This window comes from Mus caroli, unplaced genomic scaffold (assembly GCF_978045245.1).
Source record: "Mus caroli unplaced genomic scaffold, Mus_caroli_1 scaffold_9, whole genome shotgun sequence".
NCBI classification, from domain to species: Eukaryota; Metazoa; Chordata; class Mammalia; order Rodentia; family Muridae; genus Mus; species Mus caroli.
Window position 1 is genome coordinate 87,299,842 of NW_028227264.1, and position 144,179 is coordinate 87,444,020.

General features: G+C 41.3%; 1 protein-coding gene across 9 annotated transcripts; it reads left to right on the forward strand.

Moving 5' to 3' along the window:
• The first annotated feature begins 11,106 nt into the window (after positions 1–11,106).
• Positions 11,107–82,818, forward strand: Igf1 (insulin like growth factor 1). Of its 9 annotated transcripts, none has more exons than XM_021175256.1 (6): positions 11,107–11,125; positions 11,443–11,524; positions 16,836–16,992; positions 65,727–65,908; positions 67,500–67,551; positions 82,589–82,818. In XM_021175256.1, the coding sequence occupies exons 2-6, from the start codon at positions 11,462–11,464 to the stop codon at positions 82,612–82,614; spliced, it is 480 nt and encodes a 159-aa protein (XP_021030915.1). In that variant the 5' UTR covers positions 11,107–11,125; positions 11,443–11,461; the 3' UTR covers positions 82,615–82,818. The 9 variants fall into 9 exon arrangements, with proteins under 9 accessions (XP_021030915.1, XP_029338734.1, XP_021030917.1 ...); XM_021175257.3 differs by lacking the exon at positions 11,107–11,125 and adding an exon at positions 11,196–11,256; XM_021175253.3 differs by lacking the exons at positions 11,107–11,125; positions 11,443–11,524 and adding exons at positions 11,634–11,751; positions 13,404–13,494.
• Positions 82,819–144,179: the final 61,361 nt, after the last annotated feature.

Below are 144,179 nucleotides of genomic sequence, written 5' to 3' on the forward strand. Positions count from 1 at the left end.
TATGCACTCCAGCCTGGCCTTTCTTGCTCACTTTGTGGACTGGATGAACTTGCATGATCCTAGGTTACTACATGGAGTTATTCTTCAGGAGGTATAGATTAGTGGCTATCAAGGAAAGAAGTTTGCTCTTCTTTAGGGTGACCCCAACTTCAGCACAAATGGACTATCCCAGCAATGAGCCATGTCCTCCAGCTAGTCATTAACTTCATGGCTTTCCCCACATAGCAAAAATTCCCCAGGGTAGGACAAATGCAGTGCTGGCATTGCCGTGCTTGTGACCTAGGTGCCACTGTGGAAATGTTATCTATTAACTGCAGAAAAGCACAGGGATGGCCGCTGGTGCAGAACAGGAATGACTGTCATTAGACAATTCTCTGTGACCTCACTTAGCATCTGTTCTGGGTTTATTCCTCCCACTGTAAAGATTCCATTCACTCTCCCGGGCCTTTGGGTTTTATGTTAAGCTTGTTTTATATTGGGTCCTAAGAGTCATTTGGTTGCTCTGTTGGGCTTGTTCTGAAGGGCAGCACCTGGCAAACTGTCAATGCTTTATCTGCAAAATCCCTTGGAGTGAGAGGTTTGGTAAAGGCCAGGTGTTGGGAGGCTTGACCTTAAAAACCCCTTGCTAAGAACAGAGGCTCCCACTTAGAAGCCTCGGGTTTCTCCCAACTCTGTAAATACTACAATCATCTCGGGATGTCTCTTGCTTTGCCAACCAGTGGAGTGAGATTAACAACCCTGGCACCTTGCAGAGGAGTTCACCAAGGCCAGGATGTGGGATCACTACCTTGATGGAAGCCCAAGCAGGGAGAAAGCCTGCCAGTTGGGTTGGCAGGGCTTTGACTCCAACAGGATCCAAATGTGAAGTCACCCTTTTCCTTGTGAAGAATCAGGGATGTGAAGCCAGGGTTGATTAAATGGGGCCAGTTCAGCGAGTACTTATTAGACAGGGAAAGAAAGAAAAGGAAGAAGTGGGGTGCAGAGGGACCCCAAAAGTACCTGGCTTCTTCAGCCTTACAAAATCCAGGCATCAAAACGAAGATGGTGTTTGCTCTCAAGCCTAGCTCTCTAAGAACTGGGTTAGTCATCAAGTGAGAAGCAGTAAAGCCCACGTGTTAAACAAAGCTTATCTAAGTCACATTGGAGATGTCAGCAGGATGCTACTTAGCACTGAAGTTGCTTGACTGTAGCTCTTCATACCTAAAGCTCCAAGAAGGCTACACTGCAGAAAGCCCATCTTTTATTCCTACCAGGAAAGCGTAAGTGCTTTCCTAGTTTAAGTCCAGCTTTGACTGAGCTTCCTCCTTGTGCAAAGTAAATGTCTAATTGTGCTCCTTGGGCTTCATGCTTTGTTTCAGCAGAGGCAGACCAGTCTGCAAGAAAGTCTGTCTGGACCTGCACCAACTAGATCACACTATATATCAGACCAACCTGAACTTAAATCTGGGGACTGTAATTTACTATCCATACATTAGCAAAGGCACTTAAGTTCTCCTTATTCTCCTACTGTGCTTCACAGCTACTTCGCCTCGAGAGTGTCATACATTCCTAGAACTAAGGCACTAAGCCTTTTTAAGTAAAAATGAAAATAGAATATTCCATTAAAGTACATGAGATCGTTAAATGAGATCATTAAAGTAAGATGAAAGAAAAAATTGGATATAATATACACTCGATAGTAGTAGCAGTTATATATCATCATTCACTGACCAATTCTATCGGCCAGCCATTAAATACCTAGAAGTATACACAGAGCTAGGTATATGTGGATAAATGGTGACAACATAGCTGTCCAGATGCTATACTGGGACTAGCAACAGAGGAGGCTATTGAGGAAGAGTATGCTTTTAAAGTTAAGAGGAGGACTTAAACATGCAAAGGACTCTGAGGACCCAACTCATGTCCCTGCAGTGTGAGACTCATGAACAGAACATATTAGGAAAAATGCTCCAGCAATGGCCATTGGCTGGATTGCTTGGGGGAAGACTGGTTAAAAAAAAGAGAAAAAAGAATTCCACACAGTAATGAGGCATTCATTAATCCAATGGAGGATGTGGGAGAAAAGAAGAAAAGAAGGGTGTGGGTCTTAAGGACATTGGAAGGGAATGGAAGTATATGGTGAGGCCTGCTGAGTCAATGTGTAGTGTTGTCACAGAAGCAAGCCAAGACCTCACCCTTGGAGAGGTCCAGAGTCCTTGAAGAACAAAAAGGAACACTGAGAAAATAAGTATGCACCTATACAAATGGATACATACACTAGAAGTTGAGTTGACCTTGATAACAGAGAGTGTGCATAGCACCTAGCACTAGAAAATGATGTTTTTAATAAATGCTGTAGTAGCTGCTCAATGAAAAAGAAATCAGAGACTGCAGAACAGCATTATAAATGTGTTTTTTTAATCCCTTATCACTCTGCTACTCAAAGTGTTATGACACCAACAAGACCAAGCATCGAGGTACCCTCTGAAGGCAAAGGGTGTACAAATGTCTGTCTTCATCAGGCCTTACCCCAAACATAACCTGGGCTTGATTAGGCCTGAAATTTCTCTCCACTGATCCAAACAGCAGATTGCACCATGAGGTAATGAACACACTTTGTCTCATCTAGAAAAACACAGCGCAGATGCTTAAGTAGGTGCCTGTGTGCGTGTGTTTGAGTGGTGTGAAGGTACGCATGCGCTTTACGTATATTTATTTCCTTCTGCAGAAAAAAAAAAAATCCAAAACACTTTCACCAGTAAACAGCACCTTTGTAAAATGTTAATGGCATGGTGAAGGCAAGGGCTGAAAGAGAGCATCCTTTGAGCCATAATCAAGCAGCAGTCTGTGAGCCAGCCAACCATTTGAAGAAAAAGAACAGCACAGATAAAAACGTAAAATTGAAAGACATGGACCATTCACTTGAGATTTCTTCTTTGTAACTTGGGAAAGATTCATAGTCTCATGGTTCAGTTTTAGTGAGGCTCAGTGAGGGTATCTTTGGCAAGCCATTGGTGATGTGGTTAATTCCATGTCAGCTAACCTGCTTAGTCAGACGTCCTTTAAATGTTACTGTATTTTTTTAAGTTTATTAATTTTTATTTAGTGTGTGTGTAAGCACTTTTGTATGTGTGTGTCACACACTCATGTGAAAGCTTGCCTACATAAGCATATACATGCGTGTGCTGACAAACTTAAGGGAATTGATTCTCTACCTTATGGTTCCTGGAGCTACAACTCAGGTTGTCAGGAAGGGCAGCAAGTGCCTTCACCTGCTGATCTATCTCACTGGCTTTCCTGTGATTGTTTTTTTTTTTTTCTTTTTAAGTATTAATATATAAATCAGATTCTTAGTAAAGTTGATTTCTATTCATGATGTGGCTATGCCTTACCCAGTTGATTAAAGACTCACTAGAGAGTAATTGGCCTCCTTAGATGAAAAAGAAGGAATTGTGATATCAAACTGCTTTTATTTGGACAGCAATTCATCCTTGGCTTTCTAGCCTACTGGTCTACCTGTAGATTTCCACTCTCCAACCCACTATATCTATGTAAGTCAGTTCCTTAAAAGGGAAAAAAACTACAGGCATATATTATACTTCTCTAAGGAATCTTGACTAATGCAAATGTGCTTAAAATTTTATTAAATCAATATTAAATAATTAATATTCATTCTCTGAAAGAAGCTGAGGCTGTAGGGTGGAAAAATGTATATTGTAAGTACACATGTGTCTTAAGGAGTTGATTCAAGGTTCAAGGAAAGATATAAAGGGACTATACAGTCCCGGGTAGCAGCCTCATCTCACACATCACCCCAACAATTGAAATCTCTCATTCTCATGTGTCTCTGCTCATACGTTCCCAGTGCCTGACACAGCCTGCTTTGTGCTTCAGCTTAGAAGTGAGCTCATGCTTTAAGAGTATATTGCTTACAAAGTGGCTTATTACCAAAGGCCCCAATGGATACACAGTATCCTCTTTAATTGAGTACTAAAACATTTATCCATGCAAGGGACCCCTACAGGAAATAGTCTAAAGGGTTCCCAAGAACCTCCTTGATTTTTTTTTTTAAGTGAGGCTGGAGGCCATGTTTCTTGTCTCAGAGAGCACGACAAAACATCCTCAGCCATGTGAAGAAGTGGAAGGAGCTGGCAATCCTGCTTCCTGGACACTTCAGGGCTTCATAGGAATTAGACCCTTTATCTCAATTCTTAAATTATTATCAAGTCTAACGCTCTCATGTTTCCATAAAAATCTATCTCCCAAAACATAAGCATTGCAGGCAAATTTTTCAAAATGGAATCTCTGTGAAGACTAAGGAGTGATCAGTCAGTGCATCATCTCTCCTCCAGGCTGCTGAAACCAAACTGAATAATAATGTAAAGTGTGTTATGGTAAATCTTAATTATCAGCAGGATTGGCTATGGAGTCAGCAGAGACATGCCTGAGGGAGGGTCTCTGAGGGCATTTCCAGGAAGGACTATCTGAGGGAAGAAGACCCTTCACCTCAATGGGGGACATCTTCCACAGGTCACCCAATTCCTCCCGAGAGGTCATCCTGCCTTGTCTGTTTGCCTCTGCTTCCTGGTTGTGAGGACATCTATTTTGTAAATGTCTCTGTTGCTGCCATCCTTCGTAATACCAGAAGCTAACCTTTCCAGCATTTCAATATGGACTGAATACCAGCAGCTCTACAGAAATCCTGCAGCTTTCAGTACCAAACTAAGGTTGCGTCCAGCCAAGTGGGCTGTGGAGTCATAGGATTCTCAGTTTCTCAAGTTTCGGGTGGCCATTGTTAGACTACCTATGCCCTAGCGTGTAAGCCAATCTAGTGCCCCCCTCTAGTATGTGTTGATTCTATCAATTCTGTCCTTCTAAACCCCCCAAATAACACAGTCCATTACTGCATAGGTTTTTGTGTGGGGTTTGTTTGTTTGTTTTTGCTTTTGCTTTTGTTTTTGTTTTAAGCTCTATGTTGTTCCCAGGGATCAATGTACAACAGAAACGGGAAGGATTGAGACTATTCTCCAGTCATTCAAGGAAGCTGCCAAGGAGAGAGAGAAGAAAGGGAAACTGTGACCATGGTGACAGCATCATCTCCGATGTCATCCCAACCCTTGGAACTCACCTTGACCATGCCTGGAACAACACTTGTTGTGTTCCAACTTGGAAACGAGCTTGTGCTTCAACCCCTAACTCAATTCCAGCTTGTTAAAACATCTCTAGATCCTTCCAAAGGCTGATTCCAAACATTAGTGAGACTAACAGAGATCTAAACTACCTAGAATGTAATTAACCTATTTACAGGGTGCTATTTTTTTTAAACATCCCTGGTCTTTGTTATCAGCATTTGTCTTGTACTGCATTTGCTTTCCCAACACAATAACATGTCATGCGGCATGACACTCAACTGCTAGACTTCCACACTTCATCCATGTGCTGTCCTAACTATTGAACATTCATAGTTTCATGAAACTATGAATGATATGTATATATCATTCATATACATACATATATATTGTTCTTTTGAGACTTGGAAATGTATATTTAATATTCAATTTCAAATTATTTAAGGTCAAATTAAGAACGGCATAAAATACATGCTTCTTTTTTCTCATAGGCAGACTCTGGATTTAAGTGTGTGTGTGTGTGTGTGTGTATGTGTGTGTGTGTGTATAATGAAACAAGAAAGGGAGAGGAAGAGAAGATCTGAAAGAAGAGGGAAAAGACCAATGGAAAACATGTGACATGAAAGTGGAAGAAAAAGCTATTTAAGGCCAAGAGAGGAGCAGGTGTGGGCAGAGAGACCAGAGGGAGGCAGATAAGAACAAATTGTAATGATGTCTAGTAGAGAAAACCCATAGTGAAACCCACTACTTTGTATACTAACTTTAAAAATAAAATAAATTAGTTCCTAGAAAATAATAATGTGTTTATTCTAAATCCAGCATCCCTTCTCTTAAATAGGAATTCTTAAAATCAGATGCCTAAATCAAGCCTTGTAAATTATAATAATGTTAAACATTAATATTAATAATAGAAAACCTTATTATTGAATTCTGGCTAGAAACTGCCACCTTGAAAAACTTTGGGCTTGAGGTCTTCTGTCCCTTTGTTAGTAAAGGGAGAGGCAAGATGGGGGGAGGTGTTCAAAACAACCAGGGTCAGATTGAAACTTTCTTCTTGGTAGATTCGGGATAGAAAGAGGGTTAAAAATGGAATCATCTCTGTATTTAGTGAGTCTTTGACTGCAGGTGTTCTAACCCACATTTTGAAAACCGAGGTGTCAGAAACTATGAGGAGTACACAAGACTGAATCAAGCTCCACTCGGGAGCATCTAAATTTAGGTTTCATGTAATACATCATTTTTCCATCCAGCGATCCTTACACCCCGTGTCTTTTTTTTTTTTTTTTTTTTTTAATAAAATGAGAAACCTGGCCATTTTACTCAGTGGCTTTATGCTGTTAAAAACTATTTTACTTTTGCTATCATTTATCCTTTGTACTCTGATTTTTTTAACGCTGTGTTTTAAGCTCATACCAGGAGACTAGACATGAAGAAGTCATCCCGGAAGTTTATGGTATTTCTTTCCCCCTGAACACCTCTCCCCTTTTAAATGATAGTGAGGTGAATATATACATCTTTATTTTAAAAGGTTTAATTAAAGATATGCACAGCTTATGCTCGAGTCTAGGACTGTTCAATCCTCCCCCAACACAAACACACACACACACACACACACACACACTCTCTCTTTCAGACACATGCCCAATAAAAATTGAAGTGGCAGTTTCACAGATGCCCACAAGAGGGCGCACTTTTCTAAATTCCCAAGGAAAGAGCCCCGAGGTGGGTTCTAGCCCGAGGTTTGGAATTGAAGTGTCCTTGCCCACTTTCTGTTCAATCTAGACAAGTACCGTGAACTCTCAAATTCTCTCTCTCTCTCTCTCTCTCTCTCTCTCTCTCTCTCTCTCTCTCTCTCTCTCTCTCTCTCTCTCTCTCTCTCTCTCTCTCTCTCTCTCTCTCTCTCCCAGCCCACACTTGCCCCTTGCGGTGACACTTCATCTACCACCACTAAGACTGTTTTGCTCACAAACCCACATCAATTTGGTTTCTGTTTCCAGTGTTTGTCCTTTTGACATTTTAGCAGAAATCACATCCAAGTTTGATGCTGAGAAGAAACACCGATTTCTTCAGTGAATGGATTTGTCGTCCCCTTTCCCCCTGGGAAAGACGTTCCTTCAAGCGGTTACAGCAGTTCCCCGAGATAGAATATGGCTTTCTAGGATCAACAGGAAGGAGGCTCTGGGCAGGAGCTTGTGGAGAACCTAGCAGATCCCTCTCTTTAGCACATTGTGTTTTGGGATACATCCCTTTCCTCTAACATCAATGTTATGTATGCATGCTCTCCACATGTAGTGGAGACATTGGATCTCAGTCCAGAAAATCTGCCCCACAAAGAGAGACACCAGTGTTACCAAATTCTCTGCCTGGTGGCCTCTGGGGATGCCAGAGCCTCTTTCCTCCAACTCTCCATTCAGACCTTCTCTTCTCCCCTCCCCCTCCACCCTGTTCTCTCTTGGCCCTAAACAACCCATCCTTCTGATTTCAATTCAGATGTTTTCTACTATTTAGTTTTTCTTCTTTCTCCCTATCTTCTCTTTCCCTCCTCTGTAACATTCACCACGCGCATGCGCTCATGCACGCGCATGTGCACATGCACGCACCACTAACAATGTTAGCAACTACATTAAAGACATATTATTAATATGCCCAACAGTACAACATGATCTTTGAAGGTGACCCCTCTCTATGGAACACAGAGGAACTGGGGATAGGGCTCCAGCAGAAAGGCCAGGGAACCAGGGAATGGCTCATTTTCTGCGACTCTCAGCCAACCTTCGCTTTCCGAAAATGAACAAGTTCATTTTCTTTCTTCCTTCCTTTCTTTTTTAAAAGAAAGGTGTCAGAAGTCTTCTGAAGCTGTGGCTTTATGCAAATACACCGCTCAAGTAGAAGGCTGGAGGGGAGAGTTATTTATAACCAACAGGCATTGCACACGCAAAAGGTGAAACTGTGAATCCAAGTCTCCAGAGTGGATGCTCTCACGATGAGCACATCTTTGCAGCTAGCTATTTTTGTGGCACACAGTTCCCATATCTGTTAGATTCCTTTTCCAGACAGGCAACTGTAGAAGCATTCTCTAATTTCAGAATGACCATGGATATTCGTCTCCAGTGGGATTTTCCTGGTCTGAGCTCTCCCTGGACATGACCCTTCCTGCTGCACCTCTTGCTTTCTCTCCTAAACAGGCACGGTGCCCATAGTTAAAGGTCCCCTTCATCTTCACATTTACACCTGGAATCTACAAAGAAAATGGACATTTCCCCAGGAATTATTGACCCCTGCTTCGTTGCTAGCTCACCCTCCCTGCTAATAAAGACCACTCCCCAGCTTGAAATTCATGGCAATCACTTCAGGAAATTACTCCCCACCCCCACACGGAAACCGATAGTTCACCTCAGAGTGTGGCCACAGCACAGCTAATGACAATTACGGTGCACTGAAATTCAGTTTGCTTTGATCGGGGCATCGACTGGGACATAAGTTAAAAGTCAATTATCCTTTAAGGGTGACTGGGGTGATAAACCCAAGTGATTTGCTGTGTTGGCATTGATGGGGTGCAGTATCTCATGGGATGACGTGTTCAGTCCTCAAAGCAGCCCTTGAGATGAAGCAATGTAGTGTTAGGTCATCTGTGCTGTGTACAGCAGAGCATCACGGCTCAGCACGGCACAGCATAACTCTATATGACAGGACATGCCTGTCATATAGAGTGTGGCACAGTATAACGTGGCACAGCACAAAGCATTGCACAGCGCAGCACAGCACAGCAGAGCACAGTGTAGCAGAGCGCAGCACAGCGCCCAGAAAGCACAATAGTCAGAGTCACAAATGTGGAGAAATGCAGTAAGCTTCTAGAATGTACCAAGACAAAGTTTGCTACAATTGCATTGGAAAGAGATGATTCAAAGCACTAACTTATACAAAAGGCGCCCAGAAGTAGATGAGGGTGCCTAGCTGGGACCTAGTTCTCCAGACTTAAAAACAAGGGCCTGGAAACTCTCAACTGAGAAAGACTTGAAAACAGGAGGTCTTTGGTTCCATACAATGTACTCATCAAGGTCCTAAAGAGGAGGGGATGAACTATTTACTATTTGTTCTGTCCCTTGTCCCTTGTCCCTGTCCCTGTCCCTGTCCCTCCATCTCCCTCTGCCTCCTTCCCCCTCCCTCTCCCTCCATCTCCCCTTCCCCCCTCTCCCCTCCTTTCTCTCTCTCTCTCTCTTTCTCTCTCTCTCTCTCACACACACACACACACTATCTCCATAAGTTGTCATAAATCAAGCACTCAATGATAGCCTGTTAGTAGAAGCCTTGGGTTACTGTATGTGCAAGGGATTGCCCACAACTGCAGATATGGCAGGACCACCTGGTGATGCCACACTTCTGTATGTTCTCAGAGTCAGTCCTACCCACAGGAACTTCCCAGCCCCGTGCCCTTCACGTAGCATTCTCTCCTTCCCCATCTCCATTTCCAAAAAGCTTTCACTTCCTGCCTCCCTGAGAAACTGCGCCCCCCCCCCACCACTCATAAGTCTTCACGCTTCAGATACTCAACAGACATCAGGAACGTGTGTCTCTCCCTGCCTGTTGCATGCTCCTTTTTGCTTTACCAGAGGTATGTGTAATCGAGTACATAGTAGGTGCTGTCATCACGTGATTCCTTCATCAAGTGATACCTAACATCACCCACCACTGGAACAGTCTCACACCAGGTTTCTAATGTCCCTGTCTAAAAGGTAAACACTGCTGTGAAGTATTGACCACACAGGGTTGGAACGAGCCCAAGTCCCTTGCAAAACCAAACTGGTTTCATTTGAGGACAATCACCACATCCCCAAGCAGGTTTCTATCCATGGGGCAGCGTAAGGAGGCAGTGTAGAGTTTCCAGCTGGCCTCTGTCTCCACTGATGTGTCAGTACCTTCAAATCCCCCTGAGAGTCCGAGAGAGTCAGAGACTGAGGCAAGTCTGGCTCATTTCCATCTCCCCTGGGAAAGCACACCTGGAGAGACATCCGTGGAAAGCATGCAGCGTCTAATCTGGGCTTTTGTAACCTTCTTTCATAATTTACTTTCTTATCTACTGCCTCTGAAAGACCACTGAGAAATAGGTACAAACCATATCAACAGAAGATCAGAACTCGATTCCCTGTGGCAAAGGCGAGTTTATACATTATAAATAGCAGAAGCAGCCGGCTTGAACCATGCTGCCAGCCACTTACCCAGTTGAGGGATTTGAATGACATCATAACCCTGGAGAGAGTATTGCTAGCCAGCTGGTATTATTTGGAATACACACACAGACACACACACACACATATGCATGCACGCACACATACACACAACTGTGTCACACACACACACACACACACACACACACACACATTTATACAGAACAATACAGCCAACGGGAAACAGTGTGTGCCTCCCATACTGCTTCCTTGGGGTCAAGGAGGTGACAGACATCCAGCTTTGTTGAAAAATAGGATCATTTTATTTTTCAATCCATCCCAGAGCTCAGCATAGTCTGATTCTCTGCACAAAGCATGATACAGTGTCCTAACAGGAGCCAGCCCACTGCTGCCTGGCCATCTATAGGTTTTAGGAAATGAGATTATTCCCATTGCCTGGCAACTAGGACAAGGGTCACTCTATCCCCTCCACCTCCCCTTCCCCTGAGAGCTGGCTTTCGATCTAGTTTACCCTGGTCATTTCAGGGTTAACAGCATTGTGCTTCCTGGAGATGGTCTCTTCTTCCTTTTTTTTTAAATTTTTTTTCCCTTCAAATTTTGTATTTGCCCTAAAATATAAAGTTGCCCCCATGTCCCACTTAGACCCTCTAATCCTGGTGAGGTGTATTAGCACACAAGTGTACCTTCAAACCCTGTGGAAAGTTAATCAGAGAACAGAGCCTATTTTTCTATGGCAGCCTCAGTATTTAATGTCTGCTAACCCTGTCAGAGACACACATTCTTTTAAGGGGGGGAGAAAAGGTTTCTGTGCTCCAGTTTTTAAGAGCGAAGGTATGATGTTATTTGTCACGGTGCCCAAAAAAGTCCTTACTCGATAACTTTGCCAGAAGAGGGAGAGAGAGAGAAGGCGAATGTTCCCCCAGCTGTTTCCTGTCTACAGTGTCTGTGTTTTGTAGATAAATGTGAGGATTTTCTCTAAATCCCTCTTCTGCTTGCTAAATCTCACTGTCACTGCTAAATTCAGAGCAGATAGAGCCTGCGCAATGGAATAAAGTCCTCAAAATTGAAATGTGACATTGCTCTAACATCTCCCATCTCTCTGGATTTCTTTTTCGCCTCATTATCCCTGCCCACCAATTCATTTCCAGACTTTGTACTTCAGAAGCGATGAGGAAAATCAGCAGTCTTCCAACTCAATTATTTAAGATCTGCCTCTGTGACTTCTTGAAGGTAAATATCTCTTACTTTTTTTTTTTTGAACTCGTTGGAGAATTGTATTTAAACTGTGTACTGTTTTCTTCTGCCTAGAGTCTTTATTCGCTTTAGAATTTGCATTGTTTCAGAACTGGGGGTTATTTACAAATTGCTGAATGTGCAGTTCTGTGCGAGCTGTAAAAGGAGCTCCGGGGGATGAATGCATTTGCAGAGATATCTGTACGGGTAGAAACTATTGCAAGGTACTTCTGCTAAAGCCTCTACTTCCACAGGGCTTCCACACTGCCGTTTTAAGAGATTCCTTTAAATCTTGCCTATGGCTCGGGGCTAGAAAGATGACTATAAACTCGGGAGTGCTTCTCTCTCACAGGTGCAGGCGTTGGCTTTTTCAGAGCGTGTTCGTGTGTCTGTGTCTATGTACGTGTGTGATTTGTCAGGACTTTATTTACGAGGCATGTCACAGATTAAAAGTTACATTTTAGATGATAGGAAAGCTTTAAAAAAATTGCTTTTTTTGGAGCCAAGAATCGGGAATTCTTTGCACTTCTGCCCAGAAAGTCAAAGTTAGGGGGAAGTTTAATTTGCTTTTCTGTAAAAGCTCTTAGACAACTTGCTGTCTTTGCATATTCAGAAATTTTAAGCAGATCCAGGCTGTGCTCAGAAAGCAGGAGCTTACTGGCGGCTGCTTGTCCAACTTTTCTCTTTGGAAGGGGACTTTCGTGACTGAGCTGGGGCTTTAATTTTGGTTTGAGGCTCTGCTCTTAGGCTCACCGGGGGCAAAGCCTCTTTAGGTGAATCAGCTGCTGCTTGCTCCTGCTGCTGCTATGCTGCCTCTGTCACTTGCCTCTGGCTCTGTCACTCGCCCCTGCCGCTGCTGCCGCTGCTGCCGCTGCCGCTGCCGCTGCCGCTGCCGCTGCCATTTGCCCCTGCCGCTGCCGTTTGCCCCTGCCGCTGTCTATGTTCTGCCTTCTCCTTTCGATCACTGGCCCTACTTCAAGTTTCCATTCTCAGCAAAATTATATCCTTCCAGACTTGTGTTTTTTCAAATTGCAAGCACTTCTAAGCCGCTGTCACCGGCTCCTTGGAGGCAGTTGCCGGAGGGCTTAATTCATAAAAGATCCCAGTCAAAGAGTGCAGCGGTTTTTCGTGCTGCATTCAAATGCTTCATCGCTATGAGTTTTTCTTAGGCAAGTAAGTGGCTTGGGACTTCGGGAGACAACCTTGTCAAGCACCTAATTGTGCTGTCCTCGCGCTGCCAGCAAGCTTCAGCCACCTTACAGGAGTGAAGTCAGCGTTCATATATGCTGTGTGGTCTGGCAGCTGGGATTGTGTGTCCCAAAGGGATTGTGGAATGTTACCTCCACAGGCATGCATTCCACGTTTGGAAAATCGGCTCCAAATGAACTTTCTTTCCCTGCTGGGTCTGCAGAACATTTCAGAAGCGGAACTAGCAATACCCTTCAACTTTTTTCCTGTGCTTGCAGCAGGAGATGGCTGAAGGGAGCTACTGCATGCATGGTGGTCTTTGAAACGTAGCTCAAGGAATAGAGGTCAGCTGCCTAGAGCGATTGGTGCACACAGGGTGCCTGCTGGCTTTGTACTCTGAGGCTCAAGGTATTTCCCAGTGCCTGAGCCAGGGGACGAAGGGGGAGGAAGGGAAGGAGCTGGAACTTGAATCACTATTCTGGATAGCCGAGATAGATAGCCATACAATGGAAATGAGTGGCTTCCCTTGGGGGAAAAAGACGGACTCCAACTCCCAGCTGTGCAATTTACTCATTGTTTAAATGGACAAAAGGCAGTTTACCCAGACTCAGAGCATACCTGCCTGGGTGTCCAGATGTAACTAGATGCTTTCACAAACCCCACCCACAAAACAACACATGTTCTTAAGTCCTCAGTCTTGTGTTCACCTCGGCCTCATAGTACCCACTCTGACCTGCTGTGTAAACGACCCGGGACCTACCAAAATGACCGCACCTGCAGTGAGTACCTACTTACATCTATTGCCCTTGTATTTTGACCAGCCATTTTTGTTGTTGTTCGGACACCTGGAATCAATTGATATCTCACTTGTTTAACACAGAAAGGTCCTTGGAGATGTGGATTTGTCAGTGATCTTTGAGGAAAGTGTTTTGAGTTCAGGATTGGCTTTTTTTTGGCTGTCTCTTGCTCAGGTCCTTCCTCGCCCTCTTCTTAGTACATCTATGGCTTCTCTCTACTGGTTTTCCTTGTGGTCGACGAAATAAGGGCCAGGGGAAATGGAGAACATATGGGGAGACTTGTTTTGGACTTTTTTTAAACTCCTAAGCAAGTCCTATATTGTTTTCTGTTTGGGGAGCATGGTGTGATAAACTCCGACTCTCTCTGGGTATGCTGGACTAGTCTCTGAGCTAAAGGAAAATGTACCAGAGGTCTAGGATTGATATTTATCAGACAGTGGTTTTCAGTATAAGTCCATGCAGAAAGGAAAAAGAAAAATTGGTTTGAGCAGGTTTCAGTTTTTCAATTCTACAGGTACATATGTCTTGCTGGACTTAAATGCACTATTCCTTAAAATAACTATTAAAATGCAGTTTGGGACAGCTCATGACAGTCTAAATTTACAAAGGCTGTAAGATTGAGTAACAATTGCTGTGTGGAGTTGGTCCAAACTAACCATTGCAGGTGCCTGGCCTTCACCGCTCTCTGAAACTGAGCAGGGGTAGGGGGCAGTGTTTCAGAAATGGGTTTGCTGGAGTAGCTAACATTCATTCTAAAGTTGGTCTGTTGCCAGAGTGTAGGGAAGTGTTCTCTAAGAACAGTTATGGGGATTACAGGCCTGCCCTTTCACAAAGAACCATGAAGCCCTGATGGGTTAGATTTATTCAAGTTTCCATGAGAAATACTGAAGGGGAAGCTCCCTGTCTTCTTTTTATAACTAAGAGGAATGAATAGACATTAGCTCATTTCTGTAAACTCTGATGTCTTTGGTTGTATGGCGATGGAGTACTTCCAGGCTGAAATCCTACTGAACAAAGGTACCAAGGGCTTAACTGAGGAGGTACCTTCTCCTTAATTGCATGTCCTCTGTTCCCGTTGACTTGAGAGTGGAGCGTTCCTTTCATCTCCAGCCACTCTATACACACTACTGAAATATTTACCTTGTGAGATCAAGAATCAGGGCCTCCTAGGGGTTCCTTGCCCCCCTCCAAATGCTAGGCTGAAGAACTAGCCACTAAATTGAAAATGAGTTTAAAATAGATGAGTAAAATTTGCCACTGATATAGAGCCATTAAGTAGAGAGCTCACACAGGACAGGGAAATGGCCATAAACTAAATCTCTGAGTCTCATTCTCCAAACAAGTGGGGATTGAATGAATTTGCCTCAACTGTGAGATTCAAAGAAAAAAAAGAAAGAAAGAAAGAAAGAAAGAGAAGACCTCCTTTAAAAATTATAGCTTCCAGTATCTCTCCGTTACCCCCTTTTTACGGTGGCTCACCTCATACTCTACTGGTGACTCTTTCCACAATATTGAAAGCATATGTCTCTGAAAGGGGTGAAGTTGCTCACCTTAGGGGCCTTCCTGGAAGAAAGTACACGCTGGTTCCACAAGTAGCAACCCTGAAAAGTGGGATGTCACCACAGTGTCTGACTGCTTCTTAGAATGAAGAGCGACTGGAGTCCCAGGAATGCTGACTTTGGCAGGGGTGCCATTTGGCTACTCACCATCGGCTAGCTTGTGCCAAACAAGGGTTCCTTGGTAGATTTTGTTATAAAGTTGATAAGAGGGATCATGAGTGCTTCCCAGAGAATAAGTAGGAATTGCTGTTGCTCAAGAAAATGCTCTTGTAGGTTTCAAGCCCAGTGCCCTGCATTTCAAAATGACTCTCAGTGTGTACATCTCTGATAGTGAGCTAGAAGAGAGGACCCTGGCGTATAAGATTACATTTATGTCCTGTTGAAGTTTGGGAGATGATTGTTAAACTCCCTGACCTGCTGCCAGCCTCCCTTTTCCTGCTTGTCACTCTCCCCTAAGGCAGGAAGAGAAATGAGAAACCCTCTTCCCCAAGGCAGCCATAAAACTTGAACATTTGCTTCTGACCTCCCATGACTTCTAGTAGAGGAGCTGGCCAGAGAGAAGTCTGCTGCCTTCCCTGTCTGATGGCAGGTCACTGGCCCCTCCCCCCAGAGGGGGTCCTAAATCTTATACCCAGGATTTATGAATGCTTCACAAAGGGGCATAGAAGAATCAGGAGAAGCAAGACACACTGGGTTTTCCACCTCAGTCTACCGGTCATTAAATGCTAATTCTGCCCACTGTCCACACCCCACTGAACAACAACATATGGGAAAGTTTACCCCTGTTGTGGAGGCTTCTTTTTTTCTTTTTGTTTTCCCTGAAGGCTCTCACCTCACATAAACCTTTAATTAAATAAAGACATCATGACTTTCATCAGCCTGCATTATGTTATGGAGGTACAGACTATATCCTTCATGGTGTGTAAGGAGAGGGAATCATCCCTTTCTGTCACAATGCCTTTGTGAGACAATTGCATCCCTAAATCTTGCATGATTTTCCTGTTTTGAGACTGCTTGTTTTGTTTTCCACCTGTGGTTGTGTTAGCTGCTAATATTCCCAGGTAAGATTTCTCCGCCTCTTCCCCCACCTCTGCTCTCCCTGCCTCCCTTCCTCTCTCTCTCTCTCTCTCTCTCTCTCTCTCTCTCTCTGGAAGGCTATAATAATAGATTTTTTAATACTGTTCTGGCCAGTATAAAATCTTCCTCATCTATGGACAGAGAATGATGCCCTGGTTAATTTAATATTCAAAGCAATAATAAATATAATGAATATATGTACCATCTAGAAATGGTCAGGTTTTAGATTATTTAAATTGAAACAGTTTGAGTGCAAAGCTGAGCACAATTTAATATTTGATAATTTAGATGTTTTGTATCAGACTAGCATGGGGATCCCACCACACACAAACACATCCCACCACAAACACACACACATATACGCACACACACTAAAATAACTGCATCTTTTGTCACCCAATAAATGTTTGTAGCTCTTTTACCCTATTTATTAATAATAGGAACTCATAAAAGCTCCAGGAGAACGTCTGAAGATCCAGTAGCAAAGGGACTAACCACAGTTTGTCTGATGTCAAGACAGGCTCAGGCCAGGTCCCTAGGGGCCCTTCATGCCACACTGCTCTTCTAGGACAGAGCGTTTTAATGAATGATGACAAGGAGTACCAAGTGAGAGTCAACATATCGCTGCCCCATCCTTTCAGGACCCAGAAGGATACCTGAACCTCCTTTTTTTTCCCCCTCCGACAGATAAAGATACACATCATGTCGTCTTCACACCTCTTCTACCTGGCGCTCTGCTTGCTCACCTTCACCAGCTCCACCACAGCTGGACCAGAGACCCTTTGCGGGGCTGAGCTGGTGGATGCTCTTCAGTTCGTGTGTGGACCAAGGGGCTTTTACTTCAGTGAGTAGTTCTCCCATCCCCTCTCCCAACCCTCTTCTCCCTGCTACAATGATTCAGAAGTAGATGGTTTCCTGGATTTACAACCACAGGGATTGGTCAAATAACTGAGTGACTGCCTATGGCTAACAGCCACACACACCCTCCCCAGATCCATCACCTTAATGTATGCATAACACTTCAGTGGGGCTTTGGCAGGTTTGGGAGATTTAGGGTCGAATTTTCTTCCTTAAGAGTTTGCCTTTAACTGCTTCCTCTGGGGCCCCGCTTCCAGAATTTATGGTCAACCTCCACTCTCCTGTTCCTCCCAGTGAAGAAATGAGACAGCATAACCCTAGAGTATTGCAGATTTTGTTCTTAGACATTTGGGCACATATAGAAACATCCAGAGGGTGTATAGGACTACTTTGGGTGTTCTGAAATTTAAAATAAAATGGTAAGGATCTTGCACCCCGAACTCATGTGAACTTAAGAAATGAATTAAATGGAGAACAAAGTAGATGTCTCCATGCAACACAAAGCCAGCAGGAGTGGACAAAAGGTGATCTTTGCCAAGAGATGTTTGTAAGTACATAAGCTTTCTAACTGCGAACTATGGCATCATTATCAATATGCCCTCTATGCAGATTGACTTTGATGCTTTCTTTTCTTCCTTTTGTCATTATGCCCCTTTGATGTAGTTCTTCCCTGGGTATTATATCCATCTAGAAAGGAGTCTTTGAAAATTTCAGCACCACATATCTTTTAAAAGTAGGTCTCAGACAATCAGAGAGTCAGCAGTCCGTGGGAAGGAGACAGAGGAATCAATGTCTGTAAATAAGTCAATGGCCACCAAGGGGAGCGATCTCTTGGGGAAAAAAAAAAAATCTACCTCATAGGTATCCATCTCACAGAATATTACAATGCAGTGAAAAACTGAAAGACAGATGTGAACTCTGTACATTTCTTTGGAAGTGCAAAGAGTTCTTGGAACCTGGACATGAGTCATTTGCCAGGGCTCCTGTCACTCAGGTGGAGACAAATCACCTCAGTGAACCCCCACCTCTACCCCCACCCCCAAGCTCAGGCTCCTGAGATGATTCACACTCTTGAAGTCTCTCTTGTCTTCTTGCCAAATGCCAGCCTCCCTTGAGGCAGGTGATAATGGCTGTGGCTTGTGTGATATTTTGTGTGTGTGTGTGTGTGTGTGTGTGTGTGTGTGTGTGTGTGTGTATAAGAAGGAGGCAAAAGTTTATTCATATACATTTGAAACTACGAAGGGAACTACCAAGGAGACTGGCAATGTGTATTTACCATGGTTTTGGCAAAATAAAATAAAAAAGACAACTTGGCAGAATAGTGTCAGAGACGGACACGCTTTCGGCTGTTTGAATGGGAAAATTTCCACTTTGTGCTCCCTGCCAGTCCTTTATTTGAATAAATTCACTTACTCTTCTGGCAATAGAACAGTTCCATCTAGTTCTCTGGTGTAGGAGAAATGAATGAGTTCATTAAGTGGGTGACTTTTTTTCTTTTATTACCAGACTTGTTTCACCTTTAAGAACATTCTATATCAAGTGAAATGAGACATGAACACAATTGAACAACGAATTGAGAGCATTCTATAACTCGCTGTAATTGAGCCATGTTTTCTCTTTGGAAAACATAAGTCATTCTTATCTCCAGTTCCCAAGGACTTTGTCTCCTCTTGGCAGGGCACTTGTATAAGTGCCTTCTGGGTAGTGGCAGGTTGAATTGTAACACCCACCCTGATGTACTCCAGGAATTCCATGCACGGGACATGAGCATGCCTGTGCTGTTTACATCAGATAACGAAAACTGAGACAAGAACTAACAACTCCGCTGTAGATAACTGGGCAATACTTACATGTGTTTGCACAGACACTTGAGCGTTGAGCACTGACAATGGAAACCAGTTTTAATGGGCTGGAAAGGTTTTTGCATTTGATCACCAGGAGGATCAAATTTCAATAAGTGTGTTTAAGTTGTGTTTTAATAACTTAAAGGGAAAAGAATTCATATGGACACTTGATACTTATAGCAGGGTTCTGGATTTCAAAACAGTGGCTGTATGAAACACATGCTGTTGTGAATTCTGCCATTAAGAGTGTTTTTTTTTTAATCCCACCCCACCATATACATGACTTAAAATAAATCCCAAGCCCTATTTAGCTCCTTAAGCGTGAAGGTATTCTTGATAGCTTTCTGATCAACTCCCCAATCCTCTCTACATGAGAAGAGCTGATCCTTTTAAATTGCTTTAGTTTACTTCAAAACACTGGGGGCAGGGGAGGGGAAGCATTGTGTGTGTGTGTGTGTGTGTGTGTGTGTGTGTGTGTGTGGTAGCACAAGATGTAAATGAGAAACCGGGAGATGACTGAGAGACTGACCTTGCCTTTGAAGTACTCAGAGGTTAGAAAAAGAGTGTATATCATACATACGCTGTAAGGGAAAATAACCTTGGGAAAAGAAGTGCAATTCTTCAGGCTTTTCCTGAATCTTCCCCATCACTCATGACATGTCTTTGCCAGGCTCTGCCCTCTAAGTGAACTCCTCAAAGGCCGTAGCTATTTATCTTTGAAGATCAGTGTCAAGTTCAATGTTTGAGTGATACAGTAGCTGCTGGTATCTATCCATTGGAACTGGCAAGATTGACTCCAGGTAAACTGAATAGAGCTGTTTTTGTGGGGCTCTCCCAGGAAGAACCACCAAGGATTAGGATCGCCAAACACTTTACAACATACTTCTCGCCTCCCTCGTGCCTACCTAGTTTTTTGATGAAACTGCTTAGCTTTCTTCGAAGAATGCAATGTAGGTATATCACCAGGAACTTAGAAGCTGTCCTTTGGCCATCTCTAAGCTACACTCATGGTCTGTTTCCTTCCTGAGCCAATTATTCTTACAGGCATTAACTGTTGTCAACAAATTTTATTGAGTTTCCTTTTCATCCCCTAAGATTTACTGTGTGGGGGGGAAGTCAGCGCTAAGCATTTACAGTCCTCGAAGCACCTTTTAAAGGAGAGTGCCCTTCACATGTCTGTCCCCCGCAGTTGACATTTACTAGATTTTGCTCTTATTTACAAAGTTTTATTGAGCCCATACCTTTTTATTTTAAGCTGGTTCAACTTCAATTTGGAAGTATATATTTCTCTCCATGGTGGAAGGCAGGGTCTGATCTTGGATTGATATTTAAACATCATAAAGAAATTTGCCTCTATATTTATTTATTTATGGATAATACAAACTATTTAACAAGGAGGGGTTCTAAAATCCTATTAAAACTGTTCTGAGTATGTTTTTTGTTTGTTTGCTTTGTTTGTTTTGCTAATACTTGCTTTGTGTAGGTTGACCCAATTTTGCAAATGAGCTCACAATACCAGTCTATCCTAAGTTCTGTGGGAGCACAGCAGACGCAACCTCCAGGATGATCAGTTGTGAATCTCCCTCCAGCATAAGTAGAGCAGTTGATCCAAAATTAATGTGGCTTCCCCAGACATTTTACAAAATGAAGGAGCCAATGAAGAGCTAATTATGGGTCCTTCCCCATGTACCATAGAGAGAGGGCATGTCAATCAGACGGATGCTCTTTTGGTTCTGTGAGGAGGGCAGTGCCATTGTGGAGATGAAAACTTACTAGCAGAGATTAGCTGGTTTGTTGGAACCCACACAGAGGACAGACGTCCCGTTATAACTTTGTTTTGTCTGAAGCACACCAGTGGGTAAAACAAAGTGAAGGAAGCGATGCTTGCCGCAGGTATAATTTTGGACAGTTGTGGCAAGAAACCATTTTTCACATGCTGTTGGGAACTTCTGGAATTTTTCTCCTTTGAGGGAGTTAAGAAGTTGACAGACAACCAACCATCTTGAATGGTTTCAATTAAGAACGACCAGAAGAAAGAGAGGTTCTGGGGTCCTTTTCAGTTTTAAGAGTCTATAAACAGTCCCTTAAATAAACTGTATATGCTTTACCTCAGGCAGTCTGAGGAAGGGGAGATGTAAATCAATTAGAAAAGAAAGTTGGATGCCCTTTCAGCTACCCCAGATTTATGGCTTTTGTAAAACATCCCTCCAATGCATGCTTATTAGGAACAGATCTGAATAAACGGACGACATTCTTCATGTGTTAAAGCATACTGTTTTTAAAGGGTTTAAGTGAAACTTTGCAATTAGCTTTCGTTGTTATTGATTGCACAAACCTTCCGAGACTTTGGTTATTATTATAAACTCGGACTTCTTCCTTTGATATGCAGAGCTCAGAAAACTACCTCCAGACCTGTCAATCATTATTTATAGGACTTTGGCAGGCATTTAAACTTCCTGGGCTGAAATGCCCTTGTCTATAAAACAAGGGGATTTTGTTAAAGCAAATGACCTTTAACTTTAACAGATTTGACATCTAGGTTGCAAGCAACAAGCATTCGTGCTATTGGAGAAGGGAGAGCCCTGGATTTAACTAGTGCCTGAGGACCATTTAACTTCTTTTATCTTCTTGACATCATTTCAGTTGGTCCCCAAAGGTAGCCAATCCACTCACTTCAAGAAATAAGAGCCAGCTGCTTTTGCTTTATTTCAGTTTGAACTTCAGTCCTCCAAGGACAGAACAGAAATTCAGACCTGACCACAAAGTCCGAGGTCATAAACCTAAGCTTGTCATTTCTCTTTGTTATCAAAGATGATCGGATGATACTCATCTTTCAAACACTTTCACACTGCTTTGACATTGGGGGTAGGGGTGGGGGCAATGAGTAAATTTTGTTCGTTATCTCAGAAGAGAATTTTATGAATCCACCTCAATCCTTTGGGCATCCTATTAGATACAGCCTGTCTAGCGAAAGAAGAACAACACAGTTGAAAAGACACCCATCCACCCACCACTAACTTTGGGCTAGTGTGGATTTTGAGCTCCATCCATCTGCATTTCCTTGCACAGCACCCCTATGGGAATTCCAGGCATGCATTTGTGTGAGTTCTGGTCCAAGTTAGGGACATGGCCACTGCCTATGGAAAACCAATTCTCTTTGAAATTGATACATCTGGAATTGACCTTATAACCTTGCCCTCATTAGTACACAGAGCTAATAGGCCACAGATATTATTTGTTTAAAAGAACACTGGGCTTTTATCTTGACCCTCAAATGCTCGCTACTACCTTTTAAAATATACCCAAGGGAACTTGTGTGGGGGACTAAGAAAAATGGAGGTTTCTGTGTGAAATTAGAAAACAACTTTCAAGTTTATGACATGTTAATATTCATTAAGACTGTCTTCTCCTGGATCAATGACCTATAAACAGGAGAATGATAGGTTCAAGTCCAAGACTGTGGCCTCTTTCGGCAAGAATCCAGAGTTGAGCCTTAGCTCTGCAAACTTACTCAGTGGGAGACCTTGAGCAAGCTTCTAAACCATGCTGTGCCTCAATTTCTTCATCTGTAAAATGGGACCTGCCTTATAGTGTTGATATTGGGGTTGAATGAACACAGAGTTTTGAACGTGTTAGTTTAGAGTGATGCCTGGCACGTCACACCATCCTAATTAGCTAGCCCATCTATTTACTCTCATCTGAGCCTCAGTTGCAGAATCTGCCATAAGAGGTTCAATATCTAAAAAGTCCACTTAGTTATTGACTCACTATTTTTTCTGCTTGGGGCAAAACCAATTCATTGTTGAGACAACCAATAGTAGTAACAATAGTGTGCATAGCATCAGTATAAATGATGAGAAGGGTGATCTGCTTGTTTCCCTGCTCTGTCTTTATCACCACTTTGACAGATAGAGATGGTTTACCGCATTAGACGAACAAGAAATGTAAAGGCATGGGTTGGAAAGATGCTCAGCAGGTCACTCTTGTCCCACAAATGTGAAGCTGTAAAGCCAGATGTGTTGGTGGTGCAAGTCTGCAATTGTAGTGCTCCAATAAAGAGACCTGGGAGGTATTCATAGGAGAACCCTTAGAGGCTTGTAATCCAGCTAGTCTGACATGCACAGTGATGACAGACCCTGCCTCATACAAGGTGGGAGTTAGGGACTTACATCCATTGATGGCCTCGAACCTCCCCACGTATGTGATGGCATGCAGGCTTGCACTCAGACACAGAAAAGACACACCATATACATGCTCATGTACACACAAAGTGAGGTGAGAGGCGTGGAGATTTTGAAACTTGATGCGTCAAAACGCCAAGTCCACAGTTTCTTGTCTCCATGAAATACTCTCATTTGGTCACTTGTATTATTCAGAAGTCCACAGTTTCGTAGCCTAGGGAAATGCTCCCTAAACCCTAGTCAACCCCTAGAAAATATAGATCAGGACCCCTGGTATGAAGCAGTTGGTTTTCAACATTCTCTTGAAATGAGGCCCTTAGGGGGTGGGGAGAGGCATGTCTATGTAATGAACTTGCATTTTACCTCTGAGACCATTGAGAAAATACTAAGAAAATTTCAACAGAGTAAAGAAGAAAAGCTTCCTTTGATGAGAGATAGCTGTTGTACAAGACATTGCCTAGGACTCCCCCAGTCACTACATAGCCCCTTCCCTATGAGATCCAAGATGCCCTCTGCTCTGAGGATCCTCACTCATCATTCACAGGTTTCATATTCTTCTCCCTCTACCAGAAAACCTCAAAGGTTTAGCTTCTTGCAGCATTTAGTTTGTAAGGCTTGCTTTTTCTCAAAGAATTGCCGGGAGGCTATTTAGTTGGAACACATGCCTCTAGTGGGGTACTGGGAAAGTGTTGTCAAAGGTGATAAAGGACCAGATGGGAGCCTGATCAAAGTGGGAGTGGCCGGTGGGTTGTAACACAAGATTTCCATCTGTGCGATGTATATTTCAACCATGGGATGAGAAGATCTTACATCATCAATTGCAGGTAGACATTTAAGATCCAAAAGAGAATTGAGTTTCACATAGCTTGAGTGTTCTTCCAAATACCTCGTCCAGATACTATGTGCCATGCCAGCATCCCTTAGGTACTCTGTCAGAGCCAGTCCCATCTCTGTGGGCTTCTAAACGATACAAGTGAGCAAATGAGTGTACTTCATGGAGACAAGAAGCTGTGGGCTTGGCTTTCGGACCCATAAAGTTCCAGAAGCCTTCCTTTTGATTTCAAAACCCACAGCACAGATCCAGACACACTGAGAATAGGCACAAGGTCTCTCCCAAGGAGATTCCCCATTGTCCTCACTTACAGACCACAGAGGCTTTGATCTTTCCTCTAGCCAGATGTCCTTGACAACCACGGTGGCAAATTACCCTGTTTGCTCTGGGCTGGTCACCTGGCATAGTTCCCACCCAGCACCTTTCCACAAAACTTCACAAGCTCTTCTGTCCCAAAGAAGTATTTTGGTTGCCTGGAAAGTTCAAACCTCCCATGAGCTGTCAGACTGGGGAGATGACATCTCGGAGGAGGAGTTGTGTTTGTCTTTATCTATATGTGAGATCGTGTTTCAAACACAGCAAAGAGCTGTTACTTGACATGCAATTCCCTAACTGTAGCAAGTTGTATGCCTATTTAATGCATTGTTTAGTCTCACATTGGCTAGAGCCATTTAAAGAAGCACTTGGCAAGCTCTAGGTTTGCATTCTTGGCATAACTGCCCCTTTTAGTTTTCCACTGAACCCTGGATACCAAGAAAAACCCTTCACTTGCTTTACGTCTGGTGTACTGCTTGATGCAATTCACCAGACCCTCTGCGAGTGGCCCCCTCTGTATTCGTCCGAAGGTAATTAATGGCTTTGCAATATTTGATCTGCAGAAGCAGGGACACAAAGGGAAATTGTGCAACCCAGAAGAGACCACACAGCCTTTTAAAATTAAAACCTTTTGCTTTAAATGTTCTTCAGGCATTCTGCAGGAGTAGAAATTTCCATTTCAAGAGGAAAAATAAAGTCATGCTGAAAAGCCAAGGAAGATACTTAAGAACCTGATAATTGATCAGATGTACACACCTCTATCTCCCTCTTAAAGCTACCTGATTGTTAAAAGGAAGGAACATCGAGTGCTCCTACAAGCTTAGAAACTTTTGGAAAATAATCTTCCCAACACTAAAACAGAAACCTAGGGAGAAGTTATGTGTTCAAGGTCACATAGCTAATTAGTGGCAGTAGGAGACGTGTGGATTCTGTTCTCTAATCCCAGTGCAGCCTGCCTCTGCTTAGCATGATTAATCATGCCTGTGTGAAATTACCTGGTAACTTCAAATGAGTGGGAACAGGGGGAGGGGTGGGGACTCAAGTCAAGTTCCTGCAAATGAGCAGAGCAGTCCCCCAGGGGACTGTGCATTCTAATAAGCGCACCTGAGAGTTGACAATTTGCTCCCTTGTGGCAGAAATTAAAGTCATCTGCCTGCCTGTAGATATGGAGTACAATGCCTTCAGCTGTGCTTTGGGCATTGAAATCTACTTATGGTATAATTTAGACTAATATTGTATATTATGTTCTTCTGGTCCTCTGGCTACTCTCTCCAAACTCAACTTCAGTAGAACTGCTTTGGAATGACAAAGCTGTGTGTTCCTGGAAACTCTGAAACAATCTCTTGAATTGGAAGATCAGCTCCCCACCCCCATCCCCTGCCCCCGCTGGAGATTTCTCTGTCTCATGCCAAAAGAAATTTATACCTGATATTTTTTTCAGACTCTTAAGCAGATACTCTGTGAATCTCTAGTGGTTTCCTTCTTTGTGCCTATTATGGGGTAGACAGGAAAGGCTATCTGAGGAGAAGCGTGGTTAAGCTAAAGTTTGGTTACACTGCGTAAGAACTGTCAGGCAATCCTGTGTTTCTGGGAAGATAGCACTACCTCTGTGCCATTTACCCTGGTGAAATGGGTCTTTCATCAGAAACAAGCAATTTAGAAAGACAGTTCGGAGCCAAGCCCATGGAGCCAGCTTCTGATTATCCAATGAAACTGGGGGAAAGGGGCATGAGGGTTAGAACTGGATTAAACTGATGTGTGGACTCCGAGGAATGTTTCTCTCATTCTTCCTCCATGCCCATTTATGAAACCAGGTAACATGTTCTGAAATCATATTCATTCTTACACAGCCCCTCCTTTTCCTGGCAGTGTTACTAGCAATAGGGGTTTCAGCTGCAGGAATATTGATGTCTGGGGTCTGGTAAATTCTACTGAAAGGAGAGTCCTATCCAGTATAGGTTCAGAGCAGTATGTTTGGCTCTTACCAATGCCAGGAGTCCCATTCTCCCATTGTAATAAACACAGATATTGCCTAATATATTTTGGGGTGCTAAATCACCCCCTCCAATTTAGAACTACTGGACTAGGAAAGTGTCTAGAAGAGAAATAACTAACGAAGTGGAACAAAATCAAGCATAAAGCTAAAGATAACACACCACCTAGGAAGCCTCCCTAGATGAAGGGATTATGGTCTCAGGCCTTGGTCACTGATTCCAGGAGTTGATGACCCATTGCCTGGGTCAAGCAATGAGAAGAGTCAATGGAGCTAGAAAGACTTTTCTATGGAAATACATAGCTCTTTCTAGAAGCTATATGAAAAGGCTTCAGCAGGCTTTCCTTTCTGCCTTGCAGCTATAGAACCCACTCACCTGGTTTTGGTAAGAGAGGTCAGGACAAAAAGAAATGGCCTACAAATCTGTAGGCCTTAGAAGTGAGCTTGAGATCACCTGAAGCCAGTATAAATGACACTGGCTGCTTGCACCTTTGTGCCTATGCCTGTTCCTTTCTTAGACCCATAATAAATAAACTCTCTATCCTTCACTAGTAAAAGGCATAGTTCAAAGCAGATGACCTCCCCCCCCCACACACACACCTTATTATGCTTTTCCTATCTGAGCATCATCAGACTCACTGTCCAGAAAGTCAGCAGTCGCACGTTGAGTTTGACCCATACCCCCTACCAAACAGCTCTGTGGTTCCGGGGAGATCACTCTGATCATGAGCCTCACACTCCTCATCATAAACTGGGAATAAAAAGATTATGACTCAGAAATCTTCTGAGACTCAGCCTTAGAAGGGCTTTTGAAACTCAAAGAACCATCCAGACACATCCCTATTAACACATTGAAGGAGACACTTTGCCTTGTGTCCTTACTCCGGAGTGACTATTTAGTTCAATCATTCAATCTCCACAACATTTTCTGTAATAATTACAATCTAGGAAAGTTAGCTCAGCCACGTATTCTCCTTGACCTTCTTCATCAAAAGTAACGGCACCCTGAGATCTTATTCTCACCTATCTCCTTGTCTTTAGAATGACCAAGGGCTACTTACTGCTTAGCTTTAGTATCAGTTTTTTTATTTTCGCTTTCGGGAAGAAGCAAGAATGAGACAAAGCCTCTCATGTTACCACACTGAGGCTGCTGAGAGAGTTTATTCTCTCGGAGGTAGTCAGGTAGTCACTGAAGCAGCATGCGTAGGCAAAAGCTCTGTTTCCACCAGTCAGCTATTAGTGAGTTCTGCTTCGCCTCAAAGCATAGTGTTCAGCAGACGGGTTTTATTTCTAGTCTGAAAAGTAATTTTCTCTCTCAAGTTGCTCATCGAAAGAATTTTGTTTTGTTTTGTTTCATGATTGTCTGACTTAGATGATGATTTACAAAGCAGCTTTTTGCTTAAACCTGACTTTAATGGAATCAAAAGTATGAGCTGTCTCACCCTATGGACCAGGAACAAGGTGGTATTTCTCTCTCAGAGGATTTCCATGCAACCATCTCTAGAGGTACAGATCTGATGTAGAAAATATACATCCAGGGCAGACAATGATGTATTAGCTACTGTTGCTGTGGATTTTCATCCTATTTTCTAGCTTGTTGGGAAAAACAGAGACTAAATATCCATAGGTTTCTTTTTCCTGACCACCACAGTTGCCAGCATGAGACACTTAATAAAACCCTGATTTGATATTGAAAACCTCACTCCAAAATCGAGTTTATTCTTCCCACCCCCAGAATAAGCCCCTTGACTTTCTGTTGGCTACTACTGTCATTATGTGTTGAGTCTGAAGAGATGGGAGAATTCAGTCTTCAGGCCTACTTGAACTATCAGCTCTAAGGTTTTCCTCACCACTGAACAGTCAGCTCAAGACTAAAGCAACAGAGACTTTTCGAAGCCTTCCAGACCCTCATTTATATGTCCTCCCAAGTTTGAAAACCCTACCTCATACTCCATTCTTCTCTCTTGTGTTTCTTGATTCATTTACAAGAAACCATTGTAGACCAGGGAAGTGAAACCCTGGCATATAATCAGAAAGACAGCACAGCCGGAGGGCCTTTGCTCAGTAAACACCACAATAAGGTTCTATTTGCCAACCAGAACTAAAGAATTGAAGAGCTATGGAGAACCATACACAGCCATCAGATCCAGAGAACCAAGAATGAGAGAAAACCTGGTGTGCGCCAGGCCCTAAAGTAGACTATTGGGGAAAGCAATCTGCTCATCCGCGTCCAGTCCTAAGAAACTCCTGAACGAGCAGGCACATTAAGTGGAACCTTAAAAACTCAAGTAAAATAGTCCTGGTGACTACAGTCTAAGTCCCCACCATGAATTACTAGGTCACATTTTCTGGTTAGTGAAAGAGAATAGTCATGGAAACTCCAAGTGTTTAATCATTCTGAAAACACTTCTTTGGATTTCTATGAACCAACTTCATTGGGTTTCGTTTCTTCTCCATCAGTGTGACTTTATTATACTAAAGATAGCTTCCTAAACCTTAGAAGTTTGATGCATTGGAGGCTTCAAAGAGAAAGAGCAAAGGTGAAAAAGGAATTTTCCTGAGTCAGTTTAATGTCAGCTGGTTGGCTAGTTAACGTACTTTCTATTGCTAGCTGATATAAGCTACCCAAAGCAAAAGGTGTATATTCCAGTCTTCCATGAAGAAGCTTACATTTTCCTATGTATTTTGAGATTTCTATTTCTTTCCATTCAAGTCTCCAGTTGTTCATAGGCTTATTTAGTTTGGCAGAAGGTGATGGTGATTCACGAAATGAAAAAAATTTGAAGGCAAAGCTACTGAAAATGGATCTAATTTCTTAGGGTAATTTGGGAGGGAGAAATTGATAATTTGTCTCCTTTTTTTCTGGTTTCATCAGCTGCCATGCTGCCAAATAGTTGCACCATATGGATGTTTGGTTACTCCTGAAACTCATAACAAATCTTAGCTGCAACTCTATCTAATATGGCTGAAGAATAAAACTATAGTTGGCTCGTGGGCTCATTGTTCTTGGCTGGGCAGCCTCGATCAATGGCTATTGAGTGAAAACACAAGATCAGATGGAAACCATTTCCAGCTTGTTCCCTCCTATGGCTCCAGCCATTTTACTGTGTTCGGCAAGCACAGCAAGTGTTCCCAACAAGTATGGCTATATGTTCAGCACAGATGCAAATGATAGTGAGTTCGACTCTCTCAGCTTGGGTGTTGAGATAGTATTTTTTTATGTTTGGGATTACTTCTTTCCTCCTCCCAGGATGGAACAGTTATTTGGAGGTAATGTCTTAGATGCTCAATGATGTAGTCACATAGTAGGCTTCCCTTAAGTTAGATTTTGAGGGTCGTAAAGTTGTAGGAATGTAAGACTTTGAAAAGTGTTCATGCCCTAAGTCTGGTTGGCATTCTTATAGACTTATCATAATAATGCTTTTACATGGGATTGTGGAATCTTATCTTAATACATAAGCTTCTGATTGACCAGTAACTATGCAGAAGTGATGTATAAGCTAGAGACAAAGAGGGTCTTATCTCTAGCTAGTTCAGAAGCACTCATTTGCTCCTTGGAGCCTTACAGTCACGAGATGGGTGATTGGTTTCAAGATCAATGACTTTGACCCCACTATAACCACCACATTAAAAAAAAAAAACAGCAATACTAAAAAATAGAGAAATGTATTCCGTCAGGAAAAAAAGAGATGTGATTGATATAAAAATTGTTTTATATCCAGAAACAACCTATTGTTCACATTGGGTCAAGTGTGTTTGATTAGCAAATGCTCTTAAAGATGCATGTTAATGTCGCTTGGTGTATGAAGGTAGATCTGAAGGCAGGCTGCTCAAAACACCCTAGGAGCTTATTAGAGAGGCAGGATCAGGGGCTCCTAGCACCCTCAAATAATCTCAAATCTGCATGTTAACTAGATCCCTTGGGGATTGTATGGGCACTGGGGTCCGAGGAAACTTGTTTTAGAAAATAATGTGTGGCACTCATTCCAGAAGAAAGACAATAAAAACTAGGCACTGCTCAGCTTCTACTGAAGCCGAACGATAATGCTGAGGTCAAGCCTGCTTATAGTTTCTACCAATGTAGAAGGCGAGGCAGTAGCCTCTATTTTCTCAACTTAGTGGTTTCTCTACAGAGGAAATACAGAGACGCTCTGAGGAAAACCCTGTGGCCTGGTTTTCTGTGAACTAGAAACTGGAATTCCCAATTGCTGCAGCTGCAATTTTCAAACCTGTCACCAGGGCCAGGAACTGAGCTCCAAGACCTTAAGATCTTGCCAGTTTCTTTCTCAAAAGTTACAGTTTTCAGAAATAACCCAGCAACACTGCTGTGTGTATGTGTGCGTGCATGTACGCATATGTGTCTACGTATATATGTGCATTTATACACATATGTGTCTGCTTATGTGTGTATATTATATAAGAGTGCATTAAGCAAGAAAATGTGTTTCATTCCTATCGCTTTGCCTCCATCGTTATGCCAGCCAGATTCTCAGATTTCTATTAGTCTCTGCTGACTGCTTCCCTCATGGCTCCTGTTTTGGTTTAATAGAAATGATTGGATATGATAAGAATATATTTCTACCACCCATCAGAAGGCAAAGGATAAACTTTGAAACTGTGTCTCAAAGTAATATCCAAGTTTCCCCAGGGCCATTCTAGAATATGACAAATCCCCTGCTTGAGCATAGTAATACAGGACCAGGCACACACATACACACACACACACACACACACACACACACACACACACACACACGACTGCCTCCTGGGGATTTGGTCCTATAGCAGAGCAGATAAAGATGAAAGCAAGCCAGCTTGAACTTCTGTCCCTTAAATGAGGCTAGAAAGAAACAAGAGTGGTTTTAAATCAGATAGTTAGAAGATCAGAACTACTCAGAACTAAATAAATCTAGTGAAAGTAATAATCAAATTTGCCACCGGAACAATGCTATTAAGATTAACCAAGGTGTTCTACCTTGGAAATGGGTAATGGTGATCTCTTTTCTCTGTTTTTCAGGGGAAGAGAATAGACAATACAACTTCCACGTTTTCTTATATGCACTTTTCTTAAGCTCTTTGAAACTTCTTAAAGATACTTGATCTAGAATCTTGGTGTTGTTCTTAGACCAAAATGTTACATTTGATCTGTTTAGAACCAGGTGACAACTATTTGCATACAGTCATATCACTGAGTCAATATTGACAAAATAATATCTACAGCCTTATCTGGAACAAGCAGTTCACATTGAATCTAAATCTCCTAAGTCCTGCTTTTAAAAGGTCCAGTTAGATATGGAGTCAAGTCTATTGTTCGTCTTCACGGTTGCTAGCACTCTTCTCTCATTAACCTTTACTTGGCTCTTTAATAAAAACACATAGAAGTTAAATCATGGCAACCACCAGTTTCACTGTAGACTCATCCACTGAGTATCTGCTTTGTGGTGAACAGGGTCCATGGGAAAATGAAGCCTGCCTTGACAGAAGATTTACTCTTGTGCCACAAGGACTCCTTAAATATCAATCTTATAACCCAAATCATAAGGGTATATTTCCTCCATCTCTGATTCCAGCTCTTGATTTCACCACTTACAGAATGTGCTCTGCTTGGCCCTGGGCTGATAACAAGAGGTTTAAAAGTAAGCACAACACTACACTCATGGAGTTGGTGAGCAGATCTCACAAGATACCAGTCGCCACTCAAAACCCATCCAACTGTAACCCACATACATGAATTGTTTTATGTGTGTGTGTATTTATAAACATCAAAATATCCTAAATGAAAGCAAAAGGTAACACAGTCTCTTGGAAAATAGGCTGGCATACTATGGCGGGATCTGCTTTGAAGCCCAAGTGGCATCCCTTGTCTGCAGCTTTCAGTATATGCACTGTGAGCCCAGCACACACCATAGTGACCTTGAAGGATTGCTTCATTCATTTATATACTCATCTGCTATTAGCACCAGCCCACACTGTTTCTGCTTAGGATATGCACAATCCCTTTGGATGCAAACTATCCACTTTTCTCTCATTCAATCCATCATGCATTTATTGGCTCTGTAAGATCACCCACTCACTCAGCTAACTTCCGCTGACTCATAGGAATACCACACAGACTTTATCTTTTGCACAACTTCATAGCTCTCCCCAGACATACCAAAGGTACACGTCATCAAGAATTTATAAGATATCAGGCTCTCTTTATTGAAAGAAGAACCCAAGTCTGAAATCCCAAACATTTAATAAACTTAGAGATCATCAAAGGGATGCTCCTTCAACAGCAAGTGAAGAATTTGGCTACAGGCCTTGTCAAGCAGAAAAGGCCAGGTTTGTAGCCAACTTAATGAATCATTTATGCAATCAACCAGTATGTTTAAGACAGTGTAGACCATCAAACTCAACTTTTTTAGACAAAGCAAGCTGTAGCATTATCGTTTGTTTTGCACCAAGATCGATAACAGCTGTTACCAATTCACTGGAAGATTCCACATGTGTCCCTCCATCCAGTCCCGTCACCATTCTGAGCCTCCTCATCACTCAGCAAAACTATTGCAACAGCTTCCTCGATACTCACTCTGTGTCCAATCTTGCCTGACTCCAGCCATCCCACCCAGGAGATTCATCTTTATAAACACAGTTCTAATCGCTTTATTCCTTTCCTAAACAACTTTCCAGTGACCATGCATGGCTAAATAAATTGAGCCCAAGTTCTCTAATTTGACAGCAAGGCACGTGAAAAGAGGGCCACTGCCAGACTTTGTCCAGTTGCATTTCTTAATGTTTCCCTACAGCAGAACCCACAAACCTGTATCTTGTGTCTAGTCTTCATAAGTATTTTTCTTGGAAAAGACTGTGGTTTTTTTTAAATCTGAATTATCTGCCAATATCTTATTTATTTATTTATTTATTTACAACCCAAATGTTGCCTCCCCCGTGCCCCTACTGATTCCCCCTCAAAGAATTCCTCTCCTCATCCCATCTCCCCTTAGCCTCTAAGACCTGGGATAGGTCTAAGAGGGTAGCTCCCCCTGCTTACCACCCCACCCTGGTGCATGAAGTCTCTACAGGATTAGACACATCTTCTCCCACTGAGTCCAAACAAGGCAGCCCTCTGCTACATATGTGCCAGGGGCCTTGAACCAGCCCATGTATGCTCTTTGCTTGGTGGCTCAGTCCCTGAGAGTTCCCAGGGGTCCAAGTTAGTTGACACTGTTGGTCTTCCTGTAGGGTTGCCAGTTTTTTGAGGGCCTTCAATCTTTCCCCCTAACTCTTCCACAGGGGTCCCAGACCTCCATCCAATGTTTGTCTGTGGGTATCTGCATCTGTCTCAGTTGGCTGATGGGTATCTCCTCTCAGAGGGCTGCTATGCTAGGCCCCTGTCTTCAAGTGTAACATAGCATCATTGATAGTATGAGGAATTGTTACCTCTTCCTGAGATAGGTCTTAAAATGGGCTAGTCAGCCATTCCTTCAGTCTCTGCTCCATCTTTGTCCTTGCATTGCTTTTAGACAGGACCAATTTTGGCCAATATTCATTGAAGGACAACTCTCTTCATATTGATAAGTCTTTTCCTTTCTGCCTCACCTAAACTTCCATTGTTCTCAACTATCTTACTCTGGCCCATTTCATCTTTTAATATGACTTGCTTCAGTCCAAAAGTCACTGAATCAGTTGGCTTATTGGGTCTACAAATGTCCCCAACATCTTCCAACATCCAACCTACATGACTTATTACCGGGTTTTGTTCATGGATTTGTTCTCTCAGATGTAACTGACTTTGTAAAGTCTTCTTCTGGCAGATGTCAACTTTCTTCTGAAACAAGAAAGCAATAATCTTACTCTAGATGCCTTTATAATGTGTTCTATTTCATGTTGTTGGGTTTGGAGGTTTTGGAGGGTAGGGGTTGTTTTGTTTTGTTTTGGTGAATGTTCCTGCTTTCTACCATCTGCTTAGAAATAAGCTTGTCGAAGGTAAGAGCGGGCTACATTTAATTAATTTCTGTAAGATTTCCCTAGCTCCCTGTACACAGTATGCTAATGTTGCATGGAATTCATTACGTTGCCCATTTTTCTTTGGACCCCACAGGCTGAGAGTAGTTGTGCATTCCCATGGGAATGCAGTAACTCATTTAAAATGCAGACATGGCTGGGTTGGATGCTCCCTCTGGACTTTTAGGCATTTTCAAGGAGAAAGTGAGGAGTGATGTATCAAAAGAAAACTGTGGAGGGAATTTAGGTAAATAGAACATGAACCTTTCTGTTGGAAGCTTGCTATGATCTCCAGATTAAAACACTATGGCATGTCTCACAAGGAGCAACTCCTTTAGAATTATAGGAGCCGGTCTATCTCCAGGGCCCCAACTGAAAGCTGAGCATTGACCCAATGCCAGGTAAACCACAAATATCACAGGAAAAATAAAACGCTAAAGTTCTGTCTCCTAGATCCAAAAATATCTATTTCTATAGTTTTGGAGTGCCTATTGTTTGATTCTCATCCCTGAGGACCTGGAAAGATGGGTTATTCACCATCAAGATTATAGAGTCAATTTTATGTTACAGAAATGGATTCAACATAATGAATTCTGATTTGAATGGCCAACTGTAAAATACTGTAGAAAAAGCAGAAAGTCCCTATTGTAAATGTAATTAAAGTCTGAGATACTTCATGAACTACTATTTATTTACTATAGAGTTAGTGTCAACAAGAAAGCTAAATGAATAAAGCCAAAGACTGTATAGTACTGTTGATAGGCACCTATCATACTATCAAAAGTATGTTGTACGGTCTGTCAATCAAGTTTTAAAAACTGATCCTTACCTGTTTGTTAGTAAGTTCCATAACCTACTATTTAAAATGATACATTAAAATATTATTCCTTTCTCTCCATTTACCTTCAGACCGTATTCCTGAATTTCCAAATCAATACCAAGAATTTTTATTTTACTCTCTTTATACATGATCATGTAAGAGTGCCCACTGATGTTTAAATGGAAGATGGGTTGTATTACTTACTTCGGAGCACTCTCTGCTGAGATCCCTGGTGAGGTAGAGGTTTGAATGTGTTTCCTATCCTGACAGAGGCCAGAGAGAGTATGAGGACAAGCTGATCTAAGTTAGAATTGTTGGAAAGATCACCTAGGAATCCTTCTTGTGAGCTTGTCAGACCAGCCTTTCCAACATAAAATTAATACCTTCCAAATCCTACCTAGAGTTGTAAGATCCATCCCCCTCACCCCCAGCTGATCTCCATCCCACAATACAGATAGGGCCTGACAGAGAGCACCGTGGGCATTGCTAATTTCTCAAAGCATAAGAATATTTTTTCCTGAATTAAGCAGAGATCCTGCTCTAAGTGACTGTATGTATTGATGTAACATTTATTTCACTACCAAAAAGACAACAATTGTTATATAAAGGAACTCTTAGAGCTTGAAGTTAACTCTGGTCATCACAAAGAGCTTTGAAGTAGCAGCTTTGAGCTGGGAAACTTCAGGCAATTTTCTCCCTTTAAAACAAGGATCTGAGTATCCCACCTGTCTGCTTAAGTGATATGAATGACATCTGTGATTTGTTACCAAATTCAGAGACTCAAGGCTCACCACTAACTTCTAGGTGTTATTTGCATAACAAGTTCTCAAAACAGAAGGAGAATTGGACTACAATACATGTTGAAGCAGAAAGTGGGTTAGCCAGGCTGGTCTTCATGCACCTTTCTGTAGAGCCGGAGAGCTATCATTTCTTACTTGGGGTCATGTATCATTTCTTCTGACTGGAATGCCAAGGGCAAAAATCGGAGTCATTATATCATTTGTCAGTCCTTTGCACATTCCACCATCCCTTGAGTAGGGCTAAAAGGTTAATTACATACATCTCTCGGGCTACAGGAATGATCAAGACTGTCCCTGGAATACAGTTACTTCAAAAACTAGGCTTTTGTTTCAGGGAAAAATCTCCCACAGAGAAACATGGAAGGCAAAGGAGAACTATAAATAAGACTGCCATGTATGTCAATTATAAATAGATTTGTTCCCTTTTGATTAGAATATTAATGGCAGCAGAATGTCTACACTCAAACAGAAACAAAGAAAGAGTGTCTGACAAAATATTACTACATGTTAACAGGCTTGACACCTGCTCCTTCCGGAGTTAGTTTCTCTGACTTTTCCTTATATGAAGGTTTTCCTTTTCTTTTCAGTTTAGAATTCAGCATAGTCTTCAAATTCTTTGCCAAGTCTCCATGTACATGCAGATCCTTATAAGCACTTATAAACTGTGAGTAACCTGACCAAGGGATGACAGAAAAGGGAAAGTCTACTTCTCACACCTGGACACTTGCTAGATAAGGAATGAGTTTTCCTTCCATTCTGAAGGGATCCTTATCCGGAGGGATCACAACTCTGTCTCTATCACTGGTTTGCCATTTCCCCTATTCTCTGCTTGTGTTCATGAGTCATCTTTTCCCAGTGTCAGGGTGAGAAATGGCAGCTTCCAATCCAAGCTGCGTGCTGAGTTCACTCTGGGATGAGGACAAAACAGTAGGGTGCCTTTGTCCTGTACCAGGCTCCCCTCCGTGCAATGCAGAGACCTGCATCTCCTCTCTGCTAGGATAAGGGGACAGGACATCTTGCCCAAGTCTACCCACCTAGGCCCATTAAGAGTTTTGACTCTAGCCACCCCAGATGGAGTATTAAAGGAGGGGCAGTTGATAAAAGTAGCTGGGAGGTGAGGGCTGAGACACTGGGCAGTGATCCCTCTGGAAAACTCATATACATCTGATATGGCCCCTTCTGGTTTCACTGTGGGATATTTTTAAATGAGTTTAACTCATCAGTTGGAAATTCACTTCTTGACAGTGACCACCATGACAAAACTGATCGGGTATTGAAAATCCTGGCTCCCAACACTTAAACATAAGTTCTTAGAACTCTTGGACAGGTTGCTGTGTGTGAGTTCTGTCTCCAAGTGGTATTGCTGAACAGCTCAGCTCCCATCAGAAAGCTGGTGTGCTCTTGTCTGACCCAGAGCCACAGCAAGGGCATTCTGCTAACTACACTTGCTGTGCATTCAAGGTTTGAGTCAGAAGATCCAAACAAGACCACTCCCCTGAGGAAAAAAAAAATGAGCCCTTCATTCCTCTTAAATGTCAAAATACCTTTGAGCCTTAGAAGTCCAGACTATCAGATCTAGTATTTTCCTAATCAAAACCTAGAAATGGTGCTGTGGGTGGCTGGAGCCATGGCCTCCATCCGTATTTTACCCTCCCTCCACACCCCAAGCCAAGATTCTTCAGGCTTTTCCAGATCTGAAGTGACAAAGCAACTCAGGACCTTAGGTGGCCAGCCCTCAACCTCCCTGCCAAGCACTACATTAATGGCAGACTGATTCAATGGGACATGAAGACATGAGTGTGTGCACACCAATTTGTTCCCAGACTGTTAGGTAAACAGAAAACAGAAAACACACTCTTGTCATCCCTGTAAGATGTCTGAGCTGTACCCAATAGCCTGACTTTATAGCCAGTGTTGACCTCTAACTTAACTGGCCCCTTGATGAGCCATCTTTCACCTCCACTGAATCATGTATCTGGCTCTATTGGTGAACAGTTTTCATAATTGAGGATGTGAGGTCTTTTTAAAAATGATTCTTAAATAAGCTGTCCGAAAATGTGCTCAGAGGCTTCATAAAAAGAGTGCCAAGTCCTGGCTTGCTCACAAAGGTGGAGATGGCCTTTAGACTCAGTGAAGTCAAACATTGGCACATGCCCACTGACAAGATGATATGTTTGTCTTGTTCCTTTGGTATTGCTGTCATCTTTCAGGGAAATCTAGGAATAGCAGAAAGATGAGTCTGCCCTTTTCCTGCTGCATGTCCTCCTCTCTGAGGATAAAGGAGAAGCCCAGCCACTCTCAGATCCCATGAGTCACTCCCAAAGGTCATTCTCAGGCTCGGTTACTCTGAAGGCAAGTTCTGTTATATACCCTGGGAGAATCCTTGTGTTCCTCTGCAATCCGTAGCTAGTAGTTAAGGTAGCCTGTGGGACCTGCTAAATGGAGATGTTCTGGAGAATGGGATGGAGTATCTAGAGATCACCGTATGGAATGTGTGGCAGTAGTCTACATATTAGGGGGTCTATGGGGAGGGGGGGCAAAATCAGCCAAATATATAACATTTACATTGAAGAATAATAAATTACACATTTTGAGCTCTCATTACATGCATGGCACTGTTTTAAACACTTCTGTGTGTCGTTCACACACTTCATTCTCAGCCACCTCTGTAAAACAGGAAGTATCGTTATAGTTACAAGTGAGTGCACTGAGAAACACAGATGCACACTAACACCTATGAGAACATAAAAGACTAAGTGTGACTGCTGATATCTTCACTCAGGCAACCAAACTAGGCCCACGCTGTGCAGGTGACATTCATGTCGTTAGTCCTTGGCTCTCTCTTTCAGTCCTTTTTCAGGGTAACACCTAAGGCTGAGACCATCTATTCTTTACTTACTATAGTCTTATACCATTAGCAAGCAGCAGTGCCTTCACATTCCAGGCATCTCTTTATTTGTACATGAAAAAAATCCCCATATATACTTGCAATAGAGTTAAGTGTACATTTAATCCTAAGTTTCATCCAGTCAGACTCAATGGCCTACTCCTCTGTATCGTCTTAGAATGTCAGACAATGTTTAGCACATGGAGACCACACAATGAAAAGTTCCTGAATTAGGCTGAATGCCCAAGCTTCAAAGTACTTTTACTATTGCAATATGTCTTTAAGATTATCTTTTCCAATTCAAAACAAGAGTTCCACACAAATAAGTAAGTGTCTAAGAAATGCTGAGCCTTATAGGGAACTCTCCCACTCCCTTAAGTCTATAACCTATAGAAATGAGTTTGCAAAGGCACAGTATAGACATTCCTGGGCTACTACCAAGTCTGACCATCCCAGGCTTAGCCAACCATGGCCATAAAAGAATGCCGTTGACCACAATACTTCTAAAGGCAAAACTGTGTCCGCAAGTGGATTACTTGCCTCACCAAGAGCTGTGGGGTTCCAGGATTTTCTAGAAGGCTTCCTCCGTCCTAATAAAAGTTCTCAGCTTCACAACCCCTCAACCCGAACAACTCTGAGGGAGATTAAAAAAAAATTCAATTTAATTGAAACCTTTTTTTTTTTTGCACATTGAAGTCACAAGTTTTCACAGGGTAGGATGTGTTGCCAATCTAGCATTTTCTAAACTAACTCTTCCGCAAGGCACTTGCAGTTTTCTTTTTCAGAAGTAGACCCTCAAATTTTTTTGCGACATAGTTGTCTCTAAGTATTCTTTGCACTATAGACGAGGTTGTCAGTAGAAAAACAAATATCAACTTTTAATCATACATTTTTTTTAATGTTTGCCGCTGGTTGTCTCAACTCAGCAAGTCAATATCAATAGTAAGGATGTCATGGAGCCTACGCTGAGCTAACAGCTACCATTCCAGATGTGCACATCTGAGTGCTGGTAAATACATGGCTGTGTGAGCACCTATCAGGAGCAAGTGCTGGTGCTGAGCTGCTGACGTGGTTTTTGCCATAGGTGCTCAGAGCTTAGGAAAGCTTCAGGACCATGAGAAAGGAAACGAGCCCCAACTACTGGAAGCATCTGATTGGAAGATACATAGTATATTTACTAGGCATTCTTTTCTTTCCATCCCAATGACTGGTATATATACATGACCAATATCCTGCCTTCTTCATCTCTCTTTTTCTCCTTATTAAGTCCTGCGGTGTGTGTTGTTGTATACCTACTGTGGTGGGAACTGACTTGAATTTTCTGTGGTGAGGGAGCTTCACTGTAAGGTGCAGTTTAGGCTCTTGGTTGTTCCTTTTATCTCACTTCGCCAGAGGACGCATGTTGGTCCCTATTTAGCATCAGACTTTTTGTTTCCACTTGTCCTGTGTACCTTGGAACAATCTGAGTGCATTGTCCTTGCCATGAGAAGGTCCCCAATTCTATAAGTGTCAAGAAAAGGAATCTTGGTACCCTGCTCTAAAACTTTTAGGAGTATGAATGTCTTTAACATGTTTTGTAAACATTATGTTTACTCTGTAAACAAACAAGAAAGACGATGGTGACAAATGGTAATGCTCATGGTACTTGTTGGGGAAATGTTGAACTGAGAGCAGTCATCTCATATCCTTGAAGGTAGACTTTATCTATCTTCAGTCAGGGAGACTAATACACATTTACTGACCAAGTCAATCCCAGCTGGGAAGTTCAATGGTTTGTCTGCATGATTTCTGAAAAAATACAAGCTAGACTAAGTGTGTGGACCCATTGATAAAATTCCACATAGAAGACTTTGACTTCACTTGATACAGCTTTGGGGTGTTTTAACTCTAGCTTGTTTTCTTATCAGAGCTTTTGTGATCTTACAGAACCCTTTTCTGTTTGTCTTTAAACATTATTTAGGGTGACTGACTATAATAAAACAAGATCCTCCCAGGTTTCTTTTAGTGCTGATTTGTGACTCTGTTTACCCAGAACACAAATCCTAACTCTAGTTATCAGAGGCTTAAAGAGAAATGAACTCAATCCCACTCTTCTGACAGTCCACCTAACGTATTATGACAGTCTTATTAAAATTAGACAGAATAAGTCAAAAGTTGATGAACAGATGGAAAGATGGCTATATTGGCAAAAAAAAGCACATAAATATGGGAAAATGAAGCTAAGAGTATCAAGAAATATTGACTCAATGAACCAAATAAATTATAACAAAATATATAAATAATTTCTTAAAATGACAAATGTATCCTTTATCTGTATTGCTCATGTAGAGAATTAGAGTGTAGTTAGTCTTAGCCTTCAAATTAAGAGCAAAGAGGACATGGATAACCCCCTCCTCTGGAAAAAAATTAATCAATACTTTATCAGGACTAATTTAGTCTCAGAGCCAATGAGATTGCATCTGTCTCCATGTGAAACATTACTTAGTGGCTTGTTTTCATTCATCACAAAAGTCGTTTGTTCTATTGGAGCAACTGAGGCTTTTGATCTCTGGCATTTTCTAATTCTTTGTCATGGAAAGACTTCATTTCAAAAATAGAAGTTGATTTGTTCTAGTCTAGCCAATGTGGCAGTTGTTAAAAGAACGAATAAAACAAATGCTGGCCAGGATGTAGGAAAAGGGGAGTCTTATATACTGCTGATTGGAATGTAAACCAATCTAGACACTGTGGAAGTCAGGATGGAGGCTCCCCAGGACTCTAAAAGGAGATCTATCAGATTCAGCTATACCACTTGTGAGTATTCCCCTGAAGGACCTCAAATCAATGTATCCTAGAGATAGTTCTACACCAGGGCTTGCTGCAGCTTTGCTCACAGTACCTAAGTCACAGAACCCAATCTACATGTTCAACAACAGAGACTGGATAAAAAAAAAATGTGCTGTGCACACAGTTCAAGTAAGTTATGTTCTTTTCAAGAAATGGACACAACTGGGCATAATGAAGAGAGTTAAGTATGTCTTAAGGACAAATACCATGTTTTCTTTCATTTGTTGCTCCTAGATTTTTACATAGATACTTCATGTATGTACATATGACATGAGAGTAGAACCCAAGCTGTCTAGAGGAACAAAGGCCTGATGAAGGGGAAGGACAAAGGTATAGTGAGAAATATAGTCAAAGAACAATATAAACTTACATGAAAATGCCTATGTAACATGGTATCTTGTACCAAAAATAGACACAATGGAAACTGAAAACAAAATTTAAAAAAAAAAAAAGAATCTCAGAATTAAGGAGTTGGAAAAGACCTCCCCCCTCATAAAACATGTCTGTAGAGAAGACAGTTGTTTCCTCTACATCCTGAAAGAGGCCTGTGCTGAAATATTTCCAGGGACTGGGTCCAGAAACAGCTTCCCAGCCACCCCTACTCTGCAAACAGAAAAGCACATCAGGGTAGCATCACACCAGCCAGTGGGAGAATGACTCAGCTGAGTGCCTTCCCTGAACCTTCCTCGCCTGCACCTGCTGGAGGCACTGAACTTCCTTCTGTTTTGTATTTTCCTTATTTATGGGTTGCTTTTCTCTCTACTGAGTCATAGAGTCCTTGAGGGTCACTGTTCTTGCTTTCCCATCCATTTTCACATTACACAGCATTGGGACTCAGTGCCCTAAATATGGTGGGTAACCAATGGTCTGGCTTGTTTTTTAACAACTGCTGTTTTTAAATTGACTAACAGCTTAACTTTTTGAGAAGGCAATCAGGTTAAAAGAAATTATGTCATGTTCACTGAGTTGGATAGACCTGGGGTCCATTAAATTTTTGTGTTTTCTGTTTTTATTTATTTACAAGTCTTTTATAATAAAGTTTATAAATTTTTTAAATTAAAAAGAAAGTAATTTTTGTCAACATATATCCAAATTTCTTTACTATTTAACCCACTGAAAATTATTTCTGACACAGTAGACTATAAATAAGTATTTTGGAGTGAACTTATGAATGAATGAATGAATGAATGAGTGAGTGAGTGAATGGATGAATGCTCATTGCTGATCGTTTCCCTGGGAAGTACAAACCCTGTCCCAGAAGTACCTGTTTTGTGCCTCCTTTTGCTCTTTTCATGTATTGTATGTCTTCCTAGAACCTCCATCCTAATGTAATAGTCTAAAGATGTAGCCTCCCAGTCATCTGTTCCTTTCTTCATTCAAGAGATGAGAAGGAAGAGTGTCTTGGGATTGTCCAAGCTTTAATAAGATGAAAATACAATCTCTCATCTATAAGATTTAAGACGTGTAGTTCAATACTACGGAATGATATGTCATGCAGGGCAGTTCTGCTCCAGAACATCCTCAAGAATCCAGCTCTTGAGCTAGTGAGGCAGCAGATAGAAGTGCTTGTCCTGCAATCCTGACGACCGGAGGTCAATCCCCAGCACCCATATCACAGTGCAAGGAGAGAACTGACTCCACAAAAAAATGTCCTCAGACATTCATTCACAAGCTGCTGTGGTATATGTGAACACACACACATACCATAATAAATGAACACAATATAATAATAATAACAAAAACAAAGTATTTTTATATAAAGAATCCAGCTCTTTCTAGCATTCAATTTTATCCTCCTGTGTTATATTCTTCACCGGCATGGCCATATATATTTGCTGGGCATTCAACTTTGTAATCATGCTATACCCAAAAGAAAGATGACAGAAAGGAAGAGAGACAGAGACACAGAGACAGAGAGACAGCAAGATTGAGACACACACAGAAAGTGGGGAGGGTTTCTGGATGACCTTCAAGAGAGAATCCCAAAGCTCTTATATGATGTTTTCACTTATATTCTTTTGTGCAGAACTTGAGAAAATGGTCAAATGTAGCTGCAAGGGAGGCTGGCTAAGAAATGTAGTCATCTGAAGATTAGTAGTTCTGTTATCACACAAAAAAGAAAGGGTAGAAAAACCGTAAGAATAAATCTCCTTGGGTTCTTTAAGTTATATGAGTTGGGTGTCCAACCTTGAGGCACTGTAAAATCTGAGGCTGCTCTCATGTTAGCCAAGTCTTCACTTACATCTTGTCTTTGGGCATCATTTATTGGGCTGAGTGATTTCTGAACTATTTCCAGAGCTGCCAAAACTGAAGCAAAACCTCTTTCTAAGGTTCCTGTGGAATGATATGGGACAACTTGGTGGTGCCTAGCACAGACAGAGAGTAGATGCTCAGATCACATTTATCACTGTTATACTTCAGCCAACATGGAAGACTGGCTTGAAATCAACCTGGGCAAGAAAATATTCCCGAAGTTCCTGACAGCTGGGTTTCTTGAGTAATTTCACACCCTATCCACTCACCAGATGCATTTGAGCAAATGAGCAGCTGCTAAAGAGGGTGTAGTGTCCTCATCCTCACCTACTCTTTCCTTCCCACCTTGGTTGGGTGCTAACCAGGCAGAAGACACCAATAAACTTCTCAGAGATGTAAAAAAATAAGCCTGGGTAAACAAGAAGAAATAACAAGTCTAAAGATCTGACTTGGGTCAACTTGGCTTTACTTGGTAGCAAAGATGTTACTCTTGATTTTTATAGATACTGAACCACAAATAATAGGCAATGCTCATGGGTCATTAGGATAAGAATCCAAAGCTGAAAGAGGGCATCACAGAAGAACTGGCTTACAAGTGTCACTGTATAGGCAACAGCTACAGCACAGCCTTCTACTATACTCAGTAAACATGAGTAAATAAATTACTTTTTTAATGGAAAAAAAATAGTCTGTGGAGGTAACTTCAGTGGGTAATATGTTTGTTGCACAAGGATCCAGGTCCCTGGGACCTGTGTATAAAGCCCTGTGTGTGTCAGCATGTACCTATAACCTTAGCCCAAGGGGCATGGGGTGTGACTGAAACAGACAATCCCTAAAGCTCGTTGGCTAGCCAACCTTGCTTAACTGAATCAATGAATTTCATGTTCAGAGAGAAACTTTGCCTCAAAGAGAAGGTGGAGAGCCATTAAAGAAGACTTATGGTCTCCACACATACATGAATACACAATCAGTGCATATACATCACACACACACACACCACCACCACCACCACCACCACCACCACACCACACCACACCACACCATACACATACACAAATTTTTTTAAATAAATACTACCATTTTAGAGTCTCAAAAATATTGAAAGACTCAATCACATAAGTGACCATCTAAGGAAATTCACCCTTTGGACCATTAACTGAACATCTACACATTGTTATTTTTGGAAACCATAAATTCACAGAAATATAACATATTGCAACTAGTAGTAAGACTTTCAGTGCTCTTGTTCCAAATGCTTCCCTTGTATTGAGGATAACAGCAACACACACGGGTGGTAATTCTACTAAAATATGTATTCTCCCTTGCTCATTATCTCACTTCTAGCTAAGCTACCAAAGATAGGATTTTAGATACTTTATCTTCATCAAAAATATTCCTTCTAGCTAAAGCACAGACACAGGTTAACAGTAGACCTTGTGGACTAAGGGGCTTACAATTCTGTCCATTGCAGAGAGAACCAGCTGGATTCCTTGAGAGGTTTTCATTTTTTTTTGTTGTTGTTTTTTGGTTTTTGGTTTATTTTTGTTGTTGTTGTTGTTTTTAAGTTCTTAGTCTGAGCCTGAGCAACAAGGGGATAGATCCAAACTGGATCTCAAATGTCTTGGAGATCTGGCAACCCATGACTATGTCTAGTTGCACCCACCTTCCAATCCCACACAAGATGGTGAAGCGCCTGCTGCAACATGTTAGGAGCCCCAACAAGACAAGAGCTGGCCTCTCTCTGTGGGGGCTGCAGAAAGGAAGCAGCTGAAGCAACACTATCAGTTTCCTTCCAGTACTGAGAAGAACAATTGCGTTCCTCCCAGGGGAAGCTATTCAGAGTTGGACAGTGTGGGGTCTGTCCTGTGATGGCAATGAAGGATTCCTGAATAATGGTGGTGCTTAGTCACCACAATTCTCTAAACACAGACTCAAAGATGGATGGAAAGCCAATAGGTCCTTAGGTCCCGTCCCCTGCCTCTATCTAAGCCTTCCAAAACAGATGGTAGTCATCCCACATTTAGAGATCTCCAGGGTAGCAACCTCTTCCCACAGACCCTGGTCCAGCATGTTTCCCTGTTTAATCAAATTCTTCCTGACTCTAAATGGAAATGCATTGGGTGTAGATAGAACCTACTTCTCTGTGTCTGTTCTACAGGGCATTGGATGTCTAGTCCTCAGGGGAGATGAGGATCGCAGCCTTGCTTTTACCTCACCACAGTGATTAAGTCACCTTGCTTAGCCTTGTCTTTCTAGGAGACCTACATCTTAACTTCATTTTCCATCCAGTTAATCATAAAAAAAAAACCTTGCTGGAATATCTCCAGCTTCTCCAAATGAATCTTAAAATAGAGCGAAATCTAAGTTCCCACTCTAATTAAAAGCTCGGGATTGCCAAGTTTTGTGAAAAGATAACTCTCTAGGCTTTCATTTCATAATCTTCCTCATGAGCCTGCCTCATATTACAGTGTGTTGTACTTTCTTGGTCACCCAGAGCTCACAGATATTTTGCTATAGTGCTTGATACAGGGCTTGCTGCCAGATGGAACCAGTGGCTTCCATTTTAAATAGTTTTCTGTTTGCAGTGACTCTGTACTGGAGTCACTAAAAATCACTTTACATTCTAACCCCTACCTTCAACTGTTCTGATGATCTACTTCCAAACTCAAGGCAATCTGAAAACTATTCTTTTCTATTATTTTTCATGAAGGAAGGAGTCCGGATTTATGCCAATCCTGTAAAGGGCTGGAATATCACTCATTTCTCCCACTCCCCATGAACTTGATTTAAACATGAAAAATAGTGCCAATCACCCCTGTCCATTCACTTAGGCAGTGGTCCTCTCCTGAGCAGTAATCATGTGAGCTTGGGTTTGGAATAATAGACAAATCAGCTTCCCTATCCATTCATGAGCCCATCTACCCATGTATTAAAATGGGTTCATTCAGCAATGACTCTCTGCAGAGCTAGTCTGACTGGTGTGGCAAAAGTCCTTGGCTTCTGAGACCTCACATTCTAATGGTTTGAGGGCTAAAAGAGACAAAGTACAAGTCAACAAATAAATACATAGGACCATGTCGAATTTTGGTAAATGCCTTGGAAAGAATCGATAGGATAATAGAATTGAGGGTGGAATTGCCTTAGATAGGGTGGACAATAGGGTCTTCTTTGAGTAGAATATACTGAAGAGATTACATCTTAAGACAGATCTGATATTCTGAACCAATCCCCTCTAGCAAACTAACCCTTCTGTTTTCTTTGACCCAGAACATTTAATGGGAAGTTAACATTTGGTAACACATTGTTCATCGGTTAATTATTAACACACCTCGTGGATTCTTTTCAGAACTTTTAATCAAATGTGATAAACAGGGAATTTTGAGATTGTTCCTGAAAAGAAATGGGAGCATGGTGTTATTAAATGCAGAACAAGTGACTTTAGTATCATCTGATAGACTTCTTCATCAGGGGGCTTTCCATGAGCTCAGGACTCTCAACACATACTTTCAGCCCGTCTGAATATTTTTATATGGAATATCTTGAACAACAAATACTCCTTTATGAGTACTGACATAAAGAAACATCTTGGATCTTTAGGTGTCTTTTAACAATATAATTGGCATTAGGGATATGAAGCCTGATAGGCAGGCAAGCCCTGGATGTCTGAGAAAAGATTGCAGTGGGAGACAGAGCACTGACTACTTCAGTTCCTTTGTAAAGCTGGGCCTGCACTTCTCCAATTTCTTTGGAGGATGGAGACTTTTGAATTTTTTAATTTCCTCTCTGTTAGAAAATCCACAGACATGTGGTTATATATCATGCAAAGGGTGCTGACTATTGACATAGACCAGCAGATTTCTAAGGACCTGCCCTTTGCTGTAATTTGAATAAGTCTTTGCTTTTGGATCACATGAGCCTCTAGATCATGATTTTTAGTAACCTTTGAACATTTTGGACCAGGCAACGTGTTTTGCCAGCCTTCAAAGGTTTTCTGGCCATGGTGGAGTACCTGCTTATTAAGGAAGGCTCATCAATATTTCCTGTGCCTGTAGCAGGTCCTCCCTAAAGGCCCTTGGAAATTTTGTAAGAAATCAGTAAAGAAGATGGAGAGTATCTCAACCCAGAGACGCCAGTCATCCCTGGGGACACATAACAGCCTTCTGGCTGAGTGAATGAGACCATTCCCATCTTATCTATCCCAGGAATAGCTCTTTGAAGAAGATATGTGAAGAGCTCCAGAGAGTCAATGGAAAGTAGATACTGAGGAAAAGAATGACTGAAAACTCTTGTTTTTTTTTTTTAAGAGGAAAATGCAAACAGAGACTTGAAGGAAGTTGCCACACCAGCCACAGCTTCTGTCCCCCTTCTCCATTCAACCAGTTGGGAGCTGCTGCCCACAGGGCACTATTTGGCTTAAAGCTATGGGAAGCTCCAAGTAAGCCTCATGAGGCAGGCTTGGAAACTAAATAAAGCATCATTTGCCCTCCCCCCCCAATACTTCTCTCTGGAGACAATTGAATCAATAAATCCTGGGTTTGCAGCAAGACCCATCCTAAGCCTTGCTTGAGACATGTTGATGACTATGGATATAGCTTGACTGACAGACAGAAAGTTGTAATTCTTTTTCCCATACACATGTCCTCTCGTCTGACACCCCTAGTTGACTCTGTAAGTAATCATTAATGGTATGCCTCTTCCAACACCCCTTTTGTTCCAGTCCTGAAAGGATGTTTTGATGATACAGTCCTGAATGCGTGTCATAAACCTACTGCACTTTATTTTACTTCTCTATATTACTCTAGGAGATAATAAAGGTGGAAGGCACAGACAAAGGTGTAGGTTTTGATGGATCCTGTCTTCTGTGCCTTGTTTTACCTGAGCAGGGTGGCGTTGAGCATGGGTGAAACACCCACTGTAGAATTTTGAAAGTTCAAAAAAACAAATGGAACTCAGAAAAGCAGTGTTCAGTATGAGAGGGTGTTTCTAGCTTTCTGGTTTGGCTAGGGGACTTGTTAAGGCTCCAATTTCCTACCCTCAGACCCAGCGTCTTCTCTTCAGGTACTAGCTGGAATCCAGACCAACACAGACTGTGAAAATAAAAAGAACAGTGAAGGGGGAAAGGTCAACATATGGTTTTTGTTTCATTTCGTTTCTTCCTTTGGAAGGTTTTGATGGTTTTTTTTCCTTCCTCTCTGATTTGCAATAAAATTGGTTCTGCTACCAGACTAACATATGGATACCTTTATGAGGCAATCATCAAAAGAGATATCAAAATAGTCTGGCATATTTTAAATGTTTGAAAGAGGTCTTTCTCAGTACTGCCATTCTCAATGGTTCCTTCTTTCCATTCTTCTTCCTAGGTCCTATCCATATCCTATCCAGTGCCATTAGGTGACATTATTCAGTGCCACACAGAAGCAATGGTTATCAACTGAGAACTTGAAAATTCTCAGGCACTAGGTCAGACTGACTGAAACAAAGATCTGAGGTGTGGTCCATTGGCCTATGTTCTAATAGCCCCTCCAGGTGATAGCAATGCAAACTTAAGTTTGAGATCCACTATGCATGTTCATTGTGCATCCTGGGATGTGTTAGTCCTCCTGGCCACTAGCTGCTTGAGGGACCGCCACATATTCTGAAGCTTTGAGGACAGGAGTGAGAATCAAAGACCTGACATCTGAGGACAAAGGAACTTCCAGATTCATCCACCACTTAAGCTTTGGCTTATTCGCCTATACAATGGGAACAATTCCAGGGAATTTTTAGGGTTGTTGAAAGGGTTAAAGGACAGAAGACCTGTGACAATGATTTGTACTGCCAGGGCATTTCTGGAGATAGTTGCACAGTAAGTTGACTGTATGAATCGATAATGCTGACGTACATTATGAACTGCAAGTTCCAGGAGGTGGGGACGAGAGGCAGGAACTGTCTGTCTCCTTTGTCCTCTTCTGCATTCAAAGCACCAAATCTGGGTACATAATGGCCAATCACTGACTCTTTACGGGATGACATCAACTAAACTTGCCAAGTGCTTATTCATGCATCCATCCCAAGCCTTGTGAGGCCACTGCCTCTTTGGATGAGCCCTGAGAGGTTCACTAGTTTACTCGTGTCACACAGCTTGACATAGTGGAACCAATGTCTTCACTTAATAAAAGCTCCATATTCAAACCAGCTTCCCACAAAATCTCACTCTCGAATCATCATGGTGATGATTAGAAAAGTGATCTGAGGTGGCATCTTTCAAGTTCCTGCTATGCCACCTCAGATCTCTCTACACCTTAACTTGAAATTGCCCATAGAAATAAGTATGATTAACAGACACTAGCCAGAATACTTGGGGGTGGGGGGTTGTTTGTTTGGTAGTTATTATTGTGAGTGGTGGTGGTGATGGTGGTGGTGTTGAAGTATGTGTTGTTCCTAACTCAAACCCAGGACCTCAAACAGCCAAGGCCAGAATTTTATTGGTCCTTAGTCCCTGATGCTAGGTTTCTTTTTCCTAATGCCCAGGTGTTTTCATATGGCTTCTCTTTGTGATATATTTGTGTACCAGCTTTGTCAATATGGGTACCAAAGAGCATTTAGGAAATGCCCACATAGCTGACATGATTTTATACCTAGAAGTACATAGATAACATTTCTGGTTTTAAGGTACAAAAAAAAACAAACAAGAAAAGTGGGCTGATATTTGAAAAGCAGAAGGAAAAGGCAAAGAAACAGTTAAATACTGATTGTCGGTTGTTTTTATATGTTCAGAGAGGTTAATGGAATCAGAATAGAGCAGAGTATACCCCAGGACCCAAAATAACTTTCTTGTGTTGTACTGAGACTTAAACACTGAACTGTTGAATTCAGCATCCCTGCACGGCAATTCCAATAAGATTGCCATGGTCACTATGGTCATGGGTTTATTGATCTGTCATATCCTTCATAATTTTTGCGGAGAAGAGTGTCTAGACTGTAGACAGAATAACAAATATGGTTGCCTACTTTTTTTCTTTACATGGGAAGTTAGATCATCAGCATCTTATGTGCCCCCTCCCCACTCCACCCCCAAAGAAGGCTAAACAAGAGTCCAGTTCTCCAGAGAGCACCTCAGCTCAAAAGAAACATAAAAACAGCACCTTTGTTATTTGGGAGGAGAAAGTCTACTTTCTTGCCTGGGGTGGTAATGTTGCTGTGGCAGCTGTGACCCTTGAGTGCCTCCCTAGAGAGGAAACCTCATAGGTACATAGTGCTTTTGAAAATTGAGAAGCAGGATTTAGGATTTCTTGTCATCGATTTCATTTCCCTTGGTTTTTCTCCTATTTGGTAAACCTTTGAATGCCAAACTCAAGCTTGGTTACACCCCATGTTCCCTTCATCAGAAACAGCACTAGTAATTGAAAACAGAAAGTGGATCCTTTATTCTAACTCATGGGATGCAGGTATGTTTCCTGTTTGGGCCCCACCTTAACTTTCTCTTTCCAAACACTGGGGGAAAATCTGGATATAATTATCTGCTTTGTGACTAAATTCTTTCTAGTTCTTATGTTGAAAAGGCAGTCTGTCATCAAAATAGGACTGTGGGATAATATCCTTTGATTTGACAACTCCATTTCTGAACATTTACTCTCATAGATTGTAGGTAGTCTAGGAATATATCTTTAATAAAAAAAAAACACCTAATTGCTGCATTAGTTAAAACAATAATAAAACTGAAAATAGCCAAAATATCTAGTAACACAAAAATGAAAAAACTAAGGATGATAAATCTAATGGATAAAATATTCTGCAAGTTTAAAATTATGACTATGAAGATCAGGTGGCAACATGGGAAATGCTTGCAATAAAGCATTATTTTCATTAGATTAAATAATTAAATAAATTTTAATTAAAGAAATGCAGCATTATATTACATTTTGGCTATGACTGTAGCTTTATCATAATTGTCTACCTCCAAATAAGAATGAGGAAAATTTGTGAAAACATTGGTAATGCAATTTGTTGGGATATTTGAGTGATGGGCGATATTTCATTATTTTACTATAACATTTGAAATCCAGTAGGGTTGGAAGTGAAATTGTCTAGGTATATGACAGAGCTGAGTATCCCCATCTGAAACTGAGTCTTGGTTTTATGGATGAGATGTGAGCATCCAGTGTCCAAGCTATGTCTTTGGCAGGAGAAGTCCAAAGACATCTCTCTCCCAGGGACAAAAGCCACTTGTTTCCTTTGAGAACTTTTCCTAGTGCCTAGGAAAAAACAACTTAATGCAAGTGCTTGAATAATTGAGTTGAGGGCTCAACTTAAAAGACCCCTCCACACACCCTTCACTTATATCATGTAGTATGTAAGTCTCATTAATGGTTCTCTTACTTTGAGAGTATTCCCAGGAAGGTAGACTGATTCTGCTACTTAGTAAACTAAGTTAAAACTTAATCTTTGTAAATCTCAGCTTCCAGATATGTTAAATGAATATAGGCATAATGCCTAGCCCATGTAGATGCTATAAAGATATAAATAAGATATACAAAAGTTTAATAGAAGTCCCTTAAAAGGAAGACACTGTTGGCTATGTGTTGTCAGAAAGGCTTTGGTTTTTCTACAGTGACAAAGAAAACAGTGTTTAATTGGATTGTATCTCTGTCTCTTTATAAGTGTCCCTTTGGCTCACTTGCTAGTGGATTTCCTCAAGGTATTAATCTTCATCTGTGTTCTTGTTTCTATGGAATTATTGTCTATACTATAGTGTGTGAGTTGGGTTAGGGAATTCTAGACTTCAGATAAGGTAGCATTGCCTCCTTAGCAACTCTGGCATTTGAAGAAAAGCAGCATTTCAAGTTAGGTAAAAGTGTTGGAGTAGTGCAACTGGAGATGCCTCAGATGACTAACCCAGATGGGGGCTGTGAGAGGACTCATATGCCAAGAGCCACAGCCAAGGACAAGAGAGGGATTTTGGTTAAAAGAAGAGTGTTAGGCCATGCATGGCCTGGAAAAAGAAGCAAGGGGTGATTTGTGGCCTATTGAGCACAAAGGACAAGGTTTGGCCAAAGAAGGCAGGGATGTTGTGAAGAATGTGAGGAATTTATGACGGGTCATCATCCCACTGCAAGAAATGTCTGCCAAAGGCAAGTCTCCACCAACCAAGTCTCTCATTCCGTGAGAAGAAAGAGAGGGGCTTGGACCCATCAACCGACCTTTATCTCAGTCTCTTCTTGATCCAGAAGCAGAAAGGACAAGGAGAGTTTATGTTAGGAGAGGGAAGGAATTGGTGAACCTTTTGAAGCAGATGAAAGTGTTCCCACGCCATCCATTTCCTAACATTCTCTTCTTTCAAAGTCATCTTCTTTCTAAGTGACTCAAGTTTACAGTCTAGGTGTGTCTGATTTGAACATGAAGTGATGCCCACAGCTTCAGATCCTTGAGGCCTGGGTTCCTAGCCTGTGTTGTTATTGACAGGTAGTTGGATAATAAAGACATTAGCTTCATGAATAGATGGATCTGATGATGATACCTAAATGGACTCCTAGGGAGTGGGGCATGGTTTGAAGAAGAAGGTCACTGTAGTTTATTTTGAAGGGCACATCTTATCTATTCATCTCTCTCCTTCTCTCCCTCCCTTCATCTCCTCCCCTCCTTTTCTCCCCCTTCTCCTCTCTCTTTCCTTCCTTGTTTCACCATCCCTCCATGAGGTAAAATCCATTCCTTCACCATGCCTTTCTAGCATGATGCTTTCTGCCTTGACCCAGAACCATGCTCAAAGCAACTGAGCCAGCTCATCATGAACTGAAACCATGAGTCAAAAAAACTCTTCCTTCCTGAAGTTGATTAGGTAGTTCATCACAGCCACAGCAAGATACCTCACACAGTTTAGAACATCTGAGGTGTTTTCTGCCAGTTCTTAGCAGACCTACTGTTCAAAGCCAAAAGCTTCACTTATCTCCTCTATCTCTACTATACAGAAATGTCTAAGAGACTGGGAGGATCACTTCTTCTCATTAGCCCATTTATAGATGCAGTTCTCTCATGAAAACACATGTATTTATCATGGTGGAGCCTGTACAGACCATACCCATCACAGGTCTCTAGGCTTTAAACTGTCTTTTCTTCCAAGATGAAAAACTTTACATGGGATTCTGAGGAAAACAGTCCTGAAGGCAGGCTAAAAAATGGGGTGAAGGCTGACCTGCTGCAGGGTTATATAGCAGAAGAGACCATTAGACCCCAATTCTGCTATAAAATAGGGGCAGAGTTTATTGTACTTTAGTACCCCTGAAGCTTCCCTAAACCTAGGTCTAAGCTAAAGTGGGCAGACAGAAGCAGTCAGGGAACCACAGGCACCGTGCCCCAGCATGAAATATTCCTCCCAGCTGTGTGTCACATTAGGTCTCACACTGCCTGCTCTCCATGAGGCCAACTCAGTCGGCAACTGTGAATTCGTTTGGCGAAGAATTGGAAAATGACTTCTGAGGCAACGGGCTCCAGTTCTCAGAAAGGAAATTCGCAGAAGTGAGTGAATGGTCAGAAGGCCAAAAGGCCATTGCCTCAGACCAAGTCCCAGGGCAGAGTACTGGGGCCATTCTGGGTTTAGGCTTGTAATAAAAAAGTTAAAAAAAAATACAAGTGAAAATGTGAATTTTCTATCCAATATCACAACCCCAAAGTAGTTCTTCTGTGCTGAATTTAGTAAAATAATTAAGAGAATCAGTTTTCCCCCTTGGTGGACAATTATATTTGCTAAAAAGCGTTTAATGAGTTTTGGAATGTAGGCATGAGATTGGTCCCAGATGAAATAAAGATGAGAACATCTTCTAACTTGGAGTCAGGCAATTATTTGACTCTCTTGCCCTTCCTCTGTCCCTCCTCTCTTCTCTTTCTCTCTCTCTCTCTCTCTCTCTCTCTCTCTCTCTCTCTCTCTCTCTCTCTCTCTCTCTTTCTCTCTCTCCTCCTTTGGGTGGGGCTAGACTGGGAGTGCAATGGCTCAAAGCTAACAGAATCTATGATTGCCAAAAGTTCACCGAGAAACCACTTTAGTTGACTCTGACTTCGTTGTAATATCCAAAGAAATTTCTTTTTCAAAAGCTAAAGTGCAAGAGTTTGAAGAAAACTCATAAGGTCTCATGGTTATATTTTTAAAAAATCAAATGCTAGGGAGAAGGGATAAGAACAGTGGTAGGGAAAATTAATAATGATAAGTTCACTCTTATCTAAAATACCCTAAAATAATATAATTATTTATTAATATGTATTTATAGGATAATATCTATTATATTTATATACCATAAATAATCCATCTGGCTCCACTCTGTATGCTTGCATGGAACATTGACAAGTAATAGATTCTGGCAGGCTTAAGAACTTCTTATATGAACTTAAAATTTTTAAAGTTTTAGAAACCATAGAAAAAGTTAGTTTTAAAGACAGAGAGGAAAAGAACAAGAGAGAAGGAGGGGAAGGGAGAGAGGAAATGAGAACAAGAGGGCACTTGAAAAACGCATTACCTGATGTCCCCTGGGACAGCATGGCAGCCTGCCTAGAAGCCCATTATATTATCTAAGGCAAGATACTAGAAACTGTAACTAGTCTTTTCCAAGGAAACTGCGTGGGCCCACCTCATAGGAAGGAAATATCACACAGAAGGACCATATGCCATTGACAGACATTATGGAACTTGGGGAGTTAAAGCCCCCACTGAGTACTAGGAAGTTAAGCATTCTAATCAACAATATTAATAGCCTTCCTGCCTATCACAGAAAACAACTTATTACCTTCTGCAGATGAAACTTTGCAAATGGTAGCAATAGAGCAGTAGTAAAATAATAGAATAATAGTAAAAGACCCATCAAAGATAATAAAAGAAAGGAAAAACAAAACCACGCTAGAGAGGTGGTTCAGCAGTTAAAAGTACTTAATGTCCTGGCAGGGGACCAGGATTCCATTTCCAGCACCCTCGTCGCGGCTCACGCTGTCTGTAACTCCAGTTTCAGGTGCTCCCGCACTCTATCCTGACTTCTATGGGCTCCAGCCATGTTTGTGTGTATTTATACATGCAGGTAAAGTGTTCATACACATAAAATACAACAAAGCTTTCAAAACTTTCAGGGATGCTTTGCAAGCACTCTCCTTTATACCAAGACTCATTTGAAAATCCCAGTGTAATAAGAAGAACTCCCCTTTGTTAACATCTTGGTTAGCAATATGTAGTTAGTTTCTTCATGTTGTCTCCAACAAATAACTTTCTGGTGAGCTCTTTCCTATTCTCCTTCTAACTTACCCTAGAACCAACCCTACCTCTAGTAGCCTCTCAAGTCCCCACAGATATTCCTGGTGTTGTCCCTTAATGGAGCATCAGAATTTGACATTTTCTTCAATTTCTTTTGGTTACTAAGCCTAACACTGGTCTTAACTGTCCTTAAATTGAGCTGATGAAACTTGCTTGTATCTAAAACTAATCAGAGAAGAAACTTCAGATTCCCCTATCAGACCCCTCTTACCTCAGAATGCATTCATGCACCATATGGAAACGTTATTTAGCCACAAAATGGGAAGCCTAGCCCATCTAACACTGTGAAGAGTTGAGGCTTCAATGAGGGTGCCTGATGCTATCCTGAGTTTACTTTGCTCATGTGAATGAATCACTGAGAGTCTGGGTGACATTCGAATCCATGAGAAGACTGTAAGGCTGAGCTCCAGTGTTGCTCTCAGTATACCATACCATCACCTTTCTCTCGCCTGGTTGTGTATGGCTCAGCACTGGGTGCTATAGAAACACTCTCTGGGATCTTTCAATCAGAGAACAGCAGTGTTGACATACCAGCATGAAAGGATTGTCTCACACAACCCAACTGGCATCTCAGTGCACATCAGGAAGTTATTTATGATGTGTGACACCCAAACTGTCTCCTCCTGCCCACCCTCCTCCTTTCCTCTCCCTGTGTGTGTTTCAATCTGTCATTGACTCTGGCTGCCTTTTCCTCTGCCATAGTGCCAAGAGCTGTTCCTGCTGCTGCGAAGGCTGTCTTCCAGCAGTTTCCTCTCTGGTGCAAACCTGGATGCCCGTCTTTCAGGGCCTCCACCTCTCAAGGCTCTCCCTTCAGACATGCCAGACTTCCTTGGCAGCTATCACCTCTTTACCTGCCATACTGATCCTGTCACATGCACCTCTGAGAAAATGTCCAGATGTGCCCATACAAAAAGCAAACAAAGAAAAGAGCGCCCCCCCCCCAAAAAAAAACCCCAAAAGCCTGAGTAGAGAAGATTGACAGGGAACAGGACCCCTGAGAACCCAGGGCAGGTGCCAAGTTGCAAAAAGAATAGAGAAACGATAGACTCTGGAGTGAAACTAAAAATAAAGAGTGTGTTTTAATACCCCCCTCACCCTCTGTGTCTGATTCATCTCTCTGTGGCACCAGAAAGAGAGGTATTGCCCTCTAATCATGAATGCTTGTGTTTTGACTACAAGGCTCCTATCACAGCTAAGAGGAACCAACAATAACAGTGTATGTGAAGGAGATAATACCAATAGCAAGGTTCTTATCTCCAGATTGGAGCCAGACTCTCTGACAACTTTTGTCTCAGTGTTTCGGCAAGAGAAAGGAGAAGGCGGGTGCTGAGATTCAAAAAATGTGGTTCCTCAGCTCTGTGTCTCATTCTTTCTCTTAGAGTTTCTACCTCAGCCAGACTCAAGGCCAAGATGGAGTGGTGATTAGCAGTCTGGTAATCCTGGATGCCTGGTGACTATTCATTCCCAAAGCAGACCTGGCAGGAAGGAATCCCTAGTTTTGATTATTTAAGGTGGGAACTAATATCTAATTCCTAGCCTACCATGAACTCAGTATGGCATAAGCTTCCCTGCTTGATAGTCCTTAGTAGGGATAAATAACACCAAATGGCCTTCACCATCGAAACAGGAAAGGCAAACTTAAGGGTGAAAAGAAAGGTGAGAGTCACAGGAAAGAAGAGTGTCTGCAAGTGTGAGGCTGGCCTCTCTGACCCTGTGTTCAGCCCACACCCATCTCATGCCTTGCAAGTTGTTTTGATGTGAGTTGGCTATGGAAAAGCAATGGTTTTAACTAGTAGATCACTTGGGAGGAACCAAAGGCAGCAATAGGCAAAGATATACATATCTGGCATCATGTTATTAGACCTGGATTGGATTGGAGGATCCAATCAAGTCAGGGTAGTTTACACAACATAAACATTAGCTATCCTCTCAAGGGAACAGTTATTTATTTACCTAAACACAGAAAGCCTTGTCTATCTTGAAAACCTGTTTCAAACAGACTCTCCTTTGGGGAGGGATAGGAGGGGTGCATTCTAAACAGGAAGTGAGGAAGACAACCCTTGCCCTAATCACCATGTTAATCAACATGACCCAATAATACAGATAGTCAATATGTATGCAGTTTACTGCATACCAGTCATTAGGCAAAGAGCTACTTAATAATCTCAGAATTTCTAGGAGATATTCTTGGTATAGCAAGTCTACTGATGAAGATCTGAATCTCAGATTTGATCCCATCCCAACATCATATAGTTGAGTAAGAGGAAGAATCTAAATAGACTGACTCCAAACCCTGGGCTTTAACCACTCATTCCTCTGCTTCCACCATTGGTGTGACAGACATTACTGGAAGACCTCAGATTCAGTCATGTGTTGCAAATGGAATAAATTGCCTAACTGGTTAATGGTAGCTAACTTACATGGAGAGGGCCATTGAAATTGTTCCAACATAAAAATGACCTCTTGGTATTTGATTACCTTTCACCTTAGACATTGATAAGCCAAACTGTTCCCTCAGGACAACAGTTCTGTACAGGGAAGCACTTCTCTTGCCAAAGTATAATTTTGTTGGCTATATCTATCTCCTTCAAGCCTTGGAATAAGCTCCAAACTAGTAAATTCTGCTGTCCTGGCAAGATGCTTTTCCTCCGGGGCATTATATCAGGCTAAAGTAATACATCACGTTGCTTCCCACTCTGTCAGCCCATTTCTCTAAAGAGTCTTAAAGCAGTAATGTTTCTGCTTTGAATCTCAGTTGTTCTTGCCCCTAAGTATTGCACTTTGACTCTCTGACCTTTGAAACAAAGGGCACCAGAACAGTCTCCCTCCCATACCTGCCCTTGAGTTGGGGCTTCTGAGAGAGAGAGAGAGAGAGAGAGAGAGAGAGAGAGAGAGAGAGAGAGTCAAGAAAGGGTCAGCCTCATGATGCTTTATTTCATTCATTTTAGACCAAGAGATACATAAACATTGACATAATTGGGTAACAAGGAGACTTTGGTCTTTGGCATTATGGGGATTTAGTCAATGGGAAAGGAAGACTGGGTGGTAGGGTGGGATGGGGTGGGTACTATAGGGTCATGATTCCTAGAAAAGATGACCTCATCCAACTGAGAAGTAGTGGGACTAGCAAAAACTGCCAATTAAAAATTAACGTAGGCCAAAAGTGAAATCGATGCCTAAATCTGATAGGTTGTCAGGACCGTTTCTGACACATAGTTCACAGAAAAAGAGAACATTTTCTCAGTGTGCACTTTTACAGATGCCAAAGGTCAGGTTTTGGAAAGATCCTTCCACAGACATGCAGGACTGAACACAGCTATCTAGAGAAGGCTCTGTCAGGTGCTATTTGTAAATACAGATTTTAAACCTTCTCCAAATAATCCTAAATTGAAAAACATTAACATTGATTATGATTCACTTTATTCTATAATACATCTGAGTATGTAAGTACAAACACATGTTATCATAAATAAGTAATGATAGGTCCAGCAATGAATTCTCTTTCTACATTTTTTCTAAGCATACAGCCATGCATACCTTATTAATTTATTTAAATTAAATAAGACTTCTATAAAATCTTTAAAGAATAAAATATTGACTCTCAAAGACATCAAAAGTTAAGTGCTATAGATTCAGGAAATATCAACCATACAATGTTTTGTCATAGTTTTCATTACATTGGGAATTATGAAAGATGTCAGTTTTCCATATAAAGCTATCAGAGTAGGAAAGATTGGAAAGCAAATGAAAATTAAAATGTTTCCAGGAGTTACAGCTTAAACTTACAGTCCCAGAACTCAGTGGGTTAGAGCTCCCGAGTTCAAGGTTAAGGCCAGCCTGAGCTATGTCACAAAACCTGTCTCCAAGAAACAAACGGAGGAAGGATACAAAGAAAAAAAGGAGTGAGGGAGAAAGGGAGGAAGGCGAGGAGGGAGGAGAGGAGGAAGGAAGGGAAGGAGGAGTGGAAGGAGGGAGGGAAGGAAGAAGGGAGGGAAGGAAGGAGGGAAGAATGGAAGGAGGCAGGGAGGGAAGGAGGGAGAGAGAGAGAGCAAGGGAGGGGGTGAAGGAGGAAGGACATTAAAATGCTCAAATGTAGGGCAAGTAACTTAGTTCAGTGGTACATTGTGTGTTCAGCATCCATAGGGTCCACAGGGCAACAAAAGAAATTTCACTGGACATCTATAAGATTGCTTCTTAACATAATTTTCAAAACTTTCCTACTAATATGCAATGCAAATTGATATCAACTGAATTTATTTCTATTAGATAAGGTTCTTAAAGACCAATACTGACTTAAGAAGAATTAACCTATATTGTCAGTGAATCTAGAGATTGGCAAAATTAACAATAATAATAATAACTTATATAAGAAAACAAAGGTTCTGGCTCCTACAGATCCTAACTGTGATATTTGGTTGTGTAATCAATCTTCAGCTAGTAAAAGTTAAGGGCAAATTGTTTATTATCTAACAATATCATTTATACCTTCTATTAGACACGTTAATGAGACATTTCTAGAAATTGCTCCCAAACCCCAACTTGAAATTTCTTGCTTCTTCATCCTGTTTTTAATTTTAAAAACTAAATTTAATTTGTAAAAAGAAAGAAGGACTCTACTTTGGTACTTCTTCCTCCTATTAATAATGGTTTTAGAGAATGGTTGTATACTTTATAACCCAGTATCTTCAAAACTAGGTGTGTTCCTAATTTGAAAATGTTTACATTTGTCATTATTTAAATATTGATGCACCAAATCAATATTTTTCTCCTTCCAATGACAGTTTAAAGAGCTTTCTCAGTAATCAGAAGGGGAAATTTCCCAGGGAACCAAGGTACTGTATCTCAAGTCCATTTCCAGAAACTGGTGAGAACCACAGCTGTGTGTAGGTTGGTAGTCATAATTTTACTCATGGTTAATGGCCACAATTCTTTCCTCTAGAAACAATGACCCCAGTTAACTCTCAGAAGTGCACACTTCTCTCAGAGAAAGAGGGGAGTGAGTTGCTTGCATCCATGACAAAATGTGATACTCAGCTAATTGGTGTGGTTTTGATGATTCCACAGTTCTGCCCAAAACCCTTGTAACTAGCAAGTTTTGCCCTGAAGATTCTTGAGTTACTCCACTGACCATGCATTATTTAAAGGGAAGTGCTACTAAACAGAGGCCATCTGTTTAACCATTGGAAGTCTCTCTGTTGGCCCCAGTTTTGACAAAGCATTATGTCTCCTCAGAGTGGACTCAAAAATCTAGGTTAAGTGGTGGCCAGCTTGTCTGGAAAGCTGCCTTTGGTCTACATGCTAGACAATCTCTGAACGAAAACTACTGACAAAATAAATATGCTATTATAAATTTTCTCCCTTTTTTTTTCTTAGTTTATCTTTTTATTCACTTTGTATCCTGGTCGTGGTCCCCCCCTCCCTCCTCTCCTCAAGTCCCACCTTCACAAGTCCTTTCCTCCATTGCCCCCTGCCCCTCTCCTCAGAGAAAGGGAAGCCCCGCTTGGGTACCTGCCCACCCTGGGACATCAAGTTGCAGCAGGACCAGATGCATCCTCTCACACTGAGGCCAGACAAGGTGGCCCAGTTAGGGGGAGGGATCCAAAGTCTGGCAACAGAGTCAGAGACAGCCCCTGCTCCAGTTGTTAGGGGACCCACGTGAGGACCCAGCTGCATGTCTACTATAAGTTTCAGTGTTAAGTCTTTGTCAGCAAAACATCTGTGGAGTGTTACACAGTCAAACAATTAAGCAGATAGACAAGGTTAGAGACTCCTCAGACTGTGTCTCATTGTAAAAGGCACTAGCCCAGTCACCTGTCTTTTACTATTGCATTGGCAAAAGACAGTAAGTAGTTTTGAGCTTTCTGGAGAACTGAATGATAATCAATTTCATCTTCTAAGTTTAAACGTATTTAAAGCTCTTTCATGAAGACCATGTGTTTCCCAACGAGGCTGGATAAGTAGCCAAGATTTTCTATACAATCTCTGGCATAGAAAAGATCACAGCAGGCATCTACTTCCCAATATAGGATTCTGCTCCTAAGGTCACCAACAGGTATTTGTACAGCCGTCACTTAACTGCTTTCTACAGTGGAGACTTCATTATAGTTCAAGAAAGCCTGTTTTGTTTTGTTTTTTTTAACTTATTTTTTGGTAACAAATTGTTTAAAACCTTTTATGTTAAGACGATTTTATTTTCTGTTCACCTGATCATTCTGATTGAACCAACCAGAATAAAATATGTAAGAGGAGTGTTTAAAGGCAACGATGTCACCCCTAGTTCCACCTCATTACAAAAATAGTCAAATGATCAAATGACTAAAATGTTCTGTAATTTAGATGTGATTAAGATACTCATTTATATCCAAAAAAAGGCGCTGAGAAGACTTGTTGATTGCCTACCTGATAAACTGTATTACACTAGTTTTTCTATTTTAGGCCACAACCGTAAATACTTTTATTAAGGTTCTTTTAAAAAGACTAATAGGAGGCTGTTGAACAACATCCAAAGACTTTGACCCACAACTGTGGTCCCTCAGTTGCTGAGAGGTGGCTGTTAAAATCAAGCCTATAGGAGACTTCAAAGGATGGATTAAGCTTTAAGCAGCACTAGGTAAACATTTGCTACATTCATAAATTTTGAATAAAGTACAATGAGTCCATTGTAGTCATTGTGAACTGGCAAAGACAAATATCCCTCTAGAATCGTGGTAGCTAGAATGAATATAACTGGTTGTTGTATTCCTGGGAAAATCCACATGTGTATATTACCACTCCAATAGCACTTTTTAAAAAAAGATACAGATGTTACATCAGACCAAAGTTCTTAATCGAACATTATATAAAAATCCTAAAGCTCTCTGCTTCAAACTTTACCAGTGTGTGGCCTGGAAAGCACAGAGGAACTGCACCAAACTTGGAGTTCCTCTGCGAGAGTCAGCAAGCTAGGCACTGAGCACGTGGGTTATTCTCTGCTGTGGTGATGATTGCTGTCCATTTCTTCGTCTGAAATGGTCTCGTGGCTGTGGAGAGGCACCTGGAAGGATCATGTAATACATGGAAGTGTTTTGGTTATGCCAAGATAATGGCTGGTATCTTCTTCTCGGAACAAGCAAGGATCACAGAAGTAAGATTAACCAAGAAGGGCTTCAAGTAGAAGTCCTAAATAGGTCCTCGAATCCCCCCTCCCCCTACCTCTCTCCATTTCGAATTCATAAGCCTGAGTTGTGAAAACAGTTATAGCTGAACTGCCCAAGTTCAGAAGTTTCTGGAAGAACTCCTACAACCCTAATCCTAAACATCAAATAACTATTCCATAATCAACAACTGATGGAGTAAAAAATCAGTTTCTTAAGAAATCAGGCCCTTTAAGAAACATGTACTACAAAGGACAGTCATTGCATGAAGGTATTGTTCTGATAGGTACAGCAAAAATGATAGGCCTCTTCTCTCTTTTGCCCCTACCTGCAAAGAGAACCCAAATGAATCCTCTAGTCTTAATTGGTTAGCCAGTTAGAAAACTATGCAGAAGTCCTTCATGAATTACAAAACTCATGTGCATCCATTTGTGTCTTTCCTCTAATTTATAGTCCCAGGAAAAGATTATTAAAGAAAAAAGTCAGGAAAACAAAAAACATTGTTTACATTGCCCAGGGGACCAGCCAGTTTGAACTTTCCAGGGCCTGGATGGCAAACAAAAGCCCTGAGTCCAATTCTATGTTAGTCCTTCCTCCAATGGCCAGTAAAAGTGTTGCTGAGACTCCACTGGGACCAGCCACCTGATCCCTCCCAAAGCCCACAACCATGAGGAGCCCACAGGGTCGGCTGGGGGGGGGGGGGAGTAAGAAGGGAGGGAGGGAGGGAGGAAGAAAGAGAAACAGATCCTTCCCAGAGAGACCACAAATGAACCCTCAGTAAGTTACCACCTCCAGCTGCCCTGAGAATAAACCTTCCTTGTGTGAGGAAGCAGCAACAAGGCTCCTGTGCCAAGCATCAGGAAAACATTTGGGTTCTTAGAAGACGCCATAAACAGTTGGCCTCTCCAGCAGTGAAGCAGCCAAGCTAGTGTGAGTGTGGGCCATTGCCATGGTCCCGATCTCCCCAGTGAGGAAGCTGAGAATATAGATGAAGACTTTGACTGTCAAATGCCCATTCTTAAGTATTGTGTCTGTCAGTGCCTGTGTGATGATAAGTCTTTATTTAATGCCATGCCTTCTTGGGTTGGGAATTAAGACTAAGCATATATCAGGTTGCTAATCGAATTCTCATGGTGTATGACTCTCTCTCTCTCTGACAAAAGCCTACATGTCAAAGGAGAGATGAGAAGCATCCAGCCTCCCAAAGGATGGAAAGAAGATGAGAACAGACCAAAATGTTGTGACCCTATCTACAACAACACAGCTTCACATTTGGTGTGAATCAAATCAAATGTTATCCATACAGTACTGCATCAACACCAGTAAAAGTATAGTCAAAACCAAGATCAAATCAACTCAATACCTACTTGGCCAATAAAGATGTCTAATTGATGTGCAAATATCAAAATAGGTTTGATGGCCTCAGTTTCACTGCCACTTAGCTCTCTGCCTGTCCTTAGTCCAGTAGTTTCTTCTATAGGAAACATAAATGGTTGCTCCAGGCTTTCTGGGGCAACTAGGCAAGCCCCTTCCCCACTAGTATTGTAATCAGTTCTGAGTTTCCAGGCTTCTGCATATGGTCAATAGCAACAATGGGCTGGTTATTTTTTTATAGGTCATTTAAGACCTTGGAAAAGATCCTCAGGAGAAGCGAACTAATATGAGGTTAAGATCTCTTCTGTAGCAAGTGCTATATATTACATTTTTAATACGTCATTTCATCTTATCCTCAATTCTGACAAGAAATATGCCTATCACACAATTCGATGGAGACATCCAGAGCTCTCGCTGCTTTTCTGGGGTTATTCCCCAGAATTTTTCTGGACTCCATGAGATCCTTGGGCTTAACAGCAGGAAGACCAGAGTTTGAAGCCCAACTCCACCAATTACTTCAAACTCCGAGTCTCAGTTATCTCACCAATAAAAGGAAGATATATGTTTTGACTTCCAATTTTGCTTAAATGAAATTTAATTTACAAGAGAAATAGAAGATAAAAGAGCAGCTGAGCTGCCCAAGGCTGAAACTGTAGGCATTTACTAAAGTGATTGGGAAGATCCAGTGTCCCAGCACCACGCATCCAAGGGGGTTCTTGCTCAAAAATTTGAGATGATGAGCAACCTAAATACCTTCAGTTGATTATTAAACAGTATGCATCATACTGTACCCTCCCAATATTACAATTGCCTTGTCAATTTAACAATAGAAAAATATGTTTGCAACATTTTAAGAAACTTGGTCTATGATTTTATTTTAACTAGAACTATTAAAAGCCTCTCAACTAAGACCATAAAAAGAAAGGTGATAGGACTGGGCATAGGCAGGATCCTGGAACACAGATTGAAAACATGGGAAGACTTAATACAAATAAAGTGCATGACAAATGAAGTCTTACTTCTTGAGTATGCTTACATACGGGAATCTAAAGGAAAGTACCGGGTCAGGCATATTGGAAATCCTTAAAGAAAAGAGTGACATGTTGGAGAAGTATGTAGACTTGATGTGGGAAGAAGAAAGGCATCAGGGGCTAGATAAAAGTCTGTGAAAAATAGGCAGTTCTAACACCAGCCCATTCTGATTTGTGCAGACAAGCCCACAGGCTATGGCTCCAGCATTCGGAGGGCACCTCAGACAGGCATTGTGGATGAGTGTTGCTTCCGGAGCTGTGATCTGAGGAGACTGGAGATGTACTGTGCCCCACTGAAGCCTACAAAATCAGCCCGCTCTATCCGTGCCCAGCGCCACACTGACATGCCCAAGACTCAGAAGGTACGATCAAGTGGGTGAAATGCAGTCATTCTTGAGTGGTCTGTTATATGTGATGCAGGGGGAGGGGGGGACATGGAAATCCTATGTCTCCTGAGTGATAGGAGTTCCAATTCTACCAATAAGATGGCTTATGGGTGCACCCTTCCAATTACTCTCTACTCTGAATTATCTTTCCCACTCCCCTGGACAATCTGACACTTGGAAGGTGGTAGAAAGCCAGGACTAAACCTGTGAACTAAACTCAAATTGCCCAATGAGGCTGATTGGCCCAATTGGACAGCAAGTCTAGGATGCCAGAATTTGGTAAGTTGATATACGCTAAGATGGAGACCATGTACAAGTGGAATGCCTGTACCAAGTAGCTGTTAGACAAGGATTAACATCATCTGTCATAATTGTATCTAATAGCAAAAGTTACAAGTCCTGGAATTCTACAATGGTCCAAATACAGACTCCTTAGTGGGACCTATTTGAAATTCTCAGCAGCAATTATAAATTAAAGAGAAATGCATTGAAACTAGACATATTTGGTTTAGCTGTAGGGATGTTTAGATGTTTCTGATGATCAAAACACAAGGTATCCTTTGTCCAAGCCTTTATTATAACGCAACCCCAGGAAAACCATCTGTGCCATAAGAAACAGGTAAAACATCTGACACATGTTGGCTACTTGATACACTTACAAAATGAATGAATGAATGAATGAATGAACGAATGAATATATTAGAGTCTAAGTAGAATCATAGTTTTTATATAGAAATAAAGAGAAGATAAAATAGAAAGAGAAAGAAAGAGAGAAAGAGAGAGAAAGAAAGAGAGAAAGGAAGGAAGGAAGGAAGGAAGGAAGGAAGGAAGGAAGGAAGGAAGGAAGAAAGAAAGAAAGAAAGAAAGAAAGAAAGAAAGAAAGAAAGAAAGAAAGAAAGAAAGAGGGAGAGAAAGAAAGAGGGAGAGAAAGAAAGAGGGAAAGAAAGGAAGGGAGGGAGGGAGGGAGGGAGGGAGGAAGGAAGGAAGGAAGGAAGGAAGGAAGGAAGGAAGGAAGGAAGGAAGGAAGGAAGGAAGAAAAAGAAGTAAAAGCCCTCTCTTAGGTGTTTTGAGGCATTTTTTTTTAAAGTGAACACATAAATTCTATCATTGAAACTAAACAAACATTGTGCAGAAAGCACAAGATAAGAGACTCAAACGTTCATGCTGACACCTTTGCTGCTTCCTGATCCTAAGCTAAAGCCGAGGCTGAAAGAGGACCATGGGGTCTTAGTGGAGACATCACCCCAATGAGTCTCCTGAAAGGATTTGAGGGGACTGTTTAGGACTTGAGATAGACAGGACACAGTGGGCACAAGAGTCAGAAAGGATATCACTGTGCAAATTAAGGGAAAAGGAGTGTTCCTTCTAGCTGAAGAGGAAGTGGGTATGAGAGATAAGGCGCAAAGCTCTGGCACGTCGACTCTGGTGCCTGAGGTATAGAACCCTCTCCAGCAGTAAAGCTGGCTTCTGTTTCCTATGGAGCCCAGGCATTCTGGGCAGATTCAAAGACCGTCTTCAGCACAGGAGCCACCCGTTCTCAATGCAATTATTTTTGTGATGTTTGCAGTCCCAGTCCCTATCGACAAACAAGAAAACGAAGCTGCAAAGGAGAAGGAAAGGTGAGCCAAAGACACACCCAGGAGGGGAACAGGAGGAGGGAACGGAGGCAACTCGGAAAATCAGAGGTCCCAGAGGAAAAACACTGAGCTAGGAACTGTGAGCAAGCAGGCAAAGAGGGACGTGCGGGAACAGGGATGAAGAAGGAGCAGACAGGAACCCAGAAAAGTCGCAGAGGAGCTGAAGCAAGGCAGTCCTCACTAAGCTAGATAATGTCTGTGATGGAAGTAAGAAAGTTCTCCTCTAGGATACGGCACTTACACATGGGAAGAATGGTACAGGGAAGTGTAACACCTCAGAAAGTGACAAGTGACAAGGATGGAACATCAACAACAATAACAACCATTAAAAACATGCCACCAAGACCTTCCCTCCCCTTCTTAAAAATATAAATCAGAGTAAAAAAAAAAAAAACTATGCAAAACAAAGATTGCATCTTCAGCCTCCATTCCAAATTTTATACAAATCCGTTATAGAAGAATTGCCCATGTCAATATATGTTCAGAGTTAAATATTAACCGTAAATTCGCAGCAATGCTGTATTGTGTCATTGAAGTTCCCAGATTTCTGTCCTGAATTTCACCGGTGGTTCTGCTTCTTGGTCAAGTCCAGGGTATAGGCCAAAGAACATCGGGTATTTACAAAAAGGCCTGTGAGGTAACTTTTAAAAAGATCACTGAACTTTTATTTTGTACCGTGGTATCAGACACAAAGACATATTAGTTCACCATGGCTGCTATAGCAGCACAGACTAAATGGCTTAACCCACAGACACATTTTCCCCTCAGAGTTCTAGAGAGTGGAAGTCCTCACTCAAGGTATCAGTTCCTTGGAGGCCTCCTGCCTGTGTCCATACAATCTTCCCTCTGTAGGTATCTCAGTGTCTATATATTGTGTTTTCATTAGAATATCAGTAAGACGGGAGTGGGGTTCACCCTAATGACCTCATTTTAATTTGATGACCTTAATACAGACTCTATTTTTGAGGTGCTAGGAATTAGAACCCTAAACATGAATTTTGGGGTAGAGGATAGCAGTTAACCCATAATAATGAACATCAAACTATATTATATCATTTAGTTCTCTCTCTCTCTCTCTCTCTCTCTCTCTCTCTCTCTCTCTCTCTCTCTCTCTCTCTTACACACACACACACACACACACAGCTAGATTCTGAGGTCTCAAATCTTATGAGATTCTTCATTAGACGACTCTTAGGATCATGCTGTTAGTGGTGGTAAAGGCCTTGGAACCCTTTCGATTCTGCCTCTTTATTTTAAAGACTGAGATACTGGGATCTGGACGTAGGTGAGATCTCTACTTGGTTTCTAAGCTTCTTCTGGGCACCAAGTCACAACTCTCAAGTGAACTGAGTAAAAAGAGAAGAAGGGCACAGAATTGGACATGGCGATTTAATATTTGTCTGCCAGAAGAAAGCTTGCAAGTGCTATCAAGAGTGCTGAATTTTCTGGGGAAGGTGGCAATCAACTCCCAGAAGAAGGTGGGTCTTAGTGACCTTTGCAATCACTACAAGCAAGATTGTCATGGGGCAGAAAGCAAAACCTCGAGATTATCTGAATTTTATACACAACAAGAGAGTATAGAAGACAGAATAACCCTACATGCTAACAATGACCCTTTGGGGTGGTAAAATGACGGAAAGCCACAAGTGAGACATTTCATCTACATCATCTACTTCGAAGACCCAGTATAAAGAAGCATCCTTTCGGCCTAGTCCTTCCGGTTCCTTTTTTTTTTTTCCTACTCCAGGATTATGTCTTCTCCATGGCTCACTGAAAATCTTGGATGTCCTCAATATTACAAAGGTGTTCAGAGCTCAAGATAGGGTTGAAGATTCAATTAGAAGTCTGTGTCAAAACTCCCAATGAAAGCAAGTTTACTTCCATTATCACTGCAAAAAGATTATCTTTACCTAGATTATCAGGAGAAGCTCTGTTTTATTAAGTCAGAACAATTTAGGGACAGACACAGGCAAAAGCTGTCACTAATGCCACTGTAGCCTGAGCCTTCAGACTCAGACAGCTCTTGAGGAAAGTGCAGTTCAACAAAACAATTCAGAATCTATGTCCTATGGAAAGAATTGGGTGGTTGTACTTAATTATAAACTTCATTCAAAGAAAACTTAAAGTGATGGGACTTTCTAGTTAAAGTAAGTTCTCATAGCCCTAGACTGTGTATTGAAATACACTTCTTTATGAAGTAGGTTTTAAGCATTTAAAAGCAATCCTTAGTATGCCTACATGTCATCTCTCAAACATGCCAACAACTGAATCTCTCATACTGTTGTGAGGATATATCAAAAGTATATTTAGGCATATCTGTATTTGCATATATATGTATATATGTGTGCTTATTATACATACATATATTATAGATTACTCTAAATAATGCTAGCACATATTATAAGCACTATTGAACTACTAGCTTGTATTGCCATACTTCTGGATATTGGGACAATAGAAAAGTCTCCTGAAGTAGAAGTGTCTCATACTGCCAATAATGTCAAGCCAACGTTTGACAGCAGTTCCAGCAATGTACATATTCTCCTACATACAACAGAAGAGATCTTAGTAGTCTAAGATTACTCCCAACCTGTAGAATACCTGATTCTGTGACCAATTCCAATTAAAATGTTTAGCCAGCTCTTCCACATGAAGAACTGTCTATATTTATTTATGTCTTAGTCAGGGTTTGTATTCCTACACAAAACATTAAGTTGGGGAGGAAAGGGTTCACTCAGCTTACACTTACACATGGCTGCTCATCAACAAAGGAAGTCAGAACAAGAACTCACACAGGGCAGGAACATGGAGGCAGGAGCTGATGCAGAAGCCATGGAGGGTGCTGCTTATTGGCTTGCTTCCCCTGCCTAGCTCAGCTTGCTTTTTTTATAGAACTCAGGACCACCAGCCCAGGGATGGCACCACCCACAATGGGCTGGGCCCTCCCCCTCTTGATCACTAATTGAAAAAATGCCTTACACCTGGATCTCACGGAGGTATTTCCTCAACTGAGACTCCTATCTTGGTGATAACTCCAGTTTGTGTCAAGGTGACACACAAAACCAGCCAGTACAACTGAACCGCTTGTCAACTTGACACACAAACACATCACTATTAAGCCTCAACCCTTACTTTCTGATTCATCCCCAAGATCTAAATAACTTTAAAAGTCCCACAGTCTTTACATATTTAAAATTTCCATCCTTTTAAAATATCCAGTATCTTTTAAAATTCAAAGTCTTGTTACAACTCAAAGTCTCTTAACTGTGGCCTCCATTAAAATACTTTCTTACTTCAAGAGGGAAAAAAAATCAGGGCAGAGTCACAATCAAAAACAAAATCAGACTCTAGCCATTCAATGTCTGTGATCCACTCACCATCTTCTGGGTTCCTCCAAGGGCTTGGGTCACTTCTCCAGCTCTGCCCTTTGTAGCACACACCTTGTCTTCTAGGTTCCAGATGCCTGTACTCCACTGCTGCTGTTGTTCTTGGTGGTCATCTCATGGTACTGGCATCTCTAAAACACTGCTATCTTCTGTTGCAACTGGACTTCACTTTCACAAATAATCTCTCATAGGCTCTTTTCATGTTGCTAGGCCTCAACTTCTCTACATGACCCCTTCAGTCCTGGACCTTCAACTGCCACTGAGGCTTCACCTTCACCAATGGCCTCTCCTGGCTTCTCACAGTGTCAAGCATCAGCTGCTACCCCTTCATGTTTCAAAACCAGTACCACCTGGGTGACTCATTCATAACCAAGTCTGGCTGCCAACAAGAGGTACAACCGTGGCTGCCTCTTGAACACAACTTCTCTGTGCTCTCAGGAAACACTTCCCAGAAGATTTCACCTTAATAATGTTGGTCTCTTCTTAATCACTGATAATTTCTTAGCTCCAGCTAACCAGCACCAATAGTCCCAGTAATGCAAAGATTTCACTTTGCTTTAGTTGTTTTGGTATCTTGTTAATCACAGCTGATTCTTCAGCCTCAGCTAACCAAAACCACAGAATTTTCACAATCAATATAGCAATGGCTCTGATAAGAATCTTTATTCTTCCCTCTGAAATTTCACAAGCCAGCCCTCCATCATTTGCACTGTTCTCAACATTATCTTCCAAGCTCCTACAGAACATCCCCCAGAGCTCTTAATACCCAATGGTTCTTCTAGCCCAAAGTTCCAAAGTCCTTCCACAGTCCTCTCAAAAACATGGTCAGGTTGTCGCAGGAATATCTCACTATGCTGGTACCAATTTGCCTTAGTCAGGGCTTGTATTCATGCACAAAACATCCTGACCAAAAAGCAAGTTAGGGAGGGAAGTGTTTATATATCTTACACTTCCTTATTGCTGTTCATCACTAAAGGAAGTCAGAACAAGAACTCACACAGGGCAGGAACATGGAGGCAGGAGCTGATGCAGAGGCCATGGAGGGTGCTGCTTACTGGCTTGCCTTCCATTGCTTGCTCATCTTGCTTTCTTATAGAACCCAGAACCACCAGCCCAAAGATGGCACTACCAACCACCAGCCCAGGAATGGCACTACCTACAATGGGCTGGGCCCTCCCCCTTTGAACACTAATTGAGAAGATGCCTTACAGGTCGATCTCATGGAGGCACTTCCTCAACTGAGGCTCCTATCTCTGTGATACCTCCAGCTTGTGTCAAGTTGACACAAAACCAGTCAATATAGGTTATTCTATGAACTTTACAGAAAGCCATCGTTTTCTTCTCAACAAGTTAAAATCAAATGTAATATGTGTTTCCATGATGGTGCCTGGGGAAATTTTAATTGTAGCCTGAATTCTAGATCTCAATAGTTTTAAGTGAAACTGTCAAAATAAATAGAAACATGGGATATTTCTGAGCTCACAGAGCTTCCAGGACACTTTGGTTCCTAGGGTAGCTGATCTAGTGCTTTTCATTGGCATTTGATCTTTCACCTGTCTCTTTAAAACAAGCCAACCTCATACAGCTTTGAATGTGTACTGTTAAGATGTAAGGGGTAGTAAAGGGGACAAAGAAAATCTTCCAAAGAGTAACTCCTCTTCTGCTACCATCTCCTGACCACCTGCCTCCAAGCAACAGTGGAAAGGAAACAAGGCTCTCCAAGGTAATGCAGCCAGCGAGTGGTCAAGTTCATAAGAATCCATAAGGGGGAGAGGGAAGGCTAGTTTATATACTTGCCTGAAAGAGAATCAAACTTTTTGAAATATGTAATAGATATGGAATTAATGTGAGGGCTTTCGAAAGCAATGGGAAGATTAATGAGTTTTGATCAAACATGATCCCTTTATTTCAGTTTTAGAACGTCTACTATAGACTTTACTGTAAATGTTACCTCGAGACTGAAAGGCCAGTTATTGGTTCCCATAACCCAAGCAAGAAAAGGCCCCCTGACATAGTTAAGATTCTTCAGGAGCCACCAAACATGCAACAGTGGAGTCAGTTTCTCTCCCAGGGACCTGACTGAAATCAGAATTCTTCCCTGAAGTCCACATATTTGAGAACCCATCTCTAATAAGATTTTCCAACACCATTGGCTCTTATCCAACAACCAAGATATATAATTTAGAAAAGTCAACTTGGGTTTACACTCCAGAAAACAGAAGTAGATGTAGCAAAGACTAGGAACGGGTGTGAGGTAAGGTAGAACAGATCTGTGAGTTCATGCCTGATGCTCAGCACCTCTAAGAAAGTTCTCAGAACACCAGGCCCTCAAACAATGCTGTATCCCCAGATATTTTAATTCTAAATACCTTTGGTAGGACTTAGGAATCTGTAATTCACTACAATAAACAGTCTTGTGAGAAGAGAAAGAGTGTGTGTGTGTGTGTGTTCAAAGGAACACAAGTGTACACGTATGTCTATGATGCGTGTGCTTCTGTAGCTTTGTTTGACCCAGTAGGGTTTGTGGGTAAGTGACTTTCCAAAATCATGGGTAACTACCAGGGCACTTTCTTTCAGTGGATGTAAATTCCTTTGTAAGCATCACTTGTCATTCACCAAGATCTCAAGATTCCTTTGTCTTCTGGAAAATAAAGGGAATGTTTTTGGATAGGCAGAAGGAAATTGGTCTTGCTTTCGTATCTCTTAGGGAACAAGGGTCTTCAACCAATTCTCAGCTAATGTACAATCTATAGAGCTCTCCTATCTGTGAATCTCGGTGGTTTCCCATAAAATGGCATTACAACTTGAGACAGGTGGTCCGCATTGAAATCTTGACTCCACAGGTTCCTTCCACCAACCTGTCAGAGATTAGGATTATTGTCCATAACTGCCCCAGGCTTCTGCTTCCTCTTTCCCCTTTCCTTTAAAACATTTTAAAATTGTGTCTATTTATTCTGGAGGAGGGCATATGCCATGGAGTGTATATGGTGGGTGGAGAACAACCTCACACAGTCAATTCTCTCCTTCGACCATGACTTTCCTGAGGATCAAACTCAAGTTGTTAGACTCAGAAGCAATGTCCTTTACCCTCTAAGCCATCTTGCCAGGCCCCCACTCTTTCTTAGCCATAAGTCACTTGCTGATGCCCTCTCCTCACTTCAGAACAGCCCTAACAGTCTAAGCATGCTAGCAAATATTCTTTTTTGTGAAAATGGCTCCAAAGTTCCCAGGGACAGATGAAGAAATTTCAATTTTTTTTTAAAATCAACACTTAGACTGGCTGAATGGCCCAGACTTCCAAGCAAGAATTCATATGCCAAAAGTTTTTACAAAATTCTGTGTAAAGTCTAGAAGCGTTCACATGGGGTTTTCTGTCTGGCCAACACCAAGAGGTTAAGTAATCAAAGACCAACCAGCCCTGCCATCTGTGAAAATATGATGGGCTATTTTCACAGCTGGAGATAACGATGATGGCAGGACAAAAAATTTCAGATAATTAAGAGCAAGAGTGTGGCAGGTTGGGGGTTTGGGAAAGATCCCTACCCATTTGACAACTGTGCTCTTGGAAATGGGCAGTGCTGATGTCATGGCAAGCGTGTTCCAAAGTTTATGGAACATGGCAAAACAAGAGAAAAACCTAGCATGTAAATGACGAGATATATGCATGGCATCATTACTGTTCTTTTGCCAGTATTGGTTGTCCAGGTCACTATCAGATGCTCTGGTTGTCTCTGTGAATAATATTCATGTTCTTCAAAAGAATATGAGGCTAGGAGTTGAGGTGCTCTGAGCACAACAAAATGATTCTAAATTTTTAAAGCTGGATGGATCACACTTGTAGACTGTTCTGTCTTGGAAAACCACTGATTGGCAGTCCCCATGTTTGCTTTTATATGTCGAGGGCTCCCATCGAACTCAAATAGATGCAAATCACTTCAACCTGTCACGGTGTTATTTTGTTCATCCTAAAAGTTTGGGAGAGTCTTCCAAGCTTCCAAAATTTCTCTCGACTCAGTGAGAAGGAAAATTCAGAACACAGAGTTTGAATGTTCTGCCCAGATTTGTCACACACTCTAAGACTGAGTGGAAGAGAACAATGCCCTTTCTAACTAACCCTGTGACCTCACCACCAGTGCATTGAACTGACACCAGAAGACTTTTCAGGGCCTCAGGTCTCTCAAAGGCACAGTGATACAAATTCACACGCGCACACACACACACACACACACACACACACACACACACACACATTAGCTCAACATTAACCTAAGCCAGTTGGAACAATGGCTCTGGAAAAGCATGGGGAAGAAGAACATCAAAACTGGTCCTCAGATGAGATGTGCAAACATCAGTCACATTAGCAGAATCTGGTATTGCCCTTTTGAAATGTCTCATTTAAACCCTTTTAGAAATTCCAAAATCAACCACCTCCGGGGAAGACAGTAAGGCTTAGTTAGGCTAATTTGTCACCATCACCACCGTTGTTGTTATTTTTGTCATTGTTGTCATTGTTATTGAATTTATCACAAATAAAAATACCTAAGCAACTTGTCCATAAAACCCAGTCTAAACAACCTTGAACCTGCAGGATTTTGTAACATCTTTCCAGACTGTTAAAGACAATATAAATATTTTCTGCTGCCTAGCCAAAAAAAATTTCTTCAGTATTTTCTTCTTCTTTTATTTCCCTCTAGCCTTTAAAATCATTTACCAGCAGTTTCTTACATCACAGGAAGGTATGCTGGAAATCAAATCAAGTGGCTATTTGCAGAGTGAGAGAGTTGCTAAATCAGGCTGGGCTAAATCAGAAAATAATGGGAAGAAGAACGCAAGTTCCTTGACTCCTGAGCATGCCTACTTATTTATCAGATATTTATTTGTTACTTATTCATTTGTTATTATGTGTTAAAAGAGCAAAGGATGAAAGAGCTATGGGCATGCTATCCCAACATTTGAGGGTATTCTGCAAATCCAGGAGGTAGCTAATTTGGCCCATAATCAGCAGTAAAAGAGGTGGCATTCTAGCATGGAAAATACTCTGGTAGTAGGAAATGTTAAACACTAGATAATAAGAATAGCTACCAGTTATTCAGCGCTTACCCTATGCCACTAGCTTTAGTGAATAACCTTGTCATAAGCCTACATAGGAAATGCTATCATTTTCCCTGCTGTGGAGATAAGAAAATAAACTGAGAAAGGCTAAATGTCTTGTCAAGATCTTGCTCTCATTTGGCCAAGCCAGGATACACACCCAAGATGGATCCCAACATGTTAACCAGGTTCCCCCCTATTTCATTCACTTCTTAGTTAACACAGATTGTGCCACAGTCATCAGTGTAAGTTCTGAGACAGGAGAGGGTCATTCTATATTGCTTTGTGAACCCAACAAATGGCCATACAATGCTTACTGTTGACCTAAACTCTACCCCATTGTTTCTGCAGAAAATTTAAGTCAGTATAAATGAGAAGCCACATTTGCTATTGGCTTTTGTTTCTCAAACACCCTGCTTGAGTTTAGGTAGGATCCAGAGATAAAAGAAATATGTCCCCCAGTCTCAGGGAGCTTCCCTTTAAGTGGGGAGATAAACATGTTCAAAATTTACTCTAAAACATGTCAGTATTCTTACAAAAGTAGGCACACCAAGATTGCACACAAGCCAGACTAGAATAGCATTGCTAAGGGCCAAGTTCTCAGAGTGGATCTGAACCGACTGTCTCTGATATCGAGCCTCCGTGCACACAATGGTAGCTATCTCCTGTGCTAAATAAAGGTACTAAAGTTAGAGCAACCAATCAAATGGCTTGGTGACATCAGGGCTTTTACCCCCACTCTTTCAAGTTATAGAAGAGGAAACTGAGGCCAGAACAAGTCAGTGACTGTCTAAAGTCACATAACTCTTGTGAGGTAGGGAATCTGTGATCAAACCTAGACATGTAAGCCCATGGCTTCTGGGAAAACAAGCAAGACTTTATTAGAATATGTACCTACATCAAAGAAAATAGAAGTTTAGTAATTTGGGAAAACCATCGAATAGCAACAGTACCCGATCACAAGAGAAGAAGAGTTAGAAAGGAGCTTGGGTAGGACTGTCTGAGACTCATATCAGGTGTTAAGGGCAGTGTAACAACCATAGGGGGAGTCTTTAAGACAACGTTGACCACTGAAGATGTATATTTTCTAAGAGTGTGTCCAGTCTTTGTATTCCCACTACATTCAGACACAGCTTAGGTGAAGAGTCAGCCTGGAACAATAGAAATGTTCAAAGGAAGAAGTCATAGGAATGGAGAGGAGTGACTAGCAATTCCCATCAGATTAAAGGAGGAAGAAAGCCGTGCTAGGAAGACAGCCAGAGGCTAGGCAAACTAAAATCGTGTACACACCTGTGCCTCACTCCTAAGGAGTCAACCATACACAATAGGAGTATGGGTCTCTCGAACTATCCTAACACTCAGCTTGGCTACCAAAAAGGAAAGGCCAACTGGAGTGTCCTAGAATTTGAACTTGGAATTCCTTGAAGTCAAAAGATGTCAAAGCTGATAGCAAGACATCTGAATCATCCCCCACAGTGCCAGTGCTGTGTGTTCCAATCAGAAAAAAACAAAAAAAGCAAAGCAAAAGACAACAACAACAACAAAAACCCTACAGCATATCCTTTTCAACAAGTGAAGAGTTGCTGTCTGTGTCACCTGTCAATCATCCACTGTTCTTTCGTCTTCTATTTGCCCTTCTATGGAGAAGGTCACTGCTGAGTTAGTACTTTGTTCTATAAATAAGATGCTAATATTCTATGCCAGACATTATTTCCCTAGCATTTTTTATAGGATGCCAGGCCCTTCATAGACTATGCCCTACAATACTTAACTTGTTTGCAGTGGGTGGAAGACGGAAACACAGTCTATTGAAACTATCAAGGCTTCCTTCCTGAAGTTTATTAAAGAGTCTATCATCTTTCTTTTATATCCTTCCCCCCAGGGAAACCCCCACCCAAAAAATAGGCATGGTGAAAAATAATAAGAAATAATAATATCCAAGGAGATAGCTCTTGCTAACTGGAAATGCTACATTTCTAGATCTTTATAAACAACCATGCAAATGTAGCCAAGCTGACATTGTGGTCGGGAAGGACACCCACCCTGTTATCTTAGAGGCCTCTACCCCAGACATCATGCCTTCAGTCATAAACCAGCAGGGGAGGTGGACAGCTGATGACATCATGAGCCCCCACTGTTAGAAAGAGATCTTTGAGACTTTTAAGATCTTTGAGGTCTGTTTGTTTTTTTTTTTCTTACCTCTTTGGAGTGGTGGGTAGCAGAGTAACTAACAGGTCACCTCCAGAATCAGAAAGCACCTCCATAAATCTAAACCAGAAGCCCAGTTTAACTGTAAGAAAGAAGGTCAAATGATCATGATGCCGGTGCCCATCCCGTGTAATACTGCGGGGTAAACAAGAAAGCTTAAGCAGAAGCCATGGATGACAAAACCCTTAGCACGGGGTGGATGCTTCAGTGATGATTACTGTCATTTCTTCTCTGGACTCTGACAATCATCTTAGAGGCATCTAACAGTTCCTCTGCGGCCTTAGGCACGTCAGTAAATCTTAGCAAGCCTCAGCCTGGAAGTGGAGTGGACACAAATAAGGTCACCTTGCCAAAATGGATGTGAGGAGCTGGTGAGAGAATTCACTCAACCATAAAGCCTCAGCAGGTGTCGAATGAGATTCTTGTGCCGTTTATCTTAGTAACCTCTGATGACCTTCACCCTCAAAGAGCCTAGGGGTAACTTTTCAGGGGAAAGTGTGAGAGCCGTGGAAGAGAGTAAATGGCCTCCCTTACAGATTAATCCCTTCCCCAGCTCATTCCTTAATAAGCTGGTTAGCCCTTCTTTCAAAAGGGTTGGTTTCTTTCAGCAACCCCAGAGAGCTGGAAAACTGGCATTTTTCTTTTAAATCTTACCTTCTCTGGTGTCAATTGGAAATAATATTTACTCACTACTGTTTTCCTTTCAAAAAAAATCTGTCTAGTTGCACACTAGAAACAGTTTCAGCTGGTTTGTTTGTCTTGGACAAGCTGCTGAAGTGAGAAAAAAAAGTTTTTGCTTGGCTACATGTGAAACTGTTTCATAACCGTTCAATAAGTGCGTTGAAGGTGGGTGCCAGCTCTGAGGAGCGCTGCTCCTAACGGACCTCCACTGGTAGACTATTGTCAAGGGTAACCAGCATAATTAAATTAAGACAATGAGAAAAGCAACAGATGCAACTGAGACCAAGTCCCTGAGTGCTTTTGTTAGTCACTATCATTGTCTGCAACAAAGAAGTCACGTGTGAGAGACTGGGAAGGGAGCCAAGTGCAAACTAGACTGCACAGCTGGTTTTAAATGGGTTCTCTGAGCCTGTGTGCCTGGAAGCATGCTACTTAGAGCAGTGGGTGAGGTAGGTGAGCTTCGTCCCACCCCCACCCCGGTCCCCCCTGGAGGAGGCTGAGTCAGACCCATGGGATAACCACTAGGGGACACTTCTGCTCAATCTCACCCTGCCTATCTTCTGCTTTCAGAGAAAAGAAAGGCCCAGAAGATAAAGATCTGTAAGATAGCCAATCTAACCTCATCTCTCCACTTTCAGCTGCTGCACAACCCTTTTGTGCTTTTAAAAAGTAAAGTACAGAAGATACCTAAATGTGATCTTTAACAAAGTTGCAGCTCAGCTTGAGAACTGGAGAGTCAACAGATCATGGGATTCCTTTCGCTGTTGCCAGTTCATTCTTGAGCTGGTTTACCATGTACATTTCTGGACTCCTTTCTTTATTTCTAAGCTAGTGTGCATCTTAAATAGGAAAGAAAATACTCAAATCCAAATTCGTATACTTCCCTAAGTGTTAGTTCATTTAGTTAGCAATTTGGTAGAATAGTGCCATCCTTAAAACTATTTCAAGCTTTTAGTATGATAATCAGATGAGCCCATATGTAAAGTTTCTAATAGTTTGGGAACTTTAATGATTCCATTCTTCTGCCACAGATATCTTCCTTTCATTTCTCTACAAAAAAAAAAAAAAAAAAAAAAGATTATAAGAAGCAGAATAAGGAACAAACGTTCATCCATAGCTTAGTGGGTAATGCTTTGTCCAGCAACAAATGTGCGTTGAGGGAACTTTATAAGATGTATGCTACATAAAGGGAAGGTCTCAGGATTTTTAACTGATGGCACTTCAAGGTGCTCTACTCAAGGCCCCACTTCCTGTTGGCCTGCTTCTTTTATAATGGCCATGAACCTGTTACTTTAAAGAGTGATATTTATATAATGCCACCTTTCTTCTGTTCTGTCCGTATGATAATGACCATTGACTCACAAAGGGATAGTTTCCTTTCATGTTTCATGAAGGACTCAGAGGCAGAACACATGTTCCAGTAGTGCTGATCCACTTGTGTTATAAAATTCTCCACATGTCTAAGAGGCTTAGTTGATAAGTATTGGTTTGTATTTATTTGGTTGGGTTTTTTTTTAAGATTTATTTATCTTTATTTTTATGAGTACACTGTAGCCATCTTCAGACACACACCAGATTGCATCGGATCCCAATACAGATGGTTGTGAGCCACCATGTGGTTGCTGGGAACTGAACTCAGGATCTCTGGAAGAGCAGTCAGTGCTCTTAACCACTGACCCATCTCTTCAGCCCTCGTATTTGTTTGTATTGGTAGTATCCATCAGTATTAGATCCTCTCCCTCTCCCTGACTCTCTAAAGTCTCTTAGTTCCAAACAGCATTGAGATTGAGGGGGTGTGCATTCCCTTAGGTAGGAGAAAAGTTTGGCAGTTCTGAATGCCAGTGTGAGAATGACTGGTCTTGACAGAAACATGTCCCAATGATTAAAGCTACTGTGACTTATGAAGTGTCATTCTGTACCTATAACTGTCTACTGCATCCTCCTACAGAATGCCCTCTGATTAGACGTAAAGTAACCTGCCACATCCCAAATGAGACTCAGAGTTTTAACACTCACCAAGCCAATGAGTCTCTATTCTCATAGGACTTCTGTTCTAAATAAAATTCATATTCCTTCAGTGACATCTTTATCTGTTGAGGAAATAATAGGGATATCAACTCAAAGTAGTTGGCATTTTGGCCTTGGGAGGGTTACTTTCTGACTAATGTGACATGACAAGGGCAGGGAGATATCTCAGTTGGTGGAGAACTTACCATTGAAAGCATGAGAACCTGAGTTCAGAATCCTAAGCATTCCTATAAAGAATCGGCAGTCAGGCATTGATGCTCAAAGAGTAGAGAGGAAACAGGCAGATGCCCTGAGCTTACTCTTCAATATTCTAGTTGTGTTTGATGAAAAAGTCTGTTTAAAAATAAAATATTGCAGCTCCACAGGTGTAGCCACATACACATCTACATACACACCCACAATACACACATATACACACACATACATGAATACAAAGACAACACAAGAAAGAGACGAAATGAATAATAACATCTAATGCTCATGTTGATTATGCCTCTGGTCCAGAAAATGGGCCTTCATGAATGCCAAATCCTTGCTCTTATTACGTAGATACTATTGTTCCATTTTATGGGTGAGGAAGCAAGTTCACACCACCGAAAGTAGACGAGGGTAAGGGGTTGAGCTCACATCAAACTGTTGTGATTTTTACCTGATTTTTCAATCTTCTGCTTCAAAGATGCTCCATAGAATGTGGGGAAAAAACATTATTTAAAGCAATGTTTCCTTTTTACAAAACAGTAGTATAAAACAATGTGTAACAAGACAACAGAGGTAACCCCAGGGTCTGATGGGTTTGGTGTTGTTGGGTTAGATTGAGATGGATTGGATTGAATTGGATTGGATTGGGTTGGTTTGGGTTGGGTTGGTTTGGGTTGGTTTGGGTTGGGTTGGGTTGGGTTGGGTTGGGTTGGGTTGGGTTGGGTTGGGTTGGTTTGGTTTGGTTTGGTTTGGTTGGTTTGGTTTGGTTTGGTTTGGTTTGGTTTTGGTTTGGTTTGGTTTGGATTGGTTTGGATTTGCTCACTGGGAAAAATATGCTTCCAGTCAGAAGGTTAGAATTCTCAGCATGTCCTTCTTGTGAGTGAATCTGGGAAAGAGGCAAATAGATAGGGTAGCCTCTTGGTGTAATTATGAAGCCATGGCACCTATGCTATGGGAGCTCCTAGAGCCAGGTCAAGTTTGGTTGAATTGTTAATTAAAGACCTGCCCATCTGTATGTTTCTCAAAGAATTCAAGACTCCAAACCCTCCTTAAGCTAGGTTTGTGAGGCATAAGATACAAAAGGCTGAGGGCCAGTGTTAGAAATGGCTGGCACAGTACCTAGAAGGAATCAGTACTGGCCTCCTACAGCACAAGAACAAAGGGGAAGGTGGTTATAAATTCTAAGATTTTGTTGTATATCATGTAAAGAACTACAAGAGAGCATAAACGCTAGCATCATAAAGAAATAATGATTCAATACCTGCAAAGGTATTGAAATAGTACTCTGTTCAGCCATGGCATATGAGTATCAAGTTAATTATCTATCACACACTGGCTAAAAACCATAAGGGATAAATGAATCGCTTAAAGACATTGATATAGAAAACCGCAACAACTTAATGGCCGCTTATCTTTCTTATTTGCAGGAAGTACATTTGAAGAACACAAGTAGAGGAAGTGCAGGAAACAAGACCTACAGAATGTAGGAGGAGCCTCCCACGGAGCAGAAAATGCCACATCACTGCAGGACCCTTTGCTGCTTGAGCAACCTGCAAAACATCGAAACACCTACCAAATAACAATAATAAGTTCAATAACATTACAAAGATGGGCATTTCCCCCAATGAAATATACAAGTAAACATTCCAACATCGTCTTTAGGAGTGTTTGTTTAAAAAGCTTTGCACCTTGCAAAAGTGGTCCTGGCGTGGGTAGATTGCTGTTGATCCTTTATCAATAACGTTCTATAGAGAAAAAAATATATATATAATTATATCTCCTAGTCCCTGCCTCTAAAGAGCCGAAAATGCATGGATGTTGTAGAGATTCAGTTGCACTAAATTTCTCTCTGAATTTTGGCTGCTGACGCCATTCATTTAGCAACTGTGTAGAGGTGGTTTATGAATGGTTCCCTTATCTTCACTTCTTCCCACGTAGCTCAAGCTGCTTGTTTTACAGAGTCTAATCATCTTGTCTAGCTCCATTAGACGCACCCTTTCCTAACACTTGTATTTGTTGAATTTGGCCTCCTTAAAAGCAATAGCAAATAAGTAGTCAAGTGGCCCACCAAGTTTTAACGTACCTGACTCCATCTGTGGCATTTGTACCAAATATAAGTTGAATGCATTTATTTTAGACACAAAGCTTTATTTTTTTGACATTGTGTTTCAAGAAAAAAAAATAGAATAACAACTTTGAGGCCAATCATTTTTAGGTGTGTGTTTGAAGCATAGAACGTCTCTTAAACTCTCAATGGTTCCTTCAAATGATAAGTTAGTATGTAACCTAAGTATAGCAGTTTCTCTCTTTTTTATTTTTTTCCATATAGAGCACTATGTAAAGTTAGTATATCAATAATACAGGAAATATCAAACAGTATGTAAAACTCTGTTGTTGTTGTTTTTTAGTACAATGGTGCTATTTTGTAGTTTGTTATATGAAAGAATCTAGTCAACACAGTAAAAGGAGAAAGCAAAGCAAAAACAATGAACGAAAGCCTGGAGCCTAAGATGACAAAATGAGGAAGGGAACTGAAAAAAAAAAAAACCTTCCTCTTGGGAGATGCAAAGGCCTCCCCAATTATGCCTTCCAAGAAGAACTTAAGATATAAAGTCCATTAAGACGCACTTACTTGTCAAGTCCAGAGAGGAAGCTATGGAGTGGGAAAAGCAAGAGGCTAGGGATTTGGGAGTCCTGGTTTCTTTTTATCACTGAAGAAATAAGTATTTGCAATCTGGATCACACAAACTCACCACCGTGTGACCTCAGTCAAGTCACTCCACCTCTCGGTGCCTCAGTTTTCCTCATCTGCAAAATGGGGGCAATATGTCATCTACCTACCTCAAAGGGGTGGTATGAAGATCAAAAAGTAGACCTTCAGATTTTTGTTCTGGGTTTCCAGGAGGGTGCAACATCAGAACCCTTGAATTGCTAGGATGCAAGGAATTCTGTAAATAACCCACTAACAATGTAGCTCCAAGGATCATTCATCTGTCACTGGGATGCCACCACAATATCCAAGTTCTTATTGGTGAAGCTGTGCAACTAACTAGTGACAAGCTAAGGACTCAGTCTCCCCAGCATGTCACACGGCAAGAGACATTTGATTTGCAGTTTGATTTAACTTCTGCATTTGAGCTTACGACTATAAAGACTAGTGAAAAGAAGGGAGAGAGGAGAAAGAAGATCCTTGCCAAGTAAAGGATAATTAATTATTATTCCATTTATCCACTCTCATTAAAGGGTAATTAATTATTCCATTTATCCACTCTCATTAATCCTTCCAGTCACTTAGTATCTAGAAATAACTCTAACATTGTCAATGAGACTCTACTTAGTTTGCCAAACACAATTCTCCTTCCCCATAGCATATGAAAAAAGGCGCTGACATTCTTAAATTTTGAAATAGTATCTATTACAATCACAAGTTGCTGTAGCAGATGTAGTCTTGCCCTTGTTTGTACATGCATGTATTTTTTTTTTAATTTTATGAAAATGTGCTAGCAAGAATTGCTACTTGAGGGGCAAAATTCTTCCTTCTCAAGCCTGAGGTTCTCCCTAGTGTCTGCTTAGAAGGAAGGATCCAGCTTCCTGGAAATGTGTTGGATGCATTCAACTGGGCATTGCTAACCAAAAACACTTAGAAAATGTTCTCTATGTATACAGCAAGATTGTCTCCCTCTTTTAAAAACAAAATCCAATACTCACATCTTATTATCTGCAACCTTGATTCTCTTTTGCAAGCTTCCTTAATATTCTTATAAAATGTATTAAGAAAAACAAAAGGGACACCTTTAGCTCTCCTTCCACCAGGTTGCCTCTAGAATCTCTGGGGAAATGCAGAAGGTGCTGTTGAGTAAAGCCCTCAGAACGATTGGGTTTAGGAACATCAGGCACGCTGTACATCCCCTGATTACTGTAGAGATGTAAATGGAATAAGAGGCCAGTTGATCATCCACCTGCTTCCCCAGAAGGATACAGGGAAAAGTTAGGCCCTCACACACCCTGGGTGACACTTCTGACTTCTAGTTCTTGTTCACAGTGTGTACTTTTTCAAATTGGTAATTCCCAGAAAAACACATAGGTGGCCTTCTCCAGACCTGTGGGCTTCCTGCCATGGTTGGATTTGGTGATTCCAAGTGTCTATCACATATTTTGTTCACTTACTTCTATACATAGTCAGAAATTCTTTCAATGAGGAAAGTTTAAGTATGCAATCCTTTATCCAATACCTAATTCTCTCCAACTGCACCATAAGTGAAGTAATAAAAATTAATTGTACTAATTAATCATAACAATGTACCATTATACTTTTAAATGAATGAACACTGTAAGAGAAATCTCCGTAAACTCTGAAAAGTAACTGATCATTATATGGTGAATCAAAATGACTCAAGATTGATAGAAAGGGACATTTAAAATTTTACAACTCGAAATTTTGTAGACTTTGCTATGGAGGGAAATTGTTTTAGTTTCTAGAGCTGGAGCGGTTTTAATAAATTTACAAAAGGACTATAAAGATAGGTAGGAAGGAGTTTTCATCTGATAGGACTGTTGCTGATTTGCTTACTCAATATCTAGGTCAAATGTTGATCCTATTCTCCAAAGAGTATCAAATGCTTGAACATTGTAAGATGAGTCTGTTCCACTGAAAATGTAATGCATCTCTCCATTATAATCTATTTTCCTGGGGTAAAAAATCCTTTTTTTTAAATACCCACCTACATATACCTACCCTACATGTGCATGTGTGCATGCGTGCACACGTGCATGCGCCCCACCCCACACACACCTATTCACCCTAAGACTAAGAAGAAATCATTTCTTTGAAAGTCCTATCTTTCAAAAAAGGCAGCAGTGCCCCTTGAGACTCCTTCTCCTTCTTTGAATGTCAATGTGAAATGTGGCATGTCTGTGTAGATGAAACCATCTCATACCCTATGGCTCCAGGGTTTCTTTATGGTTTGTGCACTTGGGAGGATGCGCAGAAGACAGGATGCAGCCTGTTTTGCTTTCCCCTTTACTGTTTGGCCAGCTACGCCAATGTGGTGCTATTGTTTCTTTAAGAAAGTACTTGACTTAAAAAAAAAAAAAAAAGAAAAAAGAAAAAAAGAAAAAGAAAAAAGAAAAAAAAAGAAAGCATAGACCTATTTTTTTAAAGTCTGAAAACAACAGTTCTATAGTAGACGGCTTACTGAGATAGCATTAGATCTAGCCACCACCCTAGCCACCACCTTTCAACTATGTGTCACTCACAAGTAGAATATTGTTCACCAAGTTGTGAGTTTGGGGGTTCAGAGACAAAGGATGGAAAAGTTTTAAAGTTAGATGGCTCAGTTATTTCATTGGCTCTCAAATTTAACAAAATTAGCAATACTTCACCCAATCTGAAGTGTTGGTCAATAACGTGAACTGGGGGGGAAAAATAACCAGGCAAATGGCAAAAGAAAATAATTAACTTACTTCTTGCTTTTTTTGTTGATTGTTTGGTTTCCTGTTGATTTTTGGTTTTGGTTTTGGTGTGGGTGGGTGAGTACATGTGTGTAAGTACGTGTGTGTGTGTGTGTGTGTGTGTGTGTATGTGTATGTTCCACTCAAAAACAAATACTCAGAAAGTGGAGAAAATACAACGATTTTAAGAGCATAGACTTAACTACTACTAGAACCAGCTTCTGTCACATCCTCTGGAGAAGGCACTGATTTCTTGTTTTGTTGAGGTTGCTCTTCCATCAGTGACCTGAAAGAGTGACCAGTCTCCTAGAGTAGACATGGATCTCATTAGAAGTCAGAAGTATTTCCTTATGAATTGGGCTTATCTACTGACAAAGAAAGGGAAGATTTTATGAGAAGTTATTGAAGAAGATGGCTAACAGTCTGTGAAGATTTTGTTCTGTTTTTTTGTTGTTGTTGGGTTTGGGTTTTGATTTTTTTTTATATACTTTATACAATCTTTATGAATGGAAATCTTAATGCTCAAAAAGACTTGGTCTTTTTTCTCTTTCGTAACAGAATGGAAGATGACAAACTCACATAGACTCTTTCTAGGCTGGCTAGCAAAGGTGTGGTTTGACTTATTTGAATCAGACCATTTTAAATGTTCCTGTCTATTTTTTAATCATAAAAGGCTGTCATAATTTATTAGTGTAGGCCCCATTTGGCACTTCTCAAATGAATGAACATTCCCATTCAAAGCATGGCTTTCCCCATGGTTCCAAAACATGAATGATTAATATTAAGGAACTATTTACTTCAAAATACAGTAGAAGTGTGAGTCTCTGTTCCCATTCCCCACAAAGATCATTAAGTCCTGAATCGGAGGTGGGGGTGGGGCGCCTGGATACTAAGGGAATTTTTTTGTTGCTTTTTTTTTTGTTGTTTTCGATGCTAGTGCTTAATCCTATAGTATACAGATTTGCTTCTTGCTATTGTGATATTCTGTAAGACTTTCCTGTTAGGTATTAGAAATTGATACATAGATACCTTTGTTTGTGTAGTTTCTATTTAAAAGGAAAGAGATAAGACTGTCTGAACCTTCGATGCGTAAGGCACATGATAAAGAGATCACATTAAATAACAAGCCATATCTGGTTCAATCCTTTCTTTCTTATCATTTTAAGGAAAATGTTCCCAGATAAGACAGAGGCCCAGGGGACTTTTGAAACTGTCTTTGTTCCGCCAATTCTTTTTGGCTGGTGGTGGGTTTTCCCCAGTGTCTGCCTCAGAATCTTTTAGAGGCTGGCCAGACGAAAGACTGTCTTTTAAAACGCATTTCACATGGTCCCTCTTAATGAATGATTACACTTATGTAGAACATGAGTTTTTTTCTCTCTCCACTTATTTTTTTCCTGTCATTGATAAGGGTTCTTAAGGAGAAGAATTCATTAACAAAACTCAAGAAAGCGTACAAGAAAAAAAAATCTAAATGTCACTGCCCAATTGAAATGCGAGCTAAAATGGAAATACTTTCTCCTACTTAAAACCCAGACTGAATCACCTTCAAAATGACCTTTCACAATCTTTCCAATTTGCCTTTGTTTAAACTGTCTGGGCCTAAAAGCAAGCATTATTCATTTTCTCTTGCCCAAAATGAACTTGTGTAAAGTAGGAAAATTAAAAGAAACTGCTAGAAATCCCTTCCAACCAGTGGCTGACCCCTCTTACTAGCTCACAGCAAAGTCTCCTCTGTTGATCTATCGCCTAATCTCATTTCGTTTGAATATTTACATGGTACCTACTGCTAAACACTTGGCAGGAGGCTCCATCCATATCTCCTACCTGTGTCTCTGTATCCTTAAACCTTCCAAACATCATACAGTGTATATTAAGTTTACAGGAAAGTTCCAAATAGCATAGCAGACCTGATCTCTCTTTGTTAAAGATTTAAGGAGCTATGGGAATCTGGATTACAATTCGCATTTTGCTTCATTGATTTTTATCACATTTTAAAGGCCAAGGGTGATGATTAAGTTACAGACATTGAATGGATTTCCCTACTGAAACCTGAAAGTAATATTTGGTCACTCATTGTATGTGTTTTACTCAAAAAACATCTTCTATCAAATTAATCCTGATTGTATTTGAAGTGGTTATTCAATTCATTTATGGCAGAGCAATATCTGTCCTAATGACTCCTAAAAAATGTAACTAACTGAATCATTATCTTACATTTACTGTTTAGTAAGCATATTTTGAAATTGTATGGCTAGAGTGTCATAATAAAATGGTATATCTTTCTTTAGTAATTACATTAAAATTAATCATGTTTGATTAACTGGTTCCTTTGATGTAGTGTGTCATTTCCTAACACATCTACTATCATACAGCATTTTTATTAAGGACAATGATTGCAACTCATAAGCACAAAAACATTGAGAATAAAACTAATCATTTATCATAATGCTACCTTATAGAATTTACAGATGAAATGATTCAAAGTATGTATAAGAGATGTATGGATTGTATAATATATGCATGAAATGAGGGAGGTAGATGAGACACCATTGGCTCTGACCCAACAGTGAGTTATAACTAACCCATGCTGAAATCACTTGGGAAAATATTTTCATACCAACAGATCTCAGTACATCACATAAGGACCATACACAAGTAATACTGGATGCACTCCCATACAAAAAGATTCTGTAAGACCATGATTTCTCAGCATTGAGTTGTTTCAAAAAATTCTGTTTACTGAATACATACCATGTTATCACACTCACACCAGTACTAGTACTGTTTACTGAATTCATACCACAGTATCACATTGGCACAAGTATTAGTAGAAAGGCAAGTTATAGAGTACAGAAATACCCCCTCCTGTTTAAAGGAGCCCGATCCTATTTCCCTTTGTGTAAGCCTACCTTGAAGTCTTTGGAAAGTTACCCAAATAGGAGTCATGTGACTGGCCCTTGAGCTTAAGGAAGTTAGACAGATTTTTTTTTTCTTTCATATTGGTCCATGTACCATTGGTAGTTGATCTCACCTTGACTCCCAGTCTTTGTTCCTTTAAAGGATGTTCCACTAACATTCTGCATCAAATCCCTGATGGGGTTTGTCTCCCATGCCCGTAGTCTTCTCAGTAGCTCTTTTTCTTCCTCTACCCAGGATGAAACCTTTCCCCTCCCTCCACATCCATCTAACCTAGTCACACCTTTTTCTAAAATGTTCTGTAGATAATGAAATAAGGGGTTATTAGGCATGTGGTAGAGCAGGGTTTCCAATTTGACACCAATCATCATTATTGATACAAACCCATCAAGGAATTTCTGACTGTTCTCAGGCCTCATTGCTAAGACCCCATCCTATTCTGAAACGCTTCCAGGAACTAAACAACTTTTTTTGCTGTTTTGTTTTTGTTTTATTTTTGTTTTGTTTTTTGTTGTTTTGTTGTTTTTTTTTTCTTTTTTTTTTTTTTTGGATATTTTCTTTATTTACATTTCAAATGTTATCCCCTTTCCCGGTTTCCTCCCCTCCCAGAACCCCCTATCCCATCCCCCCTCCTCCTGCATCTAGAAGGGTGTTCCTCCACCCATCCACCCAAGCCTACCTCCCCACCCATTATTCCCCTACACTAGGGTCCTTCATAGGACCAAGGACCTCTCCTCCCATTGATGCATGACAAAGCCACCCTCTGCTACATATGTAGCTGGAGCCATGTGTACTCCTTTGTTGATGACTTAGTCTCTGGGAGCTCTGGAGGGTCTGGTTGGTTGATGTTGTTGTTCTTCCTATGGGGTTGCAAACCCCTTCAACTCCTTCAGTCCTTTCTAACTCCTCTATTGGGGACCCTGCACTCAGTCCAATGGTTGACTGCAAGCCTCCACCACTGTATTTGTAAGGCTCTGGCAAGGCATCTCAGGAGACAGCCATATCAGGCTCTTTTCAGCAGGCACTTCTTGGCATCCACAATAGTGTCTGGGTTTGGTAACTGTATATAGGATGAATCTCCAGGTGGGACAGTCTCTGGAAGGCCTTTCCTTCAGTCTCTACTCCACACTTTATCTCTATATTTTCTCCTGTGAGTATTTTGTTCTCCTTCTAAGAAGGACCAAAGCACCCATACTTTGATCTTCCTTCTTCTTGAGCTTCATGTGGTCTGTGAATTGTATCTTGGTTATTTGGAGCTTTTGGGCTGATATCCACTCATAAGTGAGTGCATACCATGTGTTCTTTTGTGGTTGGGTTACCTCACTCAGGATGATATTTTCTAGTTCTATGCATTTGCCTAAGAATTTCATGTATTCATCATTTTTAATAGCTGAGTAGTACTCCATTGTGTAAATGTACCACATTTTCTGTATCCATTCCACTGTTGAGGGACACCTGAGTTCTCTCCAGCTCCTGGCTATTATAAATAAGGCTGCTATGAACATAGTGGAGCGTTGTGTCCTTATTACATGTTGGAGCATCTTTTGGGTATACGCCCAGGAGTGGTATAGCTGGGTCCTCAGGTAGTACTATCAAACCATTCATATCCTTGCAGGAAACCTCCATCTATTCAGGGAAGCAATCTTCCCTCACAGCTTTGCCTGTGTGAGCCGACTAACTTACTTGTTCTATTGCTGACTATGTCCAAAGCTGTTTTCCTCCCAAAGAGCCAAAGAACAATTCTACCCTCGGAGAGATCAGCAAGATTATCCAGGCCAAATGTTACTTTTCTTAAAAAGTAATATTCCTTGCTATTTGATGAGTATCAGTGATAATTACTTCTGACTGTAACAATAATGATGCCTGATAAGCATAAGTTCTTACTGTGATTTACCTATACTATCTCATTCATCCTTGGGAAAAGTATCAAGCCCCATTATGAACTCTAAATGGAGGTTCACACACACTAATACACTAAAAGACAAAGGCAGGCAAAGGAGACCTGAATATTGTCTGAAGACACAAATACTTACAACACCATCATTCCATATTCAATGCATATGCAAAGACACTACAGCACACTCATTGACACTTCTTATTCAAATTCTGTGTTCCAAGTTATAGGAGGAAGTGTAGCTACATAGGTCTTTGGGTAATAAGCCACACTGAAGTATATAATCATGATAAATAAGCATGTCTGCACAGCAGCCAACGTATTTTCTCTCTTGCACTTGTTTAGGCTACAGTGTTAAATCCTGATAATGCACTGAATGGTGTTTGGAAAACACAAGGTCAAACCAATCTCAGGAGATGTCAATGAGCAAAGTTATGTCTTAGACCCTTATATAGTCCAGGAATAAACAATTCATACACAAGAAAATGTGTGATTTGGTCATGAAGACTCTACCAGAAGCCTAGAAGTAATCCATCGGGTTTTTTTCTTCGACAGTTTGTGAAATTTGTTGGTCTCAATGGCAGATGGTTGAATCAATCAAAAGTTCTGGAGGATAAAAAGTATCTTTATAGCCTGGAGTTTCATGCCATCAGCAAACCTATACTTCTTTCCTTCCAACTCATCTTAGTCAGGTCATGTGAGAGGTTCCAATTTTTTGAAAAACATATGTTGACACTCAGAGTTGTTGAATAATAAGGGAATTGGTATTGACCTTTTATTGAGCAGAGACCGAGACTTCAGACATTTCATAGAAATGATAATCGGTTTATAGTTATCAATGCCTAGAATACAACTTCAACTTACTATAAATTTGAAGTATTTTTCCATGGCTTTAACTTAAGCTGAATACTAAAAGGATGAACTTGCCGTCTCATCAAGGGAAGGTAACACCATCCATTGCTTGGAATTTTACTAAGTCTTATCCACCATTTTGGAAAATAATAGCCATGCTGTGTGGCACTCACTGGGTTATTTGAAACTCCATTCTGCACCAGTATCCCTCTATGCCACTAGAGTTCTTCATATAGTTACAAACATTGACAACTTCATTATAGTTTTCAGTGGAGTGGGGTCAGGCATTTCTATCTTGGGTGTATTATGCTGTACATTCTATTTCTTTCTCCCTACAATTGCAGCCAATGCATGCGTCATTGCAATGATCTGTAGAAATTCCGCAAGCAGTTGTTTCACTTCAAAACATTAACATATAAAATTAGTCATTATTTATTTATTTTTCATTAGATATTTTCTTTAATTACATTTCAAATGTAATCCCCTTTCCTGGTTTTCCCTCCAAAAGTCTCCTATCTCCTTCCCTTCCCCCTGTTCACCAACCCACCCACTCCCACTTCCTGGCCCTGGCCCTACACTGGGGCATAGAACCTTCACAGGACCAAGGGCTTCTCGCCCACCTTGATGACCAACTAGGCCATCCTCTGCTACAGATGGAGCTAGATCCATGAGTCCCACCATGTGTACTCTTTGGTTGGTAGTTTAGTCCCTGGGAGTTCAGAGGGTACTGGTTAGTTCATATTGTTGTTCCTTCTATGGGGCTGCAAACCCCTTCTGCTCCTTGGGTCCTTTCTCTAGCTCCTTCAATGGATGGCTGTAAGCATCCATTTCTGTATTTGTCAGGCACTGGCAGAGCCTCTCAGGAGACAGCTATACCAGGCTCCTGTCAGCAAGCACTTGTTGGCATCTACAATAGTGTCTGGGTTTGGTGATTGTATATAGGATGGATAAAATTAGTCATTAAAGGGGGGAACGGTGGTTCTGATAAAACTGAAGACCCTGGGATTATCAATTATGACTCAACACATAATGGAAGATGTGCTGCAGAACATTTGTCCCTAAGCAAAGATGAATCTTCAGTGCAGAGCTGAGCTGAAAACAGTCTCTGTTTATAGATAGAGACTAATTCTCCTTGGGATCCAGTGAAGGATAATGGTTCTAGTTGATACAACATCTGCTTTCTAAACGTTCTTTCCTTCACTCTGTAATGGGCTGAGATGACTTGGAAAAGAATACAGCAATCATTGAAAACACAATCAGGTGTAAATTAGATCTGAAACAATTGCTACAGTGCATGCAAAGCAGAATTTGCCCCTGGGTTTCAAGTAAGGTAGAATAGGTTCTTCTTCTTGTTGGCTTAAGGGAAGTCTTAAAATTGAGTAACTCTCCTGCCATTTCCTAACTCAGTTTTACTTTTTAAAATTAGTGGCTCCTGTCTACCTGCAGCATCCTCAGAAGGGACAGAAGAGAAAGCTTCTTCCTCCAAATGGAAATTTGAGTCTGTGGCATAGGTTCTAGCCATAACAACTTCTTTATTCAAATACTGTAAAAAGAACCCAACATCCCATCCCCTAACCATGGAACTAATCTTCCCAATCTCTAAATGGGGTGGAAAGAGGGTGAGGTGGGGTTGTTTTGTTTTGTTTTGTTTTGTTTTGTTTTGTTTTTGAGCTATTCAAGAAGACAGAGAGAAGCAGAGGCACTGTGTGAGTTTGTGCTTCCCTGCCTTATTTGGCTCAAGATCTCTACTTTAGGCACCCTTATGTAACCTAAAATATGCACAGTTAGAAGTACCCCAGAGTCAAATTTCTCTTTATTTCTCTCTGTTTCTAAGGTCATTTGGAAAGCGACATTCCTATACTCTTCCCATAGCCAAACAGATAGCTATGAACTCTGAGATGCCCCTTCCGTATCTCTAGTCCCCATTATTGTAGTAAAAGCTGCAGAGAAATAATTTACTACTAATTGTGCTACAATGTTCTGGGTATTTGTTTGCCCTCACAACTATTTCTCAACATTCTTTTTTAAATCTGTTTCCATAAGGAACTGTATTTCATAGCCCCTCTCACCTCTGGTTAAGTGTGGCCAACAGGAGACATTCACAAAAGATGGAGAACATTAGGAAAGTAAGCATCATGGTTTTCCCATGTCTATCTTTTTCAAAATAGCACTTGCTTGAGTAGTTGCAGCTCTTCTCTCCATGCTCTTTGTCTCCGGAATAAGAAGTACATGTCCTTCCTGATAGACCTATAATAGCTATCCTCATGTTGCTTTCCCAGATAAAAAGACAGCTCCACTCTGTCTCTCTAGCCATGGGCATGGTGATTCTTTGGTGTTTGTGCAACTTGGGGTTGCCATTCTCCTTTCCTTGACTATTTGCTTCTTTATCACCTACATTAAATTCTCTCTTTACCTAAGATATTATCTGTTTTCCTCGGGGAACACAATGAAAACAGAAACAACAGGAAAGGAACAAGAAATAAGTTCAATATTGTACTTACACTCTCTGCTTGTTTGTACATGACAGGGTCTTGCTGTGTGCCACATAAATGGTCTTGAAATCATGATTCTTCTAGCTCAGCCTTTCCATTAGTAGGATTATTTATTTTAGGTTTTTACACTATACTATGGTTTTCAGAACAGCTTACATATCTCAAAATTATTTATGCAGCCAAAAGAAATGTAGACAATTAATTTGGGAGGTGGCTTGTAAGAGATCAGCAAAGAGTGAGACTGAAGGCTTTGCTTGATATTTATAATTATTATCAACTTTGAAGAAGAGGACTTTATGTTACTCTTATTCTGAGATGAATGCTTTTCAAAATCATCACAGCCAATGAACAGAATCTTACCCTCACTTAACGTATGTGCCACCCTTCAACCAGAACCACTGTTCACTGAAACAGTTGATGAATGATGTTATGGATAGACCATCTTAATACACACACCATTTCTTAAATGAATGTAATCTGTTCTCTGCGGGCAGAGAATGACAACAATTACTCAAGTCAAATAGCTTTGACCATAGCAGGAAATCTCTATCCAAAAATCGTGCTTACAATTCATTCCTTGGCACAGCAGAACTGTCAACTCTTAGTTTATCTACTATGGGTAAAATCCTTTGATGATGTGAGGGACATTCAAGTACAGCCTTATAACAATGAATTCCAATGTCCAAAAACTGTTCTTATTTTGTGTTTATACTACAGTAAGAGCCAAGATTTTAAGCTCTACTAAAAACAAAACAAACAAACAAAAAGACTTTATCTATTTATGTTCATTAAAAAACCTAATATGATATATTATTTTAAAATATCATACAGCTAATATATTTGTAATTATTTAAAATTTATATTGAGAAATACGTATGTATTTTCAGTACTTATGTAGACAAACATCTACATAAGACTGTTCAATTGTTTTTTTTGTTTTTTGTTTTTTGTTTTTGGTTTTTCGAGACAGGGTTTCTCTGTGTAGCCCTGGCTGTCCTGGCACTCACTTTTTAGACCAGGCTGGCCTCGAACTCAGAAATCTGCCTGCCTCTGCCTCCCGAGTGCTGGGATTAAAGGTGTGCGCCACCACACCCGGCTTCAATTGTTTTTTTATATTAAACAACTTTTATAATGCTTATTTTTATTGTTACAATATTTTATAAATTTTAAAGAATATGACAAAAAACGAAAGGTGTTGTAGGTTTTGAAATGTGGGGCTCTCTGAGAGGAGTTGGGGTACAAAAGGGAAAGAAGAATGTGATGTAAGTCTATTTACTCAAAATATGTTTTTAAATGTTAACAAATTCAGATAAATTGAAATTATGTATCTTTTTCATCATAATTCAATAAAGATTAAATCAAAGGAAAAAAAAAAGTTCTGCAAACCACACTAATCTATGACTATAGAGCTACAAATGTAAAGGCAATTTGATTCATTTAGCAGATTAATGATAGTAGGTTCGCCCCTGGGGCCTGTGAGCTTTGCAACCATGTGTTCCTGCCCGGATTAACAATATAAGGCATGTGGTTTCTCTCAACGAGAGATCAGTTGGTTACTTCCATAACATTCATGCCATTCGCATTATTTGTAGCTCACAAGGCTTGAAGCAGCTGGGTACAGTGACTGGTGACTCCCTCCCACTCCCCAGCAGCCTGCTTAGCCATGTCCAGTATGAGAAAGGGAGTCAACAGGGAAGAAGTTTCCTAATCTTTCCTAGTTGGTACCAATTTGATATTTCCATGCCCTGTGACCAAAGTGTGAGGTGTCTTCAGTAACAAGGCCTTACCATCATGTTCTTAGTGGGAAACTAAGACCAATGGCAAAGAGTCTGCATTGTTTGGGATGCTCCTGACCAACAATTTGAGAGGAGGTACCTGCCACGTGGCACCAGGTTTTTTACTTGGAAATGTATGGCTTCTAGAAGGAGCATTGTCACCCATGTAGGGTAACTCCAATTAACTAGTTTCATGTAAATTATTAATAAATTATTTTCATATTGATTATTGTTTAAATATGAAGTTTATAAAATATAAGTTTCCATATGGGTTTTCAAATATTCTTAGACTAGTTATCCCTCCCCTTCTCCCCTTCTCCTGTCCTCTCCCATACCTCCCCCATGTACAGGTGAGTCATAGGACCAGGAAGGTGGGAATAATTGTAGTAGACTTCATTATCACTACTTCCCTTATTATCAAGAATGAGGAAATTGTCAAATCGGGTGGCATACACATTTAATCCCAGCACCTAGGAAGCAGAGACAAGTGAATCTCTCTGACTTTGAGGCCTACCTGACCTGTTTAAGCCAGTTCCAGGCCAGCCAAGGCTATACAGTAATATCCCTGTCTGCAAAGAGATAGCGTGAGGGGTGAATTAAGTATCTAATATTCTCACAACAGAACCCTATCCATTGGCTTCCTCTTGCCTCTCTTATGCACATACTGTCCCACGACCCCAATTTTTTTAACACTAACCAGTGGACCACCTTTTCTCCACTGATCTGATTCTCCTTGGCAAGGGGGAAAAGCTGGTATGCATTCTTGTTGCACGCAAACAAAGACAGACTTCCAAGTCAAATATTTTCTTGGAATGCCACTGCAGTTCTTCCTGTTTCCTCAGCCCATTCCAGGTAGTAGAGTACAACCCCTCACTATCATGATCTCTAAGTTCTTTGATGGTGAAAGGATACCTTCATATATCATGCAAATAATTGTTCCTGTCAGTACAAACAATTTAAAAGAGCAATGTATATAAATCAGGTACTTCCCTAAATCAGATAGGGGACTAATATCCAATATATATAAAGAACTCAAGAAGGTGGACTCCAGAAAATCAAATAACCCCATTAAAAATGGGGCTCAGAGCTAAACAAAGAATTCTCACCTGAGGAATACCAAATGGCTGAGAAGCACCTGAAAAAATGTTCAGCATCCTTAATCATCAGGGAAATGCAAATCAAAACAACCCTGAGATTCCACCTCACACCAGCCAGAATGGCTAAGATCAAAAATTCAGGTGACAGCAGATGCTGGCGAGGATGTGGAGAAAGAGGAACACTCCTCCATTGTTGGTGGGATTGCAAGTTTGTACAACCACTCTGGAAATCAGTCTGGCGGTTCCTCAGAAAATTGGACATAGTACTACTGGAAGGATCCAGCAATACCTCTCCTGGGCATATATCCAGAAGATGTCCCAACCGGTAAGAAGGACACATGCTCCACTATGTTCATAGCAGCCTTATTTGTAATAACCAGAAGCTGGAAAGAACCCAGATGCCCCTCAACAGAGGAATGGTTACAAAAATGTGGTACATTTACACAATGGAGTACTACTCAGCTATTAAAAAGAATGAATTTATGAAATTCCTAGGCAAATGGATGGACCTGGAGGGCATCATCCTGAGTGAGGTAACCCAATCACAAAAGAACTCACATGATATGTACTCGCTGATAAGTGGATATTAGCCCAGAAACTTAGAATACCCAAGATAAAAGATACAATTTGCAAAACACATGAAACTCAAGAAGAATGAAGACCAAAGTGTGAACACTTTGCCCCTTCTTACAATTGGGAACAAAACACCCATGGAAGGAGTTACAGAGACAAAATTTGGAGCTGAGAAGAAAAGATGGACCATCTAGAGACTGGCTACACCCGGGGATCCATCCCATAATCAACCTCCAAACGCTGACACCATTGCATACACCAGGAAGATTTTGCTGAAAGGACCCAGATATAGCTGTCTCTTGTGAGATTATGCCGGGGCCTAGCAAACACAGAAGTGGATGCTCACAGTCAGCTATTGGATGGATCACAGGGCCCCCAATGGAGGAGCTAGAGAAAGTACCCAAGGAGCTAAAGGGGTCTGCAACCCTATGGGTGGAACAACAATATGAACTAACCAGTACCCCCCGGAGCTCTTGTCTCTAGCTGCATATGTATCAGAAGATGGCCTAGTCGGCCATCAGTGGAAAGAGAGGCCTGTTGGTTTTACAAACTTTATATGCCTCAGTACAGGGGAACACCAAGGCCAAGAAGTGGGAGGGGGTAGGGGAGTGGGGGGTATGGGGAACTTTTGGGGTAGCATTGGAAATGTAAATATAAAAAATACCTAATTAAAATAAAATAAAATTTAAAAAAAAAAAGATGAATCACGGCTAAATAAATAAATAGATCAGGTACTTCTTGCTATGCCCAAACACATAATGTTTTTCAACCAGTTATATTATTCATCAACATGTAACCATAGTTATTCTGCCTTTTACATTTAGGCATCTACCTCACAGTTTAATAGAAAGTATTAATCCTATGTTTAGTTACCTGTTTAATGGCTATACAGTGGTATTTGGTGGTCTAGTCTCTTACTTTTCAATCAGGTGGTATAATATTCCACAGCATGATAAACTTTAATTTCCTGAAAGAAAAGGCAACATGTTCTCAACTCCCTCTTAAACTATGAAGAATTCTTTTTAAGAGCATTTCAAGAAGTATGGACTATTCCTCCAAATCTTCTTTGGGATGTCAGGTCTATAGGACCCTACAATGTATCAGTTGGCTGAAAAAGTAATTTGAGAACCTCTAAAACTGATTTTTGAAATTGCAGCATCCACAGAAACAGGCTCAGATACCACCCCAGCAAGCACTTTTATCATATATAAGGCAGACATATTCTGGACACGTACCTCAGGGCTAATTTATAAACGTTATCATTCCTTTGAAAGGCATGGTGTATTTGATGCTGTATCCTTTTATGACCACTGCACAAGAATCTTGGATGTGAGTTTATATTTCTCAGTAAGAGTAGTCAGAGAGGTCAAGCAGCCTGACACGGTATGGAAAACATTGTCTGTGAAAGGCTTGCTTACAGTCTTTGGGGGCACACTCACACTCTGTAGGATGTATGTGTAAATTGGAAAGCCAGCTCTCAAAGTCAAACTAATAATACTCCAGAAAGGGTGAAGAGGCACCATGTACTTCTGGATCACCACATTGGTTCAGGAAAAGCAGATGGGAGCTGAGGAGCACATGACAGACTCATGTGCATCTGGTTATGATGCTGTCTCTGAAAATGTGATTCCCCCCAAGAGCTTAGTGAGAAAGGCAGAGTGTGCTTCTCAAAGAAGTGGCCCAGATAAGCCCGTCTGAACCTGTTATTTCAGAAGCTTTAATGGACCGTACATGAGCTTCCTTTCCTTCTCACCAGGTCCTCTAGGGACAATGCTACACACTTCTGAGATGAGTTAGCAGGGATTAGGGGTGAAGTCTGTGAACCATGGAATGATGTGTTCCTCTTTCTGAAGCTAACTGGCCCTTCTGGGGATCAAACCCATGACCTTGGGATCATTAGCACTTTACTTCAACCATGCCCAGAACAAATACAAGTTTGAAGCCAGAGGAGCATCAAACCACACATGAGAATGTAATGAACAGAGCCACAGTAAACATACAAAGTAAACATGTTCCATATAGGCAAGAAGAACAGAAGGATTGGAAAGAACCTACATTCTCTGACTCCCTTCCTCATCTCAAGGCTTACTGGAAATTCCCACTTATACAACATCTTAACACTTTGACTTCAGCCCATTTTCCTCTCTCGAAAGGCAATTTTCTAATTTACTCATAGCCTATGAGACCATCTCTCAGTAAGTAGTTCAGGACCTTGAAGTTGTTCTTCACAATGAATTCAACTTTCCAATACACATTTAGATTCAACCATCCCAGAGAGAGACCTGTTCATGTACCTGTCGTTATTTCTGCTCCCTTCTGCCCCCCAAAACATCATCTTAATCCAACTCTTCTAGACAGTTACAACAGCTGCCTACCAGCTCTGCTGTCTCCAATTAATTGTGAAATCAGTCACAAAAGTTCTGCTTAACACAACTCAAATTCTGCTACTAGCCAATGGCTACTATTCTAGCTTAACTTATTTTATTTCTTTAATATCTATTTTATCTTAACTCTCCATATGCATCCTGCCTTTGCATGTCACTTTATCCCAACATTTGTCTCCCTTCCCCTTTCCATATATTCAAAGGCCAGCCTTTGAAGTAGCCATTTAAAGACAATCCATGTTCCAATGCTGCTATTCTAGGCTACTTCAAAGCCAGTGGCTTCTTTTTCTGTTGAATTCCTGGATCCTATACTGCAGTATCATCAAGAGTCTAGCTCTCCATTATCTAATGCTGGATTGCTTTGTTCTACAAAATTCCTCTCTACTAATCACATTATAAATTCATGGAAGACAAGGATTTGACTCTTACGTCATAGGCAATTTTGAAGATCTCATATCTGAGAGGTGCTATTCTAGACATGTAACTACAAGGAAATCAGATTTATATTACAGTCATAGAGAGATGGACAATTTGAATAATACATGAGCATGGTTTATGTCAACTTTTTCTGCGCAGATATGTGTGTGTGGGGGGGAATCAGTTCTCTCCAGATAGGGCACTAATGACAGGCCAAGGAAACAATTGCACCCAAGTCTGATTTGGCAAACCAATAACTCCAAAATAAGTGAGTTAAGGGAGCATGTGTAACTTACAGGTGGCTGAACTACAGAGAAAGCCCCACAGCACCTTCAGTAATTGTCAAATGATCCCATATCCTCAGAGAAGTGAGCAGCTCTTCCTAGAGCTGCCTTCTTAGACACCTCCTTAGTTGCCTCCTGTAAGGAGCTGCCCTCACATTCGCCATTACAAGATGGCGCTGATAGCACTGACACCCGTGTTCTAAGTAGTAAACAAGCAAGCTGCGCATGTGCCAGGGTAGCTTTCCACCCCATGTGCTCTCCCTTCCCGTGACGACAACTCCGGCCGATGGGCTGCAGCCAATCAGGGAGCGACACGTCCGAGGCAGAGGACAGTCCTCCATAAAAGGGATGGGTTTCCGCCATTCTCTCTCTCTCTGGCTCTCTCTCTCTCGCTCTCTCTGGCTCTCTCTCTGGCTCTCTTCTCCACTGGCTCCTGATGTGGTAAGCAATAAAGCTTGTGCTGCAGAAGATTCCGGTTGCCCTGAGCGTGTTCTTACCAGGGGGAACAAAAGCGCGGGCAATAAATGGCGCCGAAACCCGGGAGCTACTACATCACGGGGAAGGAGCGGTTAATGAAGTGTTCCCGCAAAACAGACTGTTGAGAAGGATCCGGCGTGGGTTCAGAACTCTTCAGCTGGGGAACTGTGGTAATGAAGTGTTCCCGCAAAACAGACTGTTGAGAAGGATCCGGTGTGGATTCAGAACTCTTCAGCTGGGGAACTGTGGTAATGAAGTGTTCCCGCAAAACAGACTGTTGAGAAGGATCCGGTGTGGATTCAGAACTCTTCAGCTGGGGAACTGTGGTAATGAAGTGTTCCCGCAAAACAGACTGTTGAGAAGGATCCGGCATGGGTTCAGAACTCTTCAGCTGGGGAACGGAGCAGAACCAGAACTGTGGGGATGGGACGCGAGTTACAGCTTTACAAGGTATGTCTGGTCTTGAACTTTCTCTAGTGTTAAAAGCCCTTTTATTTCTTTTCACATGTCAACAAGTGGTTAAGGCAGGATGGAGAATTCTGGACAAAATTCAAGACAGTCTATCAGAAGTAAAGCGGGGAGAGAGAGCAGGAAAAAAGAGGAAACATGGTGCACCAAATAAGTATACAGGCCTTTCCACGGGTCTTGAACCCGAGGAAAAGTTAATGTCAGGGAAGAATACCTGGGGAGAGATTAGAAGGAAAGAGGAGAAAAAACAAAGGAAAAAAGAAAAGTTAATGTCAGGGAAAAATACCTGGGGAGAGATTAGAAGGAAAGAGGAGAAAAAAGATGAGTTTAAAGAGCCAGTTCTTAGTAGCTGTAAATCAGATGAAAAAATTAGCCCTTCTGAGAAAACAGACTTAGAGGAGGGAGCAGCTCGTTATGAGAGAGAAATGCGAGCTTATAGGTCAAGAAAAAAGCCAAAAGCGGCTGGCAAGGGCCAGCTTGCTGCTCGGTCTCCAGGCAGTTGGCTTCAAGGTCATAGTGCACCTCTGCCCTATGTGGAGCCCCCGCCCTGCATAGTGCGTTGGCAGTGCGCAGAGCAGCAGTGCGCAGACTCTTTCATTTCAAGAGAGAAACAAAGGAAGATGCAACAGGCATTTCCGGTCTTTGAAGGAGCCGAGGGTGGGCGTGTTCATGCTCCGGTAGAGTACAGGCTTGCCGGCATGGCACTAACTCCTGCCGACTGGCAAATGATTGCAAAAGCCGCTCTCCCCAATATGGGCAAATATACGGAATGGAGAGCTCTATGGCAAGAGGCTGCACAAAGGCAGGCCCGAGCAAACGCTGCTGCTTTGACTCCAGAGCAGAGAGATTGGACTTTTGACAGGTTCAAACCTTGGCAGCCACATCCAATGATTGGGCAGTTTTAGTTACCTCCTTTTCAGGACAAATAGATAACCATTATCCAAAACATCCAATTTTACAGTTTGCCCAAAATCAATCTGTTGTGTTTCCACAAATAACAGTAAGAAACCCACTTAAAAATGGGGTTGTGGTATATACTGATGGATCAAAAACTGGCATAGGTGCCTATGTGGCTAGTGGTAAAGTAGTATCCAAACAATATAATGAAAATTCACCTCAAGTGGTAGAATGTTTAGTGGTTTTAGAAGTTTTAAAAACCTTTTTAGAACCCCTCAATTTTTTAGAAGTGGCTGGAGTGATTAAGCCTTCCAGTAAAGTTGCCAATATTTTTCAGTAGATACAATTAGTTTTGTTTGCCTCTCCTTTAACTGGAGAAAAGGCCTCACATGTGATTCAACATTGCCTTGAGGCATGGAGTGCTTGGGGGAAACCCAAACTCCTTAAGACTGATAATGGACCAGCTTATACATCTCAAAAATTCCAACAGTTCTGCTGTCAGAAGGACGTGACCCACCTGACTGGACTTCCATCTAATAAAACAGAAAGGGGGAGTCGAGGAGGCTCTACCCCGAGTACCAAGAGTGTCTGTGTCTACAGCACTTTTTACACTCAATTTTTTAAATCTTGATGCTCATGGCCATACGGCGGCTGAACGCCATTGTTCAGAGCCAGATAGGCCCAATGAGATGGTTAAATGGAAAGATGTTTTAAGTAACAAATGGAAAGGACCGGATCCTATTTTGATAAGATCCAGGGGAGCTGTTTGTGTTTTTCCACAGAATGAAGACAACCCATTTTGGATACCAGAAAGACTCACCCGAAAAATCCAGACTGACCAAGGGAATCCTGATGTCCCTCATCGTGGTGATACCCAGGGCGACAACAACAAAGGGAGAGCAGCGTTGGGGGATACAGAATTGGACGGCTAAATTTGAACAGACCCTTTGAAAATTGAGACTTGCCCCACGCACTTGGACCTGTCCCTGACCAAAGGATTATCTCCCCAACATTTTCCTTCTTTAAAGAATGGGTGGGGGTGGAATTATTTGGAGCTGTTCTTTGCTGTGGATTAGTGTTGCTTCTCTGATTGGTCTGGAAGCTTAAGGCCCAAACTAGGAGAGACAAGGTGGTTATTTCCCAGGCGCTTGCAGCACTAGAACATGGTGCTTCCCCTGATATATGGTTATCTATGCTTAAGCAATAGGTCGCTTGCCACTCAGCTCTTGCACCCCACGAGGCTAGTCTCATTGCACAGGATAGAGTGAGTGTGCTTCAGCAGCCCGAGAGAGTTGCACGGCTAAGCACTGCAGTTAGAAGGGCTCTGCGGCATATATGAGCCTATTCTAGGGAGACATGTCATCTTTCAAGAAGGTTGAGTGTCCAAGTGTCCTTCCCCCAGGAAAAACGACACGGGACCAGACCAGGACCCCTCCGGGTGATGAGCCTGGGAGGAGGTTTTGTGTACGGCTCCTTTACCTGCACACTGGGGATTTGACCTCTATCTCCACTCTCATTAGAATGGGTGGCCTATTGCTCTTAAATAAAAGAAAAGGGGGAGATGTAAGGAGCCGCCCTCACATTCGCCATTACAAGATGGCGCTGATGGCACTGACACCCGTGTTCTAAGTAGTAAACAAGCAAGCTGCGCATGTGTGCTTGCAGCACTAGAACATGGTGCTCTCCACCCCATGTGCTCTCCCTTCCCGTGACGACAACTCCGGCCGATGGGCTGCAGCCAATCAGGGAGCGACACGTCCGAGGCGGAGGACAGTCCTCCATAAAAGGGATGGGTTTCCGCCATTCTCTCTCTCTCTCTCTCTCTCTCTGGCTCTCTCTCTCGCTTTCTCTCTCTGGCTCTCTCTCTGGCTCTCTTCTCCACTGGCTCCTGATGGGGTAAGCAATAAAGCTTGTGCTGCAGAAGATTCCGTTTGCCCTGAGCGTGTTCTTACCAGGGGGAACAAAAGCGCGGGCAATAGCCTCCTGTACTGCTATATGTGAGCTCTTGGTCCTCCTCCATAGAGAAATGCTAGGACTCAATCGTGTCAGAATCTCACATGAGAAGCTGCGATTACAGCTTCTCTAACTTCAAGATAATAATAATCGCAGCGTGCCCAAAGAACAACAGTCTACAATCAACTAAACAAGAGGACACTATGATAAAAATGTGAACTGAACTACTATTATTCATTCACCTCTAATCTGGGTCCAGGCGGTATAACAAGGAAAGTGAATGCCTTCAAATTGTGTGTGCTTTGCATGCTCATGCTCATTGTTTATATGTAGGATACATGAGTGCACATACTTGTACAAGTCAGAGTTCAGCCTTGAGTGTTGGAAGCCATTACCTTGCTTTTTGACACAGGACTCTCACTGGGCCGGTACTTGCCAATTAAGTCATGCTGGCTATACAGTGAACCCCAAGAATCTACCTATCTCTGTATGCTTAGCATTATTACAAGCATGTACCACTATGCCTGGCTTGATGTTAGTTCTGGTGATCAAGTGTGGGTCTTGATGCTCGAATATCGAGCATTTCACCAATTGAGCTATCTCCCAGCACCGGGACTTTTGCAAAATAAATGATTCCCCAAATCTGACTAGGGAATACCATCTTATTATCTAGGATTTTTCCTCCCATTCAAGCTCTGCCAGACTTACTTCCGCTTTTGAAGTCCTGTCCCAATCTTCTGTGTGGTCACCATCTCGAGCTCTAATAATACTGTCCAATACAGCAGAAATTGTATTCTCAAAATAAGGCTGGTGCAAGCACGGATGTGTATGATTATAAAATACTAGATTTCAAAAGCTTGCCACAAAAAAATGACAACAACAACAGCAGCAACAATAACAACAAAGTGGCTTTTCCTGTGGATGTGTGCATAAATGTCTGTTCACCACAAATAAGCAACAAAAACAGATCAAAGAAATGACACCATGGAAGTCCAGCTTAGTGAGCCAATGAGTCCACTGGGGTTACTTATTTACAAGAACATGGATGACTCAAAAACAGGTGAATTGTCAAAAAACCTTTCCCATGGAATATATGAAGATGCATCCCTGGAGCACCCCTGCAGGACTTTCAGGCAGTTCAACTGGTCAGAGATTATCCCTTCCCCACCAGTTTTTACTACTTATTTAACCTTGGGGGATAAGGGGATGGCTTGAAGGACTTGTAAGTTTCGGGAACTTCCTGTGAGTTATGAGTTGTTTACTTCCTTAGCTTTACACAATTTCTTTGCTTTCAACATCTTAACAAACCTCTCTCTGGTACTGAATGTTTCAATTCAGAGAAAATTGCTACATAAAACTAATTAATATTTCATATTGACTATGTATTAGAATGATATAAGTTAGTTTTAGTGAGTTAAATTATATTGTTAAATATGTTTCATCTATCTTTTTTAGTTTTACTTTTTGAAAAGTAGCAACTAAAAATTCATTACATGCAGTTTATACATCTTCTGTTAATATTTATGACTGTATCTCTCTGTGGGGATACGTGTGCATTGAGAGATCATAGAGCATATGCCAGAATGTACTTGCAGACATCAAAGGCCAACTTTCAGGAATCAGTTCTCTCCTTCCTCCATGTGAGTTCAGGGAAATGAACTCAAGGCATCAGATTTGGCGACAGGTGCCTTTAACCACCACCACCACACAGCCATCATTATATTTCTGTCAGATATTAGTCACCTAGACTATCTGCACACCATTGTGGTGTTGTGCATTTTAATGTGGCATCATTCTGATAATCTGGACTGCCATGTGGTAGACCTAAATGTACCCTCTCTCTTCTCAGGGCCACTTTACATACTGGCTTCCCTATTTCCACCACTCTTTTTCAATTTTTCAAATTTAGAACATTGTAAGTTTTTATCTTTCATCGTAGTTCACCTCTTACCAAGTCTTCGGCAGTTTTCTCGATTCCTTCTACTTTTATGACTCTGCTTTAAATAATATCTAAGGACAGTTTCATGTAGCTTTCTTGCCTCTTTCTCTTCCTTTGTATCCCCCTTCACATTACCTCTACATCAGTTTTCTTAATCCTACTACCAGAATCAGAGTGATATACACTCACAGACATCTTTGATACCCTTCCAAGTTCCTTCCAAGTGAGATATAAAAGGTTGTAGGCATTCTGTCTGACCTGTCAGATTATTCTATTCCTCACATGCAGAATTGCCTCTAACTGACCCAATAATAACCTCCTTCCTTGAAAGATGCTTCTTTCTAGAGAAGTAAATGGTTCTTTCTGTCTACCAAGTGTTTCAGGTAAAAAGTCAGAGTTATTTTTGACCTTTCTTTCTCTCTCAATCCAAGTCAAATACATTAAGAAATCCTATAATCATCTTTTTCTGAAAAAATATGTTTCAAATCTGACTCCCTGTTATCTTTATACGTATATCACCAAAAAAGATTCTTCCCGCAGTGTACTCAAATTTTAATTTGGCTCTTTATTAGTGTGGTAAGTTGGACTGTATCTTCTGGTAAGATAGATTCAAGTCTCTAAAAACCATTTATATACAAGTGACAGTGGATTTCTGGAAATGAGAGTCTTTGCAGGTGAATTAGTTAAGCTCTCAGTACATAATCCTCCTAGACCTAGGTAAGCCCTAAATGCAGTGATTAGGATCTTCCTGATATAAAAGAAGAGGAGTGGAAAAGAGGGACATAGACACAGGGAAGTGGTCACAGGCTAAGGTTAACAGAGGCTTCAGTGATCCTACAGCATGCGCAAGGTGCTAGATGCTGCCAAAATTGGGCAAACCGTTCAGAGAGAGATGGCCCAACCAGCATCTTGATTTTATATCTCTGGCTTCCAGAACTGAATCTGTAAGACAGAAAATTTCTGTTGTCTTAATCTATTCAGTTTGGGTTACTTACCTATGGCAACTCTAACTTCTGTTCTGTTCTGTTTCATGCAGTCTGTCTGTCTGCTTGGTTTTTAGAGACATTATCACATACTATAGGCTCAGACTAGCCTCAAACTCACCATAGAGTCTCAGTTGCCTGGAACTCATTCTTCCCGGGCCTCAGCCTCCCACACACTGATTTCAGGAACAAGCCGCTGCATCCAGCTTATGATCTGGTCTTAAAGAGGGCACTCTGGGTCTCAGTTTCTTCATTTAAAGAATGCCAAAGTCTAAATTCCATCCTAACAGGTAAATATTAGAACAGCCTGCAAAATCAACAACTCCTTCTGGATTCATAAGAAGAAGAGCCCAAGATACATCATAAGTGGATACAGACTCACAAGCAGAAACTGTGGGAGGCAGAGCTAAGATAGCAAACCAAGGACTGTAAGGGACTGAGTCCTGGAGACTTGGTACTGACCATTCTGAGAGTTATACTTTGAGGTAGCTCTAGGATTCCCTCCCCCACCCCCACCCCCACCCCCACCCCCACCCCCATCTCCACCCCCAACAGTATTCTGAGATTTACTGCTGGACTCTCAGTAAGGTTCCAATAGAAATATCAGGAAAAAATTCTCTCCTGCTTCCAACATGGTAGTGGGCATAGTATCAGGTAGGATATACTAGCAGACTGGACCCTAATCCAATAAGAATCATCACAGTTTAAAGTATCTAAGTGAAACATCCCCAGCCACTCCGTCACTACTAGAGGAAAGGTGCCTGAGTCCAAGACACAGGTTCACTAAACACTGAACTTCACTGCAGGACTATGCACCACTTCGGCTCCCCAGTGCAACATATCTCCACAGTCTTGACAACCTATATACAGCAGCTTCTTTGACCCAGCTATCAGCAACAATTCAGGAAATGCAAGGACGGATTAATGAACAGTTGGGTTGAGACCTGGGGAAAAATAGATTAAGATTTTATGAAGGGTCTAAGATTATGATCTGGATAATAATAAATGTAGAGAGCAAAAAGAACCATGTAAAACAATTTCTGTATGTCAAGTAGTACTATTTTGCCTCTATGAATTCTTAACATGACACTGATGGGATACCATAATCACCTATTGAGTGAGCTTCATTAGAAAATGTGGGGAAAAACACCCAGAGTCTTACCTGCAATTCCTATAAATCAACATGAAAATACAGATAATACAGTTAAAAAGTTGAGAGAAGACATGAAGAACTGTGGAAGTGAACCCACACACAGTTGCATGGAAAGCAGAGTACTACTCTCATTTGTAAACAGAAAAACAGAAGGTTAAGCCACAGTGAAATACCACTGAAGTGGAAACTTCCGGTTTTCTTTGGAAAGTCAGTTATATCAAAGAACGTTTTGCTGAAGCAGACCCAGGTGAAATGATGTCTTGCTACAGCAAACACATGAAAGGACACCCGATGTTAAGAAGGACCCAATAGACGGTGGACAATGCTGGATGGTATTGGTACACCTTGCCATCCCTTAATGGTCATCTGGTATTTTTCTAGTGGTTTTTTGCAGCCTCTGCAGACTCAGGCCAATTGGTAGAGTGATGTCAGCTGATACAGACTTATGTGGAGTTTTGCTGAGGAGGACCAATGGGAGGACTTGTGATGTTTGGAGGAAGTATAAATAGAACTCAATGGATAATGGCATGGCTTTGTTGTTCTCAAGTCTTCGTCTTGTCTTTGCTGATCTTCACTTCGTTGCAAAAGCACAGCAGAGAGTTTCTCATGGTATCCCTGCTGATCCTGGTTGTTCCCTCTGACTGGTGTCAGTTCAGCTGAGGCCTGGCTGTTTCTGCTGGGGTGTGCCACTGCTGCTGATTCATGTTTGCTATCCTGACACTACTGATACGTATCTTGACAAAGCAGATTGGATTTGTTCCCAAGAACTATTTCTAAACAAATCCATTTCCCTTGCATCCTAATAACCTTCCTTTTCCACTACCTCAGGTGGATGGTAGGATAGAAGGGAGGTAAAAGCATTTAAGAACCCTTATTAAATGTAGGATTTGAAAAATCTAAGCCAACATGGCACTTTTCCATAATATTGGCAATACAGGAAAATGAGTATTCCCAAATTCTGCTTGTAGGTGTATTCATGGGTTCACTGACCAGCAAGTGAAGAGTAACTACTGAAATTTTTAGCACCCATGTGCTGTGTGACCCAGCAGATCGACTTCCATTAGGGAAGTTCTCATGTATGTACGCTCAGTAAGGGAAGATGCAAGGGGGGTGTTTATCACAGCATTTTATTTTCCAGATGAAAACCCGTGGAGAGCATTAATGTCCCTAGTAGGAGATATTTAACTTACAGTTAAGTACCTGGGAGTAACTTTTCCTAGTCTGTGTATGCTACTGTAAAATAATGATCAATCTATAAATGATGGACATTTTTTCTCAAAATTCCAGTCTGAGAAGCCCAAGGTGAAGACAGATGTCAACAGATTTGCCCTTTGCTTCCAAACTTATGTCTTCCTGATGGATCTTCCAAAGGACACAGAGACTGCAAAGGGGGCAAATATGAATGTAGTAAGCCACTTCCTCCCATCCCTTTACTGCATTGCTCCATTCATAATGATAGCATTCTCATGAATGAAGGACTTCTAAAAGAGGCCCTGACAATACCACCACAATAGGTATGCCTCAATAACTTAATTTTAGGCAACATTAAGACCCTCAGAATGTTCGTAGTCATAAACAGACAGAAGCCTTTACAAAAGAATGGGGGCCGGGCGGTGGTGGCGCACGCCTTTAATCCCAGCACTTGGGAGGCAGAGGCAGGCGGATTTCTGAGTTCGAGGCCAGCCTGGTCTACAGAGTGAGTTCCAGGACAGAAACCCTGTCTCACAAAAACCAAAAAAAAAAAAAAAAGAATGGGGAAAAAAATCTCCATGAAGCATATAATTGGAATCCCAAAGTGTTAAATGAAAAGCAGGGTACAAAAGAATATCCTTAATAATGTACCACATACACAATAGTAAACAAAACAATGTGTTACTTGTTGAAAGGATAAAAGCTGGATAGATGGATGAATTTCTTTTAATCAAAAGATTATATATTTTTTTTAATTTTTATTTTGTGTTTTGGTTTTGTTCCAGTAAGTCTGTACTGAAAGATTATCAGTCAATGAAATAAACAACATTCTTTTGTCCCAACCCATAAATAAGAAATAGCATGCATGAATAGGTTATCTATGTTCCCACCTCCCAGGTATTTCTCCAGTGTGCCTGCTTGCTCTTTATCCACTGCTATCATGCTAGTTCATTATTGGAACAAAAATCTGACTGCACATCAGAACCTCATGGCTGCACTCAAATGATTCAGAATATCTGGAAATTGGGGCCATGAAATATCTGTTTTTAACAATTCCCCTAAGTGATACTTTTCCAGTTAATATCTGTCCACATTTGGAATCCGAGTCACTCTATGCTAGATATATGCTAACCTCCCTTGGCTATAGAAACACTCCCAACTAACAGGGAAACATGTTAGCAACTGTTTGCAAACCGGTGAGCTATCCTCAGGCAAGACAGCCTAGGTTAATTTTGTGAAGCAAGCAGGATCTACGGAATAAATAAATGCGTAGATATCAGCTGATCCCACAAGAATGGGTGAAAAGGTGGGCCATTCAGTAGTGGTCTATAGATCATGAACTTTGCACATCCTGTGTTGAAGAGCTGCCAGGGAGAAGAAAAACCCAAGGCGAAGGAAAAGTGGTGTAAGAGGGAAGACATAAAAGAAGGAAAGAGTCACATATGAAATAAAGAGTCATTTACTATTTTCTAGTCACAACTCTACTTAATGAGGAGATTTGACAGGGAGGGGGCTTTTGTTGGAATAAAGATATTTTATTAACTAAAGAGCCCAGGAGAGATTGTAGTAGCCAGATGAACTTCACTGGCCTTCCCTAACTTACCTTTCTGTTGAACGGAAATAGAAAAAATTTAAATTTTCTCAACTCAATATGAAAAATTTTTTTCAGACTCTAGAGAGCATGATAGGGTCCATACAAAAGAAATGACTTAACGGTGACTTAACGATCCATCCCCAGAATACAAATTCATGTGGCCAGACATGGAATGTTCATCAGCTCAATGATATCCACAGAGTTGTTTTCATGCTTAATCAGACGAGTCTCGGGCAGCTTTTAAATATGGAAAGGATGATACACAAGGGTTGGTGCCAATTTCTGGTTATGCAGTTTGCTTAGAAATTGACTTGGGCTGGCTGAAGTTTTGGTGTGAAGGGGTTCCTGGTGAAACCAGACTGAAATATGAAGAAGTGAAAGAGATGTCACTTCTGTTTGAGTGCCCGGGGTTGTAAAAGGTCAGCGAGGTGACAAAGTGACAAATTCTCATGACACCATTTAATGAGATTTTGTAGATTACAGTTGGAGTAGGCAGTTTCCATTACTGTTTCTTGGATAAGAAAATGCTTTTAGATCCTCTATTAAAAGTATAATAAACGACCAAAAGCATAAAAATTAAAACCTGTTCCTTTCACTCACTTTTACCCTAGAAATACAAATTTGGAGTATAATATAATTTAGAATTTTTTTAAATGCATAGGAAGTCATCACACTAAAAACACTTCTTTCAAAACTAAAAGAAGTTGTGAACTTTCATTCAAAATGAAAAATAACTTGGAAGTCATAGGATCCTACCACTGCAGATTTCAGAATAAAGCTTTGATTTTTCTATACATGTTCATACTGAGAGCAATGCAAGACCACAGATTTGTGCCTGAATTGGCAACTTTAGAACCTTCAACGTCCACAACTTTAATCTTACCAAGTCATGCTTGGCTTCTAGGAAATACCAGATAGGAGACCAAAGAGAGGGGAAGACCCCATCAAAATCCTACCAAAGCTAATTCATTTGGGGGAAAAAATTCACTTTTTTCTTGGCTAAAGGAATTTGGTTTGGCTTTCCACATGACCCAAATTCACCAGATAATTACCCGTTTTCTGTTTCTCTTCATGTCATTTTGGTCTGGCCTTTGAATCCTGGGTGTACCCACAGTCCAAGGAATTAACTGAAAATTTCCCCTGACATTATTAAACCCATATACCATGCAGTTTATGGCCTGCTGCAGGACCCCCGCTGTCCAGCACCAGGAAATATGCTCTGGAGATCAACACAGGCCCCCAAGTCATGTCAAGGGGGAAAGATTCTAGAATAGGCTAGTTGAGGTTACAAGCAACTTGATGGAAGAGATATGTCTGTATCAAGCACCATTTTTCCTCTGTACCAACAGTGCTGGCAAGCACTAGAAAGAGTTCCATAATTATTTAAAGCACCAAGCATCTACTAATCAAGGAACAGAAAAGCAAATGAATAGCCCCCAAGACATTGAGATAATAAAATATAACTCCTATTTTGGTTATTATAAAAGCCTGTCAATTTCTCACTCATTAAATTACACACATGCACACACACACACACACACAAGCCCATGCACACATATACATATACACGCACATGCTCACACACATACATGCACACATGCTCACACATGTGAATTTTCCCTGTTGTGGCTGAGCAGAGACATCGACATTTCTAATCAGCAGTTAATCTACTCCACTATGTATAAGATATTGCTCTAGCAAAGTCCTCCCCATGTATTAATTCATTTAAGCACTGCAAACCCATGTGGCCGGAATTAATGATCACACCATCTGGAAGATAAGGAAGCCAGGGCTCTGAGCATCTCTAAAACTTCCTCAAAGTTTCCTAGCTAATAAGAGGAGAGAACCAGATAAAAGACTGTCACCTGGCTCCAGAGACCACACCCTTATTGAGTTTCCTCTGCAAAGTCCTAAATTAAAACTTAAATGATGGGAATGGTTGGTACATACGACCCAAGTGCTGGGAGTTTCATTTTTACATCCCAAAGGAACTTCCAGAGACTGACCCTTTGTTTTACAGTGTTTGCTAGTATCCTTGAGTGTTGAAAAGAGAGATCTGACTAGGTAACTCATATGGAGCTCAGAAAAATTCCGGGATATTATTTCTGCTGAAAATGTACGACTGACATGCAGGCAGGGGTTTAGAGAAGATTCACAGCAGCAAAGACTGTGAAGAACAGCAAACACGGCTCTGAGTAGGCCAGCTGCTCCAAAGGAACCACCAACCCCAGGCTCAACAGTTCTCCTTCACATGACCCCCTTATGTCTGATTATGTCTGATCCTAACCCTCAGCCTACCACTTCTCTCCCCCTTGCAACTAGAGGATCACTACCTGGTCACCTAGAGAGGGAATGCCATTACCTGGTCCTTCTCTTAGCTGCCTGCTTTTATGGCATAGATCTAAAATGCTCTCCCAGAAGACCCTGCTTTTTTATTCTCCAAGATCTTTTCTTCTCGCCACACAAAAACCTGCCTCTTGCCAACTAAAGATGAAGTTTTCTTTCTTTCTTTTTTGTTTTTTGTTTGTTTGTTTGTTTGTTTGTTTTTTGAGACAGGGTGAAGTTTTCAAATCTATGCTCCTCTTATGAAACACTACAACCTCTTGTACTAACTTCTTTTTGCTTCTCTAATCTGATAGTCTCAGCACCTTGAAGCAAAAATGGATGCCGTTCACCAAAAGGGAAAAAAAAAAAAAAAAGGCTGTACACAGAAGCCCAGGATTGCCATCTCTGAGATGAAAGCCTCTCTTCCACACCAGGCAATTCTACCATTTCGTTTAAAAAAAAAAAAAAGAAGAAGAAGAAGGATAAAAACTAACAGGTCATAATCCATCTCACTCTGTTCCATTTTGCTTGCTTTGTTTTACATTATTGCTTCCTACCCAAACTTCCGGAAGCCATCATCCAGCATGAACTATTTTGTCCCCCAGTGGAAAGGAACCCTGAGCCTTCCTTATTGTCCTAGGATTATCATACACTTGCTGAGAACTTGAGCTGACCACTGCATGGGATGATCTATCCCAGCTGCACAGTCTGTGGGACAAACATCCCACACACTATTTATGAGGCAATTATCGTGGACCATCCGCTCTCTGGGATGGTGTACTGGATTGCCTCGTGTGACAGACTCCTGAGAACCAGGGTGACTTTTGTCCCAAGTTTCCAGATATATGAGCTCAGGATTTTAGTCACCCAGGTATTGTGTTAAACTCAGTTTCAACACCATACTTGTTCTTCAGAACTCTATTTAATTCATAGCTGCATTGTGTTGGATTCATTTTCTACCTGGATACTGTTTGTGTGCATTTATATTGCTGACTAACAGCTAAATCTTTTATAAAAGAGATGGATGGAGAAAGGCCAAATGCAAAGTAGATCTAGGCATGATTCTAGACAGGGAATATCTAATAGTTAACCATCAGTCTTAGGACAGTCCTGGGGATCTTCTCATCCAAGAAGATCTGGGCAGCAAATATGAGGAACAAGCAAATTCTCTCTGGTTGACCAGTCTGGCTTGATTATGATGATAGGACCATTTCTCACCCTGTTAAGATGAGACCAGTGTTGCAAAATCTTAGAAAGAGGCCAAGGCAGGGACCACAAGCTTTCTGGCAACACTTTGGTTTGCAGTGCCTTCTCATGCTGAAATGATAAGGCAGGGAACTTCAGCACTGAGGGAGGGAAGCTAATTGGGAAATACACAATGAGCCACATGTAGACCCTTGTATCCCTGACGCAGCAGAATACTCCTTTTGCTCTGGATGGCAAAGTTGTTTTCCCATTGGGCATGTGGGAGAGAGATGACGCATGCTCTGACACTAACTGCGAACAGGTGGGGGGGAAACAAAGGTCATTTCCAAGAGGCCTATTACAACTTTCCCTTTTCAAATTCAGAGGAAATAATACTCTGTCTGCCCAAAGGAAAACCTATCTGTTGCTATGAGTTCGGTGGACACCTTGCTTATCCACCCAAAACTCTCAATGAAAACTGCAGCTGTTATTTGTATGCGTTCAGAGGCTCTCCCACAGTCGTGGCAAAGGAACAAAGGAAAATAACCGTGGGCTGGTAGCTCCACCTGCGACTGGGTTGAATCATGGCTGAGGTCAACTGCATTCATGCAGATCCAGGATAATGGTGATGCTTTTCCTTGGCACAGAGCTTTACACTCTGGGATGCTCTTTAGCATTGCTTATTCCACGCATGCACCAAACTCGAATACAGTGCCTTAACTTCCTCATTTTGAACAATATATACAAAGGGCTATTTTTTCTGTAGCATGAACACGGCCAAACATTGCAGAGACCGTGTTATTTGGTCATTACAATGATGCCAAGATTTTCTGCTCAGCAAATTTCTTTTTCATTGTAACAACAGTGCCAAATACACATAAACCCTCTTCCCATTCTGGGTTAGGCTACAGTTGCTCTCGCGTTTTCTAATTGACTGACAGGAAATATTTGGACATTTCTTGGTATAAAATCTTTGTCAGATGTAATTTGTGAATGTCTTCCAACTGTAGGTTGGGTCTTCAATGCATATAGCATTCATTGACTTTAGAACTGGAAAATAATGCTAACCATGCTTCAGTGCAACTTGCTAACTCACAGTTAAAGAAAATGACTCCAGAAAGGAGTTCATGAAGCTGCTAGATTCAGGATACAACATACTGGAGTTTCTTCTGAATGGTAGCTAACACTCTGCACTAATGAATTCTTGACTTGTAGTCGTACAATTCACACACAAACCAGAGGAAGGATTTATGTATTCAACATGGATGAATCGTCAATGGAACTACATAGTGTGTAGCTGTGTAGTTCATTTATATAAAGTTCAAAGCTAGGTAACAAACCTATGGAGATAGAAGTTAGATGTTTGTCCCTTGGAGAAGACAGAAACTGTACAGAGGGCATTAGGGAATAAGTGAAGTTTCCCCCCTGTGTAACACACTATGACTTTTTAAAGATTCATTATGATAGTGTCTTGCTATGTAACTCAGGACTTCCTGGAACCAGTAATCCTCCTGTCTCAGCCTTTTGAATACTACAATTATAGGTCTGCACTACCAATCCCAGCCTTAAAATGGACTGTAGGTTCTCCTAGAGGAACTCAGAGTTATCTAGAGAAATAAAACCATTAGCCTGAACATATATTATTCAGAAGATTTATTATATTGCTGTACAGGGTATGGGCTGGATAGTCCAACAATGGTTGTCTCCAGGCTAGAGAGCCTGAAACCTGGTAGGAACTCAGCACTCAGAGTCTGGTGTGGAGATCTGGGAGAGTCCCGGGAAAACCAAAGATCCTCAGCCCATATTGAAAGGGAGAAGCTGCATTTGGGAGCCAATGAAAGGTGGTAGCCTTAGCAGAAACAGCAGCAGCATAGACACTCTGACCACCAAGGAGCAAAGATGAGCAGATCAAAGCAGCCCTGTCTTTTTGTGAGACCTCTTTATATGTGATGACCAAACAGAAGATTCTACCTACTCTGAAGGAGGACTCTTCCCAGTTACTTACTCATTCCAAGAAATACCCTCATGGATGCCTCCAGAGACATATCTCTTAGTTGACCCAAGATCCAATCAAGTTGACCACCAACTGTAACAATTTGTATCTTAACATGTGAGAAAGTTCTATGGATGGATTCAGAGCAGTAAAACATTTCTCAAGTGATACACTTAAGTTTTGTGTTATTTATATGTTAAATACATTAATATAAAACAAAGAAGAACCACGCAAAATAGATTTAATTCTTCTTGACTAATGTGACAGGTATTTAGCCAAAAAGAATAATTCTGGCCCTCATGTTACTTTTAATCTGAATTATTCTTTCTGGCTGACCTTTTACTATTACACAAACCAAGATGCTGCCAAATCTCTACAACTCTGAATAATCTGGCTGTCTTGAACAAGCTGTGGGATGGGCTCATTGACCTTCAAAATCTCTCCTAACTTCACATTTTTGGGATTTTCTTTTTTAAAAAAAGATGCCAATATTCATAATCTCTGAGTAGAAAGAAGCACCAGAGATTGTCTGGTTCTTGTCTCACGTGTTGTAGGGAACTGTAGTGAGCATGAGTCTGAAAACAACCTGTCCAAGACTGTGTGTATAGTATTCTATACAATCTGCAGACTTCACCTCAAATCCATACAGCAGATAATGCTTAAGTGTCTGCTTTGTCTACTCACTGAGTTGGACACATCCTTGGGTTCCCAGACTCATAAACAACAGAGATAAAGATGATCAGTGCATTGCTGTGCAAGAAGACCAGTGAGCTGGTCCCCCACATGCTGACATGAGGACAGCAACAGACAGGGTCTTAAGTCCAAATAGAGAGGACTGAGCAAGGTCAGAGCAACATTACTACAGCATGTCTTTTCCATATTCAACCGCAAGGCCGCCAGAGTCTCTTGTCCCAGTATTCACGGTTCTAGGACTCTACATTTTCACAACGGTAGATGGTAACTTTAATACCTCATCCTGCAACCTAAAATTACATGAGCCAGAATATCTCTGTTTTGTAAATTTCTACTTCTGTTTTGGTGGAAATGTTAAGCAATGTCCTTTTCAATGACTTAAATCCGCATGTCAAACTATTCACTATAGCTTTCTTTGAAAATGACCACAGGTACGATACATAGTTCTGCCACTAACTATCCATGTGACATTTTTCTGGCCAGTAACTTCTTCTCTCTGGGTCTCTGGCCAAAGAGCACTGAGCGATAGTGGCAAGACGGATCAGTGTATAAACACATTTTTATAAAACCTACAGAGCTAAAGAAGAGGGTGAGGGACAGAGAAGATAGATATTAAAGACACTTAAGAGAGGGATTGGTATGATGAATGCTCATCATTGAGGTCTACATGATGAATTGCTACATGGAGCCTACAGATATGCCTTAAATGACCTCTGACCTTCCCTCTCCCTTACACCTGTACCCATGATGTAAATGGCACTCCCTTGATCATCTTGGACCACAGCAGATCCAAAACCCCACCCGAGTGATGATCATCCATTGTCATGTACTTCATCATATTCCACACTCACCTTCACTTTCCAAAACAAAAGTTTAGGGGAGTTTCCAAACTTCCCAGTGCACCCCACTGTAATCCTCACCAAAACCTATTTCCTTCTGTTTCTGAACCTTGTGGTCTGGGTTGGATTTTATGGTACTAAGCTTGGAGACTGAAAAGAAATGTGTACTCTCTACCACCAACAACCTTCCAGAAGTCTTGCCCTCTTGAACCTTGGTCTACCTGAGAGTTTACGCAGATACAGATGAAATTTCTACAGTGGACACAGAATAGATTCTCACTGTGTCTCTGGAGAAAAAAATCTAGTGTTGAGAGAAATTACTAAAGTACATCTGAACCCATTTCATTGAAGGATACTTGAGTATCTTTGGCTCCAATATGAAGAGTACACCAGCCAGATTTGGTCTTGTTTCTGACATGAGTGTGAAAACTAAATAGAAATTGAACTTCCTAGGAGCCACTTCATTTTCTCTATCATCTGCAGATCAACACCCAACTCCCACACATATGCTCAAAGAATTCCATGAACTCCTTACATCCCCAGTATAATATGTAGCAGGTCTCCATGGACCTGTACCGGCTTTGCATCTTAAATCTACTGCTCTAGATCTGTAGTTCTCTATGTTGGATGCAGAAGTTATCTGCATCAGAAAGACCAGAGGAACTTTGAAAACTCTAGACACCTAGCCCATGGCTCATAGTCATTAACTAAGAACCCCTGAGGATGAATTTCTTATTGACCTTCCTGGATACTATAGTATACAAATAGGATAACCATTGGTTTAATTACTTTACAAATTACCAAGATGCTGCATGGGATGGACCTAGGTCCTACACATACATAACAGATGTAGAACTTGGTCTTCATGTGGGACTCCCAACAGCAGGAGCAGGGGTTGCCTCTGTTGCCTATCTTTTGATCCCTTATCCCAAACTGGGCTGCCTTGTCTAGGCTCAATAGGAGATGTGCCTAGTCCTACTGCAACTTGATAGGCCAAAGGAGTTAATATCCATAAGAGAGCTCCCCTTCTTTGAGGAGAAAGGGGGGAAAGGTAGGAGAGGATGCTGTGGTAGGTGTGTAAAGAAAATTAATTAATTAATTTTTAAAATCACAATTAAAAATTACCAGGTCACAGGGTGTCATGGTGCATACCTTTAATTCCAGTACTCAGGAGGCAGAGGCAGGTCAATCTTTGTGAAATGAGGCCAGCCAGGTCTACAGAGGAAATTCCAGGATAGCCAGGGCTGCATAGAGAGATCCTGTGCCCATTCTCTCTCCAAAATCACACACACACACACACACACACACACACACACACACACACACACAACAAACCTTAGTGTTTACTGTTATTAAAGATTGTCAAATGCCACTCCTGAGATTCCAATCACTGTGAGGTGGGAATCTGTAGTATTAATTTCCAGGAGTCTCCCCAAGGAATTACCATGGTGATGGTTTAAACGTCTCCCCAGGAAAACCACTCTCCCTGTTGCCTCAGAACACCAAGAGTTCTGTCTTCTTGGCTTTCCCTAGGCTTTGCTCTTTGATGGAATGTCTGCTCCTCCCCGTAACTTCCAAGAGAACTTGTGATCCCAACTGTAGACTCCTCTCAGTGACTTTTCCTGACCCTTCCTGGAAAGAATTTATCACTCTTCTTCTGAGTTTCCGTGGCAGTCTGTGGGTGCTTCTGCTAAAGCATTTATCACATCATCATATTATTACTATGTCTTTATGTGTCTGTCACGCCCTTTGAATGCTATTTTCCCTTTTCATCCAGCCAGCACTGAACACATCACCTGAGACTTAACTCAATCTAGAAAATGTTTATTAAATTAAGTGAAATTGTTTGTGGAATTGGTCATCATATCAGTGTGCCTCTCTCTCTCTCTCTCTCTCTCTCTCTCTCTCTCTCTCTCTCTCTCTCTCTCTCTCTCTCGTGTGTGTGTGTGTGTGTGTGTGTGTGTGTGTGTGTAGACTCCAGATGCTAGAAAGGGCACAATAAAAATACTATTGTAAAAGAAGATAGTTGGCCACAGTGCAACAGTGTGGAAGAAATACCTGGACTAGGGGTTAATTCCACCAACCCAGAGTATGTACCAAAATGATAAGGTTTTTTTCCTAACCCCTTCAGGGTCAAAGATGCCTATTTAAAGTTAGAAGTAGATATAAAGCCAGGTCATGATGGATAATCATAACACCTGGCCATTAATTATTTAACGTTAAAAAATAGAACAAGGAGCCAAAACCTACATCACAAATTAGACCTGCTGAAATTCTCAATGAGAGAGACTCAGGTGGTTCTTGTGCTCTCAGGTTTGTAAAATAGCAAAGTCAAATCTGCAAGTGTTTATAGTGGTTGGAACTTACAGTGTAAAGGACTCTATCATTCTTGGGTACCTTCACACAGTGATATGCCCTGGCTCTGCTAAGTTGCTACTCTCATGGAAAATGAGAGAATTTTCACATTTTAGGTGAAGGTAGCCAAGGCCACTCTCGGGCCACAGGAGGCTGGGTCTGGCTTTGGAGAGCCCTCCTCATGAGCTATATCTTCCTCTCCTACCCTCATGAAGAAGCCTGGAGCTGAAGCAAGGATCAAGACAGTGTAGGGACAAGAACACAAGTGAGGCTGTGGGTGAAGGGTTGCCCTGATAAAGTGGACAGAACACAAGAAAAGGTCATGGTTAACCCTCTCTAACCACAGCAATGTAAAGCTCTAATTCCAGCCACATTTAAGACTCTGGGAAAGGGAAAGAATCTGAGTGTCATTATTTGGAATGTGTTAGGTCACAGATTCCTATGTTACTTCTGACAGCACCTGCAGGGTGCTGGGGGAGTCCCCAAATCAACCTTGAGTCCAAATTTCACCATCCTGGAAATAAAGTTAATGTATGCAGAATCCATACCAGATTTTCCATGGAGCAGGATGGCCCCTGTCCTGTTGTATTGTCCTGAGATCAACCTAAGAATAGATGATAACTTATATGGCCTTGTGGGAAGTTAAGAATGGATGGATGCCAAGACACTCAACTGCGCTCTCATGTAATGCCTAACATACATTTCAGTCAAAACACTCAAATATGGCTCAATTAAAACTCTATTCATTGATCTTTATTGAAAAGAGCACCCACTGTGTGCCCAGTGCCATCCCAGTTATTAATCCAGTATTTGGGGTACTCTCTCAGAAGAATGAAACACTATCAAAGATCACAGGAATAAATCACAAGTTAGCTGGAGGCAACAGCAGACAGAATACAATGAGACATGTCAAATCCCACACACACTGATGACCACTGATGGAGAAACATGTTGCATTTTAGAGTAAAAAATGAAAGGAACTTGCTCTCTTGCCGGATTAAATGACCTAATGCTGTATTTACAGACCCAGATGTGAAATTGACTTGTACATTGAAATGTGCTCTAAGTACACACCTCTAAGCCATAGAAAATCAGTGGAAGTCCTGAAGCGGGCAAATGATTTGGATAGCACAAAGGGAAAAGGAAGTCCCTGAGTCCCCCGAAGGAGAGGAGCACTAACCTTATACCACACATCACTAGAACCAGAAGCATGTCACCTTCTGCTCCTATAGGGGACAGGTCAGAATCACCCAAGGTAAAAGCAAATTGAATTTATATAAGCTGCAAAGGTGAAGTTTCCATTGCTCTCGGGACGCATCATCTTCTCAGTACCGAGGAATGAAATATAAACAAAGAACTCTAGCTTAAAAAATTCCACCTTAGTGCTCAGGGTTTTTATTGGGGTTTCATCATTGATTGATTGATTAAGTGGACAAGCAAAAGCTTTGGAGTATGCTTCAGAAACTGATATGCAGAAGCAGAAGGCACCTTCATCAGGATGCTGAAATATAAAGCCCTTCCTAAAACATGCATCCTGCACAATTGAGTATGGCCCATAAATGTATAATTACAATGTGTCAGTTAAATTTCTAATAACATCTGAGATGCAGAAACATATACCACCTGGAAAAAATGTTGAGAGAGAGAGAGAGTTATTTTTATAGTTAACAGGATAGAGTTTTTCCCTCTTCTCTGGCCTCTAAGAAGAAAGGCTCCAGTGATAAGGAGCAGGAGGAATGGGTAGGGACCTTTTCATACTTTGTATCGTAAGATGCATGTACTCCATATTGTAAAAGCAATCAGCACATGCATGTTATTACTAGCTCAGCACACACATCACTAGTGGTCTGTTTGTTCTGAGTTAACCCCTCTGGCCCACCTGTCCCAGAAGAGGAGTACAATGCTGACATCCACACAAATCTCCAGTTCTAGGAGTGCCTGTGCCCAAACATCAACAGAAGGAGGGATGAGCTGCAAGGTATGATGAGGAGAAAGGACAGACACCAAAGCTCTCAAAATGTGGCTGACCACCTGGAGGGTCAGGGCAGGCGTGCCACAAAGACCCAACTCTGCCATGATTGGCTGCCTTTGCCTCCCCCAACAAATGAAACCGGCCTGCTAAAGATTAAATGAAAGATATGTTGTCATGATGGTTGCTTAGTGTTTTCTCAGTCAGCAGGCTCATTAGCGCCTACAAATGACCATTAACAATGAGCTGTGGCATTTTGGTTGCATAAACTTCAGGGTGATAATTTCAAGTTTGTACAATGACTTGGCCATCGACTGTTTTTGTAAATCCAGTGGTTACCAGAGTTTGTGATGAGACCAAGGGTTTTCATCAGCCTTTTTTTTTTCACAATATGTTTCTTGATGAGAAGTGAAGATGGATAAGAGGTCCTGACAGTACACAAAGCATCTAGAATATTGACATGTGATTAATTTGGCAGTAGACATAGGGAAAGAGAGGAAAGGGGGAATGGAGAACAGACGAGAAAACTTCAAATCCTGCCTGTTTTATGGTTCAAATCCTGCACTGCTTCTCCTTCCATAAAGAAGACGAGTGTTTAGTTATAAACATTAGAAAAACAACTGCTAATTTAAAAGAAAAAAAAACATGTTGGGAGAAAAATATCTTTGGGAACTAGAGACCTGAAGTCATGCTTAGATGATATATATTTGGGAAAGGTGTTCAAAACTGATCAGAGCTCAGTTGACCCTGACAGACATGCCGCCACCACTAACATAAGGGGACACTCATTCTCATAACTGCCCTCTAGTCATTGCTTCATTTTTCAAAATCTGATGGAGTCGTTGTTTCCACTGCACATCCACAGAGTGGTTCTGTGTGGTCCCTGATGCCCTGTGTCCCCAGCTTTCTCTTAAATTTGTGTTTATTTCTCTTACTTAAAGTCTTACATTCGACATCGGGCTGGAAGGATAATATAAACTTTATAGCATGAACCAAAGATTGTGGAGAAATGGGTGATGAACTAAAAACAAGATTTGGTTTGGTTTTGTTACTGTAAAAGAAGTTAATTTAACCAACTAGTAGGAGGGCAATCTTAACAATGTTGACTGGTGTTTACATGAAGCAAGTAGCTGCACAATGATAAGTATTCTGTATCCTTCACGGGGTCAAAAGTTCAAAGATGGAAGTAAAAGGAACCCAAGAGTTGAAGGAACGATTGTCTGGTTTCCCAGGAGTCTTGTGTCCAACACTGAGGTAAAACAACACTGGCAGAGGAAGCACCAGAGACTCTAAAGAGAAAACAGGATACCATCTGGGCATCTAAAATAGAACATGTTTCACTATAGGGACTTGGATACAGAGGCAATGAAAAAAACAGAGACAATGATTAATGATACAGCTTGGGCATCAGCAGGAACAGAAGAGCACATTTCTCCTGTGGATTAGGATGACAATGGGCAGGTATAGAATTACCAAATCCATTTAGTAGGTGTCACAGACACACTGTAGGCCATTCTACACCAGGACCAGCAAGATGGTGGTCCAGGGGATAAAAGCTCACTACCAAGCCTAGGGACCTGAGTTTGATTCCAAGAACCCACTGGGTGGATGGAGAAAACTGACTCTTATGTGACCTCTCCATGTGCATTATCTGTGTGTGCGTGTCTCTCTCTCTCTCTGTCTCTCCCTCTCTCTCTGTCTCTTCCTCTCTCCCCTCTCTCTCACACACACATACTCACACACATGTGCATAAATAGTTATACAAATCAAATATTTATGAATAATAAATTATGAATAGATTTATTTTAAAGAAACCCTCTGGTATAGCTTTATCAGCTTACTAAAGAGCAAAGCAAATCTGCATACTAATGAGATAGATTTACATTTATTTTTATATAAAGAATTAAATACTGGCTGAATTATCTGCTACTACAGATAATTCAGAGCATCTTCACCATGCTCCACATTATACTTTTTTTAAGCACAACAATTATCTGCTACTACAGATAATTCAGAGCATCTTCACCATGCTCCACATTATACTTTTTTTAAGCACAACACTGAGACTACTGTTTCACACAAATATGGAGCACAAAATGGTGGAAGTATGTTTAGGGCTTCTTGTGTGAAATTCTGTTTTAGTCTGATGCCAAAGTCCATCAGACAATTGCTTTTGAAGCTCATGGCATGCATTCAAACATCAGTTGTTAAAACCAAATGCTCTAACATGATAAAAACCCAGATATGCTAATATGGTACTTCCATGATGAGGAATAACAGTAGGGAAACACTAAAAGTCTTTGATTCTTACAGTTCAGTCATTAGCACAGAAAACATAGTATGCACAGTCAAAAACTGCTGCAGTTCATAACTTACAGGAGTCTGCAACATAAGCAGCAGTGTTTCAGGTGGGGTTCATGAGCACCGGATAAGAATGTAGTGCACCCACAAATGCGTCCTGCACCACAATTGCAGGGAAGCTACAGAATGCAACTTGCATGATGCAAATGCTTCGAGAAACACGTCAAACTTAGTATGTTTGATTTTTAATTAAGTCTTGTCTGTCCCATATTCAGAAAGCTTTTACTATTGCCAAATGTTTTGAGACCTGACTCCCTATTCTGTCACAAAACTCCATTGTTGGTTCATTACCACAGTTTAAGAGACTGTGCTCTGAGAGAGCTGGGAACACTGAGATGGAGCAATTGCACAAATGACCATCAAACAGAAGCAGCCTGTGCTGGAAGCTTCATTTGAAAGCAGATGTTCTGAGTCACTGTGCTGTCCCATCCACTCTTCAATCAGTGCCTTCCATTAAGAAAGCCACCTGAAGCCGGGCGTGGTGGCACACGCCTTTGATCCCAGCAGAGGCAGGCGGATTTCTGAGTTCGAGGCCAACCTGGTCTACAAAGTGAGTTCCAGGACATCCAGGGCTATACAGAGAAACCCTGTCTCAAAAAAACCAAAAAGAAAAAAGAAAAAAAAAAGAACGCCACCTGAAAACCAATTGGCAAGAAAACCTGAGACATAGGATGCCCTGTAGTACTGATGACATGAGCTTTTCAAAGGGACCAGGAGATACAAAGAGCCCACACCATGAAGCATGTTGAGTTTGACCCTCTGGTTCACAAACATCTTTAAAACCAGTTCTGGAGGCTGGTAAGGCTGTGGAAAAGTTGGAGGTACTCAGCCTTTCCCAGTCCTCACGGCTAGAAAATGAATCACCAATTCACGTTCAGTGCCTGCTGATTATTTTATAGCCTGTGGCTGAATCTGAAGTGGATGCTGTTTCAACCTTGTGGTGACCACACTGGGCTCTAAATATGATGTGGTATGATGTGGTAGGATGTCAGAGAGGCACCCCAGTGTACTCTGTCAGGACTTGCAAGTCCTGAGGACCTACAAATAAGAAGTGTATCCTGTCTGATATCTTCCCAAGCCTAGGCTAAGATTTGTTTCTTTCTATTTGACTTACATAAAATACAACTAGCATAGGACATATGTGTATTGGGCTCATTTTCACAAATTCTTTTAGCCATCCCTATGTAGGATCAATGGAGGGTTTAGAGGCTTAACTCTGAAAGAGCCAGAGTTCAAAGGATCATTCAGAAGCTGGAAGATGGTACTCATAAATAATGAACAGGACAGTTTGTTGAACATGCCAGTTTGGCAAAGTCAGAGAAAAGTCATTTCTTTTTGGCAAATTCTTTGATAACCTCACATGAAACTTCCTTCCTTCTTTCCTTCCTTCTGGAGCAAGAACCTCCAGGATTACTGTGGCAATAGTGAAATATGAACCACCCAGCTTGCTAAAGGAAAAGGAACCTTTTATTGGAGGGTGGCATATGCCAGATGTAGTCTTGGAACTTAAAATATACTGTGTCAGCAAGTCATAGCACCCCTAAATAAGGTGGAGCCTAGTACCCCAACTTATAGTAGAGGAAGACAGAGTTGAAACAGGGAAACTTCAGAAAGATGCACTCTTTACTATTGAATAAAGAATGAGATCTGAGAGGCAACAGTGTCCAAGCCTTTCCCAGAAGAAAACATGTGTTAAGCCTTCTCCAGGAGGAAGGGAAGAAGGCCAAAGGAGGAATTCTTGGTATCTAGTGATCCAAATCACAAGTTTCAGAGTCCCTTTCAGTTGAATCAGGACTGAATCAATAGGCATACATAAAGATTACAAGGCAAGAAACCAGAGTCTATCTACCATCGTTTTTCCCAAATTCTATGAGTACTATCTTTGGATTATCAGTGACTTCCCTAGTCCCAAACAATGGAAAGGCTGAGACAAGCAATGCATCATCTTTATGTGAAAGCTACACACTTAGCCAGATCCCCAGCCTCCTCTAGTGACTGGCTCTCCTTCCCACTCAATTCTCCAGCACAGGATACCTCTCCTGCCTATTCTCCTATCCTGATTCCCATTTGAATTCACCCTCTGACAAAGTAGGCACCAGCTCTGGACTAGGCCCTTTACCCGCTAATAGGGAGTTTTAGGGTTTCAATTTCCAGAGTTGACCAGGAATGCCACCTGCTGGTAAACTTTTCAGGACACACAGCCATAAATTCTATAAAAGAAAAGGTTTATTACTGAAAGATGGAGCCGTGCCCTCCTAGCTAGGCCTGTCGCTGAAGACTCAATCTGTCTGCGGATGGCCCCTGGCATCAGCTGACTTAGTGACTCTTTGGGCCCCTCTCCGTTTAGAAAGTTCCATCTCTGCTTTCTGATCTCCAGTTAAGCTATTATCTTAGAAACACACGAGGAAGGGATAAAGGCGGTTGAAACAGGTCTTGCTGACTGGGTCACTGGAGAGGCGGGGCTCTTACCTGTTGCCCCTTTCCTCTTTCCAGCCGAGAGCCTAGGCCCTTTTAAAGGATATTCTTTTTCCTGTCTGTCACTGAACAAACGGGGCTCCTCGCTAACCTTTGGTCCTCAGGGCTTTCTCTTTATCCCTGATAGTATGTTGTATCCCCCTAAGCTTTTCTCTCTCCCTGCCTGAGTTTTTTTTTTTCTCTCTTCCCCCAACTTCCAAACAAAAACACTCCTGTAAATCAGTAATTAGACTGCTAAACAGGAAGAAGTTAGAGGTCATTGCAGAACCATTTCTTTTTTTTTAAATATATTTTATTACTTATTTTCCTCAATTACATTTACAATGCTATCCCAAAAGTCCCCCATACCCTCCCCCTTCTCCCCCATTTCCCTACCCACCCATTCCCTTTTTTTTTTTTTTTTTTTTTTTTTTTGGCCCTGGCGTTCCCCTGTACTGGGGCATATAAAGTTTGTGTGTCCAATGGGCCTCTCTTTCCAGTGATGGCCGACTAGGCCATCTTTTGATACATATGCAGCTAGAGTCAAGAGCTCCGGGGTACTGGTTAGTTCATAATGTTGTACCACCTATAGGGTTGCAGGTCCCTTTAGCTCCTTGGGTACTTTCTCCAGCTCCTCCATTGGGAGCCCTGTGATCCATCCACTAAGCTGACTGTGAGCATCCACTTCTGTGTTTGCTAGGCCCCGGCATAGTCTCACAAGAGACAGCTATATCAGGGTCCTTTCAGCAAAATCTCTAAGTGAGCCATCGGTGCTAAATACCTCAGTACATTATTTTAACTCACCTGTAAGTGAGGCTTTGTAAGGTGTTACGCCTAACCTGTCTTCCAGATGAAGAACTCAGGCTAAATCACCAAGTTTTTACAAGCAGAAAGTAGCAGAACCATGTTCAAATAGAAAGGGTGACCAATTCAACCTTCAGACTAAACTTCTAAGACCAGAGAGGGGCTGCATTTAGCGAAGACGTTTTGTTTCCATTTTCCTACATGGGTGGTACTTCTATTAGTCAGAGTAATCTGGGTGCTGCTACATTTACAAACCATTACCAAAGCATGGTAGGTTTAGAACGAGGTTTATTTTTGACTCCTGGTATATTGTGTTGTTGATGAGTTTGACTTCACTATCACCACTTACAACTCAGACTGACAGAGCTACCATCCTCTGGGATGTTGCTCGTGGCCAACAGGTAATAGCACTAGAAGCTTCTGCCTGAATTGTTGACTGCTGTCAACAGATCTGCTCATATTTATTGGTCAAAGCAAGCGGCATGCCCACATTTTGTGAGCTGGGGGGGCGGGATGTGGAATTACCAGGCTACTAATGTGTTATTTATCATAAGGACCCTGGATAAGTAAGAAGTCTGGAAATACAGATGAATAACTCTAGTGATTGCTTAGTCCCAAGTTCATGAGGTTGCCTTGTGAGTCTTCTCACTCTTCTAACTCTACCATATGCTCTTGTTTGTTTGCTTTGAGAACAAATCCTATTAATTTACAGCAATGGTTCCTTAAGAGCTACTAAAGAGACTTTGTTTCAAGTATAAACTACACAGGCAACATTTTATAAAATACTAATAAAATCAATATTCAACTAAGAAGTGGGAAATGAAAACTCCATGACATAATATATGCAGATACTCATAGCATAGTTCCTGGATACAAAACAAGCACTCAATAATTGTTAGCTTCCTTAGACATTTCAGACTCCAATTAATCTTTATATGAAAAACACATCCATCGCTGTTACTGCCAAAGACCATTGAATTCCAGAAGCATTTCTGGCTGTAATACTCATCCCTAGACACATGACATACTGTACAACTACGATGAAAAAAAATAATAATAAATGGGCTGGAGAGATAGCTCCGTTGGCAGAGAGCTTGCCATGCAGACCCAAGGACCTCAGACTGAATCTTTATAGCCCACATAGAAAAGCCAAATGTGGTGATATTCGACTCTAGTCTTCGATCTGGGAAGGCAGATAGAGCAGAGCCCAGGGCCCCACTGGCCAGTCAGCCTCATCTACTTGGAGAGTTATAAGTCAAGGACAGACACTGTTTCACAGAACAAGGTATATAGCAACTGAGGAGAGACACCCAAGATTGTCCTCTGACTTCTGAATGCACTCATATACACAATGAACTTTGTCAGAGTTCTTCTACCCATGAGAAGAAAGTGTGATAAGTGACTTCTCGGGTATCACAGTTCTTTTCACACAAGCTCTTTCCCATTAATTAGACTTTCTTGGATAATTTTTATATACCTTGTTGTCACCATCACCCTTCTCATACAGCTGTGTGTTTGTTCAGAATCCTGGAGGTTGTTTTCTTGGGAAGTAAAAAAACAAAAGCACATGGGCATGCTGGGGTTTTCCTATTAACTTCTAGAAAGATAGAAACAGCTATTCAGTGGCAAAAGAAAGAAAGCCCCACACGACAGTGAGCCTGACTAATCAGACTGTAGATCTTGGAGGAAACCCATGGTATGAGAGCAATTCCCTTTGAGAATCTGGAAAACAAACAAGGGCTGTGCCAGTAATATAATTCTGCTCACCCTTTCTCTGATTCAAACTAGGATAGAAAGGAATGCCAGTCTATTAGTCTATGAGGGGAAAAGCAGGGATATTGTTTATTCTTCTCACCCACAACGGAGACACTTTCATAATGGGAGATTCTCCCTGACTTTACTCTACCTTACTTTACCCCAGATATGACTACCTTCAACTGAACCTTTTCTTCTTTGTTTTCCACTATGAAGAAATGCTTGTTGGTGGAACTTTCTAGACGGATACCCTTGAATGCACTTCCTGATGAAGTGGGAGATGAGCCAGCTGCCAGGACAGATGTTGAAAGCACTGGGAACAAGTAAGGCTGATTGTAATAGCATGTTGCATAGGCTGGAGGAGCGTTCTGGTGGTAGGGGCCCCAGTACAGTGTATAGGCACCATCCAGATAAACAAAGCCAAGGCAAATGTGGCTCACAACACCGAGGCCCACTTGCTAATATGTTACATGGCATTTGAGTGCTGAAGAATATCTCCTGAAAAGAAAAGGAAACAGTATCATGGGGAAAACTGAAAGATGTTTGTCCCCAGACTTTATGACTCGCAGTTTAAGTAAGTTCTATAGGCTGTGATTTCAGTCACAGAGATGACCCCCAGGCAAAATATGATTTATTAACTCCTTAAAGACACTGTCATCATTTCAAAAGTGTAAGGGGTTTTTTGGTTTTTTGGTTTTTTTGCTCTCAGCCTTATTCTGTTAAAATAGAAATGAAAGCCACAGTATATCACTATCAAGTCACTAATGTCTTCTTAAGAATCAATTTAGAACCCTTTTCCAGAGATTTCAGGATTACATAATAGCCAGAAGACAGGTGTTCCACATCTAATGGGATTTTATAGTAGATAAAAACTGATTACTGATTGGTGGTTCAGTCTCTATGGGCCCAGGTTAGTTGATTCTGTATATTTTCTTGTGGTGTTTTTGAACTCTCTGTCTTGAGATAGCTTCCACAAGATTCCCAGACCTCCACCTAATGAGTGGCTGTGGGTCTCTGCATCAAATATGTCAAGGTAGGTTGATACACACAGGAGGTCTTCCCTTCTCTGAAGAAAAACGGAGGGAGTGGGGCACAGAGGAAGGGGGGGGTGACTGGGAAGAGAGGATGGAGGGAAAGCTCTGATCAGAGTGTAAAGTAGATAAATTAATTAATGATTGAAAAAGAAACCAAAGAACTGATTACTTTAGACATAAAAAAATAGAGGTTGGGAGTTGTGTTACTGAGAATAAGATAGAAAAAGAGAAACAAGAAAGGCAAAGATAAAATTAGACTTCATTCCATCTTCTTGTATGAAAACAGGTACTGGGGACTGTATCTCGCATGCTAAGCAAGGTTTTACTCCTGGCTGATGACCCAGGTCTATTTCATGTTTTGAATGTTTCTGTTTGCTTCAATATTAATTGAGTTATTTAGTTTTGTCTTCTTAAAGCTGGGAAAGTAAAGGAGTGGGAATAAGGCCCAGAGACAACTGTTTCAAAGCCAAAGATTAAATCTTGATAGCTAACATTGTCATCTTCTTTTCATTGTGTATAATTGAATAGAAAATCACCTGGTGCATGGCAGATGGTAAGTATATCATCGTGAATAAATAAATGAACAAAACTGAAGCTTTAAAAAACAAAACATTCTTTGCTTTGAAGTAATCACATGGTAGATTGTGTCCTTATCCTAATCACCCCCATATTGCTCAAAACACATGCAAGCAGTACTGAAATGACTGTCAAAGCAAGTGGAAAAAACAAATTGAGAAGCAACAGTCTTCCCCTTTAGGGACAAAATGGATTTATTTACTTATTTTTTTTTACATTGTGCTGCAAGTATAATAGTGGACAGATTTTCAGGCTAGTCTTTACTCTTTAATTAAAAAGTACATATAGCTGAGCATTATGGCACACATCTTATAATCAAAGAACTGAAGGGGCTGAGACAGGAGGATGATGAGTTTAAGATCATCTGAGAGCTACATTGCAAGACTGTTTTGAGAAGGAGGAGAGAGAAGGAGAAAGAGAGAGAGAGAGAGAGAGAGAGAGAGATTCAGAGAGACAGACCCAGAGAGAGACACAAAGACACAGAAACAGAGAAATAGAGACAGACAGAGATGGAGAGACAGACAGAGACAGAGGCAGAGAAAGAGAGAGAGAGATTTTCTTATATGTGGCACAAGAATATCTAAAAAGGAGTCTCAACCCCAACAAAAAATTCTAAGGAACTGTTTGGCCAATTCTGGACCTTTGAAATGTTCTTATAGAAAAGAAAATGGTAATTAGAGGAGGAATTTTATTCAAATCGCACTGCCACACATAAAGCACATCTCACATAAAGACAGTATTTTACAAGTACATGCCATGCTAGAACAGGGCAATGTTACATACATCATTTTTATGGGGCTTAACTATGCATACAATAAGGATTTCAAGCAATTATCTTAAAGCACATGCCTTTCCCCTGAGTTCTTGACTGTACTCCCACTGTCTACTGTTTCCACTTGGATATTTGATATTTACCTCAGATCTGCATATCTAAAATTAACATTTGTGTCCTCTTACCTTCTTCATGGCTGTTACTGGTTCCTACACACACACACACACACACACACACACACACACACACACACACACACCACCCTATTTCTTAACCCAGTAGTTAAAGCTGTAGGCAGCTTTCTACCCTCCATCCAGTCAGGCCTGACTCCACCTATCAGCAAATCTTGTGGTTCCTAGCTACCTGAAAAGTCCAGCTTATCCTCCATTTCTTGGGGAGTTATGTCCTCAAAAACGTCAGAAATGTCATGTCAAAACTACACTTAAAGAACCTACACACTCCTTCCTGCCTGGGTGAGTGCCCTTAGCAGGCATTGGGTGTGAACTCTGCAGCCAGTCCCACAACACCCAGAGGAAGATCCATTCCCAGGTACTCTAACACTCCCAGAAACATAGGATCAGAGGTGAGGAGGGCACAACATCTGCCCCAACACTGGAAGTAACTGGAACCAGTATAACCAGGGCACCCAGTAATTCCACCTGACCAGTGGCACAGGAGTTCCTTCCTGGGCTGGTGCTCATAGCATGATTTGGGCACGAACTCCATAGCCAGGCCCACAACACCCAGAGGAGACTCTACTCCCAGGTGCTCTAACACACCCAGAGCAACAGGATCTCAGGATCCCAGGATCCCAGGAGCTTGGTCACACCAGGATCTCAGGGTTCCAGAGGCAGCTTGAGTCCCAGGAGCTCTGACACACTCAGGATCTCAGGTTCCCAGGATCCCAGAATCCCAGGATCACAGAGACAGCTGAAATCTGAGGAGTTCTGACCCAACCAGGATCACAGGAAGGACAAACTCCAGTCAGATATAGCAAGGGCAGGTAGCACTAGAGATAACGAGATGATGGGAGGCAAGCATAAGAACAGAAGCAACAGAAATCAAGGTTACTTGGCATTATCATAACCTAATTCTCTCACCATAGCAAGTCCTGAATACACCATCATACTGGAAAAAACAAGATTCAGATCTAAAATCACTTCTCATGATGATGATAGAAGACTTTAAGAGTACATAAATAACTCCCTTAAAGAAATACAGGAGGACATAGGTAAACAGCTAGAAGTGCTTAAAACCAAAACACAAAAATCCCTTAAAGAATTATAGGAAAACACAATCAAACAGGCTAAAGAAATGAACAAAACCATCCAAGACCAAAAATGTAAATAGGAACAATAAAGAAATCACAAAGGGAGACAACCCTGGAGTTAGAAAACCTAGGAAAGAGATCAGGAGTCATAGATGCAAGCATCACCAACAGAATACAAGAGAGAGAAGAGAGAATCTCAGGTGCAGAAGATACCACAGAAAACATTGACACAACAGTCAAAGAAAATGCAGAAACCAAAAGCTCCTATCCCCAGACATCTGGGAAATCCAGGACACAATGAGAAGATGAAACCTAAAGATAATAGGTATAGAAAAGTGCCCAGACCTGCAGGACTTAAAACAACAGGGTTCTCAAGGGAAGGGAGCAACAACATCAAATTTGGGATCAGGAGACATGAAGGAAGGAGACAAGACAAAAAAATCTGTTCAAGTCTCATTTACTCTTGGGAAATGGAGGGCTTATAAAGCTGAAACCACAAATGGTATTTGCTCAGGTGCACAGGCCAAACCAATGTTATCTCTTGGTAACATATTGAAATCAAAGGAATGTCCCCACTGTAAAATATCCAGAAAGCCCCTATCATAAAATGTCCCAAGTGAGTTACAGGAACAGAAGCAAGATAGTAAAAGAAACAAAGAAGTGTTAGTTAATAGATGATGGCCCAGGGACAAGATGGAGACTGAGATGCCAGGGGCTTTCGGGCCCCAACAGGTCCCCCTTTTTTGTATACAGAAACAAGGCATACTTAGGGTGGCAATGTCTAAATCAGCTTGGGCCTAGAGACTCCAAGGGGACTGTGCCTGTCTTATGACAGAGAGGTTGCAAGGACAGCCACGCCCAGAATGGTCTGACCCATCATACGGGGACCCCATCAACTTAGTGGGGGTTCCTGTCTTAGGTTGCCATTCATACTAAAGGCAGCTTCCTCTTCTCGGTTGCCCATCACTGGATAGCCAGTCTATCACATTGGAAGGGTGAAGGGCCAAGCATGAGCTGGGTTATTTTAAGGGCTGTTCATAAGAATGTCATCAAAACCATCTCCCAGATCTGACATTGTCAGCTGGTAGTAATGTATCTTCATGGGATGGACCTCAATTGCATATATTTGTCCCTTAATAAAGGCAATAATTTTATTAAAAGGAAAAGGTCTTAGCGATAGTAGAATTAGTAAGTCAAGCACTGGGCCAAGGAAGGGGAGAAGATAGGGCAGAATTCTATTCCAGGCGCTCCACATGGGGTTAGCAAAAAGTTCCTGACATCTCTTCTCTAATTCTTGTTGGTGTTTTCAGATTCGGTCACACACAATCCAGGGCTTATCTGCATAAGAACAGCACTTTTCCTGTAAAACCAAGCAGATGCCTCCTGCCTGGTAAGTAGATCTAGGCATCATCTATTTTGGAGAACCACCTCAGTCAGGGAATCTACCTGATCCTGCAGATCTTTGACAGACTGGTAAACCATATTGACATCTTCTTTCAGTCTTTGGGATAGCTCATTATAGGTATCTGTGACTACCCCTATGCCAGGCAAGCCGGTGGCAAGAGCTCCAGATATCCTGAGCCCGATTAAAAGGGGGGGAAACTGAAATGCCCTCTTATGCCTGGGGGGAAAGTTATCAAAGCCGAACAAGGGAACAGGCTGATCTCCTGGGAGGATCTCAACATCTGGCAATAGCATCACAGGCCCACAGGATCTAGTCTAGTTTAAAGGGAGAAAAAAGATAGGCAATGTTGTCTCCACATACAAATACCCTATCCTTGTCCAGGCAAATTGGCTCAGAAATATTAATATAATAAATACAGGAGGTAAATACTGCCAAACCAAGATCTATATCAAAAGAATTATTTTTATAGGGGCTAAAGAAGCATGTAGATGCATTAAAATCAGTTGGTAGTACCTTGAAGTGCCTTAAAAAGTTACAATCTTTTTTGAAATAAGGGACAGAATCATTAAGCAAATGAACCACTAGGGGCCAGAAGGCACCCAGTGCAAGGCACAACCAACAGTCATTGGCCAGTGAGAGATGAGAGAAATTTAGGGTGACATGTGTAGCTGCAAGGATATCTGAGGTTTGGGGGTCCATATCAATGCCTCTTGGTTTGGGCAATGTGATGGTTTGTATATTCTTGGACCAAGGAGTGGCACCATTTAGAGGTGTGGCCTTGTTGGAATATGTGTGACCTGGTTGGAGTAGGTGTGTCACTGTGGGTGTGGGCTTCAGATTCTCACCCCAGTTGCCTGGAAGTCAGTCTTCCACTAGCAGCCTTTGGATGAAGACGTAGAACTTTCAGCTCTGCATGCGCCATGACAGCCTGGATGCTGCCATGCTCCCACCTTGATGATAATGGACTGAACCTCTGAACCTGTAAGCTAACCCCAATGAAATGTTGTTTTTTATAAGACTTGCCTTGGTCACGGTGTCTGTTCACAGCAGTAAAACCCTAACTAAGACAGAAGTTGGTACCAGGGACTGGGGTATTGCTGTGATAGGCCTGATCATGCTTTTATTTGAAAGAATGTGGATTTTTGGTCTTTGGATTGGGAACTCAGTGGAATGCTTTAAATGGGGCTTAATGGGTCATCCTAGTAGGAATATGAAAGTCTTTGTTGCTGGGAGTAATTTGAACTGTGTTGACCTGGCCCAAGAGATTTCAAAGGAGAAGAATTTCAGTATGTGGCATAAAGACTGTTTTTGTGGCATTTTGGTGAAGAATGTGGCTACTTTTTGCCCTTGTCTGAAAAGTCTGCCTGAGGCTAAGGTGAAGAGACTTGAATTAATTGCATTAATTGCATTGACAAAGGAAGTTTCAAAAAAGCCCAGCAGAGACTTTGTTCTCTGGTTAAGTCTTACAAGGAGAAGTTTGAACAACCATAGCAAGCTTAGAAAGGCAAAATATAAAATATATGGTTCAAGTATTAAAGGCATACCAGGAAGGGAAATGGAGCAAAATCCTGTGTTCTAGGATAAAACAGATTAAGGGAGTGGGACCTTGAGACAAGATCCTACCCAGCTGAATTTAGATCCAGGCATGGTAGTACACACCTTTAATCCCATGAGACGGGCATGCTGATCTCTGCATTCAAGGTCAATCTACAGAGAAAGAACCAGGATAGCCAAGCTTAGGCAGTGAAGAATTTAGAAAACATAAAGCCAGTGATAATATAATAGTACAAGGGGGTCGTGTTCTAGTTCCTGTAAGCAGCAGAACTTGGCAGCTTCAACCATGTGGCTCTGGCTCTAGAGTTAAGAATGGAAGGAACTACTGGGACAATTGATGCTGGTTAGCTGGAGCTAAGACATTAGCAATGATTAAGAGACCAGCATCACTGAGTTGAAATCTGGGAGTTGTTTTCTGGGAGCACAAAGAAGCTGTGTTCCAGAGATAGCCAAGGTTGTACCTCGTGCTGCAGATGGACTTGGTAATGTGTAAGAGTCATTCAGGTGGTATTGGTTTTGAAGGCATGAAGGTGTCATGAAGAACAGCTGAGGCTTGGCACTGTGAGAGGTCATGGAAGGCCATTGGAGAAGGTATAGCCTCAGCTGTAGTTGATGGCCCAGGACTGAAGGAGTCAGGCAAAGGATTTGATGCTTAGCACCATGAAGAGAGCCTATGATAGGCTATTGGTGAAGCCTAGTTGGAGTGGAATACCCCAGTGTATTGGAGATGTCAGTACCATGGGATGATCACCAAGAACAGCAGCCATAGTGGAGTGGATCAACCTGAAGTTAGAGTGCTATAGAGGGCAGAGCTGGAGAAGTGATGCCAGCCCTTAGGAGGATTCCAAAATATCAAGTGGAATCCCAGACACGGAAACAAGAAGCTGTTACATTGAAACTGCCTTGGAGACTCAAAGATATTAAAGATGCCAGAGCCCTGGGATACATGCTGAGGAAAGTGGAACTAGCCCAGGAGAAAGCAGTTTGTTGCAGTCAACAAAGATGAAAAAGGAATGGAGATCTGAAGACTGCTTTGGCATGAGCCATGGAGACGCAGAGTTTGGAGTTTGCCCAGCTGGTTTCCTGCCTTGCTTTGGAGATTACAGTTAATTAGTTGGATGAATCTCAGAAGAGCCCTTGAACTTTGGACTTTTAACATTGTTGAGTCTGCTATAGACTATAAGGACTTTGAAAGTTGGACTAAATGCATTTGCATTATGCTATGTTTAAGTATGGCCCCCATAGACTCATGTTTTTGAACAAGTCTATGAGGGCCAGGGAGTGGAATATGATGGTTTGTATATTCTTGGACCAAGGAGTGGCACCATTTGGAGGTGTGGCCTTGTTGGAATATGTGTGACCTGGTTGGAGTAGGTGTGTCACTGTGGGTGTGGGCTTCAGATTCTCACCCCAGTTGCCTGGAAGTCAGTCTTCCACTAGCAGCCTTTGGATGAAGACGTAGAACTTTCAGCTCTGCATGCGCCATGACAGCCTGGATGCTGCCATGCTCCCACCTTGATGATAATGGACTGAACCTCTGAACCTGTAAGCTAGCCCCAATGAAATATTGTTGTTGTTGTTGTTGTTTTTATATAAGACTTGCCTTGGTCATGGTGTCTGTTCACAGCAGTAAAACCCTAACTAAGACAGGCAATAAAAGGGGGTGATAATGAAGATGGGGTAAAAGGCTATCAATTTGGACTTGGATATGTTCTTGTACCCTCAGGTCTCTAACCTGGTCATTAGGACCCCAATCTGACACATGTATAGGGGCAGATTGTGACCAATAAGCCTGTCTGCTTATTGTGCATGGCAAGAAGCTTGTACATACTTTTGTTTTGAGCTGAGCACCTGAGAAATAGTGGACCAATCTCTGCCAAAGGATCCCAAATATTTTGTATGAGGTATAGCAATAAAATAGGGCACACCATCTCTGAAGCATTCTGTGAATGATGTATAACAGATGGCATTCATTTGATCCAGAAAGGTTCAATCCTTAGGACACTTATCATCTGGTAGAGCAGACAGAGGCTTTGGCTTTGAGACACAGACACAGCTTTGGTGAAAGCCTCCCAACATGGAGCTGTAAACACCCAAATAGGCAGTCTTATCCCATAGTCAGTAGACTGATAATAACATGGGGGAGAGGCCTGACTACCTCCTGGACAATCACAGGGCTTACCATAAAATGAGGTCAGGAGTTGTTGATTATCAATGGGTCAATCAAGTCCACTCTCAACCTGTTTTATCATCAGGAATAGTTCTCATTTTCTTTTGTTTTTCCTGTAGAGCAAAGAAGTGAAAAGTTCTCAGAGGGAATTTTCCCCTCTGGAAGGGGCCTGACTTGCAGAACTTAAACAACAGGATTCTCACGGGAAGGGAGCAACAATGACAAATTTGGGATCAGGAGACTCAAAGGAAGGAGACAAGACAAAAATTCTGTTCAAGTCTCATTTACTCTTGTTAAGTGGAGGGCTTATAAAGCTGAAACCACAAATGGCATTTGCTCAGGTGCACAGGCCAAACCAGTGTTATCCTTGGTAACACACTGACATCAAAGGAATGTCCCCATTGCAAATGTTGGAAAAGCCCCTATTGTAAAATGTCCTGAGTGTCCCTATTGTAAAATGTCCCAAGTAAGTTACAGAAACAGAAGCAAGATAGTAGAAACAAAGGAGTGTTAGTTAACCAAGTTATGCCATGACAAAACCAAATTATACAATATCTTTCCACAAATCCAGCCCTACAAAGGATAACAGATGAAAAACACCAAAACAAGGATGAAAACTACACCTTAGTTAAAGTAAGAAAGTAATCTTCTCTCAACAAATCCCAAAGAAGATAGCCACACAAGCATAATTCCACTTCTAACAACAACAGCAAAAACAGGAAGTAACAATCACTTTTCCTTAATTTCTCTTAACATCAGTGGACTTAAATCCCTCAAAAAGACATAGACAACAGACTGGATACATAAACAGGACCCAACATTTTGCAGCATACAGGAAACACACCTCAGTGTCAAAGACAGATACTACCTCAGAGTAAAAGGATAGAAAACAATTTTCCAAGCGAATGGCCCCAAGAAACAAGCTGGAGTAGCTATTCTAATATCAAAAAAACAACTTTCTACCAAAAGTTATCAAAAAGATAAGGAAGAACACTTCATACTGGTTAAAGGAAAAATCTACCAAGATGAACTCTCATTTCTGAATATCTATGTTCCAAATGCAAGGGCACCCTCATTCATAAAAATTGTGTGGCATCCCACACAATAATAGTGGACGACTTCAACACCCCAATCTCATCAATGGGCAGATCATGGAAACATAAGCTAAATGGAAACACAGTGAAACTAACACAAGTTATGAACCAAATGGATCTAACAGATATTTGTAGAACATTTCATCCTAAAGCAAAAGAATATACCTTCTTCTCAGAACCTCACAGTCACTTCTCCAAAATTGACCATATGGACACAAAACAGGCCTCAACAGATACAAGAAGAATGAAATAATCCCATGCATCTCATCATATCATGACAGACTAAGGCTGGTCTTCCATACCAACAAAAAACAATGGAAAGCACACATACACATGGGAGCTAAATAACACTCTACTCAATGATAACTTGGTCAAGGAAGAAATAAAGAAAGAAATTAAAGGCCTTTTAGAATTTAATGAAAATGAAGACACATCATACCAAAACTTATGGGACACAATGAAAGCAGTTGTAAGAGGACTGAAGCTTTCTACCATTGCCCATCATTGAAAAATGTATTTCACTGCAAACTGCTTACCCAGGATAATGACCCAATATCAAAATATTCAAAGTGAGCTTTTAAAGAAAGTGTTCCTTTTTGTATAATTGTAATGCTGAAATATCATAAATTGAACCATCACAAATAAAAGAGCATCTGCATTCCCCAACCTATACTGATCCCTCCTCTCCATCACTCATGTGAGCAGCTCTTAGGCCAGTCAAGTTGAAACATAAGATTGACCATCACACCAGTTGAATCAACAAACGACATTCACAATACTGTCTTCTACAGGTCACAGCAGATATCACTTATGTAAACACAACCATTGGTTTAGATGAATGTATCCACAGGGGCCTATAATTCACTATTAGCTGTTCTAAATAGTGTGAGTCACACCATCTCTAGAAATAGACCAAATGCATCTTTGAACAGAGAAAAGATGATCTAAAAAGTTTATATATATTATCCTGGCCAGCCTTGTAATAGGGCAAAATGGACTGATCCTTGCACCGACCAGCTGTCCTTCTTTACTCTTTCCTTTTAACAAATGCAAAGCTCATTCTAAAAGAAGCATTATACCAATTCAAAGCTTTTTTTTTTATCAAATCCCCATAATTATTTTAACTATGTAGCAAAGTCTGCACACAGCCAGTGATTAAGCCAGGCCACAATTAAAACAATCCCGTGAAGCTAATGACAAATGAGCTAGACAGACTGCTATCCCTTGCTTGGTGTCTGAATATGATTCTATTCTTCAGACATCATTAAAAGCTTCCAACATATTTTTAAATCCCTGTCTGTCTGAGGATCGGTGGGGTCAGGGAAGAATGAGCAGTGACAAAGAATGGGAAGGAATCCTGAATGAAATTTGGGCTGTTCGGGGTAAGCTTTTCATCATGAAAGAAGAAAGTAACTAAAAATGCTTCTTCGGAAATTATTTTCCCCTCTTTACAAAAACTGTTGAATAGGAAAGCCAGGTCGTTTGACTGAAGCTTTTAGAAAGTAGAAAGTCGTAGCTGACGTTTCCCCCATTTAGACAAAGTTCCTGTATCTCCCTAGTCAGAAAAGATGAGGGAAAGAACAACTGACCTAAAGTTTGATGTTAAATTCTCAACTTTTACGCAATTACCCACACAAGGCCAATGACATCACTTGCAATGCATGCATTTCCATGTTATTAGCAGGGTTACATATTATTTTTACTCCCAATGAACAACGGGAAAGGCAACACAAAAGCCATGAGGTACACAGCAATAAAGATGATACCTGCATATCAAAAAATATCCACCAAAAATAGTTCAAGACAAGACAAACTGATTTTTCTTTCTTCTAGGCAAAGGCTGCCATGGCTAAATATATAAATGAAGTCACTCTGAGAGGGTGATCATGAGGATAGGGGGTTAAGATGCACAGTGAGCATCCATTTATGTTAGATCAGCTGTTTCTGGGATTTCTTTAAAATCATGCATCCATGGGTTGGTGTCTAGCCCAGTGTTAGGGCACATGTTCACCACAGCTGAGACCCTGGGTTCATGCCAGCACTGGGATATAAACCTAAACAGGACCATTCTGGAAAGTAATACAAGCAGCCCAATAATCCCTCATGGTGATTGTGATGGCCACTCCAGCTGGAAAGTCACTGCCTTTGCATTGTAACATGATGACTGGCAGAAAACTATGAGGATTTAAATATCCCTTAGGTATGTCCCACCTTCATTTCATCTATAATCTTAGCCATCCCATGTGTTAGGCATGTGAGTACATGGAGGAGGGCAATGGTTGTATCCATCTACCAAACCAAGTCAGAGAAGGAATCTCTTGTGGGGTATCGCCCAAGGAAAGAACTAAGCTATTTGGGGAAGAGGCAATTTAGGGTAACATCATATGTTGGATTTTTAGACTTAAAGAGTACCAGATTGAAAACTTTTTGACTCCTAGGTCACACTGAACATTCTTTTTTTTTTAAGATTTATTTATTTGTATATTTATTTGTTTGTTTGTTTGTTTGTTTGTTTATTTATTTATTTATTTATTTATATTCAGCACAATATATATATTTATACCAATCATAAAAATGATGGACATCATATTAAATGAACATAAAAAAGTCTTTTCGTTTGTTTGTTTGTTTTGTTTTGTTTTTAGTAGAGCTTTAAAATCTTGGCTCTTACTGTGGTACAAACCCAAAATAAGAACAATTTTTAGACACTGGAGTTCAATGTAATAAGGCTGTACTTCAATGTCCCTTATATCACCAAAGGATTTTACCTGCAATGTCCCTTACATCAACAAAAGATTTTACCTTAGCCAAGCTAAGAGTTGACAGTTCTGCTGCGCCAAGGAATTAGGCATGTTTATTTGAATACGTAATTCCTGCTATGGTCAAAACTATTTGACTTAAGTGATTGTCATCATTCTCAGCCAATGTACAGTTGTAGTCCATGAGAAATGGTAGTATTTGGGTGCATTTTCTCCCTACCATCTCACTTGGCCATCTAAGTTATCTGATCACTGACCAGACTCTTTTGCTTAAACACCTTGACTTCCTAAAAGACACGAGCTTCATGCCTTCATATCTGTTCATCCAATAACATAAACCACACTTCTCTCACATGTCAATTATTGAGCAAGTAGCTATATAAAATCAACTTCTGGTATGATGTCATCACACCTGGAAACAAGTATACTTAAACGTGAAGAATACTGAAGTACTAACCTATAGGAGAAGTGATTGATTATAGGGTACTATACATTCACCAGAGGCTCCATTCTAGTTCAGTGATCAGGGCAATGAGAACAATTTAGTAGCATCAGAATATAATCTATACAATTCAAACCCAAGAGAAGCCAAGCCAACTCAGCTAGGATAACACATTGAGTGACCCAACAATAGCCATGACCAGGATTCATTTGCTGGTGATTTGCCAATGGCAGGAGGATTTGAAAAAAAAAAAAAAAAAAAAAAAAAAAAAAAACAAATGTAGGCAACCATCTGAATGGTCGGATCACTGCTTCCACTGGACTGTGTTGTGAATATGTGTGTGTGTCTGTCTATTCGTTCTTCTTAGGTGGCTAATGTCAAGGCCTCACTCGTTCTGAGCAGTCTGCTACCTAGTTGTT

Bases quoted from the DNA above. Each gene is read 5' to 3' on its own strand.
- Igf1 (XM_021175253.3), top strand. From the start codon at position 11,705: ATGAATGCATTTGCAGAGATATCTGTACGGGTAGAAACTATTGCAAG. The intron at 11,752-13,403 runs GTACTTCTGCTA...CATGTTCTTAAG, and splicing joins CGGGTAGAAACTATTGCAAG to TCCTCAGTCTTGTGTTCACC. The intron at 65,909-67,499 runs GTACGATCAAGT...TGATGTTTGCAG, and splicing joins ACATGCCCAAGACTCAGAAG to TCCCAGTCCCTATCGACAAA.